Source organism: Musca domestica, unplaced genomic scaffold (genome assembly GCF_030504385.1).
Source record: "Musca domestica strain aabys unplaced genomic scaffold, Musca_domestica.polishedcontigs.V.1.1 15, whole genome shotgun sequence".
Classification (NCBI taxonomy): Eukaryota; Metazoa; Arthropoda; class Insecta; order Diptera; family Muscidae; genus Musca; species Musca domestica.
In genome coordinates, this window is record NW_026712207.1 from 9729073 (window position 1) to 9873251 (window position 144179).

Here is a 144179-nt window from a genome sequence, read left to right on the forward strand (position 1 = left end):
CTCTTTAAAAAAGTGATCACAAATAATAGCTAAAAACCCCGAAATGTCAATATTTAAGGAGTTATAGCCATTTTAAAGTATGCTACTTTTCCTCTTTAAAAAAGTGATCACAAATAATAGCTAAAAACCCCGAAATGTCAATATTTAAGGAGTTATAGCCATTTTAAAGTATGCTACTTTTCCTCTTTAAAAAAGTGATCACAAATAATAGCTAAAAACCCCGAAATGTCAATATTTAAGGAGTTATAGCCATTTTTAAGAATGCTATTTTTCCTCTTTAAAAAAGTGATCACAAATAATAGCTAAAAACCCCGAAATGTCAATATTTAAGGAGTCATGGCCATTTTAAAGTATGGTATTTTTCCTCTTTAAAACAGTGATCAGAAATAATATTTAAAAACCCCGAAATGTCAATATTTAAGGAGTTATGGCCATATTAAAGTATGATATTTTCCTCTTTAAAAAAGTGATCACAAATAATAGCTAAAAACCCCGAAATGTCAATATTTAAGGAGTTATGGCCATTTTAAAGTATGGTATTTTTCCTCTTTAAAACAGTGATCAGAAATAATATTTAAAAACCCCGAAATGTCAATATTTAAGGAGTTATGGCCATTTTAAAGTATGCTATTTTTCCTCTTTTAAAAAGTGATCACAAATAATAACTACAAACCCCGAAATGTCAATATTTAAGGAGTTATGGCCATTTTAAAGTGTGCTATTTTTCCTCTTTAAAAAAGTGATCACAAATAATAGCTAAAAACCCCGAAATGTCAATAATTAAGGAGTTATGGCCATTTTAAAGTATGCTATTTTTCCTCTTTTAAAAAGTGATCACAAATAATAGCTACAAACCCCGAAATGTCAATATTTAAGGAGTTATGGCCATTTTAAAGTGTGCTATTTTTCCTCTTTAAAAAAGTGATCACAAATAATAGCTAAAAACCCCGAAATGTCAATAATTAAGGAGTTATGGCCATTTTAAAGTATGGTATTTTTCCTTTTTAAAAAAGTGATCACAAATAATAGCTAAAAACCCCGAAATGTCAATATTTAAGGAGTTATGGCCATTTTAAAGTATGGTATTTTTCCTCTTTAAAACAGTGATCAGAAATAATATTTAAAAACCCCGAAATGTCAATATTTAAGGAGTTATGGCCATATTAAAGTATGATATTTTCCTCTTTAAAAAAGTGATCACAAATAATAGCTAAAAACCCCGAAATGTCAATATTTAAGGAGTTATGGCCATTTTAAAGTATGGTATTTTTCCTCTTTAAAACAGTGATCAGAAATAATATTTAAAAACCCCGAAATGTCAATATTTAAGGAGTTATGGCCATTTTAAAGTATGCTATTTTTCCTCTTTTAAAAAGTGATCACAAATAATAGCTACAAACCCCGAAATGTCAATATTTAAGGAGTTATGGCCATTTTAAAGTGTGCTATTTTTCCTCTTTAAAAAAGTGATCACAAATAATAGCTAAAAACCCCGAAATGTCAATAATTAAGGAGTTATGGCCATTTTAAAGTATGGTATTTTTCCTTTTTAAAAAAGTGATCACAAATAATAGCTAAAAACCCCGAAATGTCAATATTTAAGGAGTTATGGCCATTTTAGAGTATTCTTCTTTTCCTCTTTTAAAAAGTGATCACAAATAATAGCTAAAAACCCCGAAATGTCAATATTTAAGGAGTTATGGCCATTTTAAAGTATGCTATTTTCCTCTTTTAAAAAGTGATCACAAATAATAGCTACAAACCCCAAAATGTCAATAATTAAGGAGTTATGGCCATTTTAAAGTATGCTATTTTTCCTCTTTAACAAAGTGATCACAAGTAATAGCTAAAAACCCCGAAATGTCAATATTTAAGGAGTTATGGCCATTTTAAAGTAAGCTATTTTTCCTCTTTAAAAAAGTGATCACAAATAATAGCTAAAAACCCCGAAATGTCAATATTTAAGGAGTTATGGCCATTTTAAAGTATGCTATTTTTCCTCTTTTAAAAAGTGATCACAAATAATAGCTAAAAACCCCGAAATGTCAATATTTAAGGAGTTATAGCCATTTTAAAGTATGGTATTTTTCCTCTTTAAAAAAGTGATCACAAATAATAGCTAAAAACCCCGAAATGTCAATATTTAAGGAGTTATAGCCATTTTTAAGAATGCTATTTTTCCTCTTTAAAAAAGTGATCACAAATAATAGCTAAAAACCCCGAAACGTCAATATTTAAGGAGTTGTAGCCATTTTTAAGTATGCTATTTTTCCTCTTTAAAAAAGTGATCAGAAATAATAGCTAAAAACCCCGAAATGTCAATATTTAAGGAGTTATGGCCATTTTAAAGTATGGTATTTTTCCTCTTTAAAACAGTGATCAGAAATAATATTTAAAAACCCCGAAATGTCAATATTTAAGGAGTTATGGCCATTTTAAAGTATGCTATTTTTCCTCTTTAAAAAAGTGATCACAAATAATAGCTAAAAACCCCGAAATGTCAATATTTAAGGAGTTATGGCCATTTTAAAGTATGCTATTTTTCCTCTTTTAAAAAGTGATCACAAATAATAGCTACAAACCCCGAAATGTCAATATTTAAGGAGTTATGGCCATTTTAAAGTGTGCTATTTTTCCTCTTTAAAAAAGTGATCACAAATAATAGCTAAAAACCCCGAAATGTTTTTTAAGAATGCTATTTTTCCTCTTTAAAAAAGTGATCACAAATAATAGCTAAAAACCCCGAAACGTCAATATTTAAGGAGTTGTAGCCATTTTTAAGTATGCTATTTTTCCTCTTTAAAAAAGTGATCAGAAATAATAGCTAAAAACCCCGAAATGTCAATATTTAAGGAGTTATGGCCATTTTAAAGTATGGTATTTTTCCTCTTTAAAACAGTGATCAGAAATAATATTTAAAAACCCCGAAATGTCAATATTTAAGGAGTTATGGCCATTTTAAAGTATGATATTTTTCCTCTTTAAAAAAGTGATCACAAATAATAGCTACAAACCCCAAAATGTCAATAATTAAGGAGTTATGGCCATTTTAAAGTATGCTATTTTTCTTTTAAAAAGTGATCACAAATAATAGCTAAAAACCCCGAAATGTCAATATTTAAGGAGTTATGGCCATTTTAAAGTATGCTATTTTTCCTCTTTAAAAAAGTGATCACAAATAATAGCTACAAACCCCAAAATGTCAATAATTAAGGAGTTATGGCCATTTTAAAGTATGCTATTTTTCCTCTTCAAAAAAGTGATCACAAATAATAGCTAAAAACCCCGAAATTTCAATATTTAAGGAGTTATGGCCATTTTAAAGTATGCTATTTTTCCTCTTTAAAAAAGTGATCACAAATAATAGCTACAAACCCCGAAATGTCAATATTTAAGGAGTTATGGCCATTTAAAAGTATACTATTTTTCCTCTTTAAAAAAGTGATCACAAATAATAGCTAAAAACCCCGAAATGTCAATATTTAAGGAGTTATGGCCATTTTAAAGTATACTATTTTTCCTCTTTAAAAAAGTGATCACAAATAATAGCTAAAAACCCCGAAATGTCAATATTTAAGGAGTTATGGCCATTTTAAAGTATACTATTTTTCCTCTTTAAAAAAGTGATCACAAATAATAGCTAAAAACCCCGAAATGTCAATATTTAAGGAGTTATGGCCATTTAAAAGTATACTATTTTTCCTCTTTAAAAAAGTGATCACAAATAATAGCTACAAACCCCGAAATGTCAATATTTAAGGAGTTATGGCCATTTTAAAGTATACTATTTTTCCTCTTTAAAAAAGTGATCACAAATAATAGCTAAAAACCCCGAAATATCAATATTTAAGGAGTTATAGCCATTTTAAAGTATGGTATTTTTCCTCTTTAAAAAAGTGATCACAAATAATAGCTAAAAACCCCGAAATGTCAATATTTAAGGAGTTATAGCCATTTTTAAGAATGCTATTTTTCCTCTTTAAAAAAGTGATCAGAAATAATAGCTAAAAACCCCGAAATGTCAATATTTAAGGAGTTATAGCCATTTTAAAGTATGGTATTTTTCCTCTTTAAAAAAGTGATCAGAAATAATAGCTAAAAACCCCGAAATGTCAATATTTAAGGAGTTATGGCCATTTTAAAGTATGCTATTTTTCCTCTTTAAAAAAGTGATCACAAATAATAGCTAAAAACCCCGAAATGTCAATATTTAAGGAGTTATGGCCATATTAAAGTATGCTATTTTTCCTCTTTAAAAAACTGATCACAAATAATAGCTAGAAACCCCGAAATGTCAATATTTAAGGAGTTATGGCCATTTTAAAGTATGCTATTTTTCCTCTTTAAAAAAGTGATCACAAATAATAGCTAGAAACCCCGAAATGTCAATATTTAAGGAGTTATGGCCATTTTAAAGTATGCTATTTTTCCTCTTTAAAAAAGTGATCACAAATAATAGCTAAAAACCCCGAAATGTCAATATTTAAGGAGTTATGGCCATTTAAAAGTATACTATTTTTCCTCTTTAAAAAAGTGATCACAAATAATAGCTAAAAACCCCGAAATGTCAATATTTAAGGAGTTATGGTCATTTTAAAGTATACTATTTTTCCTCTTTAAAAAAGTGATCACAAATAATAGCTAAAAACCCCGAAATGTCAATATTTAAGGAGTTATGGTCATTTTAAAGTATACTATTTTTCCTCTTTAAAAAAGTGATCACAAATAATAGCTACAAACCCCGAAATGTCAATATTTAAGGAGTTATGGCCATTTTAAAGTATACTATTTTTCCTCTTTAAAAAAGTGATCACAAATAATAGCTAAAAACCCCGAAATGTCAATATATAAGGAGTTATAGCCATTGTAAAGTATGGTATTTTTCCTCTTTAAAAAAGTGATCACAAATAATAGCTAAAAACCCCGAAATGTCAATATTTAAGGAGTTATGGCCATTTTAAAGTATGCTATTTTTCCTCTTTAAAAAAGTGATCACAAATAATAGCTAAAAACCCCGAAATGTCAATATTTAAGGCCATTTTAAAGTATGCTATTTTTCCTCTTTAAAAAAGTGATCACAAATAATAGCTAAAAACCCCGAAATGTCAATATTTAAGGAGTTATGGCCATATTAAAGTATGCTATTTTTCCTCTTTAAAAAACTGATCACAAATAATAGCTAGAAACCCCGAAATGTCAATATTTAAGGAGTTATGACCATTTTAAAGTATGCTATTTTTCCTCTTTAAAAAAGTGATCACAAATAATGGCTAAAAACCCCGAAATGTCAATATTTAAGGAGTTATAGCCATTTTAAAGTATGCTACTTTTCCTCTTTAAAAAAGTGATCACAAATAATAGCTAAAAACCCCGAAATGTCAATATTTAAGGAGTTATGGCCATTTTAAAGTATGCTATTTTTCCTCTTTAAAAAAGTGATCACAAATAATAGCTAAAAACCCCGAAATGTCAATATTTAAGGAGTTATAGCCATTTTTAAGAATGCTATTTTGCCTCTTTAAAAAAGTGATCACAAATAATAGCTAAAAACCCCGAAACGTCAATATTTAAGGAGTTATGGCCATTTTAAAGTATGCTATTTTTCCTCTTTAAAAAAGTGATCACAAATAATAGCTAAAAACCCCGAAATGTCAATATTTAAGGAGTTATGGTCATTTTAAAGTATGCTATTTTTCCCCTTTAAAAAAGTGATCACAAATAATAGCTAAAAACCCCGAAATGTCAATATTTAAGGAGTTATGGCCATTTTAAAGTATGCTATTTTTCCTTTTTTAAAAAAGTGATCACAAATAATAGCTAAAAACCCCGAAATGTCAATATTTAAGGAGTTATGGCCATTTTAAAGTATGCTATTTTTCCTCTTTAAAAAAGTGATCACAAATAATAGCTAAAAACCCCGAAATGTCAATATTTAAGGAGTTATGGCCATTTTAAAGTATGCTATTTTTCCTCTTTAAAAAAGTGATCTCAAATAATAGCTAAAAACCCCGAAATGTCAATATTTAAGGAGTTATGGCCATTTTAAAGTATGCTATTTTTTCCTCTTTAAAAAAGTGATCACAAATAATAGCTAAAAACCCCGAAATGTCAATATTTAAGGAGTTATGGCCATTTTAAAGTATGCTATTTTTCCCCTTTAAAAAAGTGATCACAAATAATAGCTAAAAACCCCGAAATGTCAATATTTAAGGAGTTATGGCCATTTTAAAGTATGCTATTTTTCCTCTTTAAAAAAGTGATCACAAATAATAGCTAAAAACCCCGAAATGTCAATATTTAAGGAGTTATGGCCATTTTAAAGTATGCTATTTTTCCTCTTTAAAAAAGTGATCACAAATAATAGCTAAAAACCCCGAAATGTCAATATTTACGGAGTTATGGCCATTTTAAAGTATGCTATTTTTCCCCTTTAAAAAAATGATCACAAATAATAGCTAAAAACCCCGAAATGTCAATATTTAAGGAGTTATGGCCATTTTAAAGTATGCTATTTTTCCTCTTTAAAAAAGTGATCACAAATAATAGCTAAAAACCCCGAAATGTCAATATTTAAGGAGTTATGGCCATTTTAAAGTATGCTATTTTTCCCCTTTTAAAAAATGATCACAAATAATAGCTAAAAACCCCGAAATGTCAATATTTAAGGAGTTATGGCCATTTTAAAGTATGCTATTTTTCCTCTTTAAAAAAGTGATCACAAATAATAGCTAAAAACCCCGATATGTCAATATTTAAGGAGTTATGGCCATTTTAATGTATGCTATTTTTCCTCTTTAAAAAAGTGATCACAAATAATAGCTAAAAACCCCGAAATGTCAATATTTAAGGAGTTATGGCCATTTTAAAGTATGCTATTTTTCCTCTTTAAAAAAGTGATCACAAATAATAGCTAAAAACCCCGAAATGTCAATATTTAAGGAGTTATGGCCATTTTAAAGTATGCTATTTTTCCTCTTTAAAAAAGTGATCACAAATAATAGCTAAAAACCCCGAAATGTCAATATTTAAGGAGTTATGGCCATTTTAAAGTATGCTATTTTTCCTCTTTAAAAAAGTGATCACAAATAATAGCTAAAAACCCCGAAATGTCAATATTTAAGGAGTTATGGCCATTTTAAAGTATGCTATTTTTCCTCTTTAAAAAAGTGATCACAAATAATAGCTAAAAACCCCGAAATGTCAATATTTAAGGAGTTATGGCCATTTTAAAGTATGCTATTTTTCCCCTTTAAAAAATTGATCACAAATAATAGCTAAAAACCCCGAAATGTCAATATTTAAGGAGTTATGGCCATTTTAAAGTATGCTATTTTTCCTCTTTAAAAAAGTGATCACAAATAATAGCTAAAAACCCCGAAATGTCAATATTTAAAGAGTTATGGCCATTTTAAAGTATGCTATTTTTCCTCTTTAAAAAAGTGATCACAAATAATAGCTAAAAACCCCGAAATGTCAATATTTAAGGAGTTATGGCCATTTTAAAGTATGCTATTTTTCCTCTTTAAAAAAGTGATCACAAATAATAGCTAAAAACCCCGAAATGTCAATATTTAAGGAGTTATGGCCATTTTAAAGTATGCTGTTTTTCCTCTTTAAAAAAGTGATCACAAATAATAGCTAAAAACCCCGAAATGTCAATATTTAAGGAGTTATGGCCATTTTAAAGTATGCTATTTTTCCTCTTTAAAAAAGTGATCACAAATAATAGCTAAAAACCCCGAAATGTCAATATTTAAGGAGTTATGGCCATTTTAAAGTATGCTATTTTTCCTCTTTAAAAAAAGTGATCACAAATAATAGCTAAAAACCCCGAAATGTCAATATTTAAGGAGTTATGGCCATTTTAAAGTATGCTATTTTTCCCCTTTAAAAAAGTGATTACAAATAATAGCTAAAAACCCCGAAATGTCAATATTTAAGGAGTTATGGCCATTTTAAAGTATGCTATTTTTCCTCTTTAGAAAAGTGATCACAAATAATAGCTAAAAACCCCGAAATGTCAATATTTAAGGAGTTATGGCCATTATAAAGTATGCTATTTTTCCTCTTTAAAAAAGTGATCACAAATAATGGCTAAAAACCCCGAAATGTCAATATTTAAGGAGTTATGGCCATTTTAAAGTATGCTATTTTTCCTCCTTAAATTAGTGATCACAAATAATAGCTAAAAACCCCGAAATGTCAATATTTAAGGAGTTTTAGCCATTTTAAAGTATGCTATTTTTTTAAAAAAGTGATCACAAATAATAGCTAAAAACCCCGAAATGTCAATATTTAAGGAGTTATGGCCATTTTAAAGTATGCTATTTTTCCTCTTTAAAAAAGTGATCACAAATAATAGCTAAAAACCCCGAAATGTCAATATTTAAGGAGTTATGGCCATTTTAAAGTATGCTATTTTTCCTCTTTAAAAAAGTGATCTCAAATAATAGCTAAAAACCCCGAAATGTCAATATTTAAGGAGTTATGGCCATTTTAAAGTATGCTATTTTTCCTCTTTAAAAAAGTGATCACAAATAATAGCTAAAAACCCCGAAATGTTAATATTTAAGGAGTTATGGCCATTTTAAAGTATGCTATTTTTCCTCTTTAAAAAAGTGATCACAAATAATAGCTAAAAACCCCGAAATGTCAATATTTAAGAAGTTATGGCCATTTTAAAGTATTTTATTTTTCCTCTTTAAAAAAGTGGTCACAAATAATAGCTAAAAACCCCGAAATGTCAATATCTACGGAGTTATGGCCATTTTAAAGTATTTTATTTTCCTCTTTAAAAAAGTGGTCACCAATAACAGTTAAAAACCCCGAAATGTCAATATTTAAGAAGTTATGGCCATTTAAAAGTATGCTATTCTTCCTCTTAAAGAAAGTGATCACAAGTAATGGCTAAAAACCCCGAAATGTCAATATTTAAGAAGTTATGGCCTTTTTAAAGAATTTTATTTTTCCTCTTTAAAAAAGTGGTCACAAATAATAGCTAAAATCCCCGAAATGTCAATGTCTACGGAGTTATGGCCATTATAAAGTATGCTATTTTTCCTCTTTAAAAAAGTGATCACAAATAATAGCTAAAAACCCCGAAATGTCAATATTTAAGAAGTTATGGCCATTTTAAAGTATTTTATTTTCCTCTTTAAAAAAGTGGTCACAAATAACAGCTAAAAACCCCGAAATGTCAATATCTACGGAGTTATGGCCATTTTAAAATATGCTACTTTTCCTCTTTAGAAAAGTGATCACAAATAATAGCTAAAAACACCGAAATGTCAATATTTAAGGAGTTATGGCCATTATAAAGTATGCTATTTTTCCTCTTTAAAAAAGTGATCACAAATAATACCTAAAAACGCCGAAATGCTAATATTTAAGGAGTTATGGCCATTTTAAAGTATGCTATTTTTCCTCTTTAAAAAAGTGATCACAAATAATAGCTGAAACCCCCGAAATGTCAATATTTAAGGAGTTATGGCCATTTTAAAGTATGCTAATTTTCCTCTTTAAAAAAGTGATCACAAATAATAGCTAAAACCCCGAAATGTCAATATTTAAGGAGTTATGGCCATTTTAAAGTATGCTAATTTTCCTCCTTAAATTAGTGATCACAAATAATAGCTAAAAACCCCGAAATGTCAATATTTAAGGAGTTATGGCCATTTTAAAGTATGCTATTTTTCCTCCTTAAATTAGTGATCACAAATAATAGCTAAAAACCCCGAAATGCTAATATTTAAGGAGTTATGGCCATTTTAAAGTATGCTATTTTTCCTCCTTAAATTAGTGATCACAAATAATAGCTAAAAACCCCGAAATGTCAATATTTAAGGAGTTTTAGCCATTTTAAAGTATGCTAATTTTCCTCTTTAAAAAAGTGATCACAAATAATAGCTAAAAACCCCGAAATGTCAATATTTACGGAGTTATGGTCATTTTAAAGTATGCTAATTTTCCTCTTTAAAAAAGTAATCACGAATAATAGCTAAAAACGCCGAAATGTCAATATTTACGGAGTTATGGCCATTATAAAGTATGCTAATTTTCCTCTTTAAAAAAGTGATCACAAATAATAGCTAAAAACGCCGAAATGTCAATATTTACGGAGTTATGGCCATTTTAAAGTATGCTATTTTTCCTCCTTAAATTAGTGATCACAAATAATAGCTAAAAACCCCGAAATGCTAATATTTAAGGAGTTATGGCCATTTTAAAGTATGCTATTTTTCCTCCTTAAATTAGTGATCACAAATAATAGCTAAAAACCCCGAAATGTCAATATTTAAGGAGTTTTAGCCATTTTAAAGTATGCTATTTTTCCTCTTTAAAAAAGTGATCACAAATAATAGCTAAATAATAATAGCTAAATGTCAATATTTAAGGAGTTATGGCCATTTTAAAGTATGCTATTTTTCCTCCTTAAATTAGTTATCACAAATAATAGCTAAAAACCCCGAAATGTCAATATTTAAGGAGTTTTAGCCATTTTAAAGTATGCTAATTTTCCTCTTTAAAAAAGTGATCACAAATAATAGCTAAAAACCCCGAAATGTCAATATTTACGGAGTTATGGCCATTTTAAAGTATGCTAATTTTCCTCTTTAAAAAAGTGATCACAAATAATAGCTAAAAACCCCGAAATGTCAATATTTACGGAGTTATGGCCATTATAAAGTATGCTAATTTTCCTCTTTAAAAAAGTGATCACAAATAATAGCTAAAACCCCCGAAATGCTAATATTTAAGGAGTTATGGCCATTTTAAAGTATGCTAATTTTCTTCTTTAAAAAAGTGATCACAAATAAAAGCTAAAAACCCCGAAATGTCAATATTTAAGAAGTTATGGTCATTATAAAATATGCTATTTTCCACAAATAATAGCTAAAAACCCCGAAATGTCAATATTTAAGGAGTTATGGCCATTTTAAAGTATGCTATTTTTCCTCTTTAGAAAAGTGATCACAAATAATAGCTAAAAACCCCGAAATGTCAATATTTAAGGAGTTATGGCCATTATAAAGTATGCTATTTTTCCTCTTTAAAAAAGTGATCACAAATAATGGCTAAAAACCCCGAAATGTCAATATTTAAGGAGTTATGGCCATTTTAAAGTATGCTATTTTTCCTCCTTAAATTAGTGATCACAAATAATAGCTAAAAACCCCGAAATGTCAATATTTAAGGAGTTTTAGCCATTTTAAAGTATGCTATTTTTTTAAAAAAGTGATCACAAATAATAGCTAAAAACCCCGAAATGTCAATATTTAAGGAGTTATGGCCATTTTAAAGTATGCTATTTTTCCTCCTTAAATTAGTTATCACAAATAATAGCTAAAAACCCCGAAATGTCAATATTTAAGGAGTTTTAGCCATTTTAAAGTATGCTAATTTTCCTCTTTAAAAAATTGATCACAAATAATAGCTAAAATCCCCGAAATGTCAATATTTACGGAGTTATGGCCATTTTAAAGTATGCTAATTTTCCTCTTTAAAAAAGTGATCACAAATAATAGCTAAAAACGCCGAAATGTCAATATTTACGGAGTTATGGCCATTTTAAAGTATGCTATTTTTCCTCTTTAAAAAAGTGATCACAAATAATAGCTAAAAACCCCGAAATGTTAATATTTAAGGAGTTATGGCCTTTTTTAAGTATGCTATTTTTCCTCCTTAAATTAGTGATCACAAATAATAGCTAAAAACCCCGAAATGTCAATATTTAAGGAGTTTTAGCCATTTTAAAGTATGCTATTTTTCCTCCTTAAATTAGTGATCAGAAATAATAGCTAAAAACCCCGAAATGTCAATATTTACGGAGTTATGGCCATTTTAAAGTATGCTATTTTTCCTCTTTAAAAAAGTGATCACAAATAATAGCTAAAAAACCCCGAAATGTCAATATTTAAGGAGTTATGGCCATTTTAAAGTATGCTATTTTTCCTCCTTAAATTAGTGATCACAAATAATAGCTAAAAACCCCGAAATGTCAATATTTAAGGAGTTATGGCCATTTTAAAGTATGCTATTTTTCCTCCTTAAATTAGTGATCAGAAATAATAGCTAAAACCCCCGAAATGCTAATATTTAAGGAGTTATGGCCATTTTAAAGTATGCTAATTTTCCTCTTTAAAAAAGTGATCACAAATAATAGCTAAAAACGCCGAAATGTCAATATTTACGGAGTTATGGCCATTTTAAAGTATGCTAATTTTCCTCCTTAAATTAGTGATCAGAAATAATAGCTAAAACCCCCGAAATGCTAATATTTAAGGAGTTATGGCCATTTTAAAGTATGCTAATTTTCTTCTTTAAAAAAGTGATCACAAATAATAGCTAAAAACCCCGAAATGTCAATATTTAAGGAGTTATGGCCATTTTAAAGTATGCTATTTTTCCTCTTTAGAAAAGTGATCACAAATAATAGCTAAAAACCCCGAAATGTCAATATTTAAGGAGTTATGGCCATTATAAAGTATGCTATTTTTCCTCTTTAAAAAAGTGATCACAAATAATAGCTAAAAACGCCGAAATGTCAATATTTACGGAGTTATGGCCATTTTAAAGTATGCTAATTTTCCTCTTTAAAAAAGTGATCACAAATAATAGCTAAAAACCCCGAAATGTCAATATTTACGGAGTTATGGCCATTTTAAAATATGCTATTTTTCCTCTTTAAAATAGTGATCACAAATAATAGCTAAAAACCCCGAAATATCAATATTTACGGAGTTATGGCCATTTTAAAGTATGCTATTTTTCCTCTTTAAAAAAGTGATCACAAATAATAGCTAAAAACGCCGAAATGTCAATATTTACGGAGTTATGGCCATTTTAAAGTATGCTAATTTTCCTCTTTAAAAAAGTGATCACAAATAATAGCTAAAAACCCCGAAATGTCAATATTTACGGAGTTATGGCCATTTTAAAATATGCTATTTTTCCTCTTTAAAATAGTGATCACAAATAATAGCTAAAAACCCCGAAATGTCAATATTTACGGAGTTATGGCCATTTTAAAGTATGTTATTTTTCCTCTTTAAAAAAGTGATCACAAATAATAGCTAAAAAACCCCGAAATGTCAATATTTAAGGAGTTATGGCCATTATAAAGTATGCTATTTTTCCTCTTTAAAAAAGTGATCACAAATAATGGCTAAAAACCCCGAAATGTCAATATTTAAGGAGTTATGGCCATTTTAAAGTATGCTATTTTTCCTCTTTAAAAAAGTGATCACAAATAATAGCTAAAAACCCCGAAATATCAATATTTAAGGAGTTATGGCCATTTTAAAATATGCTATTTTTCCTCTTTAAAAAAATGATCACAAATAATAGCTAAAAACCCCGAAATGTCAATATTTACGGAGTTATGGCCATTCTAAAGTATGCTATTTTTCCTCTTTAAATAGGTGATCACAAATATTAGCTAAAAACCCCGAAATGTCAATATTTAAGGAGTTATAGCCATTTTAAAGTATGCTATTTTTCCTCTTTAAAAAAGTGATCACAAATAATAGCTAAAAACCCCGAAATGTCAATATTTAAGGAGTTATGGCCATTTTAAAGTATGTTATTTCTCCTCTTTAAAAAAGTGATCACAAATAATAGCTGAAAACCCCGAAATGTCAATATTTAAGGAGTTATGGCCATTTTAAAGTATGCTATTTCTCCTCTTTAAAAAAGTGATCACAAATAATAGCTAAAATCCCCGAAATGTCAATATTTGAGGAGTTGTGGCCATTTTAAAGTATGCTATTTTTCCCCTTTAAAAAAGTGATCACAAATAATAGCTAAAAACCCCGAAATGTCAATATTTAAGGAGTTATGGCCATTTTAAAGTATGCTATTGTTCCTCTTTAAAAAATGATCACAAATAATAGCTAAAAACCCCGAAATGTTAATATTTAAGGAGTTATGGCCATTTTAAAGTATGCTATTTTTCCCCTTTAAAAAAGTGATCACAAATAATAGCTAAAAACCCCGAAATGTCAATATTTAAGGAGTTATGGCCATTTTAAAGTATGCTATTGTTCCTCTTTAAAAAATGATCACAAATAATAGCTAAAAACCCCGAAATGTCAATATTTAAGGAGTTATGGCCATTTTAAAGTATGCTATTTTTCCCCTTTAAAAAAGTGATCACAAATAATAGCTAAAAACCCCGAAATGTCAATATTTAAGGAGTTATAGCCATTTAAAGTAAAGCTAGAAATCATCGAAAAGCAATACTTCCACAAAAACACATTCAATAAAAACCTACATTAACCTTCGTTTCATTTCCATTGCATTTTCCTGTCATATAAAAAACCATCACTCTTCTGCCTTTAATAATGCCCTGTGACATATTTTATGTCACAACTAGTTCCGGTTGTAACAATTGCGAAGTCACGGATATGAGCTTGACAAACACACATCACTATTAACGTCTACAAATTGACAGAACTTATCAGCGAGCAAACAAAACAAAGTGCAAAGCAATGTAAAGAGGAAAAAACGCTAATAACAAAAACAAAAAAAAAAAAAACACAAACAGATAAACCACCGGGAAAAAACTAAACGCCGAGTGAGTTAATTGAAATAAAATCAATGAAAAACCCCTGTAAACGAAAACGCCATTAATGTTTAATAAAAACTAAAAGGGAAACACCTACGACGGCAATGCAATTTCAATGGAAAACAAATAAGTCAACAAATAATAACAACAACAAAAAAAAAATAATGGTATTTATATGAAAAATAAAATTATCGGAAAAAGGAAAACAAAACTACAATAAACCCAACCATTAGCCACACTCATCAAAATAACGACGACGACGATGTGGTGATGGGGAGTGTTATAGTCACTGACGACAAGCGAAACACCACCATTTCCAATATTCCTAATAATCAACATCCTACCTCTTCAAAACAAATACCAGCCACAGACACCCGCATCACCCCACCGGCAGCCTCTCTTTGCCGTTAATTTTTTATCATTAATTTCGAAGTATTTTTTCCGATAGATAAAAACGGCATTACTACTTATCGGGTCAACATCATCAACACATTTCACTCACATTTGTGTCGCTCTGTTCTTTGTGTCTTCTTGTCTTCACTCACCTCCCCTCAGCGCGCACACACACACACAACTTGTGTCTTGTCTTGCCCACCTTCCACCCACTACACACAAAATTTCTCCATCTAATTCATAAAATAAAATAAAACAACATAAAATTTTGAGGCAAATCTCTTCGCCACTACCTCATCTCCAAATACCTCATGTTTCGAACAACAGAAAAACATAAATTCTAAAATACACAACAGAATCCAAAATAAATTTTATAAAAATAGAAAAATCAATTCCATGATGACGATGATATTGGACAAGAATAAGGAATAACAAGCAACGGCGGCGGCAGAAGCAGCAGCAGCTAGTCAGTCAGTCAGTGTCATCCACAACAACAACAAGAACAACAATAGCATTCATTTATAAATTGAACACAAAGAGCAAGAGATAATTCTTCCGCCGCTGAGAGAGAAATTTAAGGGAATGTGAGCCCGTTTTATGTTGCAGAGACTTTCTCTCGCAAAAAGCACAAAGTAACGACAACAGGAGAATATTTTTAAAAATAACAGTCAATTCAATGTTGTCAACTAGATGGAAGTTTAAAAATCACCAAAATAAAACCATATAAACCTTCCATACAGATGAGGCGATAGAAAACCTCATGGTCCTCCTTAGATAATAAAATACCACCAGCCTTTCTGTGGCATTCAAAGGATATGAAACATCGATAGGCTTTCTTAAGCTCAAGCCTCACATCACCTACATACAAAAGAGGACCTCCGGTTCTTCTGTAGAGAAAATAAAACTTTAAGTTCTTCTATTCTTTTAGAAACATTCCAGGTGTTCTATGAATAGCAAAAGACCTGCAGGTCTTCCGCAGAGAGTATAAGGCATCTATGCATCCATGATTAAATTCTTCTATGGATAATTAAGGAGATATAAACAATAGAAGAGCTCCAGCTCTTCAATGGACAATAGCAGCTCATCTATGGACAAAAGCAGAGCTCCACAGCTCTTCTATGGTCAATAGCAGAGAGAGCCATATGAGAGCTCCAGCTCTCCCCTTTGAGCCATATGAGAGCTGGAGCTCTCCTATGAGCCATATGAGAGCTGGAGCTCTCCTATGAGCCATAGAAGAGCTCCAGCTCTCCCATGAGCCATAGAAGAGCTCCAGCTCTCCCATGAGCCGTAGAAGAGCTCCAGCTCTCCCATGAGCCATAGAAGAGCTCCAGCTCTCCCATGAGCCATAGGAGAGCTTAAGCTCTCCCATGAGCCATAGAAGAGCTTAAGCTCTCCCATGAGCCATAGAAGAGCTTAAGCTCTCCCATTAGCCATAGAAGAGCTTAAGCTCTCCCATGAGCCATAGAAGAGCTTAAGCTCTCCCATGAGCCATAGAAGAGCTTAAGCTCTCCCATGAGCCATAGAAGAGCTTAAGCTCTCCTATGAGCCATAGAAGAGGTCCAGCTCTCCTAAGAGCCATAGAAGAGCTCCAGCTCTCCTATGAGCCATATGAGAACCCAAGCTCTCCTATGAGCCATAGAAGAGCTCCAGCTCTCCTATGAGCCATATGAGAGCCCAAGCTCTCCTATGAGCCATATGAGAGCCCAAGCTCTCCTATGAGCCATATGAGAGCTCAAGCTCTCCTATGAGCCATATGAGAGCTCAAGCTCTCCTAAGAGCCATATGAGAGCTCAAGCTCTCCTATGAGCCATATGAGAGCTCAAGCTCTCCTATGAGCCATATGAGAGCTCAAGCTCTCCTATATGTCATATGAGAGCTCAAGCTCTCCTATATGTCATATGAGAGCTCAAGCTCTCATATATGCCATATGAGAGCTCAAGCTCTCCTATGAGCCATATGAGAGCTCAAGCTCTCCTATGAGCCATAGTAGAGCTTAAGTTCTTCTATGAAAAATAGGAGGGCATGAACTCTTCTATGGAAAATAGAAGAGCTGAAGGCCTTCCATAGAAAATAGAAGAGCTAAAGCTGAAGACAATAGAAGAGCCTCAAGCTCTCCTAAGAACCCTAGAAGACCTCAAGCTCTTCTGTGTCCAATAAAAATATTAATCTTTTCAATACCTCAATACAAGACCTCAATCTCTTCTATAGCAAATACAAGACCTCAAGTTATTCTATGGCCAATAGAAAACCTCAAGCGCATATATGGTTAATAGAAGACCTCAAACTCTTCTATGGACAAAAAAATATATTAGGCTGTTCTACAAATAAAATAGAAGACGTCCAGCTTTTCCACAAAAAACCTTGTGATTTACTATTGAAAAAAAACGCCAAAATAGCCACATTATTTGAAAACTTTGAAAAAGCTCTTCGTCTCTCTTAAAAACCAAGAGACCAACAAGACAATCAGAACTAATGTTTTGCTAATTGAGAACTTCATTATTTCTTGGTCCCCAACAGACACACAATTTAAGGGAGCTTCTTGGCCTCTTCGCTCGGAAATTCCATTTCAGTTTTCCCTCAGATGTGGATGCGGAAAATGTAGAAAATTGGTCGTGGTCGTCGTGGTTTGTCTAGAAAATGTTTATCCTAAAAAAATCGTGTTGAGCTGTGAGCGGCGGTGTGTTTTTTTGCGTGTTGTGTCATTATCGTTTAGAACATTTGTTGTCTATGAAGAGGAAAACGACAAACAGCGGGAGAACGGGCGGTCGTTGTTACTGCGTCAAACGGTGGACAGACGGGCTAACTAACTAACTGCTAACTAAGTAGCTAAGAAAATCCTAATAAGTGAATAAATGTGTAACAACAATTAACTAATAAAACAAATACAACTACACTGATAGCATACATTCGGGTGTATGTGTGTGTCTGCAGGCATACGTCAACGTGTTCAAGTAAATTGTTTAACATTAATTTTGTTTTAGCATAAAGTGAGAAAGAAATTAAGAAACGAAATTTCAAATTGCCATACACACACACAGAGGTACGCACATATTCACACAAACACACACACCCGCACATGGAGACACACATATGCAAGTAACAAACTAGAGCATTGTGTTTATGTTTATTATACGCCGTCTGACCGTCTGCTCTGGCGTATGAATGATACGAAACGACACCGCCACCGCGTCAAACAGCCCAAATCGATGGAAGGAGGAGGCAGAAGAACAAGAACACCAAGAAGCAGCAAGGGAGGATACCCAACGAGGCGTTAACCCTAGAAAGCACACGAAAAAAAAAGAAAGTACAAACAAAGCATAACTCAGACATACTTATTTGCACACAAACACAGTGGTTGTCGTTCTTCTTTCGTCGCCGTCGTCCGTCGTCTTCTACTTCTTCTTCATCATCATCATCTGCCACTTGGTGGCGGTGCGCTTCTCTTCCTCGTTTTCTCATTTTTTGATTTATTAAGTAGTTGTTGTTTGTTTTGTTGTCGTTACCGAGCCATCGACAAAAAGCCAGTGAGTGGTGCCATCCAGCTACACAACAGATTCATTCGTTTGCCAGCCTGCCTGCCTGCCAATGAAAATGGCAAAGCAGAGGTTGACAGACTGTGACCTGTGACCTCATGGACATTACAATCGAACATATGTATGTAGTTACTCACACACATGTGAACACGGGATTAGATGGCAAATGGAAAAAAGAGTGAATTTTTATCTTGGCAATGCTGCTGACTGACACCAAAATGGAATTTCAAAAAAGGAAACAACTTAAAAATGTGGCGGCGTCCCATTCCACACACACCCCACCTTGGGCAAACCACAAATCTGGGGAAAAAGATCTTTTTCTGTCTTTTCCACCTTAGACGAAGTCGGTTAAGTGCCCCTCGGTGGTTTGGCTTGGCCTACTAACAGACAGACAGACAGTATCGCCAACATATACAGGTATGGCAACGTAACACTTCAACAGCCAGCCAGCCAAGCTGACAGGCAGCCAGCCCAAGCCCCAACCTCCTTCCACCTGCTGGATTTTGTTGTGCGGATTATAAAATGCGATTTTCATTGAATACACACAGAGGTAGAGTCGCTGGTTCGGTTGGTTCACTGTTGCCTCGTTAACAGTCATCTGTTATGGGTTTAACAGTGAGCACAACTCGTTACTCGTTGTCTCAATTGCTCGCTGATGTAGGCAGCTTGACAGGGAGAGAGTGGAGAGAGAGAGTTTAAAACAGAGAGTTGTGTTGGTTTTTTTGTGGAATAGAGATTTTCAATCTGTCACTTTGTTCAGCAAGACCGTTGTTGATTATCCTGTGGGAACAGAGTTGCCAAGTTATTTACGCGAAGTTTTGGGGGATTTATTATATATATAAAGCTTGAAACACTGTTGGACAAATTTTAAGTTTTTTTTTCAATGAATATGGGAAAAACATACCAATTATGGAATTTTGAAAATTTACACCGCAAAATAAACTAAATAGAGGTGGGCAAGTTCCCCCCTAATCACATCATTTGACATTTTCGGAATAAGATTTCTTGGAATCCGCTGATTTTAGGTATTTAGTGTCTAGGTAATATTACAGAGAACAATACGACGATTATTTTGTACAAGTTTTAACCCATGGCACATTTCAGGGTTTTAGCCTTACTGTCTATGAATTTGTGAAAGATTCTCCTACAAAGCATCATTTTGGAGGGAAGACGTCAAAGACAAACTTGTTTAACACTACATTTTCTATAAATCACCAAGAAAATATTTACATCAATGTTGCCAAAAAACGAAAATATTTTCCATTTTCTCATCGGCCTTTTTTCGAGTTGATGCATGAAAGTAGGTAAAAAATGACACCGAAAATTGAAGAGAATCTTTTATAGTACATAGTACAATGTTCCTAAAATTACATTGAAATTCGAGGAAGAGCATTTCTTCCTTTGAGACTTTCCCCCAAAAAAAAAAGTATTAAGAGGATTTTGGCTCGGAATAGAAATATGTTGAATTAGCAGTACTAGCAAGTGCTCGTTACTTCGTCAACGAAAAATCCACCATAAAATTTTAGATTCGTTCCAACAGTTCGTGTTAAACTTGTACTCAAAATGCACAATTTGTTAAGTTTGATCAAATTTTCTCGTTCTAAATTTTCAAACTTTCAAGGTTGGAAATAATAATGGTAAAATGTTAACCATTTACATCAACAATTATTCAAAATCTTTTAATTTTAAGTTTACCAAGAAGGTTATCGGTAGAAACATTGCACAAGGCAGCTACATTAAATTTTTCTGTCCAAAACTATTTTAATGTCTCCAATATCACATTTCAGTTTTCAGCTCTATCCCTTCATCCAATACCAAATCTATTTATATTTAGTTCGCATATCCAAAACAATGTTCTGTCATTCAAAATTAGTACCATTTGGTATTTTTCGAACAATTATAGCACGGATTGCATTTCTATCACCACATCCATAGCTCAATCCCGACCAACAGCGACCTCAATATCAAGTTTGGGGATTCCAGCTCTATTCTTTCACCCACTACCCAATTTCCTAACATTTAGTAATTTTCGAACAGTTATAGCACATATTTTCAAAACCATATCTCAATTTCAGATTTGAACAGAGGCCTTAATATAAAATTTGAGTATTCCAGCGCTACCCTTTTCTCTCCATCTCCATATCTCAACTCCAGATACCAATTGAAACCTCTATATCAAATTTGAGGATTCCAGCCCTATCCCTTCATTTAATACTAAATTTAGTACCTTTCGTACAAGTATAGTACACATTTCCAAAACCACTTCCAGATCTTAATTTCCGATACCAACACATACCTCAATAACAAATTTATAGATTGCAGCTCTATCCCTTCACTCACTACCCAATTTTTGTACCATAGTATATTTCGTATAAATATATTACGCATTTCAAAAACCACCACCACAGACACCATCAGATTATCAAATTTAAAAATTGTATCTCTATTCCTTCACCCAATACCGAATATAGTGCCATTTGGTACTTTTAGTCCAATTATAGTACACATTTCCGCAACTAAATTTATATATGCAGGCTGCAAATGAACAGCGACGCTCATACCAAATTTCAGATTTCAAGCACTATATGTTCACATTACCAATACCACCTCTTTATCACAAACCTTACCTCAATACAACATTTCAAAATTCCAGCTTCGTCCATTCACCCTAAACCAAACTGTTCCAAATTTAGTACCATTTCCTACAGTTCGAACACATAGTACGCATTTCCAAAATCAGCTTCCTATATCGAACTTAATTTCCACCCTTGTTTCTCATACCAATTTTCAAGTTTTAAACTCTATCCGTTCATATAATACCAATAAGTAACAATTTTGAAGTTTAGTACCATTTTGAAAATTTTGAAATCTTAAAGTTCGAATTTCCAAACACCCATATACGGCACTCCATCAGTTACTCTCATTTCAAATTTTAGAATTCTAGCTAATTCCTTTTGTTTAATGCAAAGTATTTAATTATACCCTCAGCCATATAGCTAGAGAGGGTACATATGGCTATATATCCTTTGATACTGCCAAAATGTGCCTCATCGAAAGACCAAAGATATGTTTGGACCAAATCCGTTTCAGAACATTTGGAGTCGATCTAGCGATGTCCGTCCGTCCGTATGGCTCCTCTCGAAGGGAGTATCCGATTTGACCCAAACTTGTTACATCGTAATAGTATCGTCAAACCTAGATCGAGTTCGGAGATGGGCAATATCGGTCCACTCCTTCTTTTTCCTCCTCCACAAAATGTGAACATTTTCAAAAAAAATATACTGCACTGAAAGAGAAACGATGATCCGATTTTGCTCCAACTTTGCTAGGCCTGGTGCGAAAATGGACAATATCGGTCCACTCCATCAAGTACCTCCCCCACAAAGTGCCAAAATTTTGAATAATTACAACTCTTATAACATGTGATGTAATAGTCTAATTGTCTTCAAATTTCACGCATAACATTGTTTCTATTGACACAAGATCTGTTGTGAAGATGGGAGATATCGATGCACTCCTTCTGATACCTCCCCCACAAAGGGTCAACATTTTGAATGTTCATGAAGCTCATAAAACACGAAATTAACATCCGAATTCATTCAGACTTGCCACATCACAATATTTCCATCAACACAAGATCTGTTATAGAGATGGTAGAGATCGGACTATTCATTCTGGTACCTCCCCCACAAAAGGTTAAAATTTTGAATAACCAAAACAATCATAAAATCCGAAATAAGCATCCGGTTCTCTTCAACTAAAACACATCACAATATTTTTATTAGCCCGAGGTCTGGTGTGAAGATGGGATCTCCGATTCCATTCAGACTTGGTAAATGCCAAAATTTCTATCAACACAAGATCTGTTATAAAGATGGTAGGGATCGCACCATTTCTTCTGGTACCTGCCCCCACATAGGGTTCAAGATTTGCGAAACTAGTCGGCGATGATTTGTACTTGTTATATCTAAATATTTCTCTTAACCAGAAATCTGAGATGAATAAGTAATTTATCGGAATTTATGATTTCGCATAAAATTGGGTATAAATGTTCGATTTCCTTCAAAATTTGTCAAATACAAATATCAGTCTTAGGTCAGATACGAATTGGTCAATATTGGCCAACTGCTTCGGAACCTCCCCTAGTAATAAAGAGTCAGCAGTTTGAATAATCATAACTCAAGGCTGGGGGTATTCATCTGTCGGCAAAACCGACTGTTACTATTTTACGTGTTTTTAATACATTTTAGTACTTTTAGTCCCCTTTTAGTACGAATTTTCTAAAAACCCGACCTTATTAAAGGGTTTTATTTAGCTCACCCCGTTTGTTTTATTATTTATTATTTTTTTTTTTTATTTATTCATTACTATTTTTTTTTGAAAAACTTTCCTTTTATATCTCATCGCTCAATTCCTCCTAACAAAGAAAAATGCATTCACATGGCAACCCTGTGCTGCAATGTCTGATTATGCTCCTGTTTACGGTCGTTCTTGTCATTCTATTGACTGTGGTGAAAGGTGGTGTATTTGTTCTGGCTACTATTTTTCTACTATGCCAAGGAGCTAACGTAAGCTCTCCTGAGCTCTCCTTGTGCATGTGTGTGTGTGTTTCTGTGCTCACTCGCTCGCTCGCCTGCTTTTGCCATCCATTGTGCCTGTGTGTCCTGAATGGATGTGCGCAGCTACACAAATGCTTCTTCTTCTTCTGCTTCTTGCTATTTTTCATTCCTCCTTTTTTTTATTCATCCAGAGATTCCTTAATCATAATCATCATCATATACCACCAAAGCATAACTTCACTTTCATAGACCAAAAAGGCGAAAAACGACTGAAAAATGGAATCTTTTGAAGGGAAAAATTCATTAAAAAAAAAGCCTTGGTGGTAAAGTGTTAATAAATTTTGAAAATCCAAATCCAAATGCAAAACCAAATAGAAGTGCCGAAAAAAGACTGTACATTCTTTTCTAACAAATTGCAATAATGTTTAAATAAAGAAAGCGAAGAAAAAATATACCCCACAAAAGAAAATTCCAAACTAAACCCCGAAAAAAAAGGATACAAAAGAAGTGAAGAAAATTTTTTAGTGAACCCAGAATGTAAATGCCCTCGAGGCCGTTTACCACAACTGGTTACATACGACTCCTGCACACACCAAAAAAAAAGTAAAAAAACGAGCAAAAAATAAGTTTTGAAAAAATTGAAAAAAAAAAAATCGGTGCATATCACCAGTGTTAAACGAAAATCCGAAAGTTAAATAAAGTCTAAATCGAAAAAAAAAAAAACAAAACCTAAACCGAAAATACAAATATTCCAACAACAACAACATAAATGAAATCCGTTCCATAACCGTACCGTCTTGTCTTTCCTCCTCTATATTAAAAGAAGAAATAAATATATAAAAAATTACAAATATATATATGTATATGAATACACTCTCAGCTATAAAAAACAGAAATTAATCTATATTTAAATATAAATCTTCATTATTATCATCATCTCTATCGTCATCATCTTTAATATACTACATATGTATATTCCTCCAAATGCAAACGCTTCCTATTTTACAACTTTATAGTAGTCGCAGAAGATTGTAGTACTCCTCCTCGTCGTTTGTGAAAATCAATGGCCTTAGCTGGAACAGTTGTTGGTGTTGTTGTTTTATTCGTGGTGAAGTACAAAGCAGGAATCATCATCATCATCATCACCATCGTTGTCGCCATCCAGAGTTTTAGTAGATTGTGACGACGACGGCGAGATGGCAACAATGTCGTCGATATAGGCAGTAACATCAAAGGATACGTCAAACTGTGTGGATTTTAAGCAAAGGAATTAAACAAAAAAACAACAGCAACTAAAAAACCAAACAAACAATATTTCACACACACACATACATTTCTTATAAATTATGGGCTGTGGACAAAGTAAAATTCATCTTTATCCTCGTAAATCGAAAAGTAAAGCAAATGGCAAAAAAGGAGGACATGGTAAGTAGTAATAGTAGTAGTCATTTAGAGACAGTCATTCCATCCACCCATTCGCTTCACTCAACTTTACTCCCCATTCCCAGCAATTTAACAGAACCCAACATACTCTGCTGTACCGTGGACGTATACGCAATGTAATGTAACATAACAGCCGAAGCATAAAAACGCAACAACAATAACAACATTGTTGCTATTGTTTTTAATAGAAAACCACAAATAGTTTAGCAACAACAATGTGAGAGAAAACAACACAGAGAATGAATGAAGAATAACAATTAAACATTTAACACTCCATATGAAATGATGTGAAACAGTTGTGTTTTATCATAGGCTCCCCCCATTTCGAATACTCAAACAAACACACACAATCTCTCGCTCTCTTCGTTTGCTTCTTCCACAGATTATTATTTTTACATTAAAGTAAATAGTCAGTGATGCCAATGTGGCGATTTTTTATGCTAATTTTTTCACTAAACGAGAGATTAAAAAAATATATGATTCATCTTGAGACGAAATCTGTGATTCGAGAGAATATCCATAATTCTGTGGCTATTCCAATATTCCAGTTCTTCGCTACCTTGCAAATAGGGATGACTGAGTGTGTGCGACTGTCATTTAATATCCGTTCAATAAGTTTGAATCGCAGAATTTTGAAGATACTTTAACTCTGTGGAACTTTAACTCTGGGGAGAATATCTCCAGACAAAAATAAATAAAACTGACAAGGTTCATCCTAAAGCAGGGTCATATTCCTATCTGGTCAAAATTCCACAAACATTGCATATTTGCTCTGTAGTACATGCCCGGAATCTAACGTTTTTTCAACTACTACTATTATTATATGACTGGAACTTTGCGAAGAGCCACTAAAAATGTTGTCCAGGTTTTTGAAAAGAAAAAAACATATTCTTATAAAATTTCCCATCTTCTCAAAATTCCACACACATTGCATATTTGCCCTGCAGTATAGGGTCCGAAATCTAACGTTTTTTCAACTCGTGCTTATTTTGCGACTGGAACTTTGCTTTGAAAACCGTGGTAATATTGCAGAATGTGTGGGAAAATTGAGTACGGATTTCGGAAGAAGAGAAGCATTATCAGGTCCGTATGAAAACAAACAAACTTGGGGCACAGAAAACCTACCCGCTTACATTGAAAAGACGATGCACTCAAAAAAACGAGGTACCGTTTTTTTTTTTTGTGCGGATGGTCAAGAGGCATAATTAGACCATTGTTTTATACCCTCCTCCGTAGTAAGTTTGTCAATCCGTTTGTATTCTTGATCAGCATAAAATTCTATGTCAATTTAGAGATGTCCGTCCGTCTGTAGAAATTACTATAGCTTTCGAACGAATTGAAATAAGTAGATACAATTTTACATAGAGGTGTGTTTGTTCTGCAGAACTTTTGGTAGTGAAATTGGGCTATATAGGTTCACGTTTTTGTATAGCACCCATATTAAATGATTTTAGCGTCACTATTCATCGAAATTGTTTCAAATTTAAAGTTTGTAATGGGTACTACAGAATGCGACAGGAAACTGCGTATGTAGGTCCACGCCTTCATATAGCCCCCATATGACGGTACCTTCCTATATTCGGTATTTTGATGATTTTAGCGACATTATTCAGCAGAATTGTTTCATATTTCATATTTGAAGTTTCTAAAGGCTAAAACAGAAAGCTATAACAGAAATTTGACTATGCATGTCCACGTCTTCATATAGCTCCCATATAACGGTACCTTGCTAAATTCGGTATTTATATTATTTTAGCGGCACTATTAATCCGAATTGTTTCAAATTCGTATTGGGTACTACAGCATGTGACAGAAAACTTCGTATGTAGGTCCACGTCTTCGTATAGCCCCCATATGACGGTACCTCCCTATGTTCGGTATTTTTATAATTTTTAACAGTATTTTTCAACATATTTTTTTAAATGCCAAATTACTTCCAAATGTTGGAGGGTATTCAAAGTTCGGCCCGGTCGAACTTATTGCTTTCGGACATGTTTTTGTCGAAAATAAACAAGGAGTGACCTCGTAAAACGAATTTTTCTTCACAAAAACTTAAAGTGGAGTATATTGGCAACATTTGGTTTCAAGAGGATGACACTACGTGCCACAACGACACTCAATTTAAAAACAAAATATTTGGCGGACCCTTTTCGTAGTTCATTATACCCTCAGCCATATGGCTAGAGAGGGTATATATCATTTGATACGGCCAAAACAATCCCCATTGAAATAACTGTTTTAGACCCTAGGTCTCTTTGGACCAAATCAGTTTCCTCCTTCTTTCCTCCTTCTGGTACCTCCCACACAAAATGTCAATTTTTTCAAAGAAAATAATTTACTGCACCGAAAGAGAAATGATAGATTTTGTTCCAACTTTGCGAATCATAATATTTACATCAGTGGTAGGTCAGGTACGAAAATGAACAATACCGGTCCACTACATCAAGTGCCGATTGTCTATAAGTTTTCGATTGTGTTTAAATTACACACATCCAATTTTTTCTACTAACACAAGTTATGGCATGAAGATGGAAGATATCGGTCCACTTCTTCTGGTACCTCACCCACAAAGGGTCAAAATTTTGAATATTCATGAAGCTCATAAAACGCAAAATTAAGATCAGATTTCATTCAGACTTGGTACATCTCAATATTTCCATCAACACAAGATTTGTCATAAAGATGGTAGAGATCAGACCATTTCTTCTGGTACATCCCCCACATAGGGTTCAACGTTTTAAAAAAGAAAAAAAACTCAAAGAAAGCGAAATAAGCTTCCAACTCTCTTCAAATTTCACACATCTAAATTTTTTTGCTAACACAAAATAATCGAACTTTGTCTGAGGGTATATATTTGTCGGCAAAACCGACTGACACTTTTCAACTTGTTATTATAACTTTTAATCATTCCCACAATTTTTTCAAGATGTTTTTTCAATGAAATTCTAATAAATGAAAATGAGTAGTAAGCACAATTTGGCACTCTAGTTTGGTTTTGGGCATTTTTTTCAAGATAGAGTAACTGATACTTATTCAGACCGAAGTGAATATTTTTTAAGCCTCGAATTGAAAATTTAGTTATTTTTTATCATTAGATCGAAAAATCTGCAACTGGAAAATATTTGTACAAGCACTCTGAGAACCAACAAACGTGGATTTTTAAGAAATACTTTTTCAAGCACTGTCAGGGCCAAAAAAATACCAACATACACCAATTTTCGAAGAATAGTTTTTGAAAAAGACCAATAGACCAATGAACCCGAATTTTTAGAGAATATTTCTTCAGGAACCAACAGACCAATAAACATGGATATTTAAAAAATTTGTTCAGGGACTATCAAAAAACGTGGTTTTTTTAAAAAAAATATTTTTGCAAGAAGCAAAGACCAATAAACGTGAAATTCGTAGTTAATCGTAAACGGAGAATTATTATAACCGATCGATTCGGGTTTTGATCGGTGTGCTGTTTATACCCTACACCACAAGGTGGTCAGGGTAATATGTCTTTGTGCATTAGTTTGTAACAGGCAAAAGGAAACGAGATAGACCAATAGTTCATTTTTATGATCTGCATAGAATCATATTCTGAGTCGACTTATGTATATCCGTCTGTCCATTTATTTTTGTAAACAAAGTACAGTTCGCATTTATTGCCCTATCCAGCTGAAATTTTGCACAAACCATTTGTTTGGCCCAAGGACGAACCCTTTTGGAGATAATCGGTCAAAATTTACATATAGCTCCCATATATATCTTCGTCCGATTTGCCTTTTATTGTGCACTAAACGTGTAATATCAGCCCGAATAGTATGACATTTTGCACATACAACCAAATTAGGCCTGAAAATAAGTATGCCAAATTTGATCGAAATCGGTTCAGATATAGCTATAGCTCCCATATATATTGTTCATCCGATGTGTTTTTTTTTTTTTTTGTCCTCCGCAGCCGTAATATGCACTATGTAACAACAATATCTGGGGAAATATATCAAATACAGCTCAGAAATAAATTTGCTAAATTGTATCGAAATCGTTTCAGATTTGGATATAGCCCCCATATATAACTTCGTCCGATTTACCTTTGATTGTGCACCAAACGACTAATATTTGCCCAAATGGGATGAAATTTGTCACTTACGACCGAATTGAGTCTAGAAGCTAGTATGTCAAATTTGGTAAAGATCGGTTCAGATATAGCAATAGCTCCCATATATACTGTTCATCCGATTTGTTATATTTGTTACCCACAGCCGTAATATGCACTCCTAAACAACGATATTCAGGGAAATATATAAAATACAGCTCAGAAATATCTTTACCAAATTATATCGAGATCGGTTCCGATTTGGATATTTGGAATGTAAATTCATTAATTGTTACGGCAACAAAAACATAACTTATGACATGTCTCATTTCAACAAATTGTACCATTTTTTTTCATTCAGTCTTCGTAGAAAAACAAATTTTTAAAAGGAACTAAATATATTTAAAATATAGTTTCTAAAACTCCTATCTAAAAAATCCATCACCCTCCATTCACTTTCTTGACAAATTGGGTAAAAAAAAACACTTTTTAATACACAATTTTCCTATTTTCTCTTTTCGAGTTTCATAATACCTTTTAACATTTGTGACCCAGAGTACATAATTTGTCAACATATTAAGTGTATTATGTTCTTTCCCAAACACACATGTGCCAATATATGAAAATAAAAAAATAGTTATCAAGGAAATTGTTAGTTTGTCCCCCTTTTCAGTGGCCCAATTTCCTTTTCTAAAGCCCAACTGATTTTCAATTTCTTTTATCTTGTATTTGACGATTTTTTAGCACAAACAATGTTGGCATCACTGTTTTATAAACAATACTCCCTGCAACACAAAACAACATCATCATCATCGTCGTTGTGCTCGACGTCGTTGTTGTAAATCATATACACATAATGGAACTGAATTAGACGAACACACACACACACATACGCACATATGGGTGTCATTCCCAACCACCCACTCTTTATTGTGTATGGGCCTGTTTACTCCGTTCCTCCTTCTTCCCCGCTCTGGCATATGTTTTTGTCTCACATGGTGTTCTACTGAGGACAGGACACAAAATGGGTGTTGGGCGTGTGTGAACGCGTGTGCCTGTGTGCAATACATTTAGACATAAATAAATACCTACAACATAAATAAGTGGTACATTTGTTCCATAAGGATTTAGAATTTATACCGAAAACGCACAAACCCACCCACCCTCACCGCCGTGCCTGCCACCTGTTCGTTTATTTAGATTTTTGTTCGCTGCCTTCGCTGTTTCTGAATGTTGTATTCGTTTTGCACAGCTATACGTCCGTACATACAAACATACAAATTTAAGTCATAAAGTATGCTTTGAAGGACGGATTCGTACGTACAGCGGTCGTTCATTGTTTTTAGGATTTGTTTTTTTTTTTCTTCTTCTACTTCTCCGCCAAGGCACAAAGACCCATAATGATGAGCGACAAAGAGAGTACCTATGTAGAAGGGTGAAAAGCAAAAAACGAAAACAAAAAACATGAAGAGAACACAAAAGAGAGCTAACAAACAGGCACTTATAACACCTTACAATTTACATGAAATGCGTTAAAACAAAACAACAACAGAATACGATTTAGTTGATGGTTTTTGTTGTTAATGGCTCTGTTAAGAAGTAGCACCAACTAACGGCGGCTGCGGTGGCAGCGGTCACCGCTGCATCAACAGCATCACCATTTGGCAACTGAAATCAACATGTTACCATTACTTTTGTTCGGCGACATGGTTTCCATGTCGAATTATGCGATTTGCAAATTACAAGCATACACACGAACATTCCAACACATCTGTGCTAACGTTTTGTCGTGAGCCATATTAAATGGAAAATATTTTCCTCTTTTTTGTTACATTGCAAAAATGTGAATGGGAATTTTTTAGTTCGCATTAAAAGTAAGCGAATTTCAGAGAATTTTTTCCAAGGACTTTCAGAGGTAACAATCGGGGATTTTTAAAGAATATTGCCTTCAAGGACCAAGAGACCAATAAACGTGGATTTTTAAGGAATATTGCCTCCAAGGACCAACAGACCAATAAACGTGGATTTTTAAAGAATATTTTTTCAAAAACCAACAGATTAACAAACGTGGATTTAAAAAAAATCTAGGACCATCAGGACAAATGAACGTTGATTTTTAAAGAATATTGTTTTAAGGGCCAACAGACCAATAAACGTGGATTTTTCAAGGACCAATAAATGTGAATTTTTAAAGAATATTTTTTCAAGGATAAACAGACCAATAAACCTGGATTTATAAAGAATATTTTTCAGGGACCATCAGGACCAAAAAACGTGGATTTTTAAAGAATATTTTTCAAGGATCAACAGACCAAATATTTTCCAAGGCTCTGAATGATTATCAAACGTGGATTTTTAAAGAATATTTTTCAAGGATCAACAGACCAAATATTTTCCAAGGCTCTGAATGATTTTTAAACGTGGATTTTTAAAGAATATTTTTCAAGGATCAACAGACCAATAAACGTGGATTTTTCAAGGACCAATAAATGTGAATGTTTAAAGAATATTTTCTCAAGGATCAACAGACCAATAAACCTGGATTTATAAAGAATATTTTTCAAGGACCATCAGGAACAATAAACGTGGATTTTTAAAGAATATTTTTCAAGGATCAACAGACCAATAAACGTGGATTTTTCAAGGACCAATAAATGTGAATGTTTAAAGAATATTTTCTCAAGGATCAACAGACCAATAAACCTGGATTTATAAAGAATATTTTTCAAGGACCATCAGGACCAATAAACGTGGATTTTTAAAGAATATTTTTCAAGGATCAACAGACCAAATATTTTCCAAGGCTCTGAATGATTATCAAACGTGGATTTTTAAAAAATATTTTTCAAGGATCAACAGACCAAATATTTTCCAAGGCTCTGAATGATTATCAAACGTGGATTTTTAAAGAATATTTTTCAAGGATCAACAGACCAAATATTTTCCAAGGCTCTGAATGATTATCAAACGTGAATTTTTAAAGAATATTTTTCAAGGATCAACAGACCAATAAACCTGAACAGACCAAATATTTTCCAAGGCTCTGAATGATTATCAAACGTGGGTTTTTAAAGAATATTTTTTCAAGGCTCTGAATGTCTATCAAACGTGAATTTTTAAAAAATATTTTCATAGGCTCTGAATGATTATCAAACGTGGATTATTAAAGAATATTTTTTCAAGGCTCTGAGAGTCTATCAAAAGTGGATTTTTAAAAAAATATTTTCCTAGGCTCTGAATGTCTATCAAACGTGGATTTTTAAAGAATACTTTTTCAAGGCTCTGAGAGTCTATCAAAAGTGGATTTTTAAAAAATATTTTCCAAGGCTCAAACGTGGATTTTTAAAAAATATTTTCCAAGGCTCAAACGTGGATTTTTAAAAATTATTTTCCAAGGCACAAATATGGATTTTTAAAAAATATTTTCCAAGGCTCAAACGTGGATTTTTAAAAATATTTTCCAAGGCTCAAACATGGATTTTTAAAAAATGTTTTCCAAGGCTCAAACGTGGATTTTTAAAAATATTTTCCAAGGCTCTGAATGTCTATCAAACCTGGATTTTTAAACAATATTGCCTTCAAGGACCACAATATCAATAAAGAATAATTATTCAGGGTCCTGCATGTCTATCAAACGTGGATTTTTAAAGAATATTGCCTTCAAGGACCACAATACCAATAAAGAATAATTATTCAGGGCTCTGAATGTCTATCAAACGTGGATTTTTAAAGAATATTTTTTCAAGGCTAAAGAAGAATTTTTCAGGGCTCCGAATGTCTATTAAACCTGGATTTTTAAACAGTATTGCCTTCAAGTACCAACATACCAATAAAGAATAATTATTCAGGGCTCTGAATGTCTATCAAACGTGGATTTTTAAAAAATATTTTCAAGGCTCTGAATGTCTGCCAAACGTGGATTTTTAAAAAATATTTTCCAAGGCTCTAAATGTCTGTCAAACGTGGATTTTTAAAAAATATTTTCCAAGGCTCTAAATGTCTGTCAAACGTGGATTTTTAGAGAATATTTTTTCAAGGCTCTGAATGTCTATCAAACGTGGATTTTTAAAGAATAATTTTTCAAGGCTCTGAATGTCTATCAAACGTGGATTTTTAAAGAATATTTTTTCAAGGCTCTGAATGTCTATCAAACGTGGATTTTTTAAGAATATTTTCCAAGGCTCTGAATGATTATCAAACGTGGATTTTTAAAGAATAATTTTTCAAGGCTCTGAATGTCTAGCAATCGCTAAACGATTATCAAACGTGGATTTTTAAGAAATATTTTTCAAGGCTCTGAATGTCTAGCAATCGCTGAACGATTATCAAACGTGGATTTTTAAAGAATAATTTTTCAAGGCTCTGAATGTCTAGCAATCGCTAAACGATTATCAAACGTGGATTTTTAAGAAATATTTTTCAAGGCTCTGAATGTCTAGCAATCGCTGAACGATTATCAAACGTGGATTTTTAAGAAATATTTTCCAAGGCTCTGAATGATTATCAAACGTGGATTTTTAAAGAATATTTTTCAAGGCTCTGAATGTGTAGCAATCGTGGTTTTTTAAAGAATATTTTCCAAAGCTCTAAATGATTATCAAACGTAGATTTTTAAAGAAAATTTGTTTAAGGCTCTGAATTTCTATCAAACGTGGATTTTTAAGAAATATTTTCTAAGGCTCTGAATGATTATCAAACGTGGATTTTTAAAGAATATTTTCCAAGGCTCTAAATGATTATCAAATATGGATTTTTAAAGACTATATTTTCATAGCTACGAATGTCTATCAAACATTGATTTTAAAGAATATTTTTCCAAGGCTCTGAATGATTATCAAACGTGGATTATTAAAGAATATTTTTTCAAGGATCTGAATGTCTATCAAACAAGGATTTTTAAAGAATATTTTCCAAGGCTCTGAATGTCTATCAAAAGTGGATTTTTAAAAAATATTTTCCAAGGCTCTGAATGCCTATCAAACGTGGATTTTTAAAGAATATTTTTTCAAGGCTAAAGAAAAATTTTTCAGGGCTCCGAATGTCTATTAAACCTGGATTTTTAAGCAGTGTTGCCTTCAAGGACCAACATACCAATAAAGAATAATTATTCAGGGCTCTGAATGTCTATCAAACGTGGATTTTTAAAAAAACATTTTCCAAGACTCTGAATGTCTATCAAACGTGGATTTTTAAAGAATATTTTCCAAGGCTCTGAATGTATATCAAACGTGGACTGTTAAAGAATACTTTCCAAGGCTCTGAATGTCTATCAAGCGTGGATTTTTAAAGAATATTTTCCAAGGCTCTAAATGATTATCAAATATGGATTTTTAAAGACTATATTTTCATAGCTACGAATGTCTATCAAACATTGATTTTAAAGAATATTTTTCCAAGGCTCTGAATGATTATCAAACGTGGATTATTAAAGAATATTTTTTCAAGGATCTGAATGTCTATCAAACAAGGATTTTTAAAGAATATTTTCCAAGGCTCTGAATGTCTATCAAAAGTGGATTTTTAAAAAATATTTTCCAAGGCTCTGAATGCCTATCAAACGTGTATTTTTAAAGAATATTTTTTCAAGGCTAAAGAAGAATTTTTCAGGGCTCCGAATGTCTATTAAACCTGGATTTTTAAGCAGTGTTGCCTTCAAGGACCAACATACCAATAAAGAATAATTATTCAGGGCTCTGAATGTCTATCAAACGTGGATTTTTAAAAAAACATTTTCCAAGACTCTGAATGTCTATCAAACGTGGATTTTTAAAGAATATTTTCCAAGGCTCTGAATGTGTATCAAACGTGTATTTTTAAAAAATATTTTCCAAGGCTCTGAATGTGTATCAAACGTGGACTGTTAAAGAATACTTTCCAAGGCTCTGAATGTCTATCAAGCGTGGATTTTTAAAGAATATTTTCCAAGGCTCTAAATGATTATCAATCGTGGTTTTGTTAGAAATTTTTTCGAAGGACTATCAGAGGAAGGACTTCCAGCTAATAATCGTGGATTTTTAAGGATTTTTTCGAAGGATTATCAGAGGAAGGACCTTCAGCTAATAATCGAGGATTTTTAAGGGATTTTTTTTTTTTTTTTTGGAATTTTTTATTAGTGGAAAACTGTGAATTTCAAGAAATTTCATCAAAGGACCAGCTAAAAATTGTTGCTTTTAAGGAATTTCTTCGAAAGACGGTGGATCAGTGGAAAGTCGCAAATTTGAAGAAATTTTTTCGAACCAATTTTTTGGAATGATTGTCTATAAAAATTAAGGATTTTTCAAGATTTTCTTTTCGAAGGGTTATCAGTGAAAAATTAAAGAATTGTTTAGAAGGACTACCGCATAGGCCACCATTTTTAATTATCAAAGAATTTTTCGAAGTGATAACAGAATTTTTAAGATTTTTTTAAGAATAATCTGCCCAAATCCTTGAATATTATTTGCTGAAAAATAGTTATTTTGCCAGGGATTTTTCAGCAGTTAAATAATTGGGTTCCATAAGATTTTTTCACAGAATCCGCTCTGCCCAAAACCTTGGATTTTAAAAGAATTTTTAGAAATACTATCTTTTGTGAAATAATTCAATTTTAAATAATTTGTTAAAGGGACCTCGACATTGTATTTTTAGAGCTTTTTTCAAAGAGCTATTACCTAAAAATCATAAATCAGTTTCTATCAATTCTTGGTCCTTATCATGTCAGCCCAAAGTAAATGCACTTATGACCTCATTTCCCAATGTTTTTTTTTTTTTTTTGTCATTCCCCTAATGGTTCAAGATCCCTGATGCAATGCATTCGAAACAACACAATTGATATTCAGTTCATGTTCTTTGCTCTCAGCGACAATTCCCACTTTACATCCTGAACTGGATACATTAAAAGGATTGCAGAACAACAACAAAAACAAAGAAAAAAACCAATTCACAATAAGTGATTGATTTTTACTAATTTGTTACTTGATTGAATGTATACATGCACACAAACACACACACACACTCCACCTGCATCATATCTTTCAGAGCGACACATCAATGAATGAGTATAAAACCAGACATTCACACACACCGAACACACACCTGTATGTCGTTGGTCCTTTTGTGAGCAGCAGTTCAAACGATGAATAAACAACAACACCATCAATGAAAACAGGACACACATGATTTGTCATCGAGTGCTGCTAACGATGAGATGTGCAAACAAAAGATTCGGGTCATGCAAATCGAATGTTTTCATTTGATAGAATACCTGACTGGCACAATACTTGTACGTTGCTCGCTCCCTTCCTGCCTCCCTCTCTCCGTCTTCCACCTCTTGAGTCTAAGAATCGCTTTCAGAACAAAATACAGCAAAAGACCTGCATAAATATTTTTCTTATTGTTTTTAATATCACATTAAGAATAATGTCATGTGGGGCGGGTGTGTTGGTTGGTGTGTACATGCATATGGGTATGTGTGTGTATATGTGCTTGTGGGAGAATAAGAGCCTACTGCATCTGAATGATAATAGTTTTTAATTAAAATGCATTTAGCCATTGTTTGTTTGCTTGTTTCAAAAAAACATGCTTGCTTATCTGCGTTTTGCCAACCAGTTTAAGATGCCAAAAATTTCCATTTTCCAGGATATGCCCTCCAAGGACATGATATTTACTTCTTAAATGCCATTGAAAATGTATTCTGTAAAGGGTTGAAAGATATTGTAGGCAAGAGGTCATTATTTGCAAGCTAATGAAGTTTTGTTTGTGGCTATTGTGCGTATTGTAATTATTCTTGGGTGGCGCGTGCTGAGTCCTGTTGGAATGTCCAAGGTCTGCGGCCAAAATGTTTGTGTGCCCAAGGTTTTAATACACCCTCCAGAATAATTTTGCGATAATATTCGGCATTTATTCTGATACCACGGTCGATTAATACGAGCGGAGTGCGACCATCGGTTGTTATGGCGGCCCACACCATCACCATGGCCGGCGCTTGAGTTCTGGTGACCAACCGAAGGTGCACATTTTCAACTGACATTTTGTGGTGTAAGTTCTTGCACTTTTTGGAATTTCAATGGATTTACCCCGAGCTCATTTTTCAATATTTGCGAATGGAATATTGCGATATGCTCAGCTCACGAGCCATTTCCACGTTTGGAGCTCAAAAAGTTTCGGAAAAATATTCTTCAAAAAATCCACGTCTGGAGCACAACAAGTTTCGGAAAATTTTTTTTTTTAAATGCAGGTTTGGAGCTTAACAAGTTTCGGAAAAATATTCTTTAAAAAATCCACGTTTGGAGCTTAACAAGTTTCGAGAAAAATATTCTATAAAAATCCACCTTTGGATCTCAACAAGTTTCGAAAAAAGTATTCTTTAAATAATCCATGTTTGGAGTGCAAGATGTTTGGGAAAAAAGTAGTCCTCTTGGCCGACCTTATGTAGACCTCGATATGTGTTTCCATTCCAAATGTCCACGTTCTGATTTAAATATAGAAATTTGAATTAAAACTCATAAATCATTTATATATCTCTTTTAATTGCAGGCGATTCAGAAGCCGAAACAGACGAAGAGGAAGGCCATATCGAAGATGCCGAAAATCGTGAACGCGATCGAAATGAAGACTCTGAAGAGAATAGCAATAAAGAATCCAATGAAACGGACGAAGAAGTTTCGGTGTCACTGCTGCGGGCCAGAAACCTGTCCCTGTTACAGAGCCAGTGAGTTTCCAATTGTTACATGTTCTACCTCAAGGAGTGCCACATTTTTTTAATTGTAAATTTCCCATTTCAGGGAGATATCCAGCAGTCAGCAGAACTTTTTCCGTATGTTGGATAAAAAAATCGAAGAGGTAAGCTGGGCAAATAAAACACCCGCAAAATGGAATCTAATTTTTGTTCTATCTCTCCACAGGGACCGGACTACGATTCAAATAGCGAAACCGAAATAGCCCTAGAGGAAGCTCGCCTAAATGCCTTGGTCCAGCATTGGGAATCGGCCAGCCTAACAGCTTCCATGTGTTCCTCAGCTAGTCGTTCGCTGCAAACAACACCAGTACGCCAGACACCGGCCAAACAACTGATCCAGGCAACGCCCCGCGCCATGCTAACGACGACGGCTATACCACCACAAGTTCTTAACTCAGAGTTTCTACCTCATCCTGGTGCACCAGCAACTGGCGTCAGTCAGCTGGGAGCGGGTGCGGGTACACTCAAACTTACGCCTAGTAAGCAAATAACCATTCCTCAAATGAATTCGGGCATGCTGCACCAGATATCGGTGATGCCCCAAATACCGATGAGCATTAGTGCGGCCGCCGTTGTGGACAGTGCGGCGTCGGTGAATATGGCCACAGTCAATGTGAATACGTCCAATGCCCTGGCTATAATGCAGCAGCAGCAACAGCAGCTGCAAACGACACCACAACCACCTCCCAATGCACAAACGACACCGCAACAGTATATGTTGGCCATACCGGCTGGATCGTCGCCACTCCTGGGCAAAACTGGTCAGGTTAGTCCCAAACGTTTGGCCGATGGTCGTTTGTTGATTAATTCTAGTCCGTTATCGCAACAACAACAACAACAGCAAATGCAACAACCCCCGCCGACCAATCCCATACACCAGCAGTTTATGACCGCTACCCCGCCAAATTTACAAACATCAGCAGCAACAACAACAACACCACTCAATTACGTCAATGGAGGAAGAGCGGCGCCCCAATCGGCCGTAAACATGCAATTGGCCTATTATGGCCAGGCGGTGCAAATGCCGCCCACGCCACAGCAACAGCAGGCGGTGTTGCAACAATATGGAGATGTCATAACTCAGCAACAACAACAGCAGCAGCAACAACAACAACAGCTCCAACAGCAATATGAACAACAGCAACAACAAACTCCACATGGCCAAATACAAACATCATCATCATTGTCATCATCAACATCTTCCGCATCGTCATATTATGGTGATGTAGTTGTACAACAACAACAGCAGCAGCAACAGCATAATGTTCAGGTATGTATTTGGTAGTGTTGTTGTTGTTATTTTTGTAATAAAAAACAAGCCATTGAGAAATTGAGTGAACACAGTGGCACAAATATTAAATTCTTCTAGAGCAGGGCCGGGCAGAGTGTCGTTTTATCTGCTTCCATTTTTTTTTGAATGTAGAGAAAAATACGCGCTGTGAAGGCATGCGTCCTTACTTCTTCTTGGAAATTCTTCAAAGCGTCTTCTTGATCTTCCGTGGACCGAATATCTTCCATAGTTTTTTTATGGACTGAAGACGCTCTACAAGTCTCTTATAGAAGAAGAAGACTTTATGTTTATGTGAGAAACGCTATGGCAATATCACTGTTAATTTTACTGAACATACCCCACATAAACACTGTTCCTTGTTATTCTTCTTCCTTTGTTACTCTCTCTCTCTCTCTCTCTCTCTCTCTCTCTCTCTCTCTCTCTCTCTCTCTTGTTATCCCAGCAGTCCGCTGGCCATTACAATTTAATACCCATCCAAATGTATGCTGTTTTGTCAATAGGAAAAAATGAAATAACAGTGGTTTATAGCATACAACTAGCATCCGATTTGGATGAGTCGCATTGCTATTACATTGTGGAACAAAATCCATATTAGAATTAAAGAACAAAACAAAACATAATAAAATGTGTGCATCGCACTTGCATCTGAATCAGATGCCTTTGTATTGTTTTGTAAAGTTTTTTTGTGTGTGTTGTTGCAGTCGGTGTTGTGCCGTTATTCATTTTTGATGCTTCTTTCTTTTTTAAAGCAAAATTTTATTCTGTGAAGTGTTTTTGAAAGTGCAAGTTGTGAATATTGAAAAAAAGTTAATAAAATAAATAATTAAAATAAGAATATAGTAAGTGTTGTGTGTTAAATAAGTTAAATAAAATGTCAGGATTCAGTAGGAGAAATTTAAGACGATTAAAGAAAGTGGAAGCAAACAATTTAAAAAGAAATTCACTGTTTGGAAAACAATGATATTGTACTAAATGAGCAGATTCCATGCATTCCAAAATTGTAGAAGATTTTGGAAAATATGTAAGAATATTAAGAAATCTCCGTTACAATCCATTAATAATTTTATTTCTTTCAGGTTAGTATCATAAATATTATAATTTCACCAGATGACCTTATTAAAAACTTCTGCAAGATTATTGACATTTCTATAATATTATCTTACAGCTATGATGGTACCCAAAATAAAAAGGCGTTTAAGGAATATAAACTTTTAATCATGGCCATTTTCGGTACACCAAAAAAAAAAAAAAAATAAAAATTGTTTCAAATTCCCTAAGGCCACACACTTCCGGACAATGTCCTACAATAAAAAAAATGGAAAAATTTAATTTTTTCCTTTAGTTTAAGCTTTGTTTCTTCCCACGTCTTTTGAATAAGTTTTATGAATATCGTTTTTATGCATTATTTTTAATTATAATAATAATATTTTATTGTTGAAAACACTGTTCTATAATACGAATATTTTAATAAAAAACAGCTGAAATTTAAGTTCGACAATCTAAAATGTTGATGGAATCGGACCCATCCAACCCTCGCTTACAATGTTGATAGATTTCGGACCCATCCAACATTCGCTTACGTTGTCGGTAGATTTCGGACCCATCCAACATTCGCTTACATTGTCGGTAGATTTCGGATTCGTCTGACGGCCTAGGCCATCGCTGTGTAAATGTAAGTAGAAATTGTATACAGGCTTTGGATGGGTCGCACCTACATTGTCATTGGTCTCAGATGGAAGATGTATGTGCTAAAAAATCCGCTGGGATGATGATTGTGTAAAGGCCGCTTTTGGTTAGCAATACCGTGGTCACTAACACAAATATGAATAGAGCAGGAATAGAAAAAATGGAGAGAGAAAGAGTTGTAAACTTTCAAAGAAATAGAGTTTGAGAATGCAAAACAGTATTCTAATTCTAATTTGTTTAGTAGAAAAAAAATTAGTAGCAAATTTCCATTTTAGCAACCAAGGAGGTATGTTCATTGGAACATAAATATACATATTTTTAGATAGTTAAAATCTCTAAAAATCTTTATTAGAATCATTTTGACATTTTTCTCTCTCTCCCTCTCTTTTAACAGACATCAAATACTGAATATAGGTTCCCACCTGCCATCAGTGTGCAACGTTTAGCACCTCAGGTCCAACGGCAAATACGCGAAACCCAGGAACTCATCAAAGACTCATGTCCACAACTGTATACGGCTGGCTATGGCAGTCCAGGGCCACCACCGTTGCGCAATCAGACAGCCGTTAATGCACGCAATCATCCCAACAGCCGAAGACCCAACCTGGAGACACAATTCTCGCAGGAGCTCTCGTGATATATAAATAATTAGCAGCAAACACAACAACAACAATAAAGTTATATTTAAAAACAAAAAACAACAACAAGAAAAGCCAAACTAAAAGAACATTCGATGAAAAAAGAAAAGGAAAACACAAAACACTAAAGGAAAAAAAACAAATTATTAAAAAAAAAGTAAACTACAAACTAGAAATCTAGAATATCTAAAAACCAGGGCTATTCGAGTGAATATTCCCGCTGGACAATTGTTATCTGCCACATGTGGTGGTGTAGTGTATATTTTTGCGGTCCTGTGCAATGGGTTCGGCGTTGGAGCCAAACAAATACATGCATACATACACATAACAAATGAAATGGAAAGAAAGAAAATAAAGAAATGTACTCTCTCTCAATTTCACATTGCTGGTTCATAAAATTAAGAAACACAGACACCTACACACACACATTCATCACATCTATAAAGCCAAAATAGTTATAAATTCTGTTATAAAAAAAGACAACAACAACCAAACGATGTTACAAAGTAAAAGAACTGCGCTCATGCCACAATCCATTACCGCATTTACAACATGGAGACAGACACACGCCTCCTGCTAGCCATGCATTAATTCAGTGATCCCTGTGCCAGAAATCGCGTGAGTTGTAAAGCTCGCATTTTTGTCGTAAAAAGGTGATAACATTTGCCGAAAAGCTAATGGAGACAATGTGTTGACTTTTTCAGATTATGAGGTGGCACCAAAAATGTTTGGAAATTGTGCTTTACAGATGGAGCGAAGCGTCATAAAATTGTTCACGATCTATAAAAAGCCGAATCAGAGCCGAATATAATTTTTTCATATGCTTTGGGGGAAAACCCCACTTGCGGAAAAATTGTCATCGGCAGATAACTTCTTGATTGCCTAAGTCCATGTCTTTACATGGTCTACAAAAACGCCTTTGGCCTTCTATAAGAGGATCTCTAGGGTCCTTTACGAGAACACTTTTTGGTCTTCTTTTAGAGGACCTCTTGCTCTTCTATTAGAGAACATCTTGGTCTCCGATGAGAAGACCCTTTGGTATTCAACGAGAAGACCTATTGGTGGTGAAAAGACCGATTGGTTTTCTAGAAGAACTATTGGTATTCTGGTAAAAGGCCTATAGTTCCTCTTAATGAGGTCTTAATGAGTCTATTAGCCTTTTTTAAAGGACCCTGGGACCTCTATGAACCCTTGGCTTTCTATAATTGGAAATATTAATCTCCTATGAGAACGCTTTTTAATATATTCTAAGAAGGTATTCTAGGAGAAGAACTCCTATGGGAATATCTCTTTTTTTCGAGAGGATATCTTGGTCTTATTGTCTTCGATGAGAAGCCCAATGGATCTTATATGAGAAGTCAAATAGGTCTTATTAGAGAAGTCCCGTTGGGCTTCTGTGAGAAGGCCTTTTGGTTTTGTGGGACAACGCCTATTGTTTTTTTTTTTTTTTTTTGTTTTGTAATGATCTATCTTCTGTGGGAAGCCCTCTTCTGCTTTTATGGGGAGACCTCTTGTTTTCGTTTTTTGAGAAGGCCTTTCAGTTTTCTATGATCTCCGGCTTATCCTTTTGATTCTTTTGGCAAAATGTATGGGTCTTCTATAAGAAGATCAATTAGTCCCTTAGGACAAGACCTGATGGTCGTATCAGAAAAGATATATTAGTCTTCTGCGGGAACCCCTCTTGGTCTTTTTGAGAAAAACTTTTAATCTTTTATGATCTTCTGTTCACCATATGACTTCGTTCGTTGGCAAGATCTATGGGTTTTCTATGAGAAACCCTCTTGTCCTTCTATGGGAAGTCCTCTAACACTCTAAAATTCTGATTTAATTTTGTCAGAATTTTTTACATTCATCAATTTGGGCATCCTTTCGCCAGTTAAGTAACAATGTCCCAACTGAACCGAGAATTTTTTCTTTTATGCTACCCAAGTCCCCATACTATCCTTTCAGCACATTATATTCTTTAATTTGGGCGTTATCTGCTGCAGATCGTCCAACTTCTCCGTGTTCTCTTTTTGAATACTCCTTTTGTATATTCCATTAGCAGTGATAAGATTTGGTACTACTTTGTCATCTTGGGCGCCATTTCGTCAGTTAAATAACTTTGACCAAACTGAACCAAGAATACGCTGTTAGAATCCAGAGCGCATTATATTCTTCAATTTGGGCACCATCTCCTGCTGATCGTTCAGCTTCTCTGTTTTCTCTTTTTACATGACTCAGGGTATATATCATTTGATAAGGCCAAAACGTTCCTCATCGAAATAACGGTTGTAGACCCTATGCCTGTTTGTACCAAATTCGTTCAGGACATTTGGAGTTGAACTAGCGATGTCCGTCCATCTGTCTGTCTGGCTGGTGCGCACCATAACTCTAGAAGGGAGTATCCGACTTGGTCCAAACTTGGTACATCGTAATATTATTGTAAACTTAGATCGAGTTCGGCAATATCGGTCCACTCCTTCTGGTACTTCCCTAACAAAAGCTCCAACTTTGCAAATCCTAATATTTGCATCAGTACTAGGCCAGGTGCGAAAATGGACAATATCGGTTAACTCCATCAAGTACCTCCCCCTCAACGGGTCAACATTTTGAATAATTATAACTCTTTTAAATTTTTAATGTAAGAGTCCGATATCGGTCGATACCTCCCCCACAAAATGTCGAATTTTTCCAACAAAATATTTTACTGCACAGAAAGAGAAAGGATAATTCGAATTTTGCAAATCTTAATATTTCCATCAGAGCTACAGCAGGTGCGATAATGGACAATACCGATTCACTCCATCCAATACCTCCCCCACAAAGGTTCAACAATTTAAAATTACCGATATCACAATATTTTTATTAACCCAAGGTCTGGTGTGAATATGTAATATATCGGTCCACTCCTTCGGGTACTTCCCCCACAGAGGGTCAACATTTTGAATATCTATGAAGCTCATAAAACGCGAAATTAACATCCAATTCCATTCAGACTTAGCACATGAAGATGATGGAGATCAGACCATTCCTTCTGGTACCTCCCTCACTAAAGGTCAAAGTTTTTAATAACCAAAATAATTATAAGAAGTATCCGGTTCTCTTCATATTTCACAAATCCAATTATTTCTACTAACACAAGATCTGGTGCGAAAATGGGTTATATCGGTCCACTCCTTCTGGAACCTCCCCTACAAAGGATCAAAATGTTGATATCCGTGAAGCTCATAAAACGCGGAATTTACATTCAATTCCATTCAGGCTTGACACATCTCAATTTTTTCTTCAACACAAGATCGGACCACTCCTTCTGGTACCTACCCCACAAAGGGTTAAGGTTTTTAAAAACAAAAACGATAATAAAATTCGAAATAAACATCCGGTTCCTTACAAATTTCACATATGCCATTATTTTTACAAACACAAGACCTGCTGTGAAATAGGGATATATCGACGCACTTTTTCTGGTACTTCCCCCACAAAGTGTTCAAAATTTTGAAAAATAAAACACTCTAAAGTTGCGAATTCATAAACAGCTTGAAGTTTTTATGATATGTCACAAAATATGCCATGCAAAGACTTCAAGCTGTTTATGTGCTTTCACCTTACGTAGTTCGCACGTCATCTCACTTCATTTGATGGTCATAATCTGTAATTGTTCTAACTCAGATTCGCATTGGTTAATTTAATTATCCTTGTTATGGAAAGACTTTCTGAATATAACTAGTATACGGAATTATCATCGTTAAAATTCACATCAAATTTTTAGAACCCCGATTCCTTTATTTATGTTTCATTAGTGGTCGGCAAACCAATCCGGTAAAGTTTCGATGCTATTTTGACAGCATGTTTCTATGCATCAATTTGGGCGCCACTTCAGAAATTTCTCAGTGTGTATTTTTCTTTTAATTTTTCTTTTCCACAAAAATAAACAGTGACTTCCTCCTTCTAAAGGTTGTCTCAAATCCCCGAAAATGTCTCATGGCTCTAGGGAGTAAAAAAAAATGTTTAATTTTTAAAAATTATTCAAAGCCAATTTATTGTCGATCATGGTAGCTTTTGGGTCTATATTATAAAAAATTCCCCTTCTATTTCCAATATTTTTTAAAAATCATGCAAAATTGCTAAATTTAAAATAGTTATTCCAAGCCCTTTTATTATCGATCGTGGTAGCTTTTGGGTCTATATTATAAAAAATTCCTCTTCTATTTCCAATATTTTTTAAAAACCATGCAATATCAAAATGTCCCTGCCCCTTCAATTTAAAAGTAAAACGCCCCAATTACAACTCACGTGATTTCCAATGCATTGGCTGTTAACTTTCCTACAAATAATGTGTGTGTATGTAATATTCTACATTCTTGTATGTCATCTTGAAATCCATGCATTTCTTTTTTTTTTTCGGTGATTTACGTCAACGCCCATTCTCCTACCTTCCTTCCATCCTTCCTTCGACCATCAGTTGTGCCATTCTACTTTAGCATTTTCATTTTATATGTCATTCTGTACCCTGATGCACCATATATTTACTACATAGGATTTATAAAAAAACTACAAAACAAATTACATTTAATAATTTACAATGTAATGGGAAAATAAATGAATAAAAAAACATTAAAAGGAAAATCTAAGAGTATCGTAAAAAACATTAAAAAGCCAATAATGAAAAACTAACAAAAAATGAGAAAAACAAAAACTTTAAAACTTCTAATTGCTAATTCGATCGAAACAACAAAAACATCATAAACATTTATAAACAATAAGTGAAGAAGAAGAATATGAACAACAACAACAAATTGTACCAACCTGATGAGAATTATTAACTGTTTTACTTGTGTGCATTTGTCGTCGTGTAACGTACACACTGTACTGCATAACAAATGAATAATAAAAAAAATATTGAAACCAAACTAAGACCCCCCTCCCCCCCCAAAAAAAAAACAAAAAACCAAAACTTGAAAACTTTGTAAACGTAATTGTATTGTATTTTGAGTAATTTTTATTATTAACAAAATAAAACCAAAAAAAAAACCAAAAACACAACAAAAACCCCAAAACCAAAATGAAACCCGAAATAATGGTAATGTGTAGCATATTATTATTATTTAATTATTATTATTATATTAAATATATATTGTATTAATGAAATAATTTATTTATTATTATTAGTTCTATATATACTCTTATTTGATGTAAAATAGTTTTTCTTATAAAAACAAACAAACAAAACAACAACAAGAACAAAAGAAAATGAAACACAAAACAATGGAAAGTAATAAAATTGAAAAGCAAACAGAAGATAATAACAAACTCAATATTTTTTGTAGTGTGGAGACTATTTTCAATACATTATTAAAATTTACAGAAGAGCGGTAATGTGTCGCCTATGTCTGATAAAAGAGGTCTTTAATTCCTTATAAAGTCGTCCATTTGATGTTCTCAAGACAAGCAAGATTTTGGGGAACCTTAAAAGTTGTAATTCGATTTGAAAATTGCTGTACGTTTTATCAGACGATGCGATTAGGAAAGCTTTTTCAGAATGGCTGCAATTGACACTCTGACTCAATTCAATTCAGATGTGCCATGGAAGTGAACGCTGCATCACAATTTGAAATTTTGTTATCCAATGTTTTCAAAATACAGTTAAAAAGTATCAGTCGGTTTTGCCGACAGCTGTATACCCTCAGCCAATGGTCGATTGTTGACCCTCTATGAAAGGAATGGACCAATATTGTCCATTTCGAACAGGACCTAAATAAATGTGATATAAATATTGCGATGTGCCTGATTTGGACTACAGGGTTGCCCATATTCGACGGACCCATCTGGCAACGCCATAACTTTTGACAGAGATGTCACATCGCTTAATGACATACCGCGTTTGAAGCGTCAGTCCAAGCAGATTTTTACCAAATCCGTTTCAGGACATTTGGAGTCGATCTAGCGATATCCGTCCGTCTTTGTCCAAACTTGGTACATCGTAATATTATTATCAAACTTAGTTCGAGTTCGGAGATGGGCAATATCGGTCCAGGTCCACTCCTTATGTTACCTTCCCCAAAGAAGATCGAAATTTTCAAAAAAATTATTTTCTGCACAGAAAGAGAAACGATAATCCGATTTTGCCCCAACTTTGGTAGGTCAGGTGTGAAAACGGGCAATATCGGTCCACTCCATCAAGTACCTCCTCCACAAAAGCTCAAAATTTTGAATATCCATGAAGCTCCTAAAACGGGAAATTAATATCTGACTCCATTTAGACTTGGCACATCTGAATATTTCCATCAGCACAGGATTTGTTGTAAAAACGGTAGAGATGGGACCATTCCTTCCGGTACCTCACCTACAAAGGGTCAACATTTTGAATATCCAAGAAGGTCATAAAAAGCGAAATAAACATCAGGTTCTCTTTAAATTTCACACATCCCATTATTTCTACTAATACAAGATCTGTTGTAAAATTAGGATTAACGGTCCATTCCTTGTGGTACCTTCCCCACAAAGGGTCAAATTTTTGAGTATCCATGAAGCTCATAGAACGCGAAATTAACATCCGATTCCATTCAGATTTGGTATATCACAATATTTCCACCAGAATTTGTTATTAAAATGGTAGAGAACGGACCATTCCTTCTGTTACCTCCCCCATGTAGGATTCAATATTTTAAAAAAGAAAAGCTCAAAGGAAGCGAAATAACCACCCAACTATCTTTAAATTTCACACATACAAACATTTTTGTTAACACAGGATCTGTTGTGGAGATGATATATATCTGATGATATATATCTGGTACCTCACCGACAAAAGATCACAATTTTCAGTACTTATATCTGTCATAACTTGCAAAACAAGTCAGCGATTCTTTACAACTTGATATATCTAAATATTTCTCTCAACCGGAAACATGGGATGAATATGGAATTTATGATTTCGCATAAAATTGGATATAAAAATTTCGATTTTCTTGTAATTCTTTGCCCTACCAATATTTTTATCTGTATTAGATGAAGTATGAAAACGGAATACTTCGGTCGATACAGCTATGAGACTATGACCGCTTTCAGAATTATTCAAAATTAGATGCATCAAATTATTCTCTTACGTTTGATATTGATTCCTGATTTCTGAAATGAGTTAAATGAGGGGAAAGATAAGTGGGCGCCTGGATTTTGTTCCAAAAATATGACCCAAAAAGCTAATATTTCAATGCCTGGCCAAATTTGTTAATATCATAAAGCGAGACATGCAATGTATGTTTCTGGTAGTCATTGATTCTGAAAATTGTTTGTTTTTATTTTTCAAAACAATGAAAACAATGGTACAAACAAATTGGCAGAAGTCGGGCACACTCATAAAAAAAATTGTAACTAGTTGGTGGGTATACCTTACCTTTTTATTGTGTCACGGGCCGTACTATCAATATCACATATCTCTTCCTTAGATGTTAAAAATCACCCTTTAGCTAATATCGGTGTTGCGAGGGTGTCAACAATTCTAGCCAGCCGAACTTAGAGACTTCTTCTTGCTTGACATTTTGAGCACTGTTATTGAGTCAATCCTCAAATAATTCTAATTCTATATCAATTTTCTTTTCACTTTAATTTGGAATTGCAATCCATAATTTTCCTTTCACGCTGAATTTAAAATAATAACATGTAAACAGAAAATGTCAACCATTCGTCTTGATTGGCAGTAATCCAAAAAGCGCCACCTGTGGAAAGTAACATAAACAAAGCTGTCTCACATGATATGTTAGTTATTAGAACGTACGTAACGTAGAACGGACATCACTGCGTGAGTAACTCTATTCGCACTGCATGATATTGGAATTTTATTGATTTTTTCATGATGTTAATATGTATTACTATAAAAAATTATTTAACGTATATTCTGTGCAATTTGCAATATGAATTTATTGAGTTTACTAAATCCTATGAACTGTAAACATACCATACCAAAACATAAATTTCCCTAGTCCATACCGTGGTAGAAAAATACAGGTAGATGCATCAACGCTTGGGAACATTGATATGTCAAATTTTTTTAAAATATTTCTTCAAAAATAAGTATATTTGTATATGTTTTCCTACACGACGCCAATCCGAGGTTGTTATAATATGCAATTTGAGTAATTTTTCATTCAACAATTTCAATTCCAAAATTGGTTTGACCGTTCATTGTCCCAGCAGCTGTGTCGAAGCGTCTACCTATATTCTTCTACCATGGTCCATACATAGAAAGCTTGAGCAAGGGAATATTTCAACCTTATCTTCTAAAAACGGTTTTGCCTTTACGATCAACTTACCACGTGTGAAAAGGGATATATTGATGTAACATTTTGACCCGGGCCTCAATTCTTATGGAAACTTTTATAAAGGAAAGAAATGTCAAATGAAAAATTTTATAAAGGAAATATTTTTCATTTCAAATTTTCATAGAACAAGAATCCAGTCAGGAACAATTATTTTTATATATATACAGCAGGAAAAATGTACTCTGAGAATTAAACCCCAAATTCTGATGCCTCAATATGCCTCTGTAGATCGTAGTTGCAGTTTTTGTCTTGTGGTTGAAGTCGTGTTTGGCAATAAAGACGAATTTAATCGAAAAAGTGTGCAGATTAAATTCGTAAATAGGCCATGAAGGTCCACGTTTCATATAGCCCCCATATAACGGTACTTCCGATAACCGGTGTTCTGATGATTTTAGCTATATTTTTTACTGGAATTGTTTCAAATTTTGTATTTTAAGCTCGTAATAGATACTCCAGCCTATGACAAAAAATCGCGTATGTAGGTTCACGTCTTCGTATAGCCCCCATATAACGATATCTCCCGATATTCGGTATTTTGGTGATTTTAGCGGTATTATTCATAAGAATTGTTTCAAATTTTGTAATTGAAGTTCGTAATGGGTGCTACAGCCTATGCCCAAAAATTATTTATGAAGAAACACGTATTCGTATAGCCCCCATATAAGGAGTTTTATTTGAGTTATTTTTCCTGTGGATTTTTTTTTTGAAAATTTTCAAGTTTCTTCAAAATGGTGGAGGGTTCGGCTTTTAAAGCATTCTAAATAAAAGACATTCGAAATTGGTTTCAATAAGATTGAGAGTAAACCTTTATTTTGTGTTATTTTTATTGTGTTTTTTTGTTTTGGTTTTATGTTTTTGCATCATAACTTCAAAAAGTTATTGTAATATCTAAAATGTTCTTATATTAAATATACTTAAGGGATAAAGAATAAATAAGATTTTATATTTATTTTATATATAATAAAATCTTATTGTTTATATAGTGTTAAAGCATAAAAAGTAGAGAAGAGTAAAAAAAAACAATTTGAGAGAAAAAATAGAACAACCGATTGAAGGGGAAAAGAATGGGTGGTGAAAAAAACGAAGATAATTCACAGATACAAAATTGGATATTTTTGTAATACTTGAAATTTAACTACGGTTGCGCGGCAACGACGACAACGGTGGTACACGACCGACATTCAATGGCGACGACGCCGCGATACAACAATATTGAATAGTTATATATTAGTTATTAATTACTATGAAAAAATGTATGTATGGTTTGGAATTAAAATGAGTTTAAAAGCCTCTGTTTATGAAAATCAGGTTGTTCAATTCTGAACGGGTAGTGGGGGCGGGGGATACGCATACGCTGATGAGGGAACGACATACGCAGCTGTGGGTAGTGGGGGAGGAGCCTGTTGAACATAGCCGCCTGCAGCCAATGTTTTGGGCATATAAGACGCTGCCGAATCGTAGTGTCCTCCTCCAACTGTGGCAGTTGGTGGGCCAAAACGCGATTTCTTATCTGTGGCCGAAGGCTCATAGGCGGATTGATGACGAGGAGGAGCTTGCTGTTGATGATGATGGTGTTGTTGCTGCTGATGTTGTGGTGGTGGAGCCTGTGAAAATCTGGACTGTTGGCCATTGGTTCTGGTCGCTTGTTGTTGCTGTTGTTGATAACCACCGCCGGCTAATTGAGCTTGTTGTGGAGGATATTGTGAATAGGATGGTCTTTGTTGTTGATGATGCTGCTGCTGCTGATGTTCTGCCGGACGACCGTAGTTGTTATTTTGCCGACCACCAAAACGTTGGTAATTGTTTTGTTTGAAACCCCCATGGGAATTGTGACCACGACCGCCACGACGCGATGTTGCCGCAGCCATATCCATGAGACGTGGATTTATGACCTACAAAGGGAAAGAAACAAATTATTTTAATAAACGAAGATTCTTTGTTGTGTTGTTGGGATTCTTTGCCCGACGTTAATGAATGTAAAAAAATAATTAAAATGCGAATATGAATCTTACCTGATTAGCTTCCTTCAGCACCTGAACCAAGTCATTGGCCTTGTTGGCATTTGATGTGGTGAAGAGTGTGTATGCCGTTCCCGTATTATTCGAACGTCCAGTACGCCCGATACGATGTACATAGTCTTCCGAGTTCGAAGGATAATCGTAGTTGATGACGAACTTAACATCATCGACATCTATTCGTGGTAGTAGTTGTGATTGAAATAGAAATTCAATGGGTATGTTAAACCAAGAAGCATTTATGGGGGCTCAAACAACAATGTAGTATTACATAATTTCAATAGTTGGAACAAAAATTTATCCATCAATCGCAATTTACAAAAAATACCATTTCTTCGTTATAAAATTAGACGTTTGGTGTTCTTTGTTTTTGTTTCTTTTTTTTTTGTTATGAATTATATATTGGACCTCGACCTTTTTCACATACAATTTTCGTTCTATTTTAATAATAATATTTGTGATATATGAATGTGGAATGCCGTCTCGTCATTTTTTTGGATTTCACACCGAGAGAGAGACATCCACCATTTGGTTAAATTAAAAACAAATCAAAATAGTATATAACATAACTTTGATTTTAAAAGCTTAATTCATTTATAAGAACTAGGAAACATACTTGTGTTTATATACATCATGTGGTACTTACCTGCAACATCCCTTGTGTTAGAGGCTACCTTCAAACTGTAATAAAAGTGTTATACAAAATATATCATCGTAACAAAGAAAACGCGGCATGGTCAAGTGCACATGTACCGTTCGGGTTCAATGTTAAGAAGTTTGGGGGGAGAGTTACGAGTAACATAATTGAATTTAGCTTTTCTTTTCTATTACATTATAAATATTGGGAGGAGTGAAATTTTGGGCTCTTAAAAAACACCAATACTACTTAAAAAAGCAATGTTGTTTTTTTTTTTTTTTTTTTTTGTTTTAAATATGCTAAAGCCTAAGCGCAATAAATAATAACCACAAATAATACTAGTTTATGTTATATAAAAAGAGTACATAAAAATCGAAGTCCATTTTTTATTTTTGTTTTTTTTTTTTTAGAGTAACTGATGTTATTTTTGTTCACATTTTAAAATATCCCAATCGAAATTAGGACATACATACATAAAGAAATATATATATAACCTATATAATCTCATTCATCAAGTAGCCAGTCAAAAATATATGTTTTAAAGTCGCACATTATTGTATATTAATAATAGTAATTGAATCGAATGAATTTAAGTTTTAATGATATTATTTATTGCTCGAAAACTATTGGATTTGGGGAATATGAAATTCAAGGAAAATCAAATATTAAAAAAAAATGTTTCGATGAAATTGAAGTGTTTTGTGTTTCATGTTTAGTTTAATTTTTTATTATTTCTTTATATTTTTACTGAATAAATATAAAAGGAATAAATAAGAACTATGAGTGTAAAAAATAATGTTTCGGAAATTATTTTTTCCCTTTTTGTTTCTTCATTTATTTTTTGTTTTTATTTATTTTTATTTTCTTTTATTATTTTTTTCAATTTTTCAAATATCTTTTCTTTAAACATTTTTTATTAATTTGTTTATGTTTTATTATTATATATTTTTTTATTTAATTTTTTTAAATGATTTATTTTTTTATATTTCTGTTATTATTTTTCTCTTCTTTAGCTTTTTTACATTTTTAACTCTTTTTATATTTTATTTTTATTTCATTTTTATTATTATTTTTTTATTATTTTTTATTATTTTCTATTTTTTTTTGTTATTTTTGTTATTTTTTTTTTTTTTTTTTTTTATTATTTTTTATTATTGGTTTATTTGTTATTATTTTTTTAAAGATGTTTTTTAATAACAAATATTTATTATTTTTTATCTTTTAATTTTTTAAGTTATTTTTATTTTTTTAAATTTTTTATAACTATTTTTCATTTATTTTTTCTTTATTCTGATATTTCTTAACTATTATTTCTCTCTTGTTTTCTATATTTTTTTAATTTTTTCCCAATAATGTCTCTTTTAAAATTTATAAACCGATATTGAAACGTTAGGGATTTGAACGATCATCCAGGAGTTTTCGAGTTATTTCAATTTGCATGCAACCCCTTCATCCTCACACACATGAGGAATACAAAAAGGGTAATTATTATCTAAAATAGATGCCTCAAAGATATATAATTTTTTCAACACCGATTCTGTTTTTTTCCTTTATCGTAGCGACTTCATATCTTTTTGTCCTTGACTGACCTCATGAAATTACAAATATGCATTACAATGTATTTGGAACCAGCAATGTATGGAAAAAATATTCTCCTCATTATTTAGCGCACCCCACACCATGTTCATCATCATCATCAACATCATATGTATGTGTCAAATCATCAATAAAAATTCTTCAATCACAACATATAAAACAATAACAGAGAGAGTTAAGTGAATGTTTATACCACCCACCTATGTTTTGAGAGAAAGAGTAATATATAATATGGGAACAATCAATTTTAGTAGACAAAAAGCTGCTAAAAATGTTTCAAAAATTTTCATCTGTTTTGTTGTTGTTGTTGAGTTATGGAGAGATAGAAAAAAAAACTTGTGTTTTAATAGATTTTCATTTTTTTTTAATTGTAGGTGTTGGGTTCTCTTTGGCTTCATCTTGTAATTCTCGTTGACTGGTTGTGACGCATGATCGACGCCTGCGGTCTTTCCACTGCGCATCAAGTCATCACTGCAACAAAATCACAGACGAACCAAATTTCAAATAATGAAAGAATTCATTTAAATTATCATTTCATCCACAGCATCACTCGCCTTGCCATTATTAACAAGATGTGGCAAACAAACATTGTTGTGCACGCATCGAAAAGTACATTTCGACTTTATTCAAATGTAAACATCTCGCTTACCTAATCCACGGGCAGCTACATCAGTGGCAACCAAAATGGCATTGCGGCCATTACGGAACGATGCCAAGACGTAGTCACGTTCTTGCTGAGACTTGTCGCCGTGAATGGCACATGCACGCCATCCTTGACGCGATATGGAACGGGTGATTTCATCGACACGCTTTTTGGTCTCCACAAAGATAATGGTCTTTGTGTCTTTTTCAGATGAGATTTCACCCAAAAGTTTCAATAGCTTAACATCTTTTTCATTTTCCTCACAAACATCGACAATTTGTAGAATATTGTGATTGGCCGACAAGGTGAGGGAACCGATATTAATTTGTATGTAATTGTCCAAGAACTCTTCGGCCAAGTTGCGAACTTCTTTGGGCCAGGTTGCGGACCACATCAAAACTTGACGATCGGGACGTATTTGTTTAATGATCTTGCGGATTTGAGGCTCAAAGCCCATATCCAACATACGATCGGCTTCATCAAGCACCAAGTAGGTGCAACGTTTCAAATTGGTTACGCCACGTTCAAGAAAATCTATCAATCTTCCAGGAGTCGCAATAACGATTTCAACTCCCCGCTCCAGGTCACGTGATTGATAGTGTTTAGGAGCGCCTCCAAAAATGCAGGTATTGCGTACTTGAGTCTGAGAGCCGAAATCGTTTGCAACTTGCTGGATTTGCTGAGCTAGTTCACGTGTGGGTGCCAGGATCAAAGCGATCGGGCCGTCGCCATGTTCCAAGCGTGGTTGATTGTTAATATGAACCACGGCTGGTAAGATGTATGCTAACGTTTTACCCGAGCCGGTTTGAGCCACACCCACCATGTCTCTCCCACTAAGTGCGATTGGCCAACCTTGAGCTTGAATTGCAGTGGGCTTAGAGAAACCCAAACGTTTGATGCTATCCATGACATAGTCGGGGAAACCACCCTCCGTAAATTCCATGCTTGGTGTGGGAATGCTTGATCCCTTCAAGGTAATGGAATTGAGTGATAAAAATCCATCAACTTCCTCTTGAGGACGAGCTGCTACAGCATCGCATGGTTTGTAGAAATTCTTTTCAATTGGTGTTAGTTTCAATTCGGACCAAACAATGTTGGGTAAGTTGTCGCCATTAACACGACCAGGAGAATTGGATTTGTTGTCATAGGGACGACGATCATTGTTGTATTGATTGGGCTGTTGAGGACGACCGTAGGGTGTTGGTCGTTTGTGTTGCATCCCACCGGGACCACCATGGCGCATGGGCCCTGGGCCACCTGGACGATTTTGCTGGTCACGGAAACCACCACCGCCACCACGGTTCATTGACATATTTGAGCGATTATCACTACCACGATTCTCAAACCTAGGGGATAGAAATTGAAATAAAAAACATTAGATATGATTTAAAAAATATAATGCAATTTCTTCTACACAAATACAAATTATTTTGCTCTAGTTAATTTTGTCTGCACTGAACATACGCAACATTGCAACTTTGAGTGACTCACACAATGCACTGAATACATACATAGTATTAATATAATGATGGCTCACATTGCATGAAACTTTAGTTGTACGTATTTCTCTTGTCTCTCAGCGAATACAGAAAATGAGAGAAAATACGTCATGTTTCTCGTCCATGTATTTTATTATATAGTTTATATAAAAGCCTTGTATGGAAATCGATCAAATTAAATGCAATCAACTCTAATAAAAATATGCTACTTTAGACTATGTTTTTTAATTAAACACCAAATTGTGCTTAAGCGAAAGGGAATGTATGCAAAAGAAATGTTCAAATAAAACATATTGTTAACATGTATAATTTTACCGGATACATACAAATCATAGGGATTTTCGAATTGAAAAAGATTTTTTTAATTAAAAAACCTAGCAATATAATCGTGTACAAACTTTTGGTAAAGAAGATAGAAATGCAAATCATTTCGTGTGACCACCCTATTGAAAACAAAATGGCTGTATACCGAAATCATTGGCTTGGAAACAAAAATTTTCCACTGCAAAGCTATAGCACACACACACACACTAACAAAATACATAAAAAGGTCATTCCCGAGGGTCTGCGGGCAGAGCACGAAGCCGATCGGCTCGCAGTCGGCGTGCAGCCGCCGCCTACCTTTTTTAAGTGATCTGAGCCGCCGCTGATGTATGCGGCTCTCATCGGCTCAAATTTTTAGCCGACTGAGTCGGCTAAGCCGTTGAAAAATATAAAAAATTAAAATAAATAAATTAACATATTATAATGCTCATTATTGGACGATAATTTACATTGCGCACTCGTCTTCGAGAGGCAAAAACGTGTAGGCTATATATAATAATTATACCCTACACCACATAGTGGTAAGGGTATTATGTCTTTGTAGATTTGTTTTTTTTATCACAAAACCTTTGGCAACCTTTTGTAACTTACGAATTTTGATGGAGTGGCAACCATATTGTTTGCCAAAGATTCGTTGTGTTTTTGCTTGTTCAAAGAAAAAAATGCAAAATGTGCCAAAGGAATATTAAAAATTATTTTTCCGCTAACCGAAAGGGTCAAACAGTTTTGACTAAATCAGAATCCGATTCAGACGAATCTGTTGATACTGAAATCAATATTTCTCCATATGCAGATGTATCTCAATATGAAGATCTTTTTAAAAAGAAAAATGAATTTAAAAATTTGGCAAAGGTTGTTGTAAATGAAGGTGGTATATCAATATGTTGGAAATATTTTGGTGATCTCTATTTTAAAAAGAGGCATATACTTCAAAAATATAAATTTTGCAAATTGTGTTTGGATGAAAAGACCAATTTAAAAAGGTAAGAATTTCTATTTTTTTCATTCGCATGTGTGTAATTGTTTATGATTTTAGTTTTGGAAAATCAACATCAACCACAAATTATATGAACCATCTACGAGCTGTACATAACTTGGACGTGAAATCTTTAAATAACATGAAAAGTTCAACAATGACACAAAATTCATTGAAATCCTCAACAAGTTGAGGTAGCACATATATTTGGACCACGTAAAAACAAGCCTTAAAGAGTCGCCCAAAAATGTTACACTTGTATTGGATATGTGGTCAGATAAACATAAGCACTTGTCTTACATAAACATAAAAGTGCATTTCTGCCAAAATTTTCAAATGCAAATTGTAACGCTCAAGACAGAGATCTTTCCACGACCTCACACTGGACTAGCAGTTGTAGAAAAAATTGAAGAAGCGTTATGTGAATTTAATCTGTTGGAAAAAACATATGTGCTGTTACTGATGGTGGAAGCAACATCGTTTCAGCTTTAAAAATTAAAAATATACCAAGATATGGCTGTATGGCTCATGTTTTACACAGGTTTTTGATGGATGATATACTAAACAACAAGTCATTTGAAAATATTAATAACATAATATCAAAATTAAAAAAAAAATTATGGCAGCTTAATGTATAGCTATGAAGAAATATCAAATATTCAAAATATGGAGGAACAAAACGATTTAGTAAAAATATTTACAGAGGTTGAAATAATTTTGGAGAGTTTGGATAGTTGCGAACAATTTTCACATGGAGATGACTATTTTACTGAACAATTTGAAGCAACTTTAAACGTCAAGCACCACACCTTTTTGAAAAATTCCGTTGCAACACGTTGGAACTCTCTGCTTGCAATGATTCAAAGCTATACGAATAATATATCCACTATAAATGTAGCATTAGTTAAAGCTAAAAAGGAACTGTTAGTGATTGGGACAATGGAAAAGCAAATTATAACGGAATTTGGCACGATTTTAAAAATTTTTGAGGACGCCACAAAACACCTTCAAGGCCAAGATTATCCGACGATATCTTCGTGTATTTATTTTCAGGAATCCATTATGTCCTCATTGAAGAAAGAAGAAGAAAAAGCGTCTTTTGAACTAACAATCAATTTATGCAATTTCGCTGTGCAAAACTTTACGAAGCGATTGAAAGTATATAGAATGTATGTTGTAGCTGCGCTTATGGACCCATGCCAAAAAAAAACTGGCCTGTTTTAGATAAATATATACTAAAGATACCCAAACAATCGCCAAACTCCTTGGAACTTGTGCATGATGTTCTGTCTCCAATTTCCAAGGAGAACTTGATTATGGAAGAAATTGAAAAATTAAAGGAAATCGATGACACATTATTAAATGAGCCTTCAACGAGCACTGAACCAAATGCAAAAAAAAACAGGTATTATGTTTTAATAAATGTAAAGGTAAACTTAACTGACGTATATTTTACTTGCAGAAAATATCAGCTATTGTCGTTAAAGAATGTTGGAATTTATGGGACCATCGCCTTCTAATGTACAAAATAACGTAGAGTTAGAAATAAGAAAATATTTGGAAATGAAAGTCGAGGCGGTTGAGCCTCTAGATTGTTGGCGACAGAACAAACAAGTACGTTAAAGATTCACATCTTAAACTTGTTTTAAGCATGTTACGTTTTGACCATTTACTTTTTATAGATCTTTCCAAAAGTTGCTACTGTAGCAAATATGTGCTTTGGAATTCCAGCCACATCAGCATCTTCAGAGCAAGCATTTACATATGCCGGGAATTGTGTAAATGCAAAGAGAAGCAGCCTGCATCCGGCAACAGTAAAGTAACAATTGTTTGTTCATGATAACAAGGCAGTCGTCGAACCATTTTTATCAAATTAAAGTATTTTTATTATAATTTTTAATGTGCTATAAGCAACAAATGTGCATATAAACTTATATTTTCATTTTTATTTTAAATTAAATGAATTGACAGTTATTAAAACAACCGAAATTATTTGTTAACGATAAGTCGTCGGCTGTAGCCGACTTTTAGCCGCCGCCGGCCGTATATTGCTTTAGCCGCCGCCGCCGATTTTCTTTCGGCTGCAGTCGACTTTTAGCCGCCGCCGACTTTTTTATGATTAGCCGCCGCCGCCGAGAATTTCACATCGGCTTCGCCCTCTGTCTGCGGGGTGTTAAGAAAGAAGGGAAATTTACAAAATGAATCGATTTAAAAGTACATTATACAACAAGGGTATTCAAAAATATAGATATGATTTTCCAAATTATGGAAAATTAGATCTTCAAAGCGGAAGGGATTAATTTTTTCTACAAAATGCAGTTTTCACTTCTATAGATATGCGCTGTATTGATTTTTTTCAAGGCAGCCATTTTGTATTTCATTTTTATAGTATACAGGAAAATTTTTTCTAGCAGACCTCATTTGAATTTTTTGTTAATTTCTGTTGTTGTTATGAAATAACATTTAAACCATCAATTTTTATTCTCAATACTTACATTTTAATATAATTCTGTGTGCTGATTTCTAATTAAATTGAATTTACCGATATATTTACTTCTTGGTGCTAGATATTATGTATCTTGCTCTAACTTGTTCACTTGTATAATTCACTTCTTTTCACTATGAGATCAGAAACACGAATGAGAGTTGGCTAGGAAAACGAAAAGCCAAATTAGTTCGGCAGTTACTCAGTAACCCAATACCAATTACTTATTGCTTTTCTTTTATTTATCGCTTGTTTTGAATAATGTCTTGTTTGTTAATATTAATGTACGTATAAATGATTAAAAATTAGATAGAATATTAGAAATTTAAACATTAAATGTTGATTTATTGCGCTATTAATGTCTTAATTACATTTTTAGAAAATTATAAATGGGTAACGACTACCATGAATGTGTATAACAAAGACCAACCTTATCAAAAAACGGTCCGTCAATATGCATAAAGTAAAGAAGTGTATACATTATAGATCTTCAGCTTTTTTTTTCTTTTCTAGTTTTTTTCTTGCTTGCCAAAGCCAGATGAACAGTTTCATTTGAAATTGTTTCTCTTCATACATGCTCGGTTCTAGAACTGCTAAACAGCCGATCCTTCCTTTTTGATATCGAAAAAATTGCAAAACTATTGCATGTTCTGAATCAGAACAACAATTATTGGCCGTTCCTAATGGGTCATTACTACTACCTTTTTCATTCATTGGAAAATAATATGTCAGATAGAGTTTTTCTCATTGAATGATATACAAATTTTTGAGAGAGATTGAAAAAAATTTCCTCAGTTTCTATTACATACACTTTAACAGTCTGGCATCATAGCTAGACATATTAATGTTAAATTATAAGGGTGAAATGATGCCCGTGGCTGCATTCTTGTTCTATGAAAATATGAAATGAAAAATATTTCCTTTATAAAATTTTTCATTTGACATTTCTTTCCTTTATGAAAGTTTTCATTTCACATTTTCATAGAACAAGAATTGAGACTCAGGATCCGAGTGCGGCACTGAAATCTCTTATAATGTGTCACAAAATATGTGATGCAAAGATTTCACGTTGCTTATGTACCATTATGTTAATAAACAAGACTAGATTATCGATCACACACTAACAACTATATTCTCCAAGTCTGTTTTGAATTTTATATCAATGCCTTGATCTGTAGCTTGCCTCTAATGTTTCTTACAAAGTATTAAAGAAGATAATTGAAATAAGACAGCATTAAAGCGTCCATATGAACTTTTTCAGTCATCTTTATCTCATAAAAACTCATAGTTTCATTACGTTTCCCTTATTGAAATTAGTCTTGTGTCAACAGGGATGCAATTGCGTTCTTCGTCGGCAATCGATTTCTATAACCCTATATTTTCCGTTTTTCTACTTAGTTATCCCTTATTGAGTCGGTTTGTTTTGATTTTGGATTTTCATCGGTAATTTACTTTGTTTTCTTTCATTCTACGCCGTTAATTTACCAAAGAGGCTTTGAAATACGTCATCATCAATTGTCTTGGAAAAAATAACACCCACAAAGGATTTATTTCTTTAAAAAATGAATTTGGACACAAGTCTTCAAGTCCATTCTAAGTTGGAGAAGGTAATTGACAGTTGTATGCTTGCTTTTGTGCAGTTGCTAATGAGTTATGCTTGTTTTTGTTCAACAGGAGACCTCAAACATGGTTCTGCTGAGGGAAAGGGTGGAAAAGTATCATGATTTGTCCAATCAGATGTCTGGCATATTGACTGTTTTCGAGCAACGTTTGGGTAAATTGGAGAAAACAATTTTACCTGTCTATCAGGAAACTGAACAGCTACAAAAACGACAACAAAGTGGGTTAAAAATTTTAAATTGAAGGTGGGTTGGATTTTTTAATTTGTTTACTTTTTGCTTTGTAGATTTGGAAGCCACCCTTAATTGTTTGGAGACTGTGTTATCCCACTATGATGTCACCCAAGAGGTTTGTGGTTTAATACATCAAGGACCCACCGAGGGTAATGTGGGTGTCTTCCTCGAAGCCTTGGGTCGTTTGCGTTCAGCCAATGAATATTTCTTGCATCATAATTCACAAAGTGTTGAGTTGGAAAATGTCACAAGCCTCTTTAATACGGGCTGTGAGGGCCTCAACAATCATTATCGTTTTCTGTTGAAAAAATATGGAATGCCCCTGAAGCCAGTCGATATATTGGATCTCATTTACAATGAAGATGATTCATCCAATGATGAATACACCTCCTTTAGGCAAATGACACAAAGTACAAGAGTGGAGTTATTCACCATTTCCCATTGGCTGGAACAGAATCTGAGATTTGAATACACTGTCATCTATGCAGCGGAGAGGGGTGAAGTGGTCTTTAGATCGTTGCAAAATTTGAAAGATCACCAGAAGAGCAGTAGCTGGGGAAATGAAGCGCTGGTAAGTTGGTGAAAGTCTTAATTGTTCAGCTCACTAAGTATATCACTGGGTTTAATCGTGGGTTTTATATAAATTTGAATCTGACAAATATGTTTGTGTATGACACGAATTGAAGGCATATCAAAATCCATTGCGCTATAACCAAAATGCAATTAAGTTGTTGTATGGTAGCTACAGTTGTTAAATAATGAGCTAAAGTGACAGTTAATTGCTGGATAAAATTCGGGTCTTTCCCGATCATAGAACCTACCTTCGTGGAGGGATTTACATTTTCACCCCGTTACCGTGTGAGGGCATTTTTCGACATAAAATGTAGTCAAAACACTGCAAAAATCCTAAATTCTAACATTGCCTTTAACTGTCAATAGTAATTATATATTATTATGACCATTATACCAAAATTCGATCCACAATTGCCCATCTCCCACCAAATATTTTATGAAACTTTGAAATGATTCTCATTATAACTGTTTCCATTCTATTTTTTCATCATTCTTTTAAATCCGATTATGAATCGAAGGTATTTGCCACCCTCACTTGTCAATAAGTAATCAATCCTTCATTTCTTCTTTGCTGCTTTTCACTCAATATGGAAATATTATCAGTTTTGTTTTTCGTCGCCTTTCATTCATTTCCAATCTGTAACGGTATTTTCCAAATAACATTTCTTCAAGTAGCCAGCCGTGCGCTGCTGATATTACTCGTTTAGTTTGTTAAATGTTTCTCAAGTGTTTATATCGAATTGTTAATATTTTGGAAACTGACAGAATTTAAAACCAGTTAAGATCACTCAAACAACAGATCATGGAGGAATGTTGTACACCGACTTTAGCGGCTCCTAGAGAGTTTATTTTCAATGTGACTCCAACCATGATTAACAATACCACAACATCATACTATCAAGATGTGCACAATATAATGGCTAATATGCGTACCTATACGCCCATTCATACGGAGGTGCGTTCACCGGGTATATCACCCATATTCAAATTGGCCAACTCATTGTCAAGTCCCGTTACAACGCATCACAGTTCATCGTTTAAGGAGTTCAAGAAGCCTTCGCTGATGCCCAAACCCGTGGTTACCTCCTACACACCATCGCCCAAATTTGGCGATAGCAATGCAAATCGTTATCTCAGCCCCTGTCCATCGTTTGTGGGTGCATCAAACTTTTCCAAATCATCGCTGTCACCCTCACCCTCGCTGAATAGCTTAAACAGCAGCAATGGAGATTCAATGGGCAATGAAAGCAATGCATCCATACTCAACCACACTCTAACCATAAATTTGCTATTGAAAACTTTGGGTCTGGAACGTTACTGTGAGAAGTTTGAAAAAGCCGGCATTGATTGCAATAACTTGATGAATATTAAAACTACAGATCTCAAGGGCATCGGCATAAAATCCGATGATTGTAAACGCATTATGGAAATGTTTGATAATTTCTATTCAAGCTAAGAAAATAAGATGGCGTTTTGGAGGCGTATATGTGTGTGTTTTTGATTTCGTTTCATTGTTGTCCCCGTGATTTTTTTTTTCTTAATTTGCTTCAATTGTCATTTCAGTTTTCTTTTTATTAAAAATAAAATTTTATTTATTTTATTGTGTTATTAACATAAAAAATGAGAGGTGTATTTTATTTTTTATTCCCAATGGAAGTTAAGGTGGGAATACAAAAAGTGCTTATTTGACTGGCTTAAGTCATCGGCTGGCTTCTTCGTTTTGGCCCTAGGCTCCTTTGTTCATTTTCGAAGAATCCAGCCTATGACTTAAGCCAGCCAAAAAAAGCGCTTTATGTATTCCCACCTTTATGTGCTTCCGTATTACAGTGGGAAATTAAGTTTTAAGTTTCGATCAAATGCGTCTGGGTTTAGGTGTTGTCTCCTAGATTCCATACAGAGATAAGGTATTCATAGTTTTAAAGAATGAATTTCATGGAAGTAGAGTTAGGCTAAGGTTCATAAGTTTTCAAACTAAATCCATAAAACCTCTTCTATAGATAGAAGATCGTTGAATACCCTTCAATACCTTTGGAAACCCTTTGGATATTTCAAATAGTTTTTAACAAGTAAAATAGTATCAGTCGGTATTTTTGCCGACAGATTTATACCGCCAGCCTTGAGTTATGATTATTCAAACAGTTGACCCTTTATGGGGGAGGTTCCGTAGTAGTTTGACAATATTGATCAATTCGCATCTAACCTAAGACTGATGAAAATATTACAATGTGCCAGATTTGGACTTAATATGCGATTTGTGCAAATTTTTGGAAAATGTGGAAACATGCGTAAGGTAACAGATATAGCGGACCGAAGTATTCTGTTTTCATACTTCATCTAATACAGATAAAAACATTGTTATGTCCAAAATTTGAAGGAATTCGAACATTTATATCCAATTTTATGCGAAATCATAAATTTCGATTAATTACATATTCATATCCGATTTCTGGTTAAAACAAATATTTAGATATAGCAAGTTTTAAAGAGTCGCCGACTTTTTCGCAAGTTATGGCAGATATAAGTATTGGAAATTGTGACGCTTTGTGGGAGAGGTACCAGAAGGCGTTGGCAGACACATGCGTTGGTTAAAATTTTTAGATGTGTGAAATCGCTTTCTTTCTGCGTTTTGTTTTTCAAAAATCTTGAACCATATGTGGGGGAGGTACCAGAAGGAATTTTCCGAACCCTATCATCTTTATAACAGATCTTGTATTGATGGAAATATTTAGATATATCAACTCTGAATGGAATCGGATGTTAATCTCGCGTTTTATGAGCTTCATGAATATTCAAAATTTGTACCCTTTGTGGGGGAGGTACCAGAAGGAGTGAACCGACATTTTCCATCTTCCCACTAGATCTTGGGTTAATAAAAATATTGTGATGTGTGTAATTTGAAGAGAACCGAATGCTTATTTCGGATTATATAATCGTTTAGGTTATTCAAAACTTTGACCCTTTGTGGGGGAGGTACCAGAAGGAATGGTCCGATCCCTACCATCTTTTTAACAGATCTTGTGTTGATGGCAATATTGAGATGTGCCAAGTCTGAATGAAATCTGATATTAATTTCACGTTTTATGAGCTTCATTGATATTTAATATGTTGAATCTTTGTGGGGGAGGTACTAGATGGAGTGGACCTATATATCCCACCTTCACACAAGACCTTGTGTTAATCAAAATATTGTGATGTGTGTAATTTGAAGAGAACCGGATGCTTATTTCGGATTTTATAATCGTTTTGGTTATTCAAAGCTTTGACACTTTGTAGGGGAGGTACCAGAAGGAATGGTCCGATCTATACCACCATTAAATGGTGTTGATAGAAATATTGAGATATGCCAAGTCTGAATGGAATCGAATATTAATTTCACGTTTTATGAGCTTTATGGAAATTCAAAATGTTGACCCCCTGTGGGGGAGGAACCATAAGGAGTGGACCGATGTATTCCATCTTCACACCAGACCTTGTTCTCATAAAAATATTGTGATGTGTGTAATTTGAAGAGAACCGAATAGTTATTTCGGATTTTATAATCGTATTGGTAAGTCAAAATGTTAACCCCTTGTGGGAGAGGTACCAGAAGGAATAGTCCGATCTGTACCACGATTATAACAGATCTTGTGTTGATGGAAATATTCAGATGTGCCAAATCTGAATGGAATCGGATGTTAATTTCGTGTTGCATGAGCTTCATGGAAATTCACAATTTTTACCCTTTGTGAGGGAGGTACCAGAAGGAGTGGACCGATATATTCCTTCTCCTCACCTGACCTTGGGTTAATAAAAATATTGCGATGTGAGTAATTTGAAGACAAGCGGACACTTACATCACATTTTATAAGAGTTATAATTATTCAAAATGTTGGCCCTTTGTGGGGGAGGAACAAGAAGAAATGGTGCGATCTCTACCATCTTTAAAACATATATTGTGTTAATGGAAATATTAAGATGTACTAAGTCTGAATGGAATCGGACGTTATTTTCGCGTTTTATAAGCCTCATGGATATTCAAAATGTTGCCGCTTTTGTGGGGGAGGTACCAGAAGGAGTGGACCGATATATTCCAACTTCACACCAGACCCTGGGTTAATAAAAATATTGTGATGTGTGTAATTTGAAGAGAACCGGATGCTTATTTCGAATTTTATAATCGTTTTGGTAATTCAAAATGTTAACCCCTTGTGGGAGAGGTACCAGAAGGAATGGCCTGATCTATGCTACCATTATAAAAAATCTTGTGTTGATGGAAATATTGAGATGTGCTAGGTCTGAATGGAATCGCATATTAATTTCTTCATGGATATTCAAAATTTTGACTCTTTGTGGGGCAGGTACCAGAAGGAGTGGGCCGATATATTCCATCTTCACACGAAACCTTGGGTTAATAAATATATTGTGATATGTGTAATTTGAAGACAATCGGGCGCTTACATCACATTTTATCAGATTTATAATTATTGAAAATTTTGAACCTTTGTGGGGGAGGCACTTGATCAGTGGACAGATATTATCCATTTTCGCACCTGCCATAGCACTTATGCATATATTACGATTCGTAAAGTTGAAGCAAAATAGGATTATCCTTTCTCTTTCTGTGCAGTAACTTATTTTCTTTGAAAATGTTGGCATTTTGTGTGGGAGGTACCAAAAGGAGTGGACCGATATTTCCCATCTCCGAACTTGATCTGTGTTTGACAATAATATTACGATGTAGCAAGTTTGGATCAAATCGGATACTTCATTCGGCAGTTATCGTTTGCACCAGCCAGACCTACGGACAGACGGACATAGCTAGATCGACTCCAAATGTCCTGAAATGGATTTAGTCCAAAGAGACCTAGGCTTTTAAAACTTATTTCGATGAAACACGTTTTGACCATATCAAATGATATATACCCTCTCTAACCATATGACTGAGGGTATAAAAATACAAGAACTCCTGAGTCTCTTCTAAAAATAGAAGACCTCTGGACGCTCTTCAAAACGTAGAAGACATTGAAAAGCTCTGCTATATGTAGAAATCCTATGAAAACTTTGCTATAAACGTATTTTTAACTCTTCCATGTACACAAAAACTCGAAAAACTCAACTTCTCATATCGACCTTTTGTAAAAATTAAAAGTCTTTCTGCAAATTTAGGTCCCTGGAAAGCTCTTTTATAATTAGAAGGCCTTTGGAAGTTATTCTATAAATAGATGATATCTGGAAGCTTTTCTAAATATAGGAGACCTCGAATAATTTCTATATAGGAAGATGACCTATAAAAGCCTTTTATGAGTAGAAACCTCTAAAAACTCTGCTGCTGATATAATTTATGACTCTTCTATGAATTCAAAACCTCTAAAACTCATGCAGTTTTTATGGCATATTAAAATTTAAATGAAAGCCCTTTTATGAGCAGAAACCCTTAAAAACTCTGCGGCTGAGATAATTTATATCTCTTCTCTCTAAAACTCAAGCAGTTCTTCATGGCGTATTAAATTTTAAATTTTAAATATTTCCTCAAATTAGGTCTTTAATGTTTACATTTTTGAGATTTGCTTTTTACCTTTTAGAAATCTCGTCATTCTGCCGGTCGTCAGGACACTAAGAAGAGTCCCTCAATGCGGTTACAACAAATGTGAGTGTAAAAATAATATAAATAAAGAAACCTTAAAATATCCCTTCCTCTATTTCAGTTTCGAACGCAAAGCAAATAAGTTGTATTTGAAAGCGACACAGACTCTCAACAGCACTGGTATTTCCATTAAAAAAGCCACATCACACTCGGAACATTTGTCCTCGGAGGAGTATGCCGATGGCGATCAAGAATTGGATAAATATTTAGTTATGCTTTTGGGTCTACAGCGACTTTTGAACTGGGAAAGAGCTCTAATGCAGGAGATAATACCCTTTAAACATCAATCGGAGGTATTTGCCAAATTGGCAAATAAATCGATTGATATGGTCGTGAAAGATGTGGAGGCCATTACAAATCGTATCATGCGTAGCATATCACGCAAGGAATGGACATCGGCGTTGGGGATATTTAAGACCTTGAAAAATGTTTTGCTTTTGCAACCTGATATTGATCGTACCTATGATGTCCAGCAAAGGGAACAGCTGACAAAGGTCTTGAATAAGTTGCAGTATACGGTAAATATATAAAAATGAACTCATTTATAATACCTTCTGATTTATTTGTTATTTTTATACCAAAAGGGCGCCAAGGCATTGGAACATTTCCTGGAGGTAGTGCGCGGCGATTCCAACACAAACATTGTGAGCATGAGCTCAAGTACCTTGGGTTATGTGAATGTTCCCAAAGATGCCACCGTTCATGAATTGACCTCCAATACAATATGGTTTATAGAGAATCTTCTCAATCATTATGATGTTATTGGGGTAATCCTACAGCCTGATGTATTGTACTCTACGCAGTTGGATTCCATACTTATTAAAAAACAATTACCAGAAGAAGAGCACAATAAGGCTTTGTTGGCCATATACATAAGTAAGTTGAAGATGGATTGATTTGAGAGCAATTTTCTATGAGCTTTGCTTTTCTTTTCTTACAGAAAAAGCCTTGGCCGAATTGAACTTATCGATAATGAACAAGTGTGAACAATACAATGATCAGGCCACCAAACATTTATTCCGTCTGAACAATATTAATTATATTCTGAACTCTTTAATTACCTCAAATCTAATTGATATTGTAACAATTGCTGAACCCGATTGTCGCAATAGCTATATCGAAACTATTAAAGAGCTGAAGTTCTCATATCAAAAGACATGGTCGAAAATGTTGTCAAACATTTCACCCTTGGATGAGCTACCAAAACCAATACAGGGCAAAATTAAGGACAAGGATCGTAGCATCCTGAAGGAGAAGTTTTTGGTGAGAAATTTCATAGCCATATTTTATTGGGGGATCTAATTTACGTCTCTTATCTACATTCATTTCATTGCAGGCTTTTAACAAGGACTTTGAGGAGGCATGTAAAATCCAAAGAGGAATTTCAATACCGGATGTCATGCTGCGCCAGGGCATTAAACGGGATAATGAGGAACATATTTTACCAAAATACAATGAATTCTTTAATATGTAAGTTAAGGCCTAACTCCATGGGAATTTATTTCGAGATTTCCATTTACATTTATTAATCCTGCCATAGACTGCAGTACAGGTTATTGTGTTAATAAGTTGGGACATTTGGAGTCGATCTAGCGATGTCCGTCCGTCCATCTGTCTCTCGAAGAGAGTATCCTATTTGATCCAAACTTGGTACATCGTAATATTATTGTTAAACTTAGATCGAGTTCGGAGATGGGCAATATCGGGACACTCCTTCTCATGCCTTCCACGCAAAAGTTCGAAATTTCCAGAGAAAATAATTTACTGCACAAACAGAGAAAGGATAATCCGATTTTGCTCCAACTTTGCAAATCCTAATATTTGCATCAGTGCTAGGTCAGGTGCAAAAATGAACAATATCGGTCCACTGCATCCAGTACTTCCCCCACAAAGGGTCAAAATTTTGAATAATTATAACTTTTATAAAATGTGATATAAGTGTCCGATTATCTTTAAATTACACACATCTCAATATTTTTATTAACCCAAGGTCTGGTGCGAAGATGAAGTACATTGGTTCACTCCTTCTGGTACCTTCCCCACAAAAGGGTCAAAATTTTGAATATCCATGAAGTTCATAAAACGGGAAATTAGCATCCGATTCCATTGAGACTTGGTACATCTTAATATTTTCATCAGCACCAGATCTGTAATAATGATGTTGGAGATCGGACCATTCGTTTTGGCACCTCCCCCACAAAGGGTCAAAGTTGTTAATAACTAAAATGATCATCAAATCCGAAATAAACATCCGGTTCTCTTCAAATCACACACATCAAAATATTTTTATCAACCCAAGATCTGCTGTGAAGATGGGATATATCGGCCCACTCCTTCTGGTACCTCCCCCACAAAGGGTCAAAATTTTGAGTATCCATGAAGTTCATAACACGCGAAATTAGCATCCGATTCCATTCAGCCTTGGTACATCTTAATACTTCCGTCAACACAAGATCTCTTATAAAGATGGTAGAGATCGGACCATTCCTTCTGGTACCACCCCTACAAAGTTTTGAAGAAACAAAACGATTCTTAAATCCGGAATAAGCATCCGGTTTTCTTTAAATTACACACATCACAATATTTTTGTTAAGCCAAGATCTGCTGTGAAGATGGGATATATCGGTCCACTCCTTCTGGTACCTCCCCCACAAATGGTCAAAAATTTCAATATTCATAAAGCTCAAAAAAGGCGAAATTACCATCCGATTACATTCAGACTTGGTACATCTCAATACCTCCGTCAACACAAGATCTGTTATAAAGATGGTAGAGATCGGACAATTTCTTCTGGTACCTCTCCCACAAAGATTCAAAATTTTGAATCGTCGAAACGATCATAAAATCCGAAATAAGCATCCGGTTCTCTATTCAAATTACACACATCAAAATATTTTTATCAACCCAAGATCTGCTGTGAAATTGGGATATATCGGTCCACTCCTTTTGGTACCTCCCCCACAAAGGGTGAACATTTTTTATATTCATAAAACTCAAAACACGCGAAATTAGCATCCGATTCCATTCATATTTGGTACAACTCAATACCTCCGTCAACACAAGATCTGTTATAAAGATGGTACAGATCGGACAATTTCCTCTGGTACCTCCCTCATATAGGGTTCAAGATTTCTGAAAACAAAACGCTCAAAGAATGCGAAATAAGCATCCAACTCTCTTCAAATTTCACACATGCAAGCATTTTTGTTAACACAAGATCTGTTTTGAAGGTGGTATATAACTGCGAACCCCTTTTGGTACCTCACCCACAAAGGGTCACAATTTTCAATTCATTTGTATAGGAGAAAGTCGAAGTAGTCTAAACCTGGCACGTTGTAATATTTATATCAGTCTTAGGTCAGATACGTATTGGTTTTGATAATCATAACTCAAGCCTGGGGATATACATATAGGTTATATTCCATAGGTCTTCTAGAAGACGTCCATTTTCTAAAAGACATATAGGTTTCATTCTATAAAGTCCAACAAACATTGATTATTTTCATACGTTTTTAAATTATAAATAAATTCCTTCTCTTTCTTACAGGTATGCCGGTGTGCACTTCAGTAAGAACCCGGAAAAATATGTTAAATACAAACCACATGAAATCAAAGCTTGTCTCAACAAACTATTCGATGATTCCGCCTAGTAATGCAGTATTGTACGCCCGTATTTTACAAATCATTTGTCTTTTTATTTTATTTATATAAAGTTAGTTATAAAAAAGTGTGTTCTTAAAGTATAACAGTTATTAACTAAAAAAAAAATAAATAAATAATTTCATAAATATATTTAAAATATATTTTTGTAATAAGCCCTAATAACGGCTTATTATTGTTGCTACTACATTAAGTTTTAATTTCTTTTTAATTTTATTTTTCTTTTTTTTTGTTTAGCTTCTTTTCCTATAAATATTATTTTCTTCCAACTTCTCTTCTTCTAGTATAGAAAATTATTTGAGGGTGCCTCTGGCCGTCCACATGCACCATAATGCTGTATCGTTATGGTATTGTTACTACGACAGTTTTCCATTTCCAAAAAGCACTCATTGGAATAGGTCATATTGTCACTGCCACAGATGGGCTCAAAGTCGGGTGGACAAATTTTGGCACAACCCTTGAACTGGACATTGCTGAGGCAGCGTTTCAGCGGTACCACAAACACATGTTTGCCACAATTCTCTTTGCGCATATGACATTCGGATTTGTAGAATTTATTATCAGAACCACAGACAAAATTTGGTGGCTGAGCATCACAATCTGTATCACAGTCGGCGGTGAGGGGACAGTTTTTCAAAGAGACTGGCACAACACGCAAATGGCAGGTTCGTCGCTTGAATTCGCACAACGATGCATAGGTATTGCCGTCTGAGCCACAAATGGGGCCACTTTCAAGATCCTGGCGGGTGCAACGTTCCCCACAATCCTTAATGGGAGCTTTCAAGTCGGTACAAGGTCCAACGTGGGCCAAATTCACACCTCTCCTGTAAAATAAGTTGCAAAATAAGTTTGAAACATTTCAAGGTAATAACAAATACTGTGTTTTCCTTACAGGCAAGTGGCATGTGCCAATTCACATTCATTGTTGTATGTCTTGGCATCTGTTCCACAAAGTTTATCACTTCTCTTGGAGCTAAATATTGAGCCATATAAATTATTGAAATCTTTACAGGGTGGCAATTGTTTGCATCTGGTCAAACGGTTTTTACACTTGTCCATGCTCATTTTCTGTATGGATTTACGTTGGGGCCTAAACAAAAAAAATCAAATCAATATAAAATTGAATATTTCAAAATACAAAATTCAAAAATCCCTGAACTTACCCACAATTCAACATTTTCAATTCACACAACGATGAATAGATATTACCATCACTGCCACATACATATGCTGAGCTATCACTTTCGGGACATTCCGTTGGACAATTTTCTACCGGATTGCCGTGACGTTCCTGGGGCATACAAAAGGAGAGTGGCACCTCGAATATATGCTTCCCACAATTGGATGAACGCATTTTACAGGGGCTGGCATACAACCGACCATCTGAACCACAAGTGGGACGGGCAACACGCCAACACGATTCACGACACATTCTTGTCGATTGGCAGTGTTTGCGACTAGTTTTCACCACACCCTGGCCGCAAGTCAGCAGCTTCATTTCACATGTGGAATTATAAACGTTACCATCTGAAGCACATATCGGTCCATCTTTGGGCGATTGATTACAGTCCACCGGGCAAGATTCACGAATAGCACTGGTATTACTGCAGGGGCCAACATGAGCCATCTTAACCGCTGCCATACCAACACGACAGGCTTGTACGCGGAGCATACATCTATAAAGAAGGGAATACAGAACATTTTAAAGGTAATGAAATTAATTTCAAGATTTACTATCTGTAAATTGCAAAAATATTTGAAAACCCCAGAAGACGCTTCATAAGGCTTCCAAAGATGAAAGACCTTCTGTAGATATTTTAAAGATATTTTATATATAAAGGGCTTGTAAGTAATATTTGGTTTTGTTTTCAATTTATATAGCCCGAGTCATTTCCAATTAATTAATTCCAATATTTACTATCTGAAAATTGCAAAAATATTTGAAAAAATAGAAGACGCTTCATAAGGCTTTCAAAGATGAAAGACCTTCTGTAGATCTTTTAAAGATAGTTTATAGATAAAGAACTTGTAGGTAATAATAGGTTTTGTTTTCAATTTATATAGCCCAAGTCATTTCTCTTTAATGAGCCAATTGATACATTTTACAGAGACAAACTCTAAGATTTTAATTTAATCCCCCAAAATGTAATCCCATTGTCAATAATTAGAAGCAACAATCACTGCCACCTTGAGACTGCTCACGATTTTTAGCAGAATACTATTTTTTCTACTTTAAAATTGACACCCAAGTCTAAACGGGCAAATACTTTAATCACTTACTTAAGTGATCATCATTTAATGTTGCATACTTTTAGGCTGAACTGAAAAATATCGTACATAGCACCAACATTATAGGGTTAAAAGTTTATGTGCATCAAAAATAAACCAATGGAGCACTTTGTTGTTATTGGAATATGAATAGAAGACTTTAGGAAGGTATTTTAATTATAGGAATACTTAAATATTCTCAAATGGCTTAAGAAGTTATTATTTAAATAAAAAACCCAGGGAAGGTCTATTTCTCTCTGTAGAAATAAAAATACTCAATAGAAGACGTTTGGAAGGTCTTGCTTATTTTAAAGGCACATGTAAGGTCTTCCAACAAAAGGAAGACACGTGAAAACATTTTTAACTGTAAAAGAGTTGTGGATGGTCTTCTATCTCTAGAAGTTTTTACATCCTTAGAAGAACCGGCTTCTATAATTTAAAAAAACCTACTAAAGGCCTTTTATCTATTGAAGATGTGTGAAAGGTCTGCTTTCTTTTAAAGCCCTGCTGAATGTCTTCAACATGTAGAAGAACTGCGGAAGGCATTCTTTGTACAGAAGACTTGGAAGATCTTCTGTCTTTAAAAAAACCTGCGGAAAGTATTCCATCTCAGAAGGACAGTATTCCATCTCAGAAGGCTTTCGTTTAAAGACCATTTTACGGCCTTCTATCCCAAGAGAATAATGTCAATTTTTGGAGACCTGTTGAAGGAATGTGTTTATACTATAAAAGTAATGTAATAGATCTATCCACAGATCTGTGGTCTTCTATATTTAAAATATCTGTGGAAGTTCTACTATCTCTGGAAAACCTGTGGATTGTTTTTATACCCTCCACCATAATTGGAGGATAATAAGTTTGCCATTCCGTTTGTAACACCTCGAAGTATACATTTTAGACCCCACAACGTATATACATTCTTGATCAGCATAAAATTCTATGTCGATTTAGAGATGCTCGTCCGTCTGTCTGTCCGCCTCTGGAAATTACTCTAGCTTCCGAACGAAATGAAGTAGGTTGATAAAATTTGACTCAAATGTATATTATCTCTGCAGGACTTTTGGTATTGAAAATGGGCCATGTAGGTTCACGTTTTGGTATAGCCCCCATGTAATTGTATCTTCCTATTTTCGGTATTTTGGTGATTTTAGCGACATTATTCGCCGAAAACGTTTCAAAATTTGGTATTTGGAATTCGTAATTGATACTACAGCCTATGACCGAAAATTGTCCATTCACGCCTTCGTATAGCCCCCATATACCGGTACCTCCCGATATTCGGTATTTTGATGATATTAGCGACATTATTCATCGGAATTGTTTCAAATTTAGTATTTGAAGTTCGTAATGGATACTACAACCTAAGACATAAAATTGTCTGTGCAGGTCCACGTCTTCGTATAGCCCCCATATAATGATACCTATTTTCGGTATTTTGATAATTTTAGCGATACTATTCACCGGAATTGTTTCAAATTTGGCATTTGAAGCTTGTAATGGATACTGCAGCGTATAGCCCTCATATAACGACACCTGTCGATATTCGGTATTTTGATGATTTTAGTGACATTATTCACCGGAATTGTCTGAAAATCTACACAAGGAGTTCTTTGTGAGTACTTTACCCCCTGAGAATTGTCTATATAGGTCCACGATATTGTATAGCCCCCATATAACGGTACCCCCGATATTCGGTATTTTGATAATTTTAGCCTTATTTTTCAACGGAATTGTCTGAAATTCTACAAAAAGAGTTCAATGTGAATACCTTACCCCCTGAAAGAGAATGGTCTGTATAGGTTCACGATGTCGTATAGCCACCATACAACGGTACCTTCAGATATTCGATATTTTAATGATTTTAGCCACATTAGCCAGCGGAATTGTCTAAAATTCTTCACAAGGAGTTCCTTGTGAGTACTTTACCCCCAGAAATAGACTTGTCTACATGGGTCCACAATATCGTTTACCCTCGATATATCGGGACTTTCTCATATTCGGCATTTTAAAGATTTTCACAGAATTTTTAATGGATTTTAATTTTTTGAAAATTTCCTAATTCGTTCCAAATTTTGGAGGTTATTCAAAGTTGTTTTTTTTTATTTATGTATAACACCCGTGAAATATCTTTAATTATTGGAATGAGATCTTATATCTTTAAAAGAGCTGCTAAGGGTGTTTTATCTTTAGCGGATCTGTGAAATGTCTCCTCCCAATCGAAGACCTTTGGAACATCTACAATTATACTTAGAGTATTATTTTTTTAAATTAAGTCATGCCTTCTATAACCTTCGTTCTATAGAAGGTCTTCTGCATGCAAAATACTTGCGGAAGGATTTCTAATTATTGAAGTAATGTTCACAACTTTCCGTCTTTAGAATACCCGAAGATGTCAATGTAGGTAAAGGCTTGTGGAACAGAAATTTTGACCAATCTTTTTATCCAAGCTTTTCATATGTAAAATATCTGTAGCATTTATATCTGAGAAATCAATTCGAAATATCCACCTATTTAAATATGTACGACCATCGGTACCACAAACCGGATCCTTTTCACTGGGACAACGATGTTTACAGTCCGATCCTTTGGCCCGCTCACAACCATCACGAACATCCTGTAAAAACATACGCATCAAAATATTATCTTTTCATCAACACAAAAATCCCGAGCTTTTTACCTTTATGACACCATTACGGGAACAGGTCTTCTTTTTCATGTCACACAAATTGGCATAGATTAAACCATCCGAACCACAGACAGCATCGGCGCCCACAGTTAAACTGGGTGGACACGATCGGGGGCAACTATTCGAGCTTGCACGATTTTGTCGTGGTATCAATGGACCTAGGGCTGCCTCAAGCAAACCATAGGGTGATGCATCATCATTTTGCATTTCCAAGGGGGATGGTGCATCGGTTGCTGCACTAGTTTCCACACCAGCTAGAGATTCATTTGCTATTGCCGCATCTGTTATGGATGTTGTTATCGTTGTTGTTGTTGCTGTGGCCGGCGTTTCATGTAGTTTCGGTTGTTGCTCTGCTTGCAATTCAATTCGACTGTAACGTATTACTGGAGCCTGAGCTGGCAGTTTTATGAATTTAATCGGTGAATCGGTTACTGCAAAGAGAAACAAAATGAGAGGGAGAGAGTGAGAGATATTGAGAGCTGTATTGGTAACATGAAAAACGATTTGTTTGATTTGGAGCAGTAAGGTTGTTATTTTATTCTCAATTATTTTTGGTTTTTAAAAATATTAAACAATTAATAAAATTGCACCAATAAAGAATTAATAACATTTCATCAGGCTATGTTTGCATTAACCTGCCGCATTATTATTATTATTATTATTATTATTATTATTATTATTATTATTATTATTATTATTATTATTATTATTATTATTATTATTATTATTATTATTATTATTATTATTATTATTATTATTATGTTGACTTAAAGAGTATGAAAACATACGTCAACAAATATGACTGAAAATTATAACCATAAAACGCCTCAGTGTAAGCGTGGTAGTATGAAGTCGTAATAAAAGGTAATAAAACGTCCAGATGCCAATGACCCTGTGTCACATTGGGCCAAATTTAGTTCAAACTTTTCATTTTTAATTTTCAAATCTTCTATAATCGACCACAAGCATATCGAAATTCATTTTTATACTCTCCACCATAATACATATGGGGTGAGATAAAAAAAAAGTGCAACCAAGTTCAGATTGTTATTGTAATTTCTAAACCACTCGTCCGACAACTGTTAAAATTATTCCAGTGACAGCTTATTATATTGTTTACAAGCGTACCAAAGCATTTTGGTGAGAATTTTCCAGAAAAAAAGTTATTCGTGATGGAAATCAAGCGTGATAGTGTGATTTCTTTATATTTGGCTGGAAGCAAAGAAAGCCTTTTGGGGTCTTTTGGAGGACTTTTAGGTGTAGACGACAAGTAGCAGGTCTTCTGTGGGATTAGTAAGGTCTTTATTCAGACATTCTCTGGATAGATGACTTCTTTTGATCTTCGCTGAATAGTCGAGCTAGAAGATCTCTTTTAGGTCTTTTATGGTAGAGAAAACATTTTTCAGGTATTTTATAGGATAGCAAACATCTTTCTCTGGATGTGAGACCTCTGTCTGAACTACTCTGGATAGGTCTTCTGTGGGTAAAAGACCTCTTTCAGATCTTCTACTTCAAGTTTTCTATGTGATAGACATCCTTCAAGTTTTCTATGGGATAGAAGACTTATGTTAGGTCTTTTTGTCTTTTTTATGTATTTTTATGAATTCGGGTCTACTGAAAAATAGAAGGCCTCCTTCATGTCTTCCATGGGATAGAAGACCTCCTCAGGTCTTCTATGGTATAGAATACCTGTGTCAGGCCTTCTATCGGAAGTAAGATCTCTTTCAGGCCTCCTATGGAAAAGAAGACCCCTTTCAGGTCTTCTATGGGACAGAAACCCTCATTCAGGCCTTCTATGAAATATAAGACCTTCATCAGGTCTTGTATGGGATAAAAAACCACCTTCAGGTCTTAAGTTTCAGTTCTTCTCTGGATATAAAACCTCATTCTTTTATGGGATGAAAGATGTCTTTCAAGCCTTCTCTGGATGGAAGACCATAAGAGTTCCCTCAGATTACTTTACCTCTTGAAAGAAAATTGCCTATATAGGTCCACGATATCGCATATCCTCCATTAAACGGTACCTCCCTATATTCGGTACTTTGATGATTTTAGCCACATTTTTCAATGGAATTTTTTGAAATTCTACACCAGGAGCTTCTCCTGAGTACTTCATCCCCTGGAAGAGAATGGTCTATATAATGTCCACAAAATCGTATAACCCCCATATAATATACCCTACGATATTCGGTAGTTTGATGATTTTAGCGACATTATTGACAGTAATTGTTTTAATTGTTTCAAAGTTCGTATTTAAAGTTTGAAGCTCGTTTGACGAAAAATTGTATGTACGTCCTCGTATAGGCCACAAATAACGGTACCTCCCTTTATTCCATATTTTGTTGATCTTAACAACACTATTAACCGGAATTGTTTCAAATTTGATAATATTAGCGACATTATTCAACGAAATTTTTTTAAAATTTCGTATTTGAAGTTCGGAATCGGTACTACAGCCTATGACAAAAAACTACTTATCCAGCGCCATATCTTCGTATAGCCCCCATAATAAGGTTTTCATTTAGGTGGCATTCTTCGGCGGCAAAATGGTTTAGGGCATTACAAGTTCATCCCGGCCGAACTTAGCTGCTTTTATACTTGTCTTAGGTGGTATTTTGGGGAGGATATTAAAAGTTCGGCCCGGCCGAACTTAATGTTTAACGAATGTTTTACTTGTTTTAACAAATCTTTGACTGACCTCCCCTTACTAATGATCGTTATACGAATTCCACACTCAATTATATAATATTAATAATATATAATATTTGTAGATGTTTTTGTTGTTGTTGCCGTTGTTCTTCTTCTTCACATTCATTTCTCTTTAATGGCAATATCGCAATCGCATATTTACTTCTATTACTCATTCCATGAGGTCACGTGTAGAATACATTTTCAAGATTAGTTTCATTTTCATTCAACAGAACAACAACAACAACGGCAGCAACAGCAGCAACGAGAAAAAATGCTTCACAGCTCACTGTTTTTTCCATCACACACATTTTTTCATGTTCGAACCATTAGAAGAGTCTGTCACGAACGACGATGAACGATAAAGTGGAGTAGTGTTGTGCTGTGTAGAAACAATAATAAAAACCGTATGTGGAACGCACACGGTCAAATGATTGCGGATCAAATTCATTACTTAGTAGGTAATGGACATGGGCGTAGTTAACGTGTATTCCTGGTGGGGGATGAGGGAAAAATTAGATTCGTCTTCGACAGCATTGCCGTTCTATGATGCTTAATTTTTTCTTTGAAGGTTTGGCACTTTGCGGAAAAGTTGCCAGAAGAAGGGGTCCTATATTGCCCATTTAGAAGCAGTTTTATTCTGTGGGCGGGTTTTTGCTCCTAATGAAAAGATTATCATTTTAAAAAGTTGTTAGCATTATTAGAGGTCAACCAAGAGTAGCCACTACTACTCACCTAGGACTTAATTAATAATTTATAGAGGGTCAACATTTAAATTTTCAGACTTTATCTAAGATTGTTAAAAATATATCATAATACTACCATATAAAATTTTCATCTCAATTTCCACTTCCATAGACTGTAGGCCTATGGTGTCTTCTATTCAATATCAAAATTTAATAGAATCTCCACGCCGTGTTGCGATGTGATACGACGTACAACTCTTCTCCTCCCCCTGTCGCTTTCGGCGTGCTTGTTGAAATAACGTATGAAAGACAATTCACGTTCGGCCACATACTGTCACATTGAAGAACCTCGCACCTCTTCAAATTAAGGACAGTAATGTGGCCAAACGTGACTTGTCTCATCTTCTGATTTTTAGGTGTCAATTTAACCGTTTGCACAACTTCAGATTTTCTATCAAATTTTATAGCGTATAATTCTCAGTTAACCAGTTGACCTGTAATTTATGTTCCCTAACTTTGGAATATATTATGACCCCAGTCTCGTCTAGCAAGTTTGATGTTTTCGAATTGCGTCGACATTTTCTTTCTACTACCCTAACATAAGAAGAAAGTTCCCTGAAGCGACAGTTGGTGAACTCCCTGAATTTAGTCTATAATAAATACTTATTTGTAGACTAGCTGGTCAGTCACGTCTTTTTGGTTCGCTATTTAAGTTTCTTTGTGTGTCCATAAATGTCCTACCATATTTCATCAAAAAAGGATATATATAAAAATTCTAGATTTTATCCATCTAGGAATTTATTTAGCGCAGACAGCAACTCCCTAATCAATATCGAGATGGCGCTCTTTACAGCTCACATATTAAGGCCAAGAATTCTTTCAGGACAAATTAACAATAGCTCCAACTTATGTGACTACTTTAATTTAACATATCCCTACCCGGGCCGTTCCTAAAAATACGTTTCAAATTGCCTTGGACGTCGATACGTAATCCCAATATCAAGATGGTGCTCCCTTTTAAAATTATCATTCGTAACGATGTAACAATAACATCGCCTTATTTCCCATATTCACTCGAACGGAGCCTCAACCGATCCGTTACTGTTAAAATATGCCAGGCTTTTTATTCGCTTAGAATTAGTTGTTTCAGACGCTAATTTATTTGATTGTTTCCAGTTCATAGATGGCGCTGTTTTAATAGTTTCTATCATCACACCAACTGAAGCTCATCTGATCAGATTTTAATTACTAAATATTACAATATGTTAATATAACAATATGACATTATTTCATTCACTTCAAAGTCCTTCAGAAGTACTCACTTGTTTGTCCAATATCGATATGAAGATTGCGCTCATTTTTCGCCCAATATTTTCGCCTCACTCGCATCTTCCCTTAAATTATTCCGTTTCTATATATACCCTCAGCCATACGGCTACAGTGGGTATATATCATTTGATATGGCCAAAATATCCCTCATCGAAACCCATTGTTTAGACCCTAGGTCTCTTTGGACCAAATCCATTTCAGGACATTTGAAGTCGATCTAGCGAAGTCCGTCCGTCTGTCTGTCTGACTGGCTGAAGCGCACCATAACTCTCGAATGGATTGTCCGATTTGATCCATACTTGGTACATCGTAATACTATTGTCAAACTTAGATCGAGTTCGGAGATGGGCAATATCGCTCCAATTCTTCTGGGACCTCCCCTACAAAATGTCAACATTTTCAAAGAAAATAATTTACTGCACAGAAAGAGATAGGATAATCCGATTTTGCTCCAACTTTGCATGCCCTAATATTTAAATCAGTGCTAGGTCCGGTGCGAAAATGGACAATCTCGGTTAACTCCATCAAGTCCTCCCCCACAAAGGGTTAAAATTGGGAATAATTATAACTCTTATATAAAGCGATGTAAGAGTCCGATTGTCTTCAAATTACACACATCACAATATTTTTATTAACCCTTGATCTGGTGTGAAGATGGAAGATATCGGTTCACTCCTTCTGGTATCTCCCTCACAAAGGGTCAAAATTTTGGAATACCCATGAAGCTCATAAAACGAGAAATTACTATCCGACACCATTCAGACTTGGTACATCTCAACATTTCCATCAACACAAAATCTGTTATAAAGATGGTAGAGATCGGACCATGCCTTCTGGTACCTCCCCCACAAAGGGTCAACATTTTGAATAACCAAAACGATCATAAAATCCGAAATAAGCATCCGGTTCTCTTCAAATTACACACATCAAAATATTTTTATTAACCCAAGGTCTGGTGTGAAGATGGAATATATCGGTCCACTCCGTCTGGTACCTCCCCCAGAACAGGTCTAAATTTTGAATATCCATGAAGCTCATAAAACGGGAAAATAACATCCGATCTCATTCAGACTCAGCACATCTCAATATTTCTATCAACATAAGATCTGTTGTGAAGATGGTAGAGATCGGTCCACTGGTTCTGTTACCTGCCCCACAAAGGGTAAAAATTCTGAATATCCATGAAGCTAATAAAACGTGAATTTAACATCCGATTCCATTCGGTCTTGATACATCTCAATATTTCCATCAACACAAGATCTGTTATAAATATGGAAGAGATCGCACCATTTTTTCTGAATTTTTTCTAACACAAGGTCTGTTGTGAAGGTGAATTTTAGAAAAATATCAATATTTTTTATCACCTAAAATGCACCCACTCCTCCGCTAATATTCATATGAAGATGGCGCTTTAAAAAAAAACACTCAGGCTTATCTCACATCTTGACTCTAATTTGAGAAAAAATCTCTCAGGTTTATCTCACATGTCTCTAATTGACCCTATCGATCCGCTTTCTCTAGGAATTAAATATTTCAATATTTGTATTTACTTAAAATTATACTGTGAATTATTTCAAACACTCAATAGTTCTCACAATGTCAACATCAAGATGGCGCTAAATAGAAACGCATCAGCACAGCTGATAGGACAATGAACTGTCAAACCAATTTTGGAAATGAAAATGTTGAATGAAAAAGTTATTAAAATTTGTTGGAAAACGCGAATTATAATAGCCTCCGAATGACGTAGTATAAGAAAGCATATAAAAATCTACTTATATTTGAAAAACACATTTAAATTTTTTTGACATATCAATGCTCCCAAGGGTTGTTGCATCTACATGTATTTTTCTGCCATGGTTGATATAATTTTTTTTAAGAAATTCAAAACAACTCAGAATGTTAATATGTTTGCCACCGCCAAAGCCTTCTATGAATGAAAAAAAAAAAATAATCTCCATTCATAGAATAAAAATCATGACTCTTAAATTTTTTTTTCCAAATGAACCCAATATCTTCAAATTAACTAAAACAATATGTGCCCAATAGCCCTCTTCTATTACTTACAGATTGGCTATGCCAAAATCTAAGCCAATCAATAATGACTTCAATGGGGGGAAAAGTGAAAGTCACTAAACAAAGACTATCTAAGAATAGACTCTGCCCCATTCTGGGACGGCACAAACCTTAAATTGGAGTAGGCAAAGCTAAACAAGCGAACTATCATCAATGAAACATAAATTGCAGCCTTTGTCTGGTCTGGTATTGGCCATTTTTGTAGGTGAAATGCTGAATTTGTTTCAGTGATTATGGTGACCCATGTCCATAATCACAATGGTATTGAAGGTGTTGTTGCTGGTGGCGCCGAACATGGTTGTTGGGTCCGCATACATTTCGCCAAGGTGATGTTTGTTCATGGCAATTTTTGTGTTTTCCTTTTGTTTGCTGATTTTCCAAACCAGAAAGACTTTCTTCCATTCGAAATGCCTGAAGATCTTCATCATTAGTTTGGCGATTGTTATCATCATCATCGTTGCCTTCATTCGGCCGCCACCACCATCGTCATGGTGTGTGATGTGATTTTCTCTCTTTTTCGTTTGCCATAATAAAATTCAATTAGTATGCATTCATGTTGTACATAGTTGGTTGGTGGGACTTGGACATCAGCAGATCTATCAAGCAGTAAGCGACTTGAATGCTGAATGAACAAAGTTAGACGGGCAACAGCAGCTTATAGCTTCAATTGCCAAGACATGCAGTTCCATTGGAATCTGACAAAAAATCTTTGTAAATCCTTAGATTATAATTAAATGTGATTGTATGTGTTGTGTTGTTGTTGCTGTTGATGATGGTGTTGTTATTGATGTTGTTGCCGTATCATTGAGCGTGATGTTGCCTTCACACTCGGAGGATTATGGCAAATTTTAATTGAATTGGAATTTCCGGCAAACTACTGGCAGCTCGCAAATAAATTCCCATAATAAATCATATGCTTTTCCAATTAGTGTCAGAGAGAGAGAGAGGGAGGGAGAGGGAGAGAGAGAAAATGTATAGATGCGAGTGTGTTATTGCACAAATGAATGGTCATAAAAATATGACACACTTATCGTTAGGTGATCTTTTGTGAAACTGGAGAAATCTTAGGAATTCCAAAATGGAAAATAAAATGTATGGCAATCGTAGCCACACCAATACTAAGACAAATGTTTCTCTATTAGAAAATCTACTAGTTGTCTGTTAGACATAAAAGTCCCATAAAAATACTTCCTTAGTTTGGAGAAGGTTACAAAAACACAATTGAGGACAAGTAAAATATCTGGCATTGATAAAAGATCTACATCAGACACTCCATATTTAGATGAGATTTAGAAATCTTTTACATATAGAAGATCCACTGAGGGTCGTCCACCAAGGCTTTAATACACCCTCCAGAAAATTTTCGCTATAATATTCGGCATTTATTCTGATGCCATGGTCACTTAATACGAGCGGAGAGCGACCATTGGCTGTTATGGCGGCCCATCACCATGTCCGGCGCTTGAGTTCTGGCTTTTGAGTCTATTTCCTATTTCAGTCTATTTTCTTTTTTTGTTGCGGTGTATGTTCTTGAACTTTTTGGATATTCAATGGCTTTATTCCGAGCTCATTTTTCAATATTTGGTTTTCCAGCCAAATATAAAGAAATAACACGCGCTTCACGCGCTTGAATTCCATCACGAATAACTTTTTTGCTGGAAAATTTACACCACAATGCTTTTCTACGCTTGTAAACAATAAATGGGCTGTCACTGGAATAATTTTAACAGCTGTCGGACGATTGGCTTAGAAATGACAGCAGTCTGAAGTTGGTTGCCGTTTTTATAATCTCACCCTCTATAGATACAATTTTTCGTACTTCATGGGACTTCAAGACACATAAGGTCTTTTATATATCTTATAGACAAATTAGACCTAAAGGTATTATATTCAAAAGTTTCGTTTCTGCATTATTTAATAGTTGAGACAATCATCAAAATTTTGTCTTACTCGCAAATTTTGGGTAGAAATTAGAGGGGATAATAAAATAGTGGAAACTTTCAAAAAATCACATGTCCTGATGACAAGAAATTGAACTTCAGATACGTGAAACAAAAATAACAAATAATAGTTATGAAGTATCAGTAGGTTTGTCGAGAAACCATAGAGATTGCACCTACACATCCCATGTTAACCCTTTTTGGGGAAGGTACCCGATAAGTACCATATTCACACTAGATCAAATTTTATTCGAAGTATAGTATTGTGCGAAGTTAAAAAACATTGGCTTGTTATTTAGCATTTTCGAAAAGTTATAATTATCCATAAGTTTGACCAGTTTTCGGGTAGATACCAGAAGGATACCAATTTCCGCATTATTTTTATGGGTAGCAAACATATTTTTATACCCTCAGCCATATGGCTAGAGAGGGTATATATCATTTGATACGGCCAAAACGTGCCTCATCGAAATAACGGTTTAAGACCCTAGGTCTCTTCGGACAAAATCAGTTTCAGGACATTTGGAGTTGATCTAGCGATTTCCGTCCTTCTGTCTGCCTATCTGGCTGGCAGGTGTGCACGATAACTCTCCAAGGGAGTATCCGATTTGATCTAAACTTGGTACATCGTAATATTATTATCAAACTTAGATCGGGTTTAGAGATGGGCAATATCGCTCCACACCTTCTGGTACCTCCCCCACAAAATGTCAACATTTTCAATAAAAATAATTTACTCCACAGAAAGAGAAAGAACTCCGATTTTGCTCCAAGTTTGCATATCCTAATATTTACATATCCCCACAAAGGGTTAAAAATTTTGATTAATTTTAACTCTTATAAAATGTGATGTAAGTGCCCGATTCTCTTCAAATTACACCCATCACAATATTTTTATAAGCCCAAGGTCTTGTGTGAAGATGGAATCTATCGGTCAACTTTTTCTGGTATCTCCCCCACAAAGGGTCAAAATTTTGAGAATCCATGAAGCTCATGCAACGCGAAATTAACATCCGATTCCATTCAGACTTGGCACATCTCAATATTTCCATCAACACAAGATCTGTTATAAAGATGGTAGATATCGGACCATTCCTTCTGGTTCCTCCTCCACATAGGGTTCAAGATTTTTGAAAAACCAAAACGTTCATAAAATCCGAAATAAGCTTCCGGCTCTCTTCAAATTACACACATCACAATATTTTTATTAAGCCAAAGTCTGTTGTGAAGATGGAATATATCGGTCTACTCCTTCTGGTACCTCCCCCACAAAAGGTCAAAATTTTGAAAATCCATGAAGCTCATAAAAGACGAAATTAACATCCGATTCCATTCAGACTTGGTACATCTCAATATTTCCTTCAACACAAGATCTGTTATAAAGATGGTAGAGATCGGACCACTCCTTCTAATACCTCCCCCATAAGAGGGCCAAAGCTCTTCAAATTACTCACATCAGAATATTTTTATTAACCCAAGGTAATCTCCGATTCCAGTCTTGGTTTATCTCAAAAATACATGGACATACGGACGGACGAACATGCATACATCGACGTAGAATGTGATTATATGCCAATCATCAAAAGGAACTATGAGTCTATCTCGTTTCCTTTAGACTGTTACAAACAAATTCACAAAGACATAATACCCTGACCACCTTGTAGTGTTGGGTATAAAAATGGAATACTTCGGTCCGCTATATCTGTTACCTTACGCATATTTCCACATTTTCCAAAAATTTGCATATATTTCATGTACAGTATAGGAAGTAGTCGATATGGTCCAAATCTGGTACGTTGTAATATTTACATCAGTCATAGGTCAGCTACGAATTGGACAATATTGGCCAAATGCTTCGGAACCTCCCACATAGAGGGTCGACAGTTTGAATAATCATAACTTAAAGCTGGGGGTATACATCTGTTGGAAAAACCGACCGATACTATTTTACTTGTTATAATACATTTAAAAAGCTGTTTAAACCAGTACTATCCAAAAAATCACGCTCCACTTCTGGTACTTCCCCCATAAAGTCAACAATTTGAATAATGATAAATGTCAAATAACTTCCAAATGTCTTCAAATTTTTAAACACGATAATATTTCGAGCACCAGCTTCATCATAAGAGGTCCGCATTTTTTGAGAAAAAATAACTCAAAAAATCAAAATTAGTGATGTAGTCCAGATCGATGTAGTCATTCCCTTTTCGACCCAATCTTATTGAAAGCGAAGCGTGTATCCTATGTAGCCAAAATTCCGTGCATCATAAAATTTGTATCATGCATGAGTCAGCTGTACCCTTCCTCCCATCAACTGTCTTCTATTTATTTGAATCCTTTTAAAAGTCCTCTTTACATCGAATTGTATTTGTTTTTGCTTCCTTCTCAACAATTATAAATTGTTTGTTTTAAACGTGCTATAAACTATTTAATAGCCAATTAAAAAGTTACATAATTTCTTATCTAAAAAATAGATTTTTATGTAATTTATGTTCGACTGGAAACAAAAGTAATGTAAAGTCGTTCGAATACCAACCGAAAACGATTAAAATATCATTTAAAGATGAAACTGCAAAACATGCCAGTGCCACGAAACTAGAAAACATTATGTCTTGTGTCCATCAAGCTGGCCACAAACGTACGGGCCAAAGTCTTCATGGCAAACACACACATGAACGCACACACACACCAAACCCAACACTCTAAGCCATTATGATGTGACCATATCTAAACAAGCAATAACGCTCCCAAGTAAAGATACTACAAAAAATACTATGTTACCAGTGGACTTTGTGTGTTTATACTGACCAGCATCTTCTGGCTGTTGTGGTTTCATGCCATGGGATTATCGTGCAGATAAACCATGGTCCGGCCCGGCAAGAAAGAAAGGCAGCATAGGTGTTAAAAATCTGGTTTTCACTTCACTTACATCCCCCACCCCCCAGACATGGCATTTCATTGAAGTTTATTGCCAACAATGAAGCCGGTCCGGCATTGCATTCGAAGTGAATGTTGAACGGCAAAGACGGATTCATAGGAAAGTGTCACACAAGACACATAACTTTAAATAAATTTCTTAGCACGAAGAGTGTTTGAGTGTGTGTGCGGGGGGATACATTTCTAACAATTTTCAAAGTGTATAAATGACATTCTTGGAGCATAATGCCCACATTTGTTTGGATGGCAGTGCTGTGCACGCAATAAACATTTCACAGAAGCTAATGGACAATTTGTTATGATTCTATTGTAATGGAGATTGTTTTTTTTCGCAATGATACATAAATATATTTTTAATTTTTTTTTGGAGTGGACCGATACTTCCATGTTCGCACCTGACTTAGCAAAGTTGGAGCAAAATCGGAATATCCTTTATCTTTCTGTGCAGAAAAATATTTTTTTTTTTTTGAAAATTTCAACCTTTTGTGGGGGAGGTACCAGAAGGAGTGGGCCGATATTGCGCCTCTCCGAACTCGATTTAAGTTTGATAATAATATTACGATGTACCAAGTTTGGACCAAATCGGATACTCTCTTCGAGAGTTAGCATGCGCACCAGCCAGCCAGACGGACGGATATATACCCTAGTCTCTAGCCAGGTGAAAAAGTTGAATAATGGTTCATGTTTTGATATAGGGGTTTTAAGCTCCTTTTTCACTTTTTCCGAGTGTGGAGTGATTTTTTTTTATTAAATTGAGATTTAGGAAGAGCCTCTATATAATTGTGTGTTTTTGGATGTCCTAACCACATTTGTTACCACTTTATAACAGATCTTGAGTTGATAGAAATATTGAGATGTACCAAGTCTGAATGGAATCGAATGTTAATTTCGCGTTTTGTGAGTTTAAAGGATATTCAAAATTATGACCCTTTGTGGGGGAGGTACCAGAAGAAGTGGACCAATATATTCCGTCTTCGCACCAGACCTTGTGTTAGTGGAAATAATGTGATGTGTGAGGACAGTCGGACTCTCATATCACACTTTATATGAGTTAGAATTATTCAAAATGTTGACCCTTTGTGTGGTACTTACTTGATGGAGTGGACCGATTCTTTCATTTTCGCACCTGACTTAGCAAAGTTGGAGCAAAATCGAAATAGCTTTTCTCTTTCTGTTCAGAAAAATATTTTTTTTGAAAATTTCAACCTTTTGTGGGGGAGGTACCAGAAGGAGTGGGCCGATATTGCCCCTCTCCGAACTCGATCTTGGTATAACATAATAATATTACGATATACCAAGTTTGGACCAATTCGGATACCCCCTTCGTGAGATAGCGTGCGCACCAGCCAACTAGACAGACGGACGGACGGATATATACCCTAGCATCTAGCCATATGGCCGGGGGTATAGTGAGTGCTCTGTTAAGAATATTCATAGCGCTCTTATTCCATTTTCTGGTCACCCAACAATTATCGATTCGTCGCCGGGCTTGGTCTATGTTAAAGCTCATGTCTACACTGGCGAGCCTGCTTCAATTGCAGAGCACAGATTTGCTTATTTTTACTCGGAAGTAGGATTGCTAGAAAAGTGGGAGTTTTTTTTTTACGGAATCTACTCTTCACTGTTTTGTTTTAAATTAAATTGGGAGAAGAATCGCTCAAAATAGAGAGTTTGCTGCAAGAGTGTAAAGGAGAGGAAAAAATATTATTATTATTTTCAGATTTGTATGCGTGTATTTAAGGGTAAACGGGTTTGATGTTCTACAAAAAAAAACCTTAAAAATAAAACAACGCTATGACATAAACAAAAAGAGTGCTCGGCAATACTAGAATTTGCTCGATGTTGAGCAATTTTTTCTCCTACTCAAAAACTAGGAAAATATGCTCCCTCTTATTCGAGCGACATCAACAAAATTGAGACGGTTTTTTCCGCTCCCAGGAGTGCTCTCGCTCGAATTCGAGTAAGTATCACTCATTGTACCAATTCGAGCGAGTTTTTCGGAGGTCTATTAAATTGACGCATTGGAAGACAACATAAGATACTGGCCGAAATGTTGGAAGGAAATTGGACTAAGCGGGTGGGCCATTTGAGGCTTAGTCGCGGTCATCGTTCACATGAAATAATCTTCAAATATTAAATAATATGGACTGTATCATGGTAAAATTAAGAAGGTAAAGTCATTTCAAATAAGACTATCCATCTCTGCATTATCTGTAATTTACCTTGTCAAATTATTCTGAATAAAAAGCAGTTTCCCATCTCTGATTTCTGGGTATACATGGTCTGATCCAGAACTGCAAGAAAGTTTTTGCTACGATAACTGATTTTCCATTTTATGATAACGAAGAAAATTGCAAAACTAGTAGATACTTGCGGTACTGGAACAGGACAACAATGTCAAATGAATAATTTTGAAAAAATATGAATGCATGACTTTACCTTTTTAATTCTATCAAGGAACGTACCATCAACTTGAAAAAAACTTTCATGCATTTTTCTGAATTTTGTGTATTTTGTGTTTGAAAAACGTTCCGATTGCTCTTAAAAAATATAAGACCTTGTATTGATATTCTTATGTGGAAAAGCTATAGAAAACCATGACCTTGTATTCTATATTTGGAAGTCCATTTACATAGGACCATATATAGGCCTTCCCTTTGGCCAACATCTGTTATGGGTCTTTTGCATGTTTAATTTTTTTTTCGTTTTCTTTCCATATTTTCTGCCTCACAGAGCAATGTATAATTACTGGAAATTAAGAAAAGTGAACAAGCAATTATCACCTCGGCCGCTAGCAAATATGAAAACTCGCTTAAAATTATTTGTGATTTTAACAAACACTCACACTGCCACGGAAGTACGGAATACCTCCTTTAGAAAGTCACCAAATTTTGTCTTTTTCAACATACCATTGTTGTTGGTCTTAATTGAGGGAGAGTGAGAGAGAGAATGGGAGAGAATGAAAAGAACAATTCCAGCGAAGAAAAATGAATGCATAATTAAACCGTTATTTTTAGCGGCTTTAATTCTACCGAATGTAATGCGTTCGGCATTCAAAATGTTCAGTCATTTGTGTGTGTTTGCGGGTCGGCCGGTTGGTCGGTTGGGTGCTTGCTTGCTTGCTTCATTATAATGAAAACTCCAACAAACTCCATTATGGCATAACTTCATTTATGCCATAATAATGGATGGATGGTTGGGTTATTTGTCATTCTGTGTGTGTGTGTGTATTTGAGTGAGAGAGTCTTGCTCTCTGTGTGTGTAATTATTTCATGAATATTATTTTTTTTTTACTTTTTAATGCTTTACAAATTACAATTTAATGAAAACAACAATTAAATCATTCAGAGGTGGTTTTACATAAACATTACAGAATACACAACAGCAACAACATCAGCTGCAAAGGCAGCGGCAGAAAATGGTAAAGCGGTTTGCCCTTTCCTACAAACTTGGGTATGAACAAATGTACGTCCATGCCTTGCTGGATTTATGTGCCTTAAACAAATATATTATCTTGATGATGGTCATAATCATAATTGTGTACTACCAACATGATGGCTGCATTAAAAAACGGGTGTTTGGAAAACAAAACTCTTCCCTCCACTGCTCTTCACCTCACTTGGCAAACATGCGGTAAACAAATTCATAAAAAAAATTATTAAATGAAAGTTTTATTTTTTTATGATTTTTTTTGCCAAGTTTTCTAACCACCATTTTAAAGCCTGAGCCGGCCAAAATAAAGTGAAAATGTTGTGGTCGAAATTTCATTTCAATGTCACTGGCTGTGTGACATCCAACCATAGATTGAGACAAGACACCGTCACTTTGGTGGATCTTTGATGGTAACAAATTTCGCTCTCTCTATCTCGGGTTTTTGTTTTTTTTCTTCTTGGCACAATGGAGGAGGTCATCATCCAACAGATGGCAGCCAGCCTGCCTGCCTATAACAACTTTCAATTTGTTGTCCAGTCCAAACGCAAATTCAAATATAAACCGGTGAAAGATTTTGATTTTACGACGTCTGCAACCATAAATTATTGTTGTAAAAAAATTAAATATGTATGCGTGTCCAAACGTACAATTTACTATTTTTTGCGTAAGCTTATCATTGTGAGCTGTAATAAATTTATTGCACAGATAAATCTTGGGAAAATATCCATATGTCGAATGTAATTGTTTTGACATGAATGTTTTTTTTTTTTCTGGAATTTTTATGGTTTAAATAAATTTAAACGGGAGAGGGTTTAATTTTTTTTGGGTCAACTATTTTATGAAAAACTCGCATGTACCCGTTCATGGAATTTAACAAATATATAAAATTGTACTTTTACCGATTAAAAAACTTCTCCATTGATTGAAATGCAGATTATAATTCTATCCTTTCGTATTTAGAATTATTTGGATATTTCGTACGTATCTTTAGCTACATGAATATCCTGGAGGAATTCTATTCCCACGGAAAGCATTTCCCTCGTGAGACAATTCCTCCAAGGAGTAATTAAGGGAAAATAACAAGTAAAAGAGTATCAGTCGGTTTTGCGGACAGATGTACACCCCAGTCTTGAGTTATGATTATTCAAACTGTTGAGGCTTTATGGCGGAGGTTCCGAAGTAGTTGGCCAATATTTACCAATTCGTATCTGACCTGAGATAGACTGATAAAAATATTACAACGTGCCATAAAATATTTGCAAATTTGTGGAAAATGTGAAAATACAGGGTGAGAAAAAAAACTGCAACAAAGTCAAACGTCATAATTTTTACATTTTTTTAATTTTATTGAATGAAAGCAAAAAATGCCGGAAACAGCATTAAATTTTAAAAAAAAAGTTAGATTTTTTCGAATTGGTCACCTTTGGCACTAATTATGGCCTTCAAACGGCCGTGAAACCGTCACACGCTGTCCGAATGTTGCTCTGCCGTATTTTGGCCCATTCCCGTCGAAGCTCTTGCATGAGGTGATCGACACTTTGGTATTTTTTAGTGCCAACCTTGCTTTCCAAAATACTTCAGACACAATAGTCTAACGGATTGGTATCCGGAGATTTTGGTGGCCATTGTGCGCTGGATAGGAAGCGAGGAACCTCATTTTGTAACAATTCATGAGTGGCGCGTGCTGAGTGCGATAGTGCTGCTGAGTCCAGTTGGAATATCCAAGTTCTGCGGCCTAAATGTTTGCGTGCCCAAGGCATTAATACACCCTCCAGAATATTTTCGCGATTATATTCAGCATTTATTCTGATGGCACGGTCGATTAATACGAGCGGAGAGCGATCATCGGCAGTTATGGCGGCCCACACCATCAACTTGGCCGGCGCTTGAGTTCTGGTGGCCAACCGATCATTTCGTTTGTTTACAAACTGCTGGACAACGAATGTTTTCTCATCGGAGATAACCAAATTGGGCAGTTCACCACTTTCGGCCAAGCGAAGCAACTCTTTAGCTCTTTTGAGTCTATTTTCTTTCTGTTGCAGTGTAAGTTCTTGCACTTTTTGGAATTTCAATGGCTTTACCCCGATATTTGCCGTATGGAATTTTGCTCACGAGCTGTCACTGGAATAGTTTTAACAGCTGTCGGACGAGTGGCTTAGAAATTACAGCAGTCTGAAGTTGGTTGTAGTTTTTTCATCTCACCCTGTATATCATCTCTACAACAGATCTTGTTTCTTCATTGAGCGTTTTGTTTTTAAAAATATTGAACGCTTTATGGGGGGAGGTACCAGAAAGAGTTCGCTGGTATATCCCATTTTCACAGCAGACTTCGTGTTAGTAGAAACAATGGGATGTGCGAAATTCGAAAAGAACCAGATGCTTATTTCCGAGTTTATGATCGTTTTGGTTATTCCAAACATTGGCCCTTTGTGGGGCAGGTACCAAAAGGAATGGTCCGATTTCTACCATCTTTATAACAGATCTTCTGTTTATGGAGATGTGCCAAGTCTGAATGGAATCGGATGTTAATTTCGTGTTTTATGAACTTCGTGAATATTCAAAATTTTCACCCTTTTTGGGGGAGGTACCAGAAGGAGTGGAACGATATATTCTATCTTCATACCAGACCTTGGGTTAACAAAAATATTGTGATGTGTGTAATTTGAAGAGAACCGGATGCTTATTTCGGATTTTATGATCGTTTTGGTTATTCCAAACTTTGGCCCTTTGTGGGGGAGGTACCAAAAGGAATGGTCCGATCTCTACCATCTTTATAACAGATCTTGCGATAATAAAAATATTGAGATTTGCCAAGTCTGAATAAAATCGGATGTTAATTTCGTGTTTTATGAGCTTGATAGATATTCAAAATATTGACCCTTTGTGCGGGAGGTACCAGAAGGAGTGGACCGATACATTCCATCTTCACACCAGATCAAGGGTTAATAAAAATATTGTGATGTGTCTAATTTGAAGAAAATCGGACTCTTACATCACTATTTATAAGAGTTGTAATTATTCAAAATTTTGAGCTTTTGTGGGGGAGGTACTTGATGGAGTGGTTTGATACTGTCGATTTTCGCACCAGACCTAGCACTGATGCAAATATTATAATTTGCAAAGTTTGAGCAAAATCTCTTTTTGTGCAGTAAATTATTTTGTTTGAAAATATTGACATTTTGTGTGGGAGGTACCAGAAGGAGTGGACCGATATTGCCCATCTCCGAACTCGATCTAAGTTTGACCATAATATTAGGATGTACCAAGTTTGCACCACATCCGATACTACCTTCGAGGGTTACCGTGCGCACCAGCCAGACAGAGGTTCGGACGGACATCGCCCAATCGACAAATGTCCTGAAACGGATTTGGTCCAAAGAGACCTTGGGTCTAAAACCGTTTTTTCGATGAGGCACATTTTGGCCGTATCAAATGATATACATATGCCCTCTCTATCCATATGGCCGAAGTTATAATTATCACATACCACATACAAAGTAGAGGAAGGAGTCGATATAGTCCAAACCTAGCACGTCGCAATAATATATTATATATTTATTTATTTATGACCCATCCCTTCGGAACCCTTACCATAAAGGGTCAACAATTTGAATAATCATAAATAAATATTTAAATAATCGACATTGGCTGAGGGTATGCATCTGTCGGCAAAACCGACTGATTCTCCTTAACTTGTTTAAATCAATTTTTCTCCTCTAAAATAGTTTAGAGAAAAAAGGGGCTCAATTTTAACTTTAATCAATAAATTATTATACCGTTTTTAGTCAAACTCCCAGTTCAAATCGTATGTATTAATAAAAAAAGTAATAAAATTATTCACTGTAACGCGTATGATTTTTGTTAAAAATAATTTAATTTCATGGCAAAATCCCTTTTAGTTTTGCAAGGGAGATTTTTCTGGAGAAAAATACAGTTTTGAGAGCGTTCGCATATACTTTTCTCTCCCGCAATTATTTTATGAGAGAAATGTTTGTTTATGGGAAGGGGAGAGATAAAAACAACAACTACGCACAGAGTTGTTATTCATGAGTGGGCTGATGAAATTATTAACAAAAAGAGAGAAAGGGGAAGAGAAAAACTCCAAACGGACTTGTTATTCATGATTGGGCTGATAAAATTATTAACAAAATACAAGTTAGTAAAATGTTCCAGAACCTGCAAGGATTTACTATTTTTGCAAATTTTATTCGATATCATAAAGGGAAAATCGGTTATCATAGTAAAATTTTCTGCATTCTTGCAGTTCTAGAAAAGAGCAATAATGCCTGTACTATGTCGTACAACTACCGACATTTTAGGTTTCCAAAACTTCAATATTATATACTGTTAATATATAATATTGACACAAATCTTTCTTTGTAAAATATACAGAAAGTGACAAAAAGTTTCCATTTCAAAGGAGGCCCGTCCCAGACCTAAACAAAGAGTGGGCTCTCATTAATAGATCAGAAAAAATTTTTAAAGTTGTAGAGATATTTGGTCTAAAGAAACGCTTTTTTGGGCTTGGTACCCATAATGAGAATAGCAGCTCGGGTAATAAGTTTACTAAACACAATCTGTCATTTTGGGTGCTCATTTGTCACTTAAATTTACCTAATTTCTTTTGAAAACATAATTTCTCTTTTTTGGTGCCATTAGTTCATGGCATCGTGATCGCCGCAATGTGGGTGATATTAGGGTGCAATAAAAATTTCACCAAAATTGTTTGGGGGGATACTCTAACAGTTCAAATGGCTCATGATGCTAATGATAATGATGACGGCGGTGGTTATGGGGGTGGGGGCACCCTCAAAGAAAGTAATCCACGAAAGTGGCATTTTCTCAGGAAACAAACCCCGAATTAAATTCAAAGCTGTTGTTGTTGTTGCCATTTCAACACCAACTTCTTTTTGTTTTTTTAATAAAAATTTTCTATTTGACTTACCTGCAGCCGCATAAGCCGTCTGTTGGCCAAGTGCCAGAATCACTGCACAAACACTCAACAGCATTAGCAGGGAAGGAGCGGGAAGAGATGGTGGCTGCTGGTGCCAGAATCGTTGACTTTTGCTGGTAATGTTAACACTATTTTCCATTAGACCATTGTTATTAGCATTAATTGTTGTCGTTGTTGGGCTGTCGTTGTCGTCGTTGTTTCTTGGCGTTGGAGATGATGCTGTTGGCGTCGTTGTCGATTCAAACATTTTCACTGCTGCACTTTCGCGTTGTAACGCTTTCGCCACTCACGAAATCACTGACTCACTAACTGACTTAGTGACTACTTTGTTGTCGTTGTCTTGACAATGAAAATAGAGGGGAAAATGATGGGGAAAAATAAACAACAATTGTTGCTGTTGTTATTTGAGAAGTCAACAACAAGAAAAGCCTTAATTTAATACCAGCAACCAAAGAAAAGGAACAGCACTTCTAAAGACACACACACACACATACAAATGTTCATTGGCTCACTGCAATGGGGGAAAACAGCGGCTTCTAGCCACCGACTAGAAGTCGAAACTCTTTAGGAGGTAAACTACTTACTTTGCCATTGTCTGGCACTGGGTTGTACTAGCCAGGGATGGGACATTGAAAAATTCATTTTAAGAAGGTTTTATTTCCATAGAATATCTGCAATATATAAAATATTTACAGAATGTCCCCCACTCTCTTGATATGATATTTCTTATTTCATCTATTGAAGACATATGGTTTTTGATCTAGATCTTCCACGAAGTCGGTCCGCATAGTCCCCATATAACGGTACCCCCGTTATCCGGTGTTTTGATGACAGTAGCCAAATTTTTCAATGGAATTGTCTGAAAATCCACAAAAGGAGTTTCTTCTGAGCATTTTACCCCCTGGAAGAGTATTGTCTACACAGGTCCACGATATCGTATGTCCGCCATGCAACGGTACCTTCCTATATTCGGTATTTTGATTATTTTAGCTAATTTTTTCAATGAGATTGTCTAAAAATCCAGCCTAGAAATTCTTTCTAAGCACTTTACTCCCTGGAAGAGTAATGTCTATAAAGGTCTACGATATCGTATGGCCTTCATACAACGGTACCCCCCGATATTCGATATTTTGACGATTTTAGAGACATTATTTATCGGAGTCTTTTCAAATTTCATATTTAGAATTCGTAATGGGTACTACATCCTGTGACAAAAAATTGCGTATGGAGGTCCACGTCTTCGTATAGCCTCTATATAACGGTAACTCCCAATATTTGGTATTTTGAAGATTTTAGGGACATTATATACCGGAATTATTTCAAACTTCGTATTTAGAGTTCGTAATGGGAACTTCAAAATGGTGGTTATTCAAAGTTCGGCCCGGTCGAACTTACTACTTTTTTACTTGTTTTTATATGCAGAAGGTTTGTGGATCTAAAGCGAGTGCGTCTTTTATCTAAAGTTCTCGAATACATTCTATTATTCTATCTAGTCTGGCTGGGCTGATACTCGTAGTGTGAATGTGGGGGAGGTACCAGAAGGAGTGGACCTATATATCCCATCTCCACAGCATATTTTGTGTTAGTATAATTAATATGATGTGTGAAATATGAAGAGAACCGGATGCTTATTTCAGACTTTATGATCGTTTGGTTTATTCAAAAATGTGACCCTTTGTGGGAGAGGTATCACAGGGAATGGTCCGATCTCTACAATCTTTCTAACATATCTTGTGTTGATGGGAATATTGAGATGTGCCAAATCTGAATGGAATCGGATTTTAATTTCGCTCTTTATGAGCTTCGTGGATATTCAGATTTTTGACTCTTTGTGGGGGAGGTACCAGAAGGAGTAGACCGATATATGTCATATTCACACCAGATCTTGCGTTGATAAAAATATTGTGATGTGTGTAATTTCAAGAGAACCTGAAGCTCAATTCTGGTTTTATAATCGTTTTGATTATTCAAAATGCTGACCCTTTGTGGGGGAGGTACCAGAAGGAATAATCCGATCTCTACCATATTTTAAAAATATCTAGTGTTGGTGGAAATATTGAGATGTACCAAGTGTGAATGGAATCGGATGTTAATCGGATATGTTTTATGAGCTTCATGCATATTCAAAATTTTGACCCTTTGTGGGGGAGGTGCCAGAAGGAGTGGACCGATATATGCTATATTCGCACCAGATCTTGGGTTGATAAAAATAATGGGATGTGTGAAATATGAAGAGAAACGCATGCGTATTTCGGATATTATAATCTTTTTGTATATTCACAACTTTGACCCTTTGTGAGGGAGGTACCAGAAGGAATGGTCCGATCTCTGCCATCTCTTGGGATGTGCCAAGTCTGAATGGAATCGGACGTTAATTTCGATTTTTGTATGAGCTTCGTGGATATTCAGAATTTTGACTCTTTGTGGGGGAGGTACCAGAAGGAGTGGACCGATATATCCCATCTTCACAGCAGATCTTGTGTTAGTAGAAATAATGGGGTGTGCGAAGTTCGAAGAAAACCGGACGCTTATTTCGGATTTTATCATCGTTTTGATTATTCAAAACTTTGACCCTTTGTGGGAGAGGTTCCTTGCTTCATTTCCAGCGCACAATGGCCATCAAAATTTCCGGATACCAATCCGTTGGACTATTCTGTGTCTGGAATATTTTAGAGCAAGCAAGGTTGGGACTAAAAAATACCAAAGTGTCGATCGTCTCAAGCAAGCGCTTCGCCGGGAATGGGCCAAAATACCGCAGAGCAACATTCGGGTATCGGGTAGCGCCATAATTCGTGCCAAAGGTGACCAATTCGTACAAATCTTAAGTTATTCTAAAATTTGATGCTATTTCCGAAATGTTTACTTTCATTCAATTCATTCAAATTTAAAAAAAAATGTAAAAATTATGGCTTTTAATTTTGTTGCAGTTCTTTTTTATGTCACCCTGTATACCCTCTCTAGCCATATGGCTGAGGGTATAATTATACCCCCATTTTAAGGAGGAATTAGCAAGTTCTTCTCTTAATAGTACCACAATCTTGAATTTCCCATCTCTGCCTCCATCCAGCAAGACTCTTGCCAGGCTGTGTAGCTGACTACTGAACGGCACTGTTTTTGGGCCTTGTTATATGTTGTGGTTATTGGCTTGTGGTTTCAAATGAATTGAAAAAAAAAAAACTTCAGAACAACAACAAAACCTTCAAGCCGTCATTCCAACATCACACTTAGTTGAATGTTTGCTCGTTTTTTCTGTGTTGTTATTGTTGTTGCTGCTGGTGTTGTTGGCAATTGCTGATTGTTGTGTTTTACTACTTCAAATCACGAAGAAAGTTTCCAAACTACTTTGGCCGCACAAACATCTTTCTACGAAGAGGAAGAGATGTCGAGTAAATGGTGTTGGCTGTCTGTCTAAACGGCCAATGCCATACAAACCTATAAACACACATACATACATTCATACTTATGAATGAAGATGTCTGAACGTTGGCCAGCCATCAAGCGGACATGCATATTTGATCAAATTGATGGTGATGGTGGTGATGGAATGGCCCATGTTGTTAACCCACCCCAGATCATTTTCATTCATGATCGCATTTTGGTATTTAAAGCTCACTGACGACATTGTCTATTAATTTGTCATCAATTTTCTTTTTTGCTGTCATTTGTTTTTTTTTCGTGGTATTCGTTTCTCCCGGCCATTAGGCCATTGTCTAGCTGTCTATCGGAATCAATTGTTAATAGAAAAAAAAAAACGAAATCACGACCTTTTAACACGATTCATTATTTAATTATATCAATGATTCGATTCATTAATTCATTACTTGCCAAGTGTCAAAAAGGCCAAGATGTTGTGGGTTTTTATTTTTCACTGGTAACTGTATTAGAGTGGCATCTAATATTTGTTTTGATTTATTATCATTTGATGTGGCAAATTTCTCTCTCTCTCTCCTCTCCACAAAATTTCTCGTGAGCCACTTCAGAGAGCCACAATGTTTGTTAGGTGTTGCTGGTAATTAATGATGCAATTCGAAAATTGATGGTCCATTGCATGGCCATACCCTACTTATATCCGTAACGAGTTATTATTAATTAATATAAAATAGATTTTTTAAAATCTTTAATCTTCTGAGACACGTGATTGCATTTTGTAAACAAAACGACTTGATTTATTTCAATCTACGTCGTTTACCACATTTTTTGTTGGCATTGAAGCGTTAATGCTTAAAGCAGCTCATTATTTCTCTAAAGGCACGACATATATGGGAAGGTAAATTTGATGGGATGTCAGGTATTGTCTTTACACCCACACTCAAGCGGATTTCAAGACGTATTAACTAATAAACTGGCGAAGTATTATTTTTTTTTTAAAGAAAACTGTCATTGTTAATCACCTTTACCCGTTGTGGGATTCTCCAATTAGATAATGACAGAATAAACGACAATTATCGATAAAAAACATTTTTATACCCTCAGCCATATGTCTACATATATATCATTTGATACGGCCAAAACGTGCCTCATCGTAATAATGGTTTTAGACCCTAGGTCTCTTTGGACCATATCCGTTTCAGGACATTTGGAGTCGATCGATGCGATATCCGCCCGTCCGTCTATCTGTCTGGCTGGTTGGTGTGCACGATAACTCTCGAAGGGAGTATCCGATTTAACCCGAACTTGGTACATCGTAATATTATTGCCAAACTTGGATTGATTTTAGAGATGGAATATATCGGCCAACTCCTTCTGGTACCTCCCCCCACCAAAGATTGACATTTTCAAAAAATATATTTTCTGCACATAAATAGAAGCAATTATCCGATTTTAATCGAACTTTGCAAATCCTAATATTTGCGTCAGTGCTAGGTCAGGTGCTAAAATGGACAATATCGGTCCACTCCATCAAGTACCTCCCCCACAAAGGGTCAAAATTTTGAATAATTACAACTCTTATAAAAGAGTCTGATTATCTTCAAATTTCACACACCCCAATATTTTCATAAACCCAAGATCTGGTGTTCAAGTGGAATATGTCGGTTCACTCCTTCAGGTACCTCCTACACAAAAGGGTGAAAATTTTGAATACTTCTGGAGCTTATAAAACGCGAAATTATCATCCTATTCCATTCAGACTTGGCACATCTCAACATTTCCATCAAAACAAGATCTGTTATAAATATGGTAGAGATCGGACCATTTCTTCTGGTATCTCTCCCACAAAGGGTCAAAGTTTTGAATAACAACAAATAAAATAGCAGTAATTTCGGCCGGGCCGAACTTTGAATACCCCGTTATTTTGATGAGCCACGTTTTGGCCGTATCAAATGATAGCCATAGCCAATTTCCTGTCACAGGATGTAGTACCTATTAGGAACTTCCGTGAATATTGTACCTAAAATTTGCAGAATACCGAATATTGGGAGGTACCGTTATATGGAGGCTATACGAAGACGTAGATCTGCATACGCAGTTATCTGTCACAGGCTGTAGTACCTATTACGAAGTTTAAATATGAAATTTGCAACAATTCCGATAAATAGTGCCGCTATAATCATAAAAATACCGAGCTTAGAAAGGTACCGTTATATGGAGGCAACAACCAACACCTTGACCTTAATAGTCAAATTTCTGCTATAGCTTGAAGTACCCATTAGGAACTTCAAATACGAAATTTGAAACAATTCTGGTGAATAATGTCGCTAAAGTGATCAAAATACCGAATATAGGGAAGTATCCTTATATGGAAGCTATGCAAACACATGGGCCTACATAGGCAATTTACCGTCACAGGCTGTAGTACCCGTTACGAACTTGAAATACCAAATTTCAAAACAATTTCGGCGAATAATGTCGCTTAAATCATAAAAATACCGAATATAGGGAGGTACCGTTATATGGGGGCTATACCAAAACTTGGACCCATATAGCCCATTTTCAATACCAAAAGAACAATACCTGCAGAACAAACACACATCTGAGTTAAATTTTATCAACCTACTTCAATTCGTTCCGAAGCTAGAGTGATTTCCACAGACGGACAGACAGATGGTCATCGACACAGAATTTTATGCTGATCAAGACAGACGGATAGACGGACGGACATTGCTAAATCGACATATAATTTTATGGGGTCTAAAATGTATATTTCGAGGTGTTACAAACGGAATGACAAACTTAATATACCCTCCATACTATGGTGGAGGGTACGAAAAAAAGTACACAGTCCGACCTTAAAGCATGACCCATTGTTTTCTTCAACAATGAAAGTCCTTGCAACACCTGTCCGTCTGTCTGTCTGCCTGCCTTGCAGCCCCGACACAACTCAGTGAAATGAAAACCACAAGGAAAATAGTAACTCTTTTTTTCTTTAGCTTTCCTTTGAAAATAGAACAAAGCGTGACTGAATGCAAAACGGCATTTAGCCTTTTACAACTACAACAACAACAAATTAGCATGAAATTAGAACAAGTTTAAGTGGGACCGCCACCTTAAAATCACGATTGCCATGTAGTGCGACCTTAACGGCTGTGTTGACTTTTCATTTAACATTTCGCTTTGCTCGCATGAAATTGGGCCAGCGAGAGAATGGTGGTGGTGCCATGGCCGCCAAAAGAAAAATATGGGACAGCAGAATTACAAATTCTTGAGAGTCTTTTTTGTCACCTCTACTTTCCTGCTGCATTGGTGTTGGGTTTTATTTTCCTATTTTTTGGTTGGTTTCTGTGGCTTGGCAAGATTTTTCGAAATTAACGGCTGATAACAATTTAACAGCAAGCCATTAAAAGCTATGAATGTTTTTTGCATTTTACTACCCACACCACATGAGATTTCCCGCACAATACACTTGCACATGACGAAGATTTCTAAAATGATGGGAATTCGCTTTAATTATCTTGATTACATTGTGGCATTTCCTTTTAGCGCTTTTAAATGCCAGAGATGGGGAATTTAGGGGGTTAATATTGTACTAGCTTTGATGTAGAACTTCTAAAGGTTATTGAGGTCATATTAGGATTATGGCCAACATGTAAAGCCACCATAAATATAGAGAATTTCGAAAATTTGTATACAGGGTGAGATGAAAAAACTGCAACCAACTGTCATTTCTAAGCCACTCGTCCGACAGTTGTTAAAATTATTAAATTATTATTCGTTAGAGCACTCCAGCATTTAAATGTGAATAAATCTTTTGTGTCTCGTACCATCGCTCGTTACCGATTACGTGATACTGGTAGCGTAGCCCGACTTCAAGGAAGTGGACGGAAGAAAACAGCAACATCAGCAGAAATGTTTCGAAAAGTAAAGAATCGACTTGATCGAGACAGGCGTCGCAGTGGCCGAAAAATGGCTCGTGAGCTGGACATATCACAATATTCCATTCGGCAAATATTAAAAAATGAGACTGAGGTAAAGTCATTGAAATTCCACAAGGTACAAGAACTTACACCGCAACAGAAAGGAAATAGACTCAAAAAAGCTTCGCTTGGCCGAAAGTGGTGAACTGCCGAATTTGCTGTTCTGCCTCTCCGATGAGAAAACATTCGTTGTCCAGCAGTTTAAAACAAACAAAATGATCGTGTTTACTTGCCAAAGAGGTCAGCTGAAAATGTGCACCTTTGGTTGGTCACCACAACTCAAGCGTCGGCAATGGTGATGGCGTGAGCCGCCATAACAGCCGATGGTCGCTCTCCGCTCGTATTAATCGACCGGGGCATCAGAATAAATGGCGAATATTATCGCGAAAATATTCTGGAGGGACATTCCAACAGGACTCATCATCATCGCACGCGCCACCCAAGAATGGTTACAACATGGGGTTCCTGGCTTCATTTCCAGGGCACAATGGCCACCAAAATCTCCGTATAACAATTCGTTGGACTATTGTGTCCGGAGTATTTTGGAAAGCAAGGTTGGCATTATAAAATATCAAAGTGTCGATCACCCCAAGCAAGCGCTTCGCCGGGAATGAGCTAAAATACCGCAGAGTAACATTCGGGCAGCGTGTGATGGTTTCATCGGCCGTTTGAAGGCCATAATTTGTGCTAAAGGTGACCAAATTCGAACTAATCTAAACTTATTCTAAAATTTGATGCTATTTCCGATTTTTTTGCTTTCTTTCAATAAAATTTAAAAAATATATAAAAATTATGGCCTTTGACTTTGTTGCGAACTCTAAATACGTAATTTGAAACAATTCCGCTAAAAAATATCGCTAAAATCATCAAAATACCGAATACCGGGGGGTATCGTTATAAGGGGTCTTTACGAAGAACTGGATCTGCATAGACAATTTTCCGTCATAGGTTGTAGTACCTAAAATCGGCAAAATACCGGATATAGGAAGGTATGGATACATGGGGCCTATACGAAGACTTTAACCTGCATAGACAATTTTCTCTCACAGACTGTAGTACCCATTACGAACTCTAAATACGAAATTTGAAACTACTTCGGTGAAAAATGTCGCTAAAATTATCAAAATATTGAATTATGGGGAGGCACCGGAATCAGAGGGCTATACGAAGACGTAGACCTACACAGACAATTTTCTGTCTTAGGCTGTAGTACCCATTACGAATTCTGAATGCGTAATTTAAAACAATTCCGCTAAAAAAATGTAGCTAAAATTATGAGGGAGCTATACGAAGACGTGGACCTACACAGACACTTTTCTGTATTGGGCTGTAGTATCCATTACAAACTTCAAATACCAAATTTGAAACAATTCCGCTAAAAAATTTCGCTAAAATCATCAAAATACCGAATATTGGGAGATACCGTTATATGGAGGTTATACCAAGACGTGGGCCTGCGTCACAGAGTCTAGCTCCCATTACGAACTCTAAGTAGGTAATTTAAAACAACTCCAGTGATTAATGTCGCTAAAATCGTCAAAATATCGAATATAGAGAGGTACTGATATATGGGGCCTTCGTATAGACCTGGACCTGCATAGACAATTTTCTGTCACAGACTGTAGTTCCAATTACGAACTCTAAATACGTAATTTAAAACACTTCTGGTGAATAATGTCGCTAAAATCATCAAAATACCGAATATCGGCAGGTATCGTTATGAGGGGGCTATACCAAGACGTGGGCATCCATAGACAATTTTCTGTCCTAGGCTGTAGTATCCATTACGAACTTCAAATGCCAAATTTGAAACAATTCGGGTGAATAATGTCGCTAAAATTATTAAAATATCGAATATTGGGAGGTACCGTTATATGGAGGCCATACCAAGACGTGGGCCTGCACACGCAATGTTTTGTCATAGGCTGTAGTACCCAATATGAACTCTAAATACGAAGTTTGTAACAACTCCGGTGAATAATGTCCCCAAAATCGTCAATACATCGAATATGGGGGAGGGGGTACCGTTGTATTTGGGCTATACGATGTCGTGGACCTATATAGACATTTCTCTTCCAGAGCGTTAAGTGCCTAGAAAGAACTTCTAGCATGGATTTTTGGACAATTCCATTGAAAAAAAAATTAGTTAAAATCATTAAAATACCGAATGTAGCGAGCTACCGGGGATATACGATATCGTGGGTCTATATAGACAATACTCTTCCCACGGGGTAAAGTACTCAGAAAGAACTCCTTTTGTGGATTTACAGACAATTTTATTGAAAAATTTGGCTACAATCATCAAAATACCGAATATCGGGAGGTACCGTTATATGGGGATTATACGATATCGTGGACCGATATAGCGCATCTTCGAACTTGACCTGGCTGCAGGCAAAAGACTGATTTGTGCAAAATTTTAGCTTCCCATCTTATTTCGTTTTGACTCTAGCATGATAACAACAGACGAACGTGCGGACAGATGAACAGAAGGACGGCCGGACAGGGCTAAATCGTCTTAGAATTTTACGCTGATCAAGATTATATTCACTTTGTTATGCCTAAGATTATTATTTCAATGAATTACAAACGGAATGACGAACTTAACTTACACCCTCCATACTATGCATGGTGGGGGGAATAAAACCCTCACCATTACACATATGTATTTCTTTAAAAGTCAAACGTACATTTTCTAAATAAACCTTTTAGCCTAATGACACGAAAAACAAAACACAAAAGAGATGAAAAATTAATTTTCATTTTCATAATTTCACTTATTGTCGTTGTTTGCCTGTCGTCGTCGTCGTCGCTGTGAAATAAAACAATTAATTCCACAAATAACTGCGGTTTAATTTCTCGACATAAAGATGCTGCTCCTCCATCTACGTATCAGTGGATGGATGGATGGATGGCTGGGGATGCCTGAGACAAATTGTGGTTTTGCGGCAAAGTTAATTTAATTCACTTTTCATCATTTGTTTGAGTTTGGCTTGGCTTGGCTTGGCTTGGCAGTCAGGTTTGAAAGAAAGACTAATTCACACCACAGCGCTTAATTGTCAAGAGGTCAATTGAGTAGTTGTGTGTGAGAGACGCAGGCCGCAGCACACACATGCTTTCACACTGACACACTCACGGCACGGCGACTAATGGCTGTGCGTTTGTTGTGCGTCTTATGCCTATAACATGATTTGATTGTGAAGATGAAAGAGCTATATATCTATTTAGACATTCGCTACACTTTTGTGAGGGAAATATTTTCATTTTTCAGAATTAAGGTAGGAATACATAAAGCGCATATTTGACTGTCTTAAGTCATCGGCTGGCTTCTTTGTAGATGAACAAAGGAGTTTTAGGTTGACTTAGTTCGATTTCGGCCCTAGGCTCCTTTGTTCATTTTCGAAGAAGCCAGCCAGAAAAGCGCTTTGTGTATTTCCACCTTTAGTTTTTCCAGGAATTTCAGGTTCAAAAAAATTTCTTTAGGAATAATTTATCGTGGCAAAATTAATAAGGTCATCTCATTTACCAAATCAGTAATTGCAACCCTTTTTATATTAACTTGTCATCACAAAGTATATATTCAGAATCAGCGTAAATTTTCAAAGGAGACAATACATAAAACTCTTTTTTGATTGGCTTAAGTCATCGGATGGTTTCTTTGTAAAGGAACAAAGGAGTTTTAGGTTAACTTAGTTCGATTTCGGCCCTACGCTTCTTTGTCCTTTTCCGAAGAAGCCAGCCGATGACTTAAGCCAATCTAATAAGTGTTTTATATATTTTCACCATAAGTCGTTCGTCTGTCTGTTATAATCGGAAGTATTGAGATAGAAGGTTAAAATCTGGCACACATGTGTATTTTGCCAGTAGGCAGGTTTAGTTCGTTATTGGGCTATGCGGGTCCACGTTTTCGTATAGACCCCATATAACGGTACCTCCCAAAATTCGGAATTTTTATTATTTTAGAGACATTTTTACAAGATTCTTATACCCTCAGCCATATGGCTAGAGAGGGTATATATCATTTGACTGGTCACAACGTGCCTCATCGAAATAATGGTTTTAGGCCCTAGGTCTCTTTGGATCAAATCCATTTTAGGACATTTGGAGTCGATCTAGCGATGTCCGTCAGTCCTTCCGTCTATCTGCATGGCTGGTTGGTGCGCACGATAACTCTCGAAGAGATTATCCGATTTGATCCAAACACGTAATCTTGTTGTCAAACTTAGATCGAGTTCGGAGATGGGCAATATCGGCTCACTACTTTTGGTAGCTCCCCCACAAAATGTCAATATTTTCAAAGAAAATATTTCACTGCGCCAAAAGAGAAAGGCCATTCCGATTTGGCTCCAACTTTGCAAATCCTAATATTTCGATAAGGTAAGGTCCACTCCATCAAGAGTCTCCATGAAAATTTTGAGTCTCCATGAAGCTCAGAAAACTCGAAATTAACACCCAATTCCATTCAGATTTGGTACATCTCTATGTTTCCATCAACACAAGATCTCTTATAAAGTTGGTAGAGATCGGACCATTCCTTGTGTTACCTCCCCCACAAGGGGTCATAGTTTTGAAAAACCAAAACCATCATAAAATCTGAAATAAGCATGCGTTTCTCTTCATATTTCACACATCACAATATTTTTATTAGCCCAAGGTCTGGTGTGAAGATGGGTAAATTGGTCCACTCCTTCTGGTCCCATGAAGGGTCAAAATTTTGAGTAACTTTCATGAAATGTGATGTAAGTGTCCGATTGCCTTAAAATTTCACACATCCCAATATTTTTATAAACTAAAGATCTGGTATTAAGATGGGATATATCGATCAACTCCTTCTGGTACCTCCCCCACGAAAGGTCAAAATTTTGAATATTCATGAACCTTATAAAACACGAAATTAACTACCAATTCCATTCAGACTTGGCACATCTCAATATTTCCATCAACACCCGACCCGTTATAAAGATGGGAGAGATCGGACCATTCCTTCTGGTACCTCCCCCACAAAGGGTCAAAGTTTTGAATAACAAAACCTATCATAAAATCGAAATAAGCATCTGGTTCTCTTCATATTTCACACATCACAATATTTTTATAAGCCCAAGGGTGAAGATGGGATATACCGGTCCACTCCTTCTGGTACCTCTCCAAGAAAGGATTAAAATTTTGAATGTTATCATAGAGCGAATTAACATCCGATTCCATACAGACTTGGCAAATCTCAATATTTCCATCAACACAAGATCTGTTAAAAAGATGGTATAGATCGGACCATTTCTTCTGGTACCTCCCACACATAGGGTTCAAGATTTTGAAATAAGCATCCATCCAAAATAAGCATCCAAATCCATCCATCCATCTCCTCAAATTTCTAACATAAAAACATTTTTGCTAACACAAGATCTGTAGTAAACATGATATACATCTGCCAACCCCTTCTGGTACCTCACCCACGAAGGGTCATAATTTCCAATACTTATATCTGTCTTATCACAAATGGGATTTTCTTCAAATTTTGCACATACCAATATTTTTAGCTGTATTAGATGTCGTATGAAAATAGAATGCTTCGGTCCGCTATACCTGTTAACTCATGCATATTTCCACATTTTCCAAAAATTTGCACATATCTCATATAAAGTATAGGAAGTAGTCCATATAGTCCAAATTTGTCACGTTGTAATATTTTTATCAGCCTTGGTTCAGATACGAATTGGCCAACTGCTTCGGTAATTCCCCATAAAGGATCAACAGTTTGAATAATCATAACTTACTGCTGGGGGTATATATCTGTCGGCAAAACTGACTGATACTATTTTACTTGTTACTATAAACAAGGGTAGAGCTTAAAAAATGAAGACAAATGTTAACGTTTGACAAGCATTTTTTAAGTTTTTTGGGAAACCGAATCCAATATCAGTTAACATAATGTTGTTGTTGTATATTGTTGACCTGTTATATTTATTTTACTTATTTGGTTAATAGCTTGGCTTAAGGTCATTAAAAAACTATGTTTTTATTTTTGAATTTTTCCTTTTTTATTCATCCAATATTTCGATTTCCTCCGGAAATCATCTTCAGGGATCTGTTTTACAAAAAACACAAATTACAAACTGATTTTAACAATATATAACACAATAAATAACATACATTTTTAAAGTAAAAAGCTCGTCTATTGAGTTTAAATGTCACTATCAAACTAAGTTTTCTTTCGTCGGTGTTTATGAACTAGGCTTCTGTAAATATGAGCACAATGGTCTGTATCGGTCTTATAATTAATGCGTTTGTCATTTGGTAAACTTATAATATGTAACATTTCCAATGTAAATCGTCTTTTGTAATTATTTTCTTGTGCTAATATGTCGACGGTTTTAAGGTCGGGTTTATGTCCTGTCAATGTGCAATGGGCAGCTAAAGCAGTCTTCTGTTCGAGAGGCTTGTCACTTTTTTGATCCGATTTATGTCCGGAAAGTCTAGTTTTTAATTTCGTCTTTGTCGTGCCGACATATGACTTTTGGCATACGTCAGCGTCGTCCCCATTACATGTTATCCTATAAACTACATTGCACTTGTCCTCATTCTTAATTTTAGATTTTGTTTTACTAAACAGACTGTCGACATTATTACGAGATTTAAACGCTAATTGATAGTGGTCCTTATTGTAGATGTTTGATTTACCAAGTCTTTCTGAGAATCCCGGGATGTAAGTAACAGCTTTATATATCTTTTCTTGTCTTGCCTCCTTTATTTGGTCCGTTTTTGCGTGTATAATTAGGTCGTCAATGGTGCTTTTTGGAAAATCATTTTGTCTTAATATGTGGCGTATTTTTCTTTCGTTCTCTGAGTGGAATTGTTCGTCACTTATATTGAAAATCCTTTTGATAAAATTAGTCGCTGTGTTTATTTTTATTCGTCGGGGGTGTTTAGAATAAAAGTTAATCAATCGTCCTGACGCCGTTGGTTTTTGGTACCAATCTAATATAAGTTTTCTTCCTTGTCTGATTATTATTGAGTCCAAATAGGGTAGTCTGTCATTTTTCTCCAGTTCGTGTGTAAATTGTATGCTCGGGTTGAATGTATTTAGGATATTTAATGTGGTGTTGATATCCGATTTCTTCATTATACAAAAAATGTCGTCTACGTATTTTGTTACTGCTCTCGGCTTTGTCATCAGTTTTTCTAAAGAAGCGTCCAATAATTCCTCCATTACGATGTCAGCAATGATCGGTGACGCTGGTGATCCCATAGGAAGTCCTTTTCGTTGTTCGTACACCTTGTCCGAGTATTTGAAATATCTACAGTCCTTTATACAAAAGGTCAGTATTTCTTTAAAAACGTCTTTAGGTATTTTCGTGTATTTTTGTAACATGTTCCACTTTTCATCTATTGTTCTTAAAGCTAGGTTAATCGGTATGCTGGGAAACAACGAAACTACATCAAATGATATTAATACCTCGTCTTCTTCAATCTCCAAATTCATTATCTTGGTTTTAAAATCAATTGCGTCCTTAATGTTATATGGTGAATCCCCTGTCAAGTGTTTTAAAATATTTACAATATACTTGGAAAGTCCGTGAGCTGGTGAATTTATTGAAGAACATATTGGTCTTAGAGGTGTGCTTTCTTTATGTATTTTTGGAAGCCCGTAGATTCTTGGCGCATTTGCAGTATTGATTGTCAATTTATTTTTCTCCATCATATCAATTACTCCCATTTTATATAATTTATCTATTAATTTGTTGTTTTTATTCTGTAATGTCGTAGTTGGGTCCCGCTTTAACCTTTTGTAGGTGCAAATATCATTTAAAATGGTTTTCATTTTCATATCATAGTCCATCTTGTGCATTGCAACCGTCTTTCCCCCTTTATCAGCATTTAATATCAATACATCTTTATTTTCTTTTAAAAAATTGTTTTGTTCTACCCACTGTGTCCATTATTAGTTTATCTCTTATACTCAATTTCGTCTGTTGTAAGTGGTCGTCAATTAGAGAGACTATTGCATTTCTCGCGTTCTCTTGATCCTCTTTGTCGTCTAAGGTTTGAATACATTCTTCACTTTCTGCAATGACATTCAGTAAGGGGAATGCCGTTTTTGTTGTTGGCAAAGCATATTTGGGGCCCATCGACAAGACGAAAAGACGAAATTAAAAACTAGACTTTCCGGACATAAATCGGATCAAAAAAGTGACAAGCCTCTCGAACAGAAGACTGCTTTAGCTGCCCATTGCACATTGACAGGACATAAACCCGACCTTAAAACCGTCGACATATTAGCACAAGAAAATAATTACAAAAGACGATTTACATTGGAAATGTTACATATTATAAGTTTACCAAATGACAAACGCATTAATTATAAGACCGATACAGACCATTGTGCTCATATTTACAGAAGCCTAGTTCATAAACACCGACGAAAGAAAACTTAGTTTGATAGTGACATTTAAACTCAATAGACGAGCTTTTTACTTTAAAAATGTATGTTATTTATTGTGTTATATATTGTTAAAATCAGTTTGTAATTTGTGTTTTTTGTAAAACAGATCCCTGAAGATGATTTCCGGAGGAAATCGAAATATTGGATGAATAAAAAAGGAAAAATTCAAAAATAAAAACATAGTTTTTTAATGACCTTAAGCCAAGCTATTAACCAAATAAGTAAAATAAATATAACAGGTCAACAATATACAACAACAACATTTAACACGGAAGGCACACCGCATCATAATTAAGAGAAATACGTTAAAAATGCATTTATACAAAGAAATTAAACAAAAATATGACACAAACACGATTAATAACATCAAGCAATATTCCAAACGTAACCGGCAAACAGCAACTTTGACAGCATCAACAACCTTTTTAATAAAATGCAGACAGCTAGGAGTAGTTCCAAAGTTCATTTCTAACACTACTAAAAACACCAACAACATATTCCAAACAAATGAGAAAATCCCGCCAAATTTATTATCAACACTCGAAAAATACAATTACAATTTCCACACAAAAATATTAAAGCTTATAATACAACAAAAACATAAAGAACTCCACAACAACAAAACTATACTCAAAAAAACTAAAACGAAACTGCAGCAGGTAATGGACGAAGAAGATTACAACAAATACATTGAGAGCGAAAATGTTCTCCGTCGCAGCTACGACAACAAAAACAAAACAAGACACATCAACAAATACCAAAAATTAAAACAAGAACAACTATCAATATTGAATATTCAACACAACAACCAATGGTTCACCAACAACACCAACGTAAGCATACCAAACGACGTTCAGTGGCTGTTGTCGATGGGCCCCAAATATGCTTTGCCAACAACAAAAACGGCATTCCCCTTACTGAATGTCATTGCAGAAAGTGAAGAATGTATTCAAACCTTAGACGACAAAGAGGATCAAGAGAACGCGAGAAATGCAATAGTCTCTCTAATTGACGACCACTTACAACAGACGAAATTGAGTATAAGAGATAAACTAATAATGGACACAGTGGGTAGAACAAAACAATTTTTAAAAGAAAATAAAGATGTATTGATATTAAATGCTGATAAAGGGGGAAAGACGGTTGCAATGCACAAGATGGACTATGATATGAAAATGAAAACCATTTTAAATGATATTTGCACCTACAAAAGGTTAAAGCGGGACCCAACTACGACATTACAGAATAAAAACAACAAATTAATAGATAAATTATATAAAATGGGAGTAATTGATATGATGGAGAAAAATAAATTGACAATCAATACTGCAAATGCGCCAAGAATCTACGGGCTTCCAAAAATACATAAAGAAAGCACACCTCTAAGACCAATATGTTCTTCAATAAATTCACCAGCTCACGGACTTTCCAAGTATATTGTAAATATTTTAAAACACTTGACAGGGGATTCACCATATAACATTAAGGACGCAATTGATTTTAAAACCAAGATAATGAATTTGGAGATTGAAGAAGACGAGGTATTAATATCATTTGATGTAGTTTCGTTGTTTCCCAGCATACCGATTAACCTAGCTTTAAGAACAATAGATGAAAAGTGGAACATGTTACAAAAATACACGAAAATACCTAAAGACGTTTTTAAAGAAATACTGACCTTTTGTATAAAGGACTGTAGATATTTCAAATACTCGGACAAGGTGTACGAACAACGAAAAGGACTTCCTATGGGATCACCAGCGTCACCGATCATTGCTGACATCGTAATGGAGGAATTATTGGACGCTTCTTTAGAAAAACTGATGACAAAGCCGAGAGCAGTAACAAAATACGTAGACGACATTTTTTGTATAATGAAGAAATCGGATATCAACACCACATTAAATATCCTAAATACATTCAACCCGAGCATACAATTTACACACGAACTGGAGAAAAATGACAGACTACCCTATTTGGACTCAATAATAATCAGACAAGGAAGAAAACTTATATTAGATTGGTACCAAAAACCAACGGCGTCAGGACGATTGATTAACTTTTATTCTAAACACCCCCGACGAATAAAAATAAACACAGCGACTAATTTTATCAAAAGGATTTTCAATATAAGTGACGAACAATTCCACTCAGAGAACGAAAGAAAAATACGCCACATATTAAGACAAAATGATTTTCCAAAAAGCACCATTGACGACCTAATTATACACGCAAAAACGGACCAAATAAAGGAGGCAAGACAAGAAAAGATATATAAAGCTGTTACTTACATCCCGGGATTCTCAGAAAGACTTGGTAAATCAAACATCTACAATAAGGACCACTATCAATTAGCGTTTAAATCTCGTAATAATGTCGACAGTCTGTTTAGTAAAACAAAATCTAAAATTAAGAATGAGGACAAGTGCAATGTAGTTTATAGGATAACATGTAATGGGGACGACGCTGACGTATGCCAAAAGTCATATGTCGGCACGACAAAGACGAAATTAAAAACTAGACTTTCCGGACATAAATCGGATCAAAAAAGTGACAAGCCTCTCGAACAGAAGACTGCTTTAGCTGCCCATTGCACATTGACAGGACATAAACCCGACCTTAAAACCGTCGACATATTAGCACAAGAAAATAATTACAAAAGACGATTTACATTGGAAATGTTACATATTATAAGTTTACCAAATGACAAACGCATTAATTATAAGACCGATACAGACCATTGTGCTCATATTTACAGAAGCCTAGTTCATAAACACCGACGAAAGAAAACTTAGTTTGATAGTGACATTTAAACTCAATAGACGAGCTTTTTACTTTAAAAATGTATGTTATTTATTGTGTTATATATTGTTAAAATCAGTTTGTAATTTGTGTTTTTTGTAAAACAGATCCCTGAAGATGATTTCCGGAGGAAATCGAAATATTGGATGAATAAAAAAGGAAAAATTCAAAAATAAAAACATAGTTTTTTAATGACCTTAAGCCAAGCTATTAACCAAATAAGTAAGTTAACATAATTTTAAAAAAAAGAAGGTGCCTATTCTAAAAAGTACAAGTTTTATTTTTTTCCTGTCGAAATAAGTTACAGATTCTTCCGATATTATAAAAAATACAGAAAAAAAATTATCGAAATATAAACATTGACATTCTTGAAGTTCTGGAGCAGTGCAATAAACTTTCTCCACAAAAAAAAAAAATAAAATTTAGATTCATTTGTTGGTATAGCTCTAATATGACGGTACCTCTTGCTTTTCGGAATTTTTTAGATTTTATTTACAGTTTCAAATTGGATTAGTTGTAATTTGACAGTTCGCATTGACAGTTTATAGAAATTGGTCCTGTAAAAATTACCCAATGTAGCTCACATTTTTAACCAGGTCCTATTTTTTTTATTTCATTTTAACCAAAATACTTGTCTATTTAACCATGAATGTTGGCATTATTCATGCCATATTTGAATTCTAATTGGGATACAAAGCTGTCTCCCTCATATTTTGGCATAGCCCTTTCAAATTTACGATTCAAATTGCCTGTAATTTCACATTTTAGATTCTTTCATTTTGTTCACAATATAATAACAAATTTTTAGTCACGGTCGAACGGAGACTCTATAAAAATCCAATAATTTTGGATACCCATTACCTTAACTTTTCATTCGAATCTCCAAATACACGTGTGTGTAATTACAGTTCACTAATTGTCCCTTTTTACAATGTGTTCCACAATTGTGTATGTGTGCGCTTGCGTGTGTGTGTTTCTAAAGTTGCTTGCATACATTAATAAAATGAACTTTATGTTGTTGTTGTTAATTTTGTAAAACTATGTGTGTGTGTGTTTTTTATGATTTCTTTGTCATCATCAATTTTTCTCATTACTTTGCTATTGTGATTGAAGCTGAAGCGCTACTGGTGTGTTTTTGTTGTTGTTTTGTTTTTCTTTTATTTTTTTATTCCACTTTCAACACTTTTTCAAACATTACATTCTTCTTTTGTCGTTGCGTCGTCAAAATGCTTAACTTCCTCTTTGCGACAACTACAATTCTTCCGATCCAATTAATTTCGAGACAGACACTAAGACTTCTTCTTCGTCGTCGTCGTCGTCGCCGTTGTTGTCTTCTTCTTATTCTTCTTGGGCATCAACTTTTGGTGACATTAAAATCCCGTGCACCAACAACAAACAGAAGAGCACAGAGAGATTTTTAATTTTGTTTATTGTCACTGTTGTTGTAGTAATTGTTTACTTTGCACACTCTCTGTCGTTTGACACACCGTATGATTGTTACCGTTTCTTGTGTGTGTGTGTGTGCGTGTGTGCGTCGGCTTAGTAAAACCTTTACTTTGATGTAAAACGATCGACCCGACTACGACTACTATGCTGATACAAAACTAAACGGAACGAGCGATTTAGCGAGCGAGCGAGTGAACGAACAAACGATGCGCAAATACTGAATGTGAATGAGTGTCGGCGCGCTCTATCTTCAAGTTTTATATACCATCAGTGAAAGGCTGTCGCCGCCAGTTGCTGCTGCTGCTGCAGTGGGCATCGTGTCGCACACGAATGTTTGGAAAATCAAACAAGCAACAACGAGCAGCAGCAACAACAACGAAACAGCCCAGCTGCATAAGAAGAGCTGTAGCAGCAGTTGGTTGGTGATGTTGTTGCTGGCTGGCTGGAGTGGTGGGGCTGCTGCTACAGCACAGGCAAACATCAAACCGCATAAAACAAATTTTTGTTGCCGTAAAAAACCAACAACAACAACAAAAGTACTATTTAGCCTTATTGCTTTGCCGGCCTAACTGCCAAGCAACCTACCTTTTTATTGCTGGTACTTACTTGCTGGAAACTCCATCCAGACATACTTTCATATACACTCACACATACGTTTGCACATCCCCAGCCCATATCTAGCCATCCATCTATCGTCCACAATGCCTTCTTAAATCAATAAACCAAGATTGGTCGGCTGGTTGGCGGCGGGGCTTCGGCATGGGAAAAACAAATACTCGAATTGACTCCAAACACATTTGCCAAAGTTGCAAAGAAAATGAAAATGAAATGAAACTTGCTTTCACAGATGGGGTTTTGTTGCAATGTTTGTGCCCTGACGTTTGCCAATGCAGTGTCTCTGGCCATCGGTGTTTGCTGTCTAACAACACTGTGGCACAATTGAATAATGTCAACAGGCGTCGTAAATCATTGGGAGGTGCAAGCCATAAAAATGAAATCTTGGAAATGAAATTTTTGAATATTTTACGATTAGAAATGTGGTTAACATTTTTGTTTGTTTGCAGTTTCACCCTTTTTGGCAATGACTAGATGGAGAAAGTTGTAATAGAATTAAGTGCAGAAGTTAGCAAACGTTTGTGAAGAAGAGATACCTGAGGGAGTGAACCTTTATTACTGCTCTGGATCTAATAGCGGTAGAAATAAACTAAAATTTGGCAAAGGTATTTCCGAGCTCTATAAGATATCTGGTAGCAAATATCATTGTTGTCGAATCGGTATTACGAATGTGAGGGACTTAAACACCATATCGGATGAAACATATATATGGGAGCTATATCTATCCGAACAGATTTTCAACAAATTTTGATGCACTTGCTTCTAGACTGTATTCGGTTGGAAATGCCAAAATACAGGTCATTGGGACTGCTATTGGCTACTTGGTGCGCAAAGAAACCGCAATCGGTTGAAGATATATATGGGAGCTATATACAAATTTGAAGGGATCTTGATTTAATTTCTGGGCTGTATCCGATACCAAACATCATTCTTGTGGGGTGCATATTACGAATGTGGTGGACTTAAATACCAAATCGGTTAAAACATATATATCTGAATCGATATCCACTAAATTTGATGTGCTTGCTTCTAGACTAAATTCGGGTGAATGTGCCAAAACTCAGATCATTTGGACGTATATTGCCCATTTGGTGCACAATTAACCTGAAATCGGTTGAAGATATATGGGAGCTTTATCTAAATCTGATCCGATTATCACTAATTTCAATAGGTTCGTCCTTGGGCCAAACAAATATTGTTTGCAATATTTCATCGCAATCGGATAATAAATGCGATCTGCATTTTGTTCTTAAGAATACATGGACCGACGGATGGACTGACTCGCATAAATTGACTCAGAAAGTGATACGATATGAAGGGGAGGTACCAGAAGGAGTGGACGTGTATATTCGATCTTCTCACCAGACCTTGGGCTAATACAAATATTGCGATGTGTGTAATTTGAAGAGAACCAGATGCTTATTTCGGATTTTATGATAGCTTTTTTTATTCAAAATTTTTTTTCTTAAAATCGGATTGTCATTTCTCTTTATGTGCAGTAAATTATTTTCTTTAAAAATTTTGACATTTTGAGGGGGAGGTACCAGAAGGATTGCACCGATATAGTTCATTTTCAAACTCGATCTAAGTTTTGCAGTAATATTACGATGTACCAAGTACATCGTATTCTCCCTTTGAGAGTTATCGTGTGCACCAGCCAGACAGACAAACGGGCGGACGGACGGACATCGCTAGATCGACTCCAAATGTCCTGAAACGGGTTTGGTCCAAAGGCCCTAGCCACATGACTGAGAGTATAAAAATCCCCATCCTTGTTAAAAAATCCACGTTTTTGTAAAGAAAAAAATCTTAAATCCTTGTAAAAAAAATCTGTTAAAAAATTTATTAAAAAATGTCAGGTCCTTGTAAAGAACTCTTTAAAAATCCACGTCCTTGTTAAATATTCTTTAAAAAATGCACGTTTTTGTCAATTAAAAAATGTACGTCCTCGTAAAAAGTTTATCAAGAAATTCATGTCCTTGTAAAAAATTTTATAACAAATCCATATCCTTGTGAAAAATTCTTTAAAATCTCCAAGTTCCTTTAGAAAGTTCTTTAAAAATCCACGTCATTATAAAAAAATGTGATAAAAGAATGCCAGTCCTTCTAAAAAAAATCTTTAAAAAATCTTCGTCCTTCCAAAAAAATTCATTAAAAAACGCCAAGTCCTTGTAAAAAATTCTTAAAAAATCCATGTACTTGAAAAATTTCCACTTAAAATTCACATCCTTGAAAAAAGTAAACTCAAAATTTCACGTCTTTTTAAAAAAATTATTACAAAAAAAACAAGTCCTTATCCTTATAAAAATTCAATAAAAATATCAGATCCTTGCAAAAAATTCAATAAAAATATCAGGTCCTTGTTACAGATTATTTATAAAATCCATCCTTGTAAAAATGTCTTTAAAAATCCACGTTCTTGTAAAAAAATCCTTAAAAAATGTCAGTCCTTGTAAAAAAAATTCTTTAAAAAAACGTCCTTGCAATAAATTGCATTAAAAAATGCCAGGTCCTTGTAAAAAATTCTTTAAAAAAATCCACGAACTTGAAAAATGTCCACTTAAAAATTCACATCCTTTAAAAAGGACACTCAAAAGTTCACGTCCTTATAAAAAAATTATTAAAAAAACCACGTCCTTATAAGAAGTCCACTCAAAAATTCACGTCATGCTAAAAAAATCAATAAAAAATGTCAGGTCGTTCTAAAAAATTCATTTAAAAATCCATGTCCGAGCAAAAAATTAATTTAAAAATCCACGTCCGTGCAAAAAATTCTTTAAAAAATCCACGTCCTTGTAAAAAATTCTTTAAAAAATCCACGTCCTTGCACAAAATACAGTAAAAAATCCAAGTACTTGAAAAATTTCAACTTAAAAATTCACATCCTTGAAAAAAGTAAACTCAAAATTTCACATCCTTGAAAAACGTAAACTCAAAATTTCACGTCCTTTTAGAAAAAATATTAGAAAAACCACGTCCTTATAAGAAGTCCACTCAAAAATTCACTTCCTTCTAAAAAATTCATTAAAAAATGTCAGGTTCTTGTAAAAAGTTCATTTAAAAATCCACGTCCGTGCAAAAAATTCTTTAAAAGACAATGACCTTGTAAAATTTTTTTTTAAAAATCCACTTCCTTGTAAAGAATTCATTAAAATTGTCAGGTCCTTGTTACAGATTATTTATAAAATCCATCCTTGTAAAAATGTCTTTAAAAAATCCACGTCCTTGTAAAAAAATCCTTAAAAAATGTCAGTCCTTGTAAAAAAAATTCTTTAAAAAAACGTCCTTGCAATAAATTGCATTAAAAATGCCAGGTCCTTGTAAAAATTCTTTAAAAAATCCACGAACTTGAAAAATGTCCACTTAAAAAAATCCATCCTTGAAAAAATGTTTTTAAAAAATCTATCCTTGTTGTTGCAAAAATCGTCCTTGAAAAAATGTTTTTAAAAAATCCAGGTCCTTGTTAAGGGTTATTTAAAAATTCACGTCCTTGTTAAGGGTTCTTTAAAAAATCCATGTCCTTGATAGGGGCTCTTTAAAAAAATCCACTTCCTTGTTAAAGATTATTTTAAAAATCCACGTCCTTGTTAAGGTTTCTTTAAAAAATCCACGTCCTTGTTATGGGTTCTTTAAAAAATCGACGTCCTTGTTAAAGATTATTTCAAAAGTTCATTAAAAATCCAAGTCCTTGTATAAAACGTCCTTTTTAAAAATTTTTAAAACACGTTCTTTTGAAAAATCCTTTAAACATCCAAAAACAAATATTCACGTCCTCCGATTGCTTTGATAGTCCTTGTGAAAAATTCCTTAAAAATCTGCGTCAATACCTCTGATAGTCCTTGTGAAAAATTCCTTTCAAAATTCAAGCAGTATGTACTGCAGTCCTTGTGAAAAATCACTTTAAAAATCCACATCAGTACGTCCGATAGTCCACGTGAAAAATTCCTTAAAAATCAACTTCATTACCTCTGATGGTCCTTGTAAAAAATCTTTAAAAGATCCATGTCAATTCCTCTGATAGTGCTTGTGAAAAAATCCTTTAAAAATCCCATTTAATGCTCTGTTAGTCCTTGAAAAAAAATATCTTTGATGATTGCTCTGTTAGGCCTTTACAAAAATTAAAAAAATCCACGTCATTGACCCTATAGTCCTTTCAAAACATTATTTAAAATATCCACGTCAATGTCTCTGATCTCCCTTGTAAAGAAACAATTCATAACCTCTGCTAGTCCTTGTAAAACTTCTTTAAGAGATCCACTTCATCTGTTAGTTTTTGTAAAAAGTTCCTTAATAATTCCCATTGATTCATCTGATAAGCATTCTTAAAAAATCCTTAAAAATCCACGACAATACCTCTGATAGTCTCTGTGAAAAATTCCTTTAAAACAATTCACGTTGATAGTTCTTTCAAAAAAATTAAAAAAACCAAGTCAATTCTTTAAAAAATACAAGTCATTGACCCTAATAGTCCTTGCAAAAAATTGTAAAAAAGTTGTCGTCAATGTCTCTCTTGGTCCTTATAAAACTCCAATACCAATACCTCTGAAAGTTCTTAAAAAAACTTTAAAAAATCCTCCTTACATCCAGACAAATGTCTCAGACAGTCCTTGTAAATAACTCACATAAATGTCTTTAATAGTCCTAGTAACAAATCTTCAAAGCCTTTGCCAAAGGCTTTATCCTTTCAGAGTATTGCAGATATGAAAGGAAATTTGCAAATGATTCGTTCGACCCTTATTCAGATAATATTACAAAAAATATAGCTATTTAATAATTGATAATGTTTAACAAAAATATGGAACTCGTACTGAATGTTTTTTTTTTTTTATTTAATGTTTATGTTTTTGGGTTTATACCACTGACACATTAGATAAATAAATGGTTTACTAATTGCTTTTTCATCATAAATTATTGCTAATGAATCTGAAAATTAAACAGAGAGAAATGTTGGGGGAAAAAAGGAAATGCAATTACGTTAATTTTGCAAACAAATATTAATTTTTGTGTCATGTTCTAAACCGGTTTAAGAAAAAAAACTACTTCACCTATAAAAAACATTATTATGTTTTTGGGTTATATTTAATGTTTTTATTGTTTTTAAAGACATGTCTCATTTCTTATGTCACGTCATGTCATATCACTAAAATATAGTTATATTCTTTTGTTTAATCCGTATTTTTTTAATAAACAATTAAAATTAAATCGTTGACTTCAAAGTGTGTAATGAGTCAGGATGTGAGAAAGCAGACACGTGCGTCTGCTTTACAGTGCGTATACGTAACGTTTTACTGAGTACGGACTACGCATACGCCACGTGAGTTGCATAAATTAAAACACATGTAATTTATTTAGAGAAATAAAGAGAGCAAACAAAGAGAGTGGAATATTCATAAAAAGAGAAAGATAGATTTTATAATAAAGAGAATGGTAGTGGTAAATGGGAGACAGTGATAATGAGTTGGTGAAATGAATAAAAATAACAAAACATTATAGGTAATGAATCGTAAAAACATTAATGAATAAAATAGAGTGAAGGGCATAATTTGATTCATATATATATTTTTATATACGTAACTCTTGTAACAAGGAATGCATGAAAGAGTATTACAGTACCCAACATTTTTCTCCGCCAAATCACTTGCAAGTTTTACACTCCACTGTTTTGAATATTTACAAAAATGTGACATTTTTCAATTTCCACTCATCCCTATTCAATTGCCCCACACTGTACCCTACTGCACTAAACAATTCATTTCGTTAATAGACCAACAAAAAATCTCTAAACATAAATCGTATGGGTTTTACTGGATAATCTGCTAATGCCGAATGGCGGCAGTCATCAGTCAACAACAGCAAATGGGCTGACTGTGGGCCTATATCGGGCAGCCACCATCACCAAACGAACGACACCTAGTCAACTAGGCAACCAGCCAGCCTGGCAGGCAGGCTGGCATAATGTGCTGCGCTTATGGCTCACAGACGAGCGACCAACATTTTGCCAGTAAATAGAGTAGAAATATTTTTTTTTTTTTTTTTTTTTTTGTAAAGCGGCAACCTATATTTTTCACCACAAATCAAAATATTTGAACTTCAAACAAACCAACAAAACAAAAAAGAAAAAAAAAGAGGAGAGAAAAGGCAACATTTTCCTCCTGAACAATTGGTGGTCGAGTAAAAGTATCTCGTATACAGATGCTAATGGTTGGCTAAGTATCAACGTATGTATGTATGTGTGTGTTTGTGCATTTAGGGGCATCAATGCAAACTCACGTGCAAAATATGGTGGCTAGCTAGAGCTGCTGCATATGGCAATTCATAATGCAAAAAATCTCTTCAGCTGGCATATTAAAAAACAAAGGTATCTAAGTGTATATGTGTGGTACACCGAAGTGAAATGAACGTTACCAACTTTAGGAGTTTAATTTGACATAAGTGGTCGAAAAATAAAATCAAGCAGAAATTCTTCTAGAAACTTTCTGAAGACCGTCTAAAGGAAAAATGGGAGCTTAAAAACCAGAAAAGGCCATCATAGTCTTTCAGAGGTAGGAGAGCGAAACGAACCGAAATCTTCTTAAAAAATTGTATTTTAGAATGGAGGCCTCCTAAATGTCTTCTGTAAAAAGAAGCCCTTTAATAGCCTATGCGGGAAGAAGACATTCTACAGGTCTTCTTTGAAGAAAATATATAAATATAAAACTGCAACCAACTTCAGACTGCTGCCATTTCTAAGCCACTCGTCCGATAGCTGTTAAAATTATTCCAGTGACAGCTTATTATATTGTTTACACGCGTACCAAAGTATTTTGGTGAGAATTTTCCAGAAAAAAATTATTCGTGATGGAATTCAAACGCGTGATAGCGTGATTTCTTTATATTTTTGGCTGGAAACCCAAAAGTGGCTATCGTTAGAGCACTCCAGCATTTAAATGTGAATAAATCTTTTGTGTCTCGTACCATCGCCCCTTACCGATTACGTGATACTGGTAGCGTAGCCCGACAAGTGGTCAAGCAACATCAGCAGAAAAGGTTCTAAAATTAAAGAAGCGACTTGATCGAATCCCGAAAAATGGCTCTTGAGCTGAACATATCGCAATATTCCATTCGGCAAATATTGAAAAATGAGCTCAGGGTAAAGCCATTGAAATTCAAAAAAGTGCAAGAACTTACACCGCAACAGAAAGAAAATAGACTCAAAAGAGCTAAAGAGTTGCTTCGCTTGGCCGAAAGTGGTGAACTGCCGAATTTGCTGTTCTCCCTCTCTGATGAGAAAACATTCGTTGTCCAACAGTTTGTAAACAAACAAAATTATCGCGTTTACTTGCCAAAGAGGTCAGCTAAAAATTTGCACCTTCGGTTGGCCACCAGAAGTCATGCGCCGGTCATGGTGATGGTGTGGGCCGCCATAACAGCCTATGGTCGCTCTCCGCTCGTATTAATCGACCGTGGTATCAGAATAAATCCTGTATATTATCGCAAAAATATTCTGGAGGGGGTATTACAGCCTTGGGCATGCAAAAATTTTGGCCGCAGACCTTGGACTTTTCAACAGGACTCAGCACCATCGCACTCAGGGTGGCGCGCGTACCCAAGAATGGTTACAAAATGAGGTTCTTCGCTTCATATCCAGCGCACTATGGCCACCAGAATCTCCGGATACCAATCCGTTGGACTAATGTGTCTGGAGTACTTTTGGAAAGCAAGGTTGCCACTAAAAAATATCAAAGTGGCGATCATCTCAAACAAGCGCTTCATCGAGAATGGGCCAAAATACCGCAGAGCAACATTCGGACAGCGTGTGACAGTTTTATTGGCCGTTTGAAGGGCATAATTCGTGCCAAAGTTGACCAATTCGAATAAATCTAAACTTGTGATGCTATTTCCGACATTTTTTGCTTTCATTCAAGAAAATTTAAAAAAAAAATAAAAATTCAGATATAGCTATAGCCCGTTAAATATTGTTCATCCGATTTGATATTTTTGTCCTCCGCGGCCATAATATGTACCCCTGTAACAACGATATTTGGGAAAATATATCAAATAGGGCGCAGAAATACCTTTTCCAAATTTTATCGAGACCGGTTCAGATTTGGATATAGCCCTAACATATATCTTCGTCCGATTACTACAGCCTATGACAGAAAATTTTCTGAGCAGGTCCACGTCTTCGTATAGCCCTCACATTACGGTACCTCCAGATATTCGGTACTTTGATGATTTTAGCGACATTATTCACCGGAATTGTTTCTAATTTGGTATTTGAAGTTCGTAATGGGTACTGCAGGCTATGACAGAAAACTGTTTAAGCAGGTCCACGTATTCGTATAGCCCCCATATAACGGTACCTCCCGATATTCGGAATTTTGTTGATTTCATCTATATTATTACCGATTTTTTTTTTTAATTTTCGCATTTGAATATTGTATTGGTTTATGACAAAAGTTGGCTAATATAACCTAATATAACGGCTACATTCGGTATTTTTAAGATTTTAACAGAATTTTTATCGGATTTTATTTTTTGAAAATTGCCGAAACCGTTCCAAGTGGTGTAGGGTATTCCAATATCGGCCCGGCCGAATTTACTGCTTTTTACTTAATATTTTATTTGTTATATGAAGTTCTACCAAATATGCAAAGGGGGTGTAGGATAACATAAAGTTGGCCCGCCCGACTTTTATACTTTCTTTAATGGTTTCTAGAAGAGCTTTTGTTTATAGTCTTCGAATTTGAATTAAATATTTGGTAGAAATCATGCTCTGCAATCTGGCAACACTGACCGCTTTACCATAAACATTTTAGCCCAATAGAGAGTTATCGCAATGGAAAATCCTCTGGATTTATGTTTGTATGTAAATAATAATGATAGGTGCACACAAGGCACACGCACACACACATACACAAATAAACACACTCACCATTAAACATAAATGGATGAAATTTGCATTGGCAGGTTTTGAAATGTTGAGGCCCGATCACACACAGATATTTTTTTCTTTCAGGCATATTTATGTAAATTTGTTGTATTTATTTTTTTTTTTTTTATTTTTTTTTTCGAAATCCAAAATTTATAACGTATGGCGGATTTTTGTTTCTTGGAATGGTTGCAGCAACCAGCCAAATGTGGCTGACTTGTTTGTGCTAAACAAAAAAAGGAAAGAAAGAAAACAAAAAAAGAGAAAAAACACAATACACAGATGATTATTTTGACCCTCATTTTGTGGCAGCTATAAAAAATCTATTAACGTGACTCCGCACACTTAGCATTTACATACCTTTCGCCAAAACCACTTTTGATTTGATTAGTGGCAATGGCAATGGCTGTGGTGGTGATGGTAGTGTTGGTGGTCTGGAGGTGGTGGCTGCCTGCCTGCCTGCCTAGTTGGTTAGTTGGTCATTATCAACCACATGTCGATGATGCAGATGATGTCGATCACTGCTGGTGGTTAGCGTCTTGTAATGTGGCATACAATCTAGGATTTGCAACCGAAGCTTTCTTTATGGGCGACTCTTAAGTGGCCACATATCAATTTGCTACAGTGGGGATAATTGGTGGAGAAAAAAAAACACCAACAACAACAATTAACTTTTTTAACTCCGGCCAGTTTTCTTTGCATAATGATTAGTGTCTGCGACTTTTGTTACTCAATTTAAATCTAATTAGACAATCATATGTTGGTCAACTTTCTTAGACATGCATAGATATGTTTTTTTTGCGTTTGTGGGGAAATTCATTTGGAAAACAATAGGTGCGTGTTCTATAACCCAATAATTTGTGCAAATTATTACAAAATGTTGATCGATAACGGAAAAGTACAGTACATAAGAGCGAGAGAAGAGAGCATCTTTGACAGCTGAGTTACTGAGAGTTGGTAGAGGAACAAAGGAGTTTTAGGTTGACTTAGTTCGATTTTGGCCCTAGACTGCTTTGTTCATTTCCGAAGAAGCCAGCTGATGAAAAAGCGTTTTATGTATTCTCACCTTAAGAGTTTTACACATGTGCTGTCACTTTCAACATTTGTCTATGTGAAATTCGTGTGTACGTCAGAAATTGCCATTTTACATGTGACTCATAATTCTTGCTTTCACACACTTGCATAAATAGTATGGAGGGTATATTAAGTTCGTCTTTCCGCTTGTATCTCTTCGAAATAATAATTTTAGACCCAACAAAGCACATATATTCTTGTACAGCATAAAATGCTAAGACGATTTAGCCCTGCCCATCCGTTCCTCTATTGTAATCACGCTAGAGTCAAATTAAATAGAGATAGGAAGCTAAAACTTTGCACAGATCAGCCTTTTTTTGCAGGCATGTCAAATTCGAAGATAGGTACCTCCCTATATTCGGTAGTTTGATGATTGCAGCCAATTTTTTCAAAGAAATTGTCTGAAAATCCACAAAAGGAGTTCCTTCTGAGTACTTTACCCCCTGAAAGAGTATTGTCTATATAGGTATTATATTGGTATATAGGTATATATCGTATAGCCCCCATATAACGATACCTCCCGATATACGGTATTTTGAAGATTTTAGCTACATTTTCAATGGAATTGTCCGAAAACTAACACAAGGTGTTCCTTTTGAATACTTAGCGCCCTTGAAGAGTCTATATAGGTCCACGATATCGTATAGCCCTCATACAAAGGTACCCCCCCCCCATTATTTAATATTTTAATGATTTTAGACATTTTTCACCGTAGTTGTTTCAAATTTCGTATTTATAGTTCGTAATAGGAACTACAGTCTAACACAGAAAATTTCGTATATGGTCCATATATCAGTACCTCCCTATATTCGGTATTTTGACGATTTTAGGTAGGAAGTTCCTAATAGGTACTACAGCCTGTGACAGAAAATTGTCAATGCAGGTCCAGGTCTTCGTATAGCTCCGAAATAACGGTACCTCCCTATATTCGGTATTTGGCGATTTTAGATAAAATATTTACCGAAATTGTTTCAAATTTAGTATTTGAAGTTCGTAATGAATACTAAAGCCTTAGAAAGAAAATTGTCTGTGCAGGTCCAGGTCTTCGTATAGGCCCCATATATCAGTACCTCCCTATATATTTGGTATTTCGACGATTTCAGTTACAATATTCACCGAAATTGTTTGAGATGTCGTATTTGAAGTTCCTAATAGGTACTACAGCCTGTGACAGAATATTGCCTATGCAGGTCCAGGCCTTCGTATAGGCTTATGACAAAAGTTGCCTATTCAGGTCCACGTCTTCGAATAGACTCCAATATAATGATATTCGGTATTTTTAAAATTTTAACAGAATTTTTAACGGATTTTATTTTCTTTTTTTGAAAATTTCCAAATTTGTTCTACGTGATGGAGGATATTAAAAGTTCGACGTAGTAAAAAGTTTTACATTCTTACCGTTCTGGAACAGACCATATGTTTTTTTCGGATGAAAATAGAGCTCGCTGTGATCGAAAATGTACATATGTACTTTTCTCATGTATTTTACAACTGAAATGTCATGGCCATATATCACACGATGTTTGCAACTTTTACATATGGAAAATTTTACACTGAATATGTAAAACACTGACCGTCTTATAGAAGATTAATCAGCTTATTGAAAATCTTCAGTTTTGTGGCAAATGTCAAATGTTTTAAAAATTTTTTACAAAAAGCATTTAACATTTTTCAAAGTAGCTGTTACTTTGCTTGATTTTACTTAAAGTTGTCCAAAAACTTTTCCAGTACCTGCAAAATTTTTTTTCGATATCATCAAGGGAAAATCGTTTATCGTAGCAACAACTTTTACATTCTTGCAGTCCTGGAACAGACCATTTGCAAATTCTCTCCACAAATGAAGGACAAATGTTGACATTTGATGTTTCGATCATCTGTTTTGTGATTAGATTCTAATACAGACTTATTTTATGTAACTGTGCATCTTTATAATAAAAATAAGTTTCTAAATCTCCCCAAACAAATTTATTAAATAAATCTTACATTTCCACCCACTGTGCCTAACCACCACATGCCTTAATTAGACAGTAATGTTCGCATGCTTGTTTTCAATTTAGTTATGATTTTCTTCAAATCGATTTTAATTACCCATTGCGTGCTTTTACAAGCATGGGGAGGGACGGAGGAGGCGGAAAAACTAACAATTAAAAGTCCACAAACAATCAAGTTTCCTATAAGTGGATAATAAATCATCAAATCTCAGGAAATTGATTTATGTTTATGATATGGAAATTTTTTTACATTCATATTTCATTTTGCATACATTTTGGAAAAACTATGACCCATATATGGAGTAAAAGTTTGGGAGATTGCGATTGTATGAGAAGTAGTAGTATGTAAACCAGGTTTGTGTGTAAACGTACTTTTAGTTAAAAAAAAAACAAATAAGTTTAGGGTGACCTAGTTCAAAATCGGACCATAAATGGAACTAGGTTAACTTGAATCCATGGTAGAAGAATATAGGTAGACGCATCGACACAGCTGCTGGGACAATGAACTGTCAAATTAGAAATTATTGAAAAAACGCTTATTATAATATCTTCCGAATGTCGTCGTATAAGAAAACATATAAAAATCTACTCATATTTGAAATGACATTTAAAATTTTTTGACACATCAATATTCCTAAGCTTTAATGCATCTACCTGTATTCTTCTACCATGGTTCTATTACTGTATCAGAACTGCGAGAAGGCAAAAATTTTTACTACGATAACCCATTTTCCCTTTATGTTATCGGAATAAATTGCAAAACTTTTAAATTCTTGTAGGTTCTGGAACAGAGCAATTGTTTATGGTTTACAATTTCCAAACTCTAAGGTGGGAATACATAAAGCGCTTATTTGACTGGCTTCTTCGGAAATGAACAAAGGAGCCTAGTGTCAAAATTGAACTAAGTCAACCTAAAACTTCTTTGTTCCTCTACGAAGAAGACAGCCGATGACTACAGTAAGCAAAATAATCGCTTTATGTATTCCCACCTTTATACACTAAAGGTGAAAATACCGGGTGAGATGAAAAAACTGCAACCAACTTCAGACTGCTGTCATTTCTAAGCCACTCGTCCGACAACTGTTAATTTTTTTCCAGTGACAGCTCATTATATTGTTTACAAGCGTGCAAAACATTTTCGTGAGAATTTTCCAGAAAAAAAGTTATTCGTGATGGAATTCAAGAGCTTGAGATTTCTCAATATTTGGCTGGAAAACCACAAGTGGCTATCGTTAAAGAACTCCAGCATTTAAATGTGAATAAATATTTTGTGTCTCGTACCATCGCTCGTTACCGATTACGTGATACTGGTAGCGGAAGTGGACGGAAGAAAACAGCAACAGCAGAAATGGTTCGAAAGTAAAGAAGCGGCTTGATCGAAACCCGCGTCGCAGTGGCCGAAAAATGGGTCGTGAGCTGAACATATCGCAATATTCCATTCGTCACATATTGAAAAATGAGTTCGGGATAAAGCCATTGAAATTCCAAACCGCAGCAGAAAATAAATAGACACAAAAGTGCTAAATAGTTGTTCGCTTGGCCGAAAGTGGTGAACTGCCGAATTTGGTTTCCTCCGATGAGAAAACACCACCAGAACTCAAACGCCGGCCATGGTGATGGTTTGGGCCGCCACAACAGCCGACGGTCGCTCTCCGCTCGTATTAATCGACCGTGGCATCAGAATAAATACCGAATATTATCGCGAAAATATTCTGGAGGTTGTATTAAAGCCTTGGGCACGCAAACATTTTGGCTGCAGACCTTCAACATTCCAACAGGACTCAACACCATCGCACCAGCACGTGCCAATCAAGAATGGTTACAAAATGAGGTTCCTCGCTCCATTTCTAGCACACAATAGCCATCCGTATACCAATCCGTTGAACTATTGTGTCTGGAGTATTTTGGAAAGCAAGTGTCGATCCCCTCAAGCAAGCGCTTCGCCGGGAATGGGCCAAAATACAGCAGAGAAACATTCGGGCAGCGTTAGACGGTTTCATTGTCCGTTTGAAGACCACAATTCGTGTTTCGAACAATGAATGCGTTAAACTTTTAAATGGTCGATAAAATAAAAGCAAAATTTCAATTTTCCTAGTGAAAAATAAATTATTTAATGACATAATGCAATGTAAAACACTTATTATCGGAAAAATAATGTTAATATTGAGATAATAATATTGCCTGAAATTTGTAAATATTTTTGCGTCGGCCACAATACAGTTGTTTTTCAATCAGCTGATGTTATGGGATAAATTTTACTTTGTAAATTTTACCAGTAAAATTGAACAAACTCTCAGTAACTCAACTGTCAAAATTGCATTTTAACTCGCTCTCATTTACTGTGGTTTTGGCTTATCGAACAACAATTAGTAATATATTGAGTACACACATAATAATCTCCTAAACAAATCGTTTTCTGAAGTTAATATTGGATCCCGAAGGGTTAACTTTAAAATATTTTCAAGAAAACGGTCCTAAAAATCGATAATTCTCAATGCATGATGGCTTTTTTGTGTACAGTACACCACTTCCCACAAACCAATTGTACATATCTCACAATGTGAATACCATTTCCGTTAGTTTGTCTTTTCGATAATTCATTTCGATTAACTTCACACCCGAATCGTTTCCTCTTGATTTGAACATAAACTTATGAAAACTAATTTGTAGGCATGAGCATTGATCAAATGAGTTCTAATGAAACACTATTAAATATGTCAAATTCATTGAAACTCTAATGCTAGGAACACAATTGGAGCGAACGACGAATTTTTTCGCGGCGTATGTTCGTCGTCAAAAATAAAACACATATGTGTATATGGAAGTGCACACAATCACGGCACCGGCGAAAATTTCGTCGGTCGCCGCGAACTCAATTAGCTTTATTTCTATTTCATACGCCGGCGACCGGCGAACAAAACAGTACAAGGTGGCCATACTTGTACGAATTTTATGTGTTTTAGTAAATAAAGTTACTTTTTACTTTAAAATTTGTTATGGTCACTCTACTATCTGTTACTCGTATAAAAAAACATAATTAATTTGTTTATTTATTTGTGTACTTGCGCCTGAGTGAAGATGGATATCAGTGAATTTATAATAGAGAAGATGGACATAAGTGAAATTATAATAGAGAACGTAAAGAATTATGTGTTCTTGTATAATTCATTGTAGTCAACAAATGAGCAAAAAGTAAACAACTTCATCAGCTGTTTTTTAATTTCGTCGGTATTGTGTTCCATACGACGAATTTTCGCGGCTCATTTTGTCGCCGCGTAGGGCGAAATTCGTCGTTCGCTCCAATTGTGTTCCTAGCATAACTCATCGAATACTCGTCAAAAGAAGAGCAAAAGTCATCATTGACTGAAAAAGTCGACAACAAACATCGATTGTCTCTCTAATTAAAATATCGATTTCTTTGCATTCACATCAATTATCTCAATCGATTAGACAAGTGTAGATCTACGTATCCCTAATGTGAGAAAAAAGCATAAAAAATCGAGACTAAACCAAGTTTTTTCATGTCGAAAATCTAATTAAATATTTCGGATAATTATTTCATTTCAACGCGTCGAGACTACAAAGAAATTTGTCAGTGAAATTGTGTTGTAATTAAACGGCAGTCCGTTGCATTTGCAACTTGCAGATTTTTTTCTCTCTCTGGGTACAACGAAGACGAAGAAACGCAGACAAGAAACGATAAAAACGATACCAAAATTGAATCTGGACAGACGTAAAAGATGGCGACCCGTACAAGTCGCATACAACAATCGAAAAACATAAGTTCTATATTTTCCAAGCTCCATGCCTCATTCTCGGAGGCATGTGGACCCCAACGCTTGTCCACGGACAAGAAGACGCTGGAGAAAACATGGAAATTAATGGACAAGGTAGTGAAATTGTGCCAGCAGCCCAAAATGAATCTGAAGAACAGTCCACCCTTCATACTGGACATTCTGCCCGATACGTATCAACGACTGCGTCTGATCTACTCCAAGAACGAGGACCAGATGCATGTGCTACACAACAACGAGCACTTCAATGTGTTCATCAACAATCTGATGCGAAAGTGCAAGCAGGCCATTAAGCTGTTCAAGGAGGGGAAGGAGAAAATGTTTGACGAGAACTCACACTATCGTCGCAATCTGACCAAACTCAGTTTGGTCTTTTCACATATGTTGAGCGAATTGAAGGCTATCTTCCCCAATGGAGTCTTTGCCGGCGATCAGTTTCGAATTACAAAAGCAGATGCAGCGGAGTTTTGGAAATCAAACTTTGGCAATAGGTAAGTGGCACACACGCACACGTGAAATCGGCCACCACCCAATACATGCAATGTGTGTCTGTGATTTGTTTACTTCCAGTACTCTGGTGCCTTGGAAGATATTTCGACAGGAATTGAATAAAGTACATCCCATATCGTCGGGCTTAGAAGCAATGGCCTTGAAAACGACCATCGATCTGACATGCAACGATTATATTTCAAATTTTGAATTTGATGTGTTTTCGCGACTCTTCCAACCCTGGGCCACCCTGCTGAGAAATTGGCAAATTCTGGCCGTAACACATCCCGGATACGTGGCATTTCTTACATACGATGAAGTCAAAGCTCGCCTACAACGTTACATACACAAGGCCGGAAGTTATGTTTTTAGGTACGTTAAATGATTAATGGACAGATGAATCATAATAAAAAATAATGGTGATTGTTGATGAATAATATTTGTTTATTCCCCCCCAAATAAAAACATAAACAATTAGATTGTCGTGCACACGATTAGGCCAGTGGGCCATTGGTTATGTTACTGCTGATGGTGAGATCCTACAAACAATACCACAAAATAAATCACTTTGTCAAGCGCTACTGGATGGTCATAGGCGAGTATTTTCCCACACTTTATCTAAGAAACCCTTTAACACCTTGCAGACCCACAATCATAATCCCACCAACCATCCATCCATCATACCCTGCCCGTTTGTGGTTAATTGAAAGAAAGCCCTAATTAATTAAATTTATTATCTTCATTGTTTATAGAGAGGGCTTTTATTTGTATCCCGATGGCAAGGCCTATAATCCAGATTTGTCTTCAGCTGTACAGAGTCCAACTGAAGACCATATTACAGTAACCCAAGAGCAATATGAACTTTACTGTGAAATGGGTAAGTGCGTGTGTGTGTGTGTGCGGGAGGGGTGTGTTGTTTGTCTTATCAGCCCAGATAATAATATCGTTTCTTTTCGATTTTTACAGGAAGTACTTTCCAACTATGTAAGATATGTGCAGAAAATGACAAAGACATACGAATTGAACCTTGCGGCCACTTGTTGTGCACACCATGTTTAACATCGTGGCAGGTGGATTCAGAAGGACAGGTATGCATAAATTTGAAGTTTATAACTAAAATTTAAATTCTTTAAGAAACAAATAGCTTTGAGGAGAATGATTTTGTTAAACAAAAATGCTTGTGAAAGTGAATGCCTAAAATGTGAAGAATTGATGGTGTAGGTCACCTAAACTGTGGGAAAAAATGGCCTGTGACATACCTCTAGTATCCTCATGTAACACTTAAGTTTTAATTTATCTCCTCCCCAATGAATGCAATGGCGTATAAATTTCTTCAAAGTGAAACTTGCGATACCCATTGAAACTTTAGGCATGATAATTCTACGATCATGTGCCGTTAATACTTGACGTCTAGTAATTGGCCGGCATGTGTGAAAGTTGATATTGTCTGTAACATAAAGCAAAGGAATGCCTCCGTCATGTCTGCATTATATATGGTCTTAACCTCACTCTATCATGTTCAGTATAAACCGTACAATTTTTATGCCCGTATTTCTCATTAATCTGGAGCCTAAATTTACCTAAGGTTATCTCGGACAAATAATATTTGAGCTCTTTAAGATTTAGACATATCATCTCTTTAACTGATTTCAAATTTAGTTTTCTCAATCGTTTCAAGCGGAATTCGAGACCTATTATGGATTTTTTTAAAGATAATATTTCAGATCCACTTTTCATTTTGAAGGAGTAATTTTTAAAGTATTACCAGATGTGACGTTTTTTTATGTGTTTGAAGGAGACGCGATTGTTTATTGCACCCATTATTTAAAATATTTTTTAAATATTGGTTGATTGAAGAACAACTTGGACTAATGCAAATTCAAGCGTGTTTTCGCAGGGCCATCTCAACTAAAGGTCTTCTGTGAGAAGGCCACCAGATCTTCTATGAGAAGACCACCAAGTGAAGACCACATGGTCTTCTATGAGAAGACCATCAGGTTTTCAATGAGAAGACCATCAGGTCTACTATGAGAAAACCACCTGGCATTCTATAGGAATATCAACTTTTTTCTGTGAGAAAACCTTTTGGTCTTCCATGAGAAGACCACCAGTTCTTCCATGAGAAGACCACCAGGACATCTATGAGAAGACCACCAGGTTTTCTATGAGAAGACCAGTGTTCTGCATTTTTTTTTTTTTTTTTTTTGTGAGAAAACCTTATGGTCTTCCATGAGAAGACCTTCTGATCTTCTTAGAGAAAACCTTCTAGTCTTCCTTGAGAACATTACCTGGTCTTTAAAAGTAAGACCAACTGGTCTTTTATAGGAGTACCAACTGCGCACCTATAGGACTACCAACTTATCTTCTTTGGGAATACCATTTGGTCTTCTTTTAGACCCAAGTGGTCTTCTGAAAAAAAAACTAATAGTCTTCTATAAGAAGGCCTTTTAGGGCGAGATGAAAAAACAGCAACTAACTTCAGACTGCCATTTCTAAGCCTCTCGTTCGACATCTGTTAAAATTATTCCAGTGATACCTCATTATATTGTTTACAAACGTACAAAAGCATTTTGGTGAGAATATTTCAGAGAAAAAGTTATTCGCGATGGAATTCAAGCGCTATATTAGGCTGGAAAACCACAACTGGCTATCGTTAGAGCACTCCAGCATTTAAATGTGATTAAATCTTTTGTGTCTCGTACCATCGCTCGTTACCGATTACGTGATATTCGTAGCGTAGACCGACATATGTCAAGGAAATGGACGGAAAAAAACAGCAACATCAGCAGAAATGGTTCGAAAAGTAAAGAAGCGAGTTGATTTAAACCCGTGTCGCAGTGGCCGGAAAATGGCCCGTAAGCTGAACATATCGGAATATTCCATTCGGGAAATATTGAAAAATAAGCTCGGGATAAAGCCATTGCAATTCCAAAAAGTGCAAGAACTTACACCGCAACAGAAAGAAAATAGACTCAAAGGAGCTAAAGAGTTGCCTCGCTTGGCCGAAAGTAGTGAACTGCCGAATTTGCAGCAGCTTTTAAGAGATCAGCTAAAAATGTACACCTTCGGTTGGCCACCAGAACTCAAGCGCCGGCGATGATGATGGTGGGGGCCGCCATAACAGTCGATGGTCGCTCTCCGCTCGTATTAATCGACCGTGGCATCAGAATAAATGCCGAATATTGTCGCGAAAATATTCTGGAGGGTGTATTAAAGCCTTGGTCACTTGGGAACATTTTGGCTGCAGACCTTGGACATTCAAACAGGACTTAGCACCATTGCACTCAGCACGCTCCTCCCTAGAATGGTTATGAAAAATGAGGTTCCTCGCTTCATTTCCCGCGCACAATGACCACCAAAATCTCCGGATACCAATCCGTTGAACTATTGTGTCTGAAGTATTTTGGAAAGCAAGGTTGGCACTAAAAAATACCAAAGTGTCGATCACCTCAAGCAAGAACTTCGACGGGAATGGACCAAAATAGGGCAGAACAACATTCGGGCAGTGTGTGATGGTTTCATTGGCCGTTTGAAGGCCATAATTCGTGCCGAACGTCACCAATTCGAACAAATCTAAACTTATTCTAAAATTTGACGTTATTTCCGACATTTTTCGCTTTCATTCAATGAAATTAAAAAAATGTAAAAATTATGGCCTTTGACTTTGTTGCAGTTTTTTATCTCACCCTCTCTAGAATACTTTCTGGTTTTCTATAAAAGACCTACTGGATCTAGACCAAGACCTAATAGTCTTCAAGTCGTTCTGGCCAAAAATATAAAGCAGAAATGCATATCAATATAAGCTAATGATTACGTTAAAGAAAAAGGAGATGCATCGTTGCGGATTTTTATTTCACTTAAAGACTTGTTTTTTTTATATTTTAATAATCCACATTTTTATAATCCACACTTATTTTTCATATTTTGTTTTTTTTTTTTTTTTTTCAGGGTTGTCCATTCTGTCGTGCTGAAATCAAAGGTACAGAACAAATTGTCGTGGACGCCTTCGATCCGCGTAAACAACACAATCGCAGTACCACCAATGGACGCCATCAGACAAACGATGATGACGACACTGAGGTATAGTTTAAAGATGATTAGTTATTAAGTTATTTTGTTTATGATTTTCAAAGTTATTATTAAAAACAAATACCGCCCATATCCATCCCCATTTTAAAAACGAAATCAATCGCGCCCTCCTTTTATCCACAACAAAGGAAAAAAATGAAAGAGTTATGATAAACAAACGTTTTGTGAATAATTGTGCGAAAAGAACAAAAAAAAAACGAAATTAGAAATTAGCTATAAACAAAATTGAGGAGCTCTCTCTTAGAGAGATTTAATTTCATTGTTTGTTTGTAATTTATTTGATTTAATACTTTTTTTTTGAACGAACAAAGCATGTATTTTTCGTTTTGTATAATTAGAATGATTTCCTTTTATTAGTTTTGGGGCTAGTGAAGTAAGTGGGGGGGAAAAAGAGTGTACAAATATTGAGATTTTGACTGAATTCGACAGGATTTAAAAAGAAAGTCATTTGGTGGGATTACAGTCTCAATGTAAAAAAAAAAACACAAAAAAAAAGAATCAAGCAAACAAACCGGAAGAAATTCTCATATGTATTTTTTTTATAATTTATATAAGGCTTTAAATTTCCTTTAAATTATTTATTTGTTTATGCATACACAACTATGTGTTTTGTTGATGCTCTTTAACGATATAATACGATATTGAAACAAAACGAAACAAAAAAAACTCACAAACTTTTTTCCAAAAAAAGATTCATTTGTACATAGCATCCTAGTTGTTAAGTTAATTCTAATAATCATGATAATGAAGATGATGATGATGAAGATAAACAAGTTACAAAAAATGCATATTTATTATTTTTTCATTTTTTTTTTCTATTTTTATTTTTTTATTTTTTTCTTTTCTAATATTAAAGAAATCTACAACTCTCCTTATGATGATTATGCTTAATCATAATGTGTAACTTTAGTCCTGTTATTCAAATTACTTCCTTAATTTATAGTGTATGTATGAATATTTTTGATTTTCTTAGTTTGTAATTATTAATAATTAGTTGTACAACAAAAATAAGCCAATTTTTGGCCACTCAAAACAAAACAAAAAATGCAAAAATTTTTTCAGATTTTAGAATAATCACCTACTCTTAAAGAAAAATGATCTGCAATGTTAATGTATTTTTCTTATATTAGTTTTTCTCTATCTCTGTCTCTCTCTATCTTTATTGTTTCTTTTTTATAAATTTGATCTATACCCTACACAGTGCTACAGAAATTTATATATACACCTAAGTCTGTTTTTACACGGTAGATTGGTTCCAGAAGAAGCCGTGTAAAAAAAAAACGTGTAAAAAAGACATTGGTCTTATACAAAAATGGGTGATTTGTTCCTAATCTCTAAAACCTATTAAAATTAGTGAAAAACAAGAATTTTTAAGAACAAGAATTCATGAAATCACCGATTGCTTAATTGCAATTTCATTTTTTCTTTATAGTTCTTATTGTGGCTTCATTTAAAGCGAACGTTTTACCAATAGCAGTTGAGCCTTCTCCATTTCGAAGACGATCTAAAATTTTAATCTTGGTTTCCAAAGAAATTGCCTTCTCTTTAAGTTTTTTATCTGACATTTCCTTTTAGGGATACATAAAATATTTAACAAAATTAAAAAACATAAATAACTGAATAAATACAAAATATTTTTTGGCTTACCTTTTATCTTAATGCGTTAAAATTAAATTTAAATTTAAAAATTTAAGTACATAACATTTCAAATCGTGCTAAATGGAATAAAATCGTGTAAAAAATTTTAAAATATTCAATTTTCAAACCGTGTTATATCAAAACCGTGTACAAAAAGACCATGTAAAAACAGACTTAGGTGTATATTTTAGTTTTGATTTGATTTCTATGACAGCTATTGTGCTTCAAGTTGTTTCTATGGCTTCTCATAAAAGGCCAACATGAAAATGGGAATCGGCAGGTGGTGTTCTGATTCCATCTTCCATATAAACAAGTTAAAAAAACGTTAAGTTCGGCTGGGCCAAACCTTTAATACCCTCCACCTTAGGGTAAATGAAATATTAGAACCCATTATGACCCACAAATACCAATTTTGAGATATTTATGGGAAAATGTGGCAAGAATAATCAAAATACCGAATTTCGGGGAAGTACCACTATATGGGGCTATACAAAAACGTGGACCTATACATACAATGTTTCAGGAGCTAGAATCCATTAGGACCCACAAATCAACATTTTTAGACAAATCCGTCAATAAATTTGGCAAAAATCATCAAAATACCGAATATCGGGAGGTATCGTTATATGGGGGCTATACCAAATCGTGGACTTATACATACAATGTTTCGCCACCGGAGCTAGAACCCATTATGACCAACAAATGCCAATTTTTAGACAAATCCGTGAAAAAATGTGGCAAAATACCGAATATTGGGAGGTACAGTTATAAGGGGGCTATACGAAATCGTAGAACTATACATGCAATGTTTCGCCACCGGAGCTAGGACCCACTGTGACCAACAAATACCAATTTTTAGACAAGTCCGTGAAAAAAAATGTGTCAAAATACCGAATATTGGGAGGTACAGTTTTATGGGGGCTATACCAAATCGTGGACCTATACATACAATGTTTCGCCACACGACCAATTATGACCTCCAAATACCAATTTTCAGACAAATACCTGAAAAAATGTGGCAAATATCATCAAAATACCGAATATTGGAAGGTACCCTTATATGGGGACTATATCAAAACGAGGACCGATATATCTCATTTTCAATACCAACCATCCTAGACACAAAACAAATTGTTCTGTTAAATTGTGACGCGCTACGTCAAATAATGTGGGCTGTATTGTGTTTTCAACAGACGGACGGACAGACAGACGGGCATCGTTAAATCGACTAGGAATTTTATGCTGATTATGAATTTATATACTTTATGGGGTCTACGACGAGTATTAAAGGATGTTACAAATGGAATGACAAAGTTAATGTACCCTGCTTTCCAAGGTGGAGGTTATAAAAATAGTGTGCTGTGGTCGAACCAGGACTCTTTATACCCTACAGCACAAGGTGGTCTGGGCATTATGTCTTTGTGTTTGTAACAGGCATAAGGAAACGAGATAGACCCATATAATTCATTTTGACGATCTCCATAGAATGACATTCTGAGTCGATTTATGCATGTCCTTCCGTCCGTCTATCTATTCATATATTTTTGTAAACAAAGTACAGGACGCATTTATTGCCCGATCCAGATTAAATAATTTGTTTGACCCAAGGACCCTATTAAAATTTGTGATAATCGGTTCAAATTTAGATGTAGCTCCTATTTATATCTTCAACCGATTTCGGGTTAATTGTGCACCAAATGGTCAATATCAGTCCAAATGATCTGAATTTTGGTACATCCGACCGAATTCAGTCTAGAAGCAAGTACAATAAATTTGTTAAAAATCCGATCAGATATAGCTATAGCTCCCATATATATGTTTCATCCGATTTGGTGTTTAAATGCCTTACATGCGTATTAAGCACTTCACAACAATGATATTTGGTACCAGATATCTGATACAGCCCAAAAATACCTCTGCCAAATTTTATCAAGATCGGTTCGGGTTTGAATATAGCTCCCCTATATATCTTCAACCGATTTTGGGTTAATTGTGCATCAAATTGCCAATATCAGGCCATCCGGTCAGATGTACCAACCGAATTCAGTTTAGAAGCAAGTATATCAAATTTGGAGAAAATCGGTTTAAATATAGCTATAGCCCCTATATATATGTTTCATCCGATTTGATGTTTAAGTCCCTCACATTCGTAATATGCATTCGACAACAATGATATTTGGTATTACATATCTTATATGGCTCGGAATTACATTTGCCAAATTTTATTGAGATCTGCTAAGTTTTGGATGTAGCTCCCATATATATCCTTAATCCGATTTCGGTTTTATTGTGTAAATAATGGCTAAAATCAGCCCAAATGCAGTGAATTTCAAATCAAACTCTAACTGCTCTAAAGCCAAATGTTGATAGTAGGGTATAATCTACTTCAAATAAATTGTTTTGTTACGGGAGCTCTAATAAATATGCATAGTGGTGTAGGGTATCATATAGTCGGCCCCGCCCGAATTTTGACTTTTCCTTACTGGTTTTGACTTTAATTAATATCCAGGTTTCCATGACCCCAGCCTTCAATCTTGGTAATGTTAACTTATTCCACAGTTGGAGTCTCTCTGGGGGGAAAATTCTCTCATTTGGTATTGAATAAATTCGAATGAAAAAAAAAACACTTTGATATTCGATTTTTGCCATGCAACAAAATATCAAATGTTTGAATTGAACGCAAGTTATTTCTAAGACATTTTTCATTTAATCAATTTTCTCTATCGAATGCGATAATTAATTTTATTCTATAAGACTCGAAAAAGAATCATGACATATCGTATTTTTACATTTTTTTTTGTTACTTCTGACTGATTTTATTTTATTGTTTCATAAATTTATATTTTTTTGTAGCACTGTGTTCCAACTGTAAAAGAATTTATTAAAAAACTAATGCTCTGTTTCAGAACTGCAAGAATAACCGATTTTTTGTTTTATTGAAAAAAATAAAGAAATAACGATAAAGGATTTTTCCTTTGTTTTATTGAAAAATAAAGAAAACTAATAGATTCTTGCAGATTCTGGAACGTAGCAACCTATATACACTTTCTTCCTGACTTGTTTTGTATGTATTTAACTTCTTCTTTTTCTTTTTATCACACACTTACATACATCTAGTTTGTTTTAAGAAATAGTGGCATAATTAGTATGAAAATATATATATTTTTTTGTTTATTTTGCATTTTCTCCCAAAGATTTGTAGAAATTAGCATTTTTTTTTATAAATTTATTAAGATCAAACAAACAAAGTTTTATAGTGAAAAAAAGATAGTAGCTTGACAGGGTGTTTCAAAATTAATAAATATCAATGGAAACTATACTCCAGTTGAAAGTGAATTTCAAATAACTTATTTGCCATAGCAATAACTTGGCTTTGCATGGGATCGCCTTTTAGGATGTTGCTTTGAAAAGAATCCAAAGTCAAAGAAATACTGTAATATTGAAGAAATTATTACATTGGATCCCCCTAGTAGATTGTGCCTATTAAATGTGGAAGCGAGGGCAGGCCACCAAAGAAGTGAATCTATTTCAAGACCCGTCCTATTGCCTTTAAACAGATCAATCCTTTTTTCTAATTAATATGAGGATTAGTCCTTTATTTGTCCAGGACCACAGTCAAAATATTAAAAATATGATTGTGCTGTATTTCAACGTTCTGTATTCTGTTATCCTGAACTAATTCAATTTTATTTGGCTGGATGTTGTAACCGACCAGTTGTGCAATTCTCTAACTCCCGACCAAAATTGGTTACATTTCAAACGCAAAATGTTGATATAAAAAAATAAATAAAAGTTGAAAACATTGATATATATCGGTACGTCTTAGCGACTACTTTAGTTTCGTCGCTAACTTGCCGACAAATTTCGTTAATTACGGAAATTATAAGCATTTGAAAATTACCGATTTTTGTCGGTAACTCGAAAAATGAGTTAGAAAATCGCACTACTGGTCGGCTACAGCATCCAGCCAAAAAAAAAAAATAGTTCAGAATTAGGAAGGACTTTATATTTATGTGGCAAAGTTAATCGCATTTCTATAGCATCAAAAAATCAAGATGCGAAATATACTGATCCCTTGCCGTACCTCGTCCTTGTAGCAATCATAGCATATTTGAACTACTTCTTAAGCATTTGAGATTTTGCTGGGCTACCAGCTTATCCAGAACCACCAGCCATTGATTTTTTTGATGTTTTTAATAGAAATTTTTTATGAGTGTCAGTCGATACTTGACAATGAAGTTTTTAGTTTTATAATTTCGCCGATTAGCAAAAAAATTGTATTGAACCAAACAACATTGCTTAACCCGTGGATTTTTACCTTTTTATACCCTCAGCCATATGGCTAGAGAGGGTATATATCATTTGATCCGGCCAATACGTGCCTCATCGAAGTAACAGTTTTAGACCCTAGGTCTGTTTGGACCAAATCCATTTCAGGACATTTGGAGTCGATCTAGCGATTCCCACCCGTCCGTCCGTCTGTCTATCTGGCTGGTGGCCACGATAACTCTCGAAGGGAGTATCCGATTTGATCCAAACTTGGTACATCGAAGTATTATTGCCAAACTTAGAATGAGTTCGGAGATGGGCAATATTGGACCACTCCTTCTGTTACCTCCCCCACAAAATGTCAATATTTTCAAAGAAAATAATTTACTGCACAGAACGAGAAATGATAATCCGATTTTGCTCCTACTTGGCGAATCCAAATATTGGCATCAGTGCTAGGTCAGGTGCGAAATTGGACAATACCGGTCCACTCCATCAAGTACCTCCCCCACAAAGGTTCAAAATTTGGAATAATTATAACACCTGTAACATGTGATGTAAGGTTCAGATTGTCTTTAAATTTCACATATCACAATATTTTTATTAACCCAAGGTCTGGTGTAAAGATGGAATGTATCGGTCCACCCCTTCTGGTACCTCTCCCACAAAGTGTGAACATTTTGAATACTCATAAAGATCGTAAAATGCGAAATTAACATCCGATTCCATTCAGACTTGGCACATCTCAATATTTTCATCAACACAAGGTCTGGTTTGAACATGGAATATATCGGTCCACTCCTTCTTGTACCTCCCCCACAAAGGGTCAAAATTTTGAATATCCATGAAGCTCATAAAACGTGAAATTAATATTTGATTCAATTCAGACTTGGCACATCTCAATATTTCCATCAACACAAGATTTGTTATAAAAATGGTAGAGATCGGACCATTCCTTCTGGTACCTCCCTCACAAAGGGTCAAATTTTTGAATAATCAAAACGATCATAAAATCTGAAATAAGTATCCGGTTTTCTTCAAATTACACACATTACAATATTTTTATTAACCCAAGGTCTGGTGTGAAGATGGGTCCACTCCTTCAAGTGTTTCCCCCACAAAGGTTCAACATTTTGAATATCTACGAAGCTCATTAAACGCTAAACTACCTTTCGATTCCATTCTA

The 144179-nt window shown here is 35.0% G+C and overlaps 6 protein-coding genes across 12 annotated transcripts in view; 4 read left to right on the plus strand and 2 right to left on the minus strand.

Annotated features, from left to right (window-relative positions):
* The first annotated feature begins 17522 nt into the window (after window positions 1–17522).
* Window positions 17523–41843, plus strand: LOC101895903 (ras-interacting protein RIP3). 6 transcript variants are annotated; one of them, XM_059119635.1, is made up of 6 exons: window positions 17523–17910; window positions 23243–24476; window positions 37093–37267; window positions 37341–37398; window positions 37461–38564; window positions 40666–41842. In XM_059119635.1, exons 2-6 carry the CDS (start codon window positions 24398–24400, stop codon window positions 40906–40908), a joined length of 1659 nt encoding a protein of 552 aa, XP_058975618.1. In that variant the 5' UTR covers window positions 17523–17910; window positions 23243–24397; the 3' UTR covers window positions 40909–41842. The 6 variants fall into 6 exon arrangements, with proteins under 6 accessions (XP_058975618.1, XP_058975620.1, XP_058975621.1 ...); XM_059119637.1 differs by having other exon boundaries at window positions 17535–17910; window positions 37353–37398; window positions 40666–41843; XM_059119638.1 differs by having other exon boundaries at window positions 17535–17910; window positions 37356–37398; window positions 40666–41843.
* An 8141-nt stretch (window positions 41844–49984) lies between these two features.
* On the minus strand, window positions 49985–59550 carry LOC101895252 (uncharacterized). Its single transcript, XM_005183342.4, has 4 exons — window positions 59392–59550; window positions 54104–55443; window positions 51219–51397; window positions 49985–51098 (listed from the first exon to the last, which is right to left on the minus strand). Coding segments are annotated over exons 1-4 (2100 nt in total). The 5' UTR covers window positions 59394–59550; the 3' UTR covers window positions 49985–50519.
* Window positions 59551–60800: 1250 nt separating this feature from the next.
* On the plus strand, window positions 60801–71222 carry LOC101895727 (exocyst complex component 7). The gene is made up of 9 exons (XM_059119639.1): window positions 60801–60988; window positions 61056–61221; window positions 61288–61805; window positions 67369–67433; window positions 67492–67948; window positions 68015–68306; window positions 68371–68693; window positions 68767–68900; window positions 70978–71222. The coding sequence occupies exons 1-9, from the start codon at window positions 60944–60946 to the stop codon at window positions 71078–71080; spliced, it is 2103 nt and encodes a 700-aa protein (XP_058975622.1). The 5' UTR covers window positions 60801–60943; the 3' UTR covers window positions 71081–71222.
* LOC105261795 (ankyrin repeat and SAM domain-containing protein 6) lies at window positions 62481–63338 on the plus strand. The gene has a single exon (XM_059119642.1). It carries the CDS (start codon window positions 62610–62612, stop codon window positions 63261–63263), a length of 654 nt encoding a protein of 217 aa, XP_058975625.1. The 5' UTR covers window positions 62481–62609; the 3' UTR covers window positions 63264–63338.
* On the minus strand, window positions 71104–116361 carry LOC109612226 (agrin). Of its 2 annotated transcripts, none has more exons than XM_059119641.1 (7): window positions 115876–116361; window positions 96078–96425; window positions 76036–76475; window positions 75866–75972; window positions 72254–72766; window positions 71983–72180; window positions 71104–71914 (listed from the first exon to the last, which is right to left on the minus strand). In XM_059119641.1, exons 2-7 carry the CDS (start codon window positions 96331–96333, stop codon window positions 71371–71373), a joined length of 2058 nt encoding a protein of 685 aa, XP_058975624.1. In that variant the 5' UTR covers window positions 96334–96425; window positions 115876–116361; the 3' UTR covers window positions 71104–71370. The 2 variants fall into 2 exon arrangements, with proteins under 2 accessions (XP_058975624.1, XP_058975623.1); XM_059119640.1 differs by having other exon boundaries at window positions 115772–116361.
* Window positions 116362–132146: 15785 nt separating this feature from the next.
* Window positions 132147–144179, plus strand: part of LOC101900304 (E3 ubiquitin-protein ligase CBL-B) — a 17582-nt gene continuing 5549 nt past the window's right edge. The window contains exons 1-6 of the mRNA XM_059119643.1: window positions 132147–132999; window positions 133079–133369; window positions 133476–133592; window positions 133750–133874; window positions 133964–134085; window positions 136946–137077. Of these exons, the coding sequence (XP_058975626.1) occupies window positions 132455–132999; window positions 133079–133369; window positions 133476–133592; window positions 133750–133874; window positions 133964–134085; window positions 136946–137077 (1332 nt within the window). The 5' untranslated portion in view covers window positions 132147–132454. The remainder of the gene's footprint in view (window positions 133000–133078; window positions 133370–133475; window positions 133593–133749; window positions 133875–133963; window positions 134086–136945; window positions 137078–144179) is intronic.

Coding starts and splice junctions, on each gene's coding strand:
- LOC101895727 (XM_059119639.1), top strand. CDS start 60,944: ATGAATTTGGACACAAGTCTTCAAGTCCATTCTAAGTTGGAGAAG. Junction 61,222..61,287: donor GCTACAAAAACGACAACAAA/GTGGGTTAAAAA, acceptor TTTGCTTTGTAG/ATTTGGAAGCCACCCTTAAT. Junction 68,307..68,370: donor TTTGTTGGCCATATACATAA/GTAAGTTGAAGA, acceptor CTTTTCTTACAG/AAAAAGCCTTGGCCGAATTG.
- LOC109612226 (XM_059119641.1), bottom strand. CDS start 96,333: ATGTTTGAATCGACAACGACGCCAACAGCATCATCTCCAACGCCAAGA. Junction 75,973..76,035: donor CCCGTAATGGTGTCATAAAG/GTAAAAAGCTCG, acceptor ATGTTTTTACAG/GATGTTCGTGATGGTTGTGA. Junction 71,915..71,982: donor TTGGCACATGCCACTTGCCT/GTAAGGAAAACA, acceptor CTTATTTTACAG/GAGAGGTGTGAATTTGGCCC.
- LOC101895903 (XM_059119635.1), top strand. CDS start 24,398: ATGGGCTGTGGACAAAGTAAAATTCATCTTTATCCTCGTAAATCGAAA. Junction 24,477..37,092: donor TGGCAAAAAAGGAGGACATG/GTAAGTAGTAAT, acceptor TTTTAATTGCAG/GCGATTCAGAAGCCGAAACA. Junction 38,565..40,665: donor AGCAACAGCATAATGTTCAG/GTATGTATTTGG, acceptor CTCTTTTAACAG/ACATCAAATACTGAATATAG.
- LOC101895252 (XM_005183342.4), bottom strand. Junction 51,398..54,103: donor TGTAGCTGCCCGTGGATTAG/GTAAGCGAGATG, acceptor TACCACGAATAG/ATGTCGATGATGTTAAGTTC. Junction 51,099..51,218: donor TGCTGAAGGAAGCTAATCAG/GTAAGATTCATA, acceptor TTCCCTTTGTAG/GTCATAAATCCACGTCTCAT.
- LOC105261795 (XM_059119642.1), top strand. CDS start 62,610: ATGGAGGAATGTTGTACACCGACTTTAGCGGCTCCTAGAGAGTTTATT.